Source organism: Mytilus californianus, unplaced genomic scaffold (assembly GCF_021869535.1).
Source record: "Mytilus californianus isolate M0D057914Y unplaced genomic scaffold, xbMytCali1.0.p SCAF_4, whole genome shotgun sequence".
NCBI classification, from domain to species: domain Eukaryota; kingdom Metazoa; phylum Mollusca; class Bivalvia; order Mytilida; family Mytilidae; genus Mytilus; species Mytilus californianus.
In genome coordinates this window covers 71,839,152-71,960,995 of record NW_026262690.1, presented here as the reverse complement: position 1 = coordinate 71,960,995, position 121,844 = coordinate 71,839,152, and the positions used below count along the sequence as shown (strand labels likewise).

The 121,844-nt window shown below is 31.9% G+C and overlaps 3 protein-coding genes across 3 annotated transcripts; 1 reads left to right on the top strand and 2 right to left on the bottom strand.

The window, feature by feature from the left end:
• Positions 1 to 12,327: 12,327 nt before the first annotated feature.
• LOC127738452 (uncharacterized) lies at positions 12,328 to 15,568 on the bottom strand. The gene is made up of 2 exons (XM_052249711.1): positions 15,514 to 15,568; positions 12,328 to 13,952 (listed from the first exon to the last, which is right to left on the bottom strand). Exon 2 carries the CDS (start codon positions 13,928 to 13,930, stop codon positions 12,716 to 12,718), a length of 1,215 nt encoding a protein of 404 aa, XP_052105671.1. The 5' UTR covers positions 13,931 to 13,952; positions 15,514 to 15,568; the 3' UTR covers positions 12,328 to 12,715.
• A 1,933-nt stretch (positions 15,569 to 17,501) lies between these two features.
• LOC127738454 (E3 ubiquitin-protein ligase Godzilla-like) lies at positions 17,502 to 32,663 on the bottom strand. Its single transcript, XM_052249713.1, has 9 exons — positions 32,642 to 32,663; positions 27,704 to 27,784; positions 27,253 to 27,384; positions 26,145 to 26,238; positions 25,697 to 25,790; positions 22,261 to 22,411; positions 21,317 to 21,452; positions 19,693 to 19,773; positions 17,502 to 18,442 (listed from the first exon to the last, which is right to left on the bottom strand). The coding sequence occupies exons 3-9, from the start codon at positions 27,283 to 27,285 to the stop codon at positions 18,351 to 18,353; spliced, it is 681 nt and encodes a 226-aa protein (XP_052105673.1). The 5' UTR covers positions 27,286 to 27,384; positions 27,704 to 27,784; positions 32,642 to 32,663; the 3' UTR covers positions 17,502 to 18,350.
• A 23,144-nt stretch (positions 32,664 to 55,807) lies between these two features.
• Positions 55,808 to 112,576, top strand: LOC127737064 (uncharacterized). Its single transcript, XM_052247597.1, has 30 exons — positions 55,808 to 55,933; positions 57,246 to 57,481; positions 58,488 to 58,563; positions 59,780 to 59,876; positions 60,743 to 60,834; positions 65,689 to 65,848; positions 66,591 to 66,690; positions 67,453 to 67,541; positions 68,085 to 68,184; positions 68,658 to 68,756; positions 70,699 to 70,793; positions 71,401 to 71,589; positions 76,961 to 77,120; positions 77,798 to 77,906; positions 94,037 to 94,176; positions 95,079 to 95,235; positions 95,494 to 95,582; positions 95,962 to 96,093; positions 96,526 to 96,683; positions 97,348 to 97,447; positions 98,557 to 98,632; positions 100,113 to 100,186; positions 101,391 to 101,513; positions 102,180 to 102,270; positions 103,098 to 103,225; positions 103,740 to 103,869; positions 109,868 to 109,974; positions 110,516 to 110,601; positions 111,091 to 111,331; positions 112,100 to 112,576. The coding sequence occupies exons 2-30, from the start codon at positions 57,281 to 57,283 to the stop codon at positions 112,121 to 112,123; spliced, it is 3,423 nt and encodes a 1,140-aa protein (XP_052103557.1). The 5' UTR covers positions 55,808 to 55,933; positions 57,246 to 57,280; the 3' UTR covers positions 112,124 to 112,576.
• The last annotated feature ends 9,268 nt before the right edge of the window (positions 112,577 to 121,844 follow it).

The window sequence follows — 121,844 nt, the reverse complement described above, 5'->3', positions numbered from 1 at the left end:
CATTTTTTCTTAAAATGTCCTGTACTAAGTCAGGTAGGCTGACTTCATACAGGAACTTCTTAGGAAGAAAGATAAGAAGTTAGCAATATCCTTTAACTTTACGTTCCGCTATATGGATGATGTTCTCTCACTAAATAATACAAAATTTGGTGACTATGTTGAACGAATCTATCCCATCGAACTAGAGATAAAGGATACTACAGATACAGTTAAGTCTGCCTCATATCTTGACTTACATCTAGAAATTGACAATGAGGGTCGGTTGAAAACAAAACTTTATGACAAAAGAGATGATTACAGCTTCCCAATTGCGAACTTTACATTTCTATGTAGTAACATTCCAGCAGCGCCTGCATACGGAGTATATATCTCCCAATTGATACGATATTCCCGGGCTTGTATTTCCTATCATGATTTCCTTGATAGAGGCCGGATTGTTGCTCACAAGGAAGCTATTAAACCAAGAATTCCAAATGGTGAAGTTGAAATCATCCCTTCGTAAATTTTACGGACGCCATCACGAGTTGGTTGGCCGTTATGGAATAACCGTTTCACAGATGATATCGGATATGTTCCTTATGTCATAACTACAATACCCTTCCCTTTTCACGAATGTGACCTTCCAAATTAGACTATTTACCGGATTTGTAATAACATAAGCAACACGACGGGTGCCACATGTGCAGCAGGATCTGCTTACCCTTCCGGAGCACCTGAGATCACCCCCAGTTTTTGGTGGGGTTCGTGTTGCTTAGTCTTTAGTTTTCTATGTTGTGTCATCTGTACTATTATTTGTCTGTTTGTCTTTTTATTTTTGGCCATGGCGTTGTCAGTTTGTTTTCGATCTATGAGTTTGACTGTCCCTCTGGTATCTTTCGTCCCTCTTTCATGAATATGGCAGTTGTTATCAAATAGTTCGTTTCTATGTGTGTTGGCGTTTGTTTTTGTTGCACTTCGGTGTTCCTGTTGTTTTTTTGTTTCTCTTATAGTTAACGTGTTTCCCTCGGTTTTGGTTTGTAACCCGGATTTCTTTTCTCTCAATCGATTTATGACTTTTGAACACCGGTATACTACTGTTGCCTTTATTATTCAGCCAAATATTATGACAGGCAATGGACTGGACGCGTAAAACAAGACGTAGATACTCTTTCCGATTGATTAAGTTAAGGGTGTTAGGTTGTAGATACAAATTAGAATTTAAAAAAAAAAACTGAATAGCTATATGTTTGTGAAAACAAATGCATTATCTATCTTTAATATTAAACGTTGCAAATATATTGTTTTCCCCGCAGATAAAACCCCAAACAACATCGTTCTGTGTGTAAATCAAATTGCATAAACTGCTTGATAAAGGAATTTAGTATTGAAAATTTACTCAATAGCTGAACATATATCTCCTACACACTTATAGTAAATCCTGAATAATCAAAAGTTCTTCTATTTTACTTTGGCATTGCAACCAAAGATAAAGAACGGGACCTTCCATCACTGTATTGGGTAACTATATTACATAAGTGTCCTTACTAAAAACGTTATATTGCCGGGTCTTCCAAATGCCACGCGAAACCACTTTCTGAACTCTTAACATCAATTCTATCAGCAATCAAAACTAGGCTTTGAAGTAATTGTTAATCTAATTTAGGGGCGGTGTGAATCAGATGTGATTGCTTATAAATTCAAAAGATCTGTTAAAGTACATACAATCAAAGTTCCTTTTGCAATAATGTAAAACATTAGACTTAATATTAGTATTTTCCATTCCAAACTTTAAAGAATTTGTCATACTTTGTTTCATTATCATAGAATGGCCAACAACTGATATAATATGATATGATACAAGTATCTTGTTTTAGGGAGAGATAAATCATACTTTAAAAACAAAAAAAAAACACTTTGGTTCACACACACAAAATCTGTTAAACTGACAGTATCAAGATGCTAGATTTCTTGATTTGCAACGTATTTGTTACGTTTGGGGCAAACAATAAACAGTTAGCATTCCGATGAGGACCAACTATACTTCTCGTCTTGCCGAAAAGCAATCATTATCGTATAACTTCACATTCCGCTATATAGATGATGTCCTCTCAATAATATTTCAAATTGACTGTGTTGAACGCATCTTTCCCAACGAACTAAAAAGAAGGAAATACAACTAATACAGTTAAGACTCCTTCGTATCTTGACTCACATCTGGAAATTAACAATTAGAGTCGGTTGTGAACAAAACTTTATGCCAAAAAAGATAATTCCAGTTTCCAATCGTGAACTTTCTATTTCTATGTAACAACATACTAGCAGGACCTGTATACTGAGTATATATATCCCAGTTGATATTCCAGATGTTACATGCCTATCATGTTTTCCTTGATAGAGGTTTGCTGCTTACAAGAAAACTCTTTAATCAAGAGTTTCAAAGGAAATACACAGTTGTGGAATATCTGTTTCACAGATGACGACGGATAGTTTCAAACTGTCATAACCTTAAATACGTCATATTTTCTTCGAATAAAACATCATAGAATAAGTCTTATCACCAAAGTTGTACTAACATGATCACCAACACGGGTGTCACATGTGAAGCAGGATCTAGTTTTCCTTCTGGAGCACCTAAGATCCCCCTGATTTTTTTTGTGTCGCTCAGTAGTTAGTTTTCTATGTTGAATTTTATAATCTGTTGTTTGTCCTTTAATCGTTTTTCGTTTTTTGCCATGGCGTTGTCTGTTTGTCTTCGACTTATGAGTGTTATCTTCCGCGTCACCCCTCTCTTCTAAGATATATTTGGTGCATAGGGTTAATTTTAGAAAAATCAGTTAAGAAATAGTATTTTAGAATTTGCTTTTCTTCCTTATGTCGGGACATTCTTAAGTGGTAAGGATGTGACACAGTGAAGTGAAGTGTAAATAAGGGATCCGTTTTTTTTTCATTTAATAAAATGACTTAACAATTTCAGTACAGATGTGAAAATGACTATACTTTATCATGTAAATGCTGCGAGAAACATTGGGGTTTGTAATATTGATAAGCCATCCTAACACATTTGAAATAAACATTATGAAAATGCATTTAAGTTAATTGCATTCGATCACAGATATAAATCAGACAGAGTAATAAGTGCAAAAGTTTAATTACATTTCTCAAAAAGCAATTCTGATCAAAGCAGCCTTTTTAATTTTGCAAAAGTGAATTGAAAATGCAATTTTGTTTTAGAAAATTTACCGTTTTTTAACTTTGCAGAATAACTGCACATGCTGCATAAGTACAACTTTTCCACGTATGCATATTTGACAACTGAAATGATGTTTGTCTCGTTGTTCTCTTTACATTCTGTCTGTCGATATGCATATTTGATAACTGAATTGTAGTTTGTCTCGTTGTTCTTCTTGCCCTCTTTCTGCAATCTGACATTCTTTTGATACACGCCTTCTAAAACCATAATAGTGTATTTCAGTTTTACAGTTTTTAGTGGAACTTAGCATGTTTTTTCTTGAATAGAACATGTTAAGTCAATTGTAAAATTGAAAATGGAAATGGGGAATGTGTGAACGTAGAATCCTGAAACAATTTTATTTCAGAGGAGATTATAAGTAAACTACTTTATTTGGAACTTGAAGTCGGGAATAGAGACTTGTCAATTATTGAAGACTGTTTCTTAAATTCTGAATGTCTTTCTCGACTTACTATGCCCAAATCACTCACTGGCTGGGACATGTTAGTTTTCTACTCCGTCAATTTTTCATTGTCCTTCTCGTATCCAACAATTGTCCTAACTATTTTCATCATGCTTGTAGATATAAACGTGACTGTTTTGTTATTATACAGATAGAGTGTCTTTTCGGATGACCACTTTTCACAGAACGGTTACGATTCATAGACAAGTAAAACATGGCAACATGAGAAAGGAATGTATGTCGATTCGACACTTCTAGTTGGGTTAAATTTCATTGGCGTATACACGACACATTTTTTTCTTTTTAAATAAAACACTCGCTTCTGTAATTTCAATATACACGAGACTATATTATAACATCACAATTTCCCCTAAATATAGCAGTTTTGGCTAAATATGGCCTTCAGCTGTTGTCTGCTCTTTGGTCGGGTTGTTGTCTCTTTGACACATTCCCCATTTCCATTCTCAATTTTATTCAATTAAGAATTGAATGCTTCTTTTTGTAAATTTATTGGGGTGTAAAAGCGTTGACCGAAGAACATTTTGTATGAAGCGTGGAAGCGCTTCATTCTAAAAATGTGCGCACGGTCAACACTTTTACAACCCTATACTATTACTAAAAGAAGCATTCAATACTTATAATTACATGTTTGTGCTAGGATCATGAACACGATTTCTATCAAGTTTTTCTTTTATATACCTGTGCACTTTATTGTGGAAGCTCGTGTTATCATGAATGTTACATTTCATTTTGAAATGAAGTTTAATTTCAGACTGACTCGAGATTGCTGTTAGCCAATCAAAATAACGTATTATAATGAAACATACATGTAATGTAATTATTGTAAGATAGGGATCGGCCGGAGATGAAGTAAGTCCAAATGATACGGGTTTAAGCAACTATAGTTCATCTTACCGCCTTAAACAATTAGCAATACCCAAATTGTAAGTCGACCAAACTGTGGCCAAGGCCTAAGGAATGGACAACATTATAGTAAAACGTCTCTTATTCAACAAAATAAGACAAAATATCTGGTTTCAAAAGAAATACAATCAGGCAGGAAAAAATAGACCGCAACAATCACTGGCGATATTTTTCAAATAAATATAAGATAGGATAAGAATATCTAAACATGTAAGAAACACTAGAAAATATTCGAAAATAGTGCGATATAGCCGTGAACATTTTTATGAAAATGTTTAAATCTACGGAAACGTACAGCCGCCTCTACTTGTTGTGATTTATTTCAAAATCTCGACATCCTGAATGTCGAGTTATTAAGATATAACGCAACTTTTTCGACAAATACATATCGCAATACCGCGATTTATCGCTATACGTTTCCGTATGTATCCCCTGTCAATAGATTCTTACATGCAAATATTGACAAAGTATCGAAGTCAGGACATGACAAAACTGTTATTGTCAGGTAGACAATTGTGGATATTATTTATTATCTATGAACATCTTATTGAAAAATTGAGACAATGTAACGATCAATCAATTCGTTATCGATACAATCAATTAATATGAAAGTATGATTTTTATATATTAACTTGTTTATTACTTCGAAGATCTTTTATTATTGAACTATTTTTTCGGTCAGATGTTGCATACAAATGTTACAGTATGTAATTTATATTTCAACAGGCATACTCGCTCTGTTATTACCATATAAAGTGTGTACAAGACAATAGGATAGCAACCTTACAGATTATGATTCGACTTAAATATAAGTTATCGTTAGAAATAGGTGTATTTTTTGGTTAAGTGCATTTGAAAATAAATATTGTACTTACAGGCTTGCAACCCATTTGAAAGTAACACACGAACACCAACATGCATGCACCAAAAATTAAAAAACCGATGGCAAAATCTTTAGAATGTTTAGAGCTGCCGGGTTTTTCCTCTGTGTTTGCTGTTCTGGGGTTCGCTATTTTTACATCATCACTAAAATGACATTTTGATATTGCTTAAGGCTGTCACTAAATGAGTAAGGAGTCAAAATAAGTTATATGTACAGACAATGTTCAAATTTGTACATGACTTCCAGTGATTATGAGGTCGAATGACGTTTTAGCGAAAATGGAAAACTAACAATGGACATTTTACAGTCAACAATAAAGCTCATTTTAGCAGCAGCTAAATCTAATCTCTTGCAGTTTCTTGACTAGGCCCATTTTATGACAACTTAATCTAACCGGGGGATAGTCACGAAACCTTATCATAAATTTGGTTCAGTAAGAGAAACTTAATGACCGATCTACGAGAATGTTACGAATGTTTTAATAGTGGATCTCAAATCCACTGGTATGTTAGTATGTTACTCTTAACTTTTTAATGTCATTTCAAGCATAAACTTACGACTGAGAGTAAGGGAACGATCTTATCGACTTTTCCGGAGAAAACCGTACTTGATTCGTATAAGAATATTAGAATTCGAGGCAAAGTCGAGTCTAGTTCGGTTGATGCTGAAAGCGTCAACTTAATATTTTATTGCGTTATATTCCCCGTAAAAAGGAATTTCAATAATGCAATTATGTCAAAAGGGAGTGTATAAAACTCACAAACGTAACCAAACTGGCAAGTTTGATCTAGCATTATATCTTGCTAAAACTTAATAATTATATACGATATCTTTTATTTTTCCGAATTCGTCAAAGCTGTCGGTCTCCCACGATTCATGTTGTTCTGGTAAACTTATTCAACAGAAATTCGTACGCCTGCGTATCGAGTATTATTAGGTTAATCTAGGGTTTTATGAATATATGGTGGATTTTTGTCTTGCCGATAATAATTCAACTTATGGATAAAAAGTATATTATAGTGAAAAGAACGTTTAGATGTCCACCAAAATAACCTTCATTCGTATTTGATATACAAAATGTACTTTATTCTTGAAAAAAATTGCAAACCGATTTTTTTCGTTTTTCGTTTTTGTGAAAACCGTAGATAATGCCTCTTTATTGGATGTTTTTCACTGTCATTCTATTTTATTGACTCAAATATAGGCTTATTGTGTTCTACGCATCACTATCGTTGGATGAATGTTTTATTTTGATGCGTTTGAATTTTGCACTTTCTTCTTAGGGCCTAATTACAATATTATATGTGTAATTGGAGAGCTTGATTTTCATTACAAAATCACATGGTCTCCTCCGGGACTCGAACCCGGGACCTCTGTGTTTCAAGGCAGCGCTCTAACCGACTGAGCTAAAAAAAAGTACTTTATTAGCTCACCCACTAACTGTTGACTAAGTATTTACTATTCAAGGGAAGCAATCCAGTCACACTTCCCCTAGCCCAAAAGTCATCATACTATTATGACTCATACATCACATACCCTGGCTAGAAATCCTCTCTAACCACCGTGGATTTTTTAGTTTGGCGCCAAATGTAATTGGAGAGCTTGATTTTCATTACAAAATCACATGGTCTCCACCGGGACTCGAATCCATGACCTCTGTGATACAAGGCAAGTGAACGCTCTAACCGACTGAGCTAAATTAAGAAGTACTTCCTTAGCTCAACTGCTTACGGTTGACTAAGAATTTACTATCTAAGGGAAGCAATCCCGTCACACATGTGTCAAACGACACAATCGACACAAATAACCTAAAGACACAATTAGCTCTTCATTCATATACAATCATATTACTAACTACTAAATAATACAGCACAAATTGATGGTTATAGACCTTATCGTTATGTGAGTATCGGCGACACTTGACCCGAGAATGTGCGACACTAGAAGTGACGTCAAAATTTTACGGGAACGTCTGTGATGTTCGGTAATGGCGAACAAATAGCGATAAGGTATATTCGTTTTCTATATTGAAATTTTAAGTGATCTGTACAGACCACCTTTTACTTCATATGTAGAACATAATCTAATGCATACAAGCATACAAGTAAATTGTTCAAATAGCTGTTCAGAAGATTCAACTATAATATTTCTCGAAATGCTGTTCTTCGAATTTTCTTTTTAAAATGATATATTATTGCTACTGAAATTTATGTTTTATTGATATAAAAATTAATAGGATGTCACTGAATTCGTTTTTTGAGTATAGGGATAACCGAATTCGTTTTTTTTAATATGAATTTATTAATTCTATATCTCAGTCTCGGCAATATGGAAATGCAGCATTTGTTTACTGATTTAAATGTGGGTATGGATTGAAAGAATTGTTTCAAGAAGAAAAAACCTAAAAATCATTTATGGGTTTCAAATATCGTTTTAAGTGTTCGCCTCGAGTGCGATAGGTCGGAATAAGCTGCGGAACAGTAGCTCTTAGGTCCTTATGATTTTTTTTACTATAGAGCTACGAATTTTTCCTATTTCAAAACGTTCGGAATTGCGACCCAGGTTCAGGTCGCACTTATCATATATGACTTATTTCCCAAAAGTTTATTGTTTATCGTCCATGCATAGCTTTTCAATGTATATAGTTCGTTTCGTTAAATATTTTTCTATGATATGGCGTACCTATTTATGTTTGAATATTCATTTCGTTGACGCTATTATCTAATTATTTCCTCTTGTATACATTCTCCGCCTATTTTGTTCAGCCATATTGAATCTCGTCGTGACGTCACGAAAACATTTGGTTTGTGTATTGTGCTCTTTATATTCTGTTTCTTCTCCCTTTAATATACAGCTTGATCTACGTCTTCCTCTTGTGACACACCTAAAACATTATACAATGACCGGTTTTTCTTCGGGTTCTTCGTGTTAAAGGAAAATTTGAATTCAACTGGTCCCACAACCATGTCAACGAAAAAGTAGAGTACAGTATATTTTTTCATAAAGTTTAATATTTTTCAAATCTTTAAATATAGATTTTGATAAAGCAGGGATAAGTACTCAAAGGTTTTATGTTACCAGCTTCACATTCACTATTGTAATTAAATTGAAATGTCAAAAAGAATTCTATTTATTTGTTGCTCACGATTATATTGCATATTATTCAACAAAACCTGAAATCATACTCCGCATTTGTGGACTTCCCGTAAAGCGTTTGATAAGTTCAGTAGCAGTTTCCTTAAATTATATACAAATTATTTCGAGATGAAATTAATTCTAAATTTGTAGCTATGGTAAAATTACCTTGGAGTTCGGTATATTTGTTGTTAATTTTTTGTCTGTGCGACATCGTGTTTACACTGTTGGTTTATTGTCCAATTATTTTTGAAAACGTACTTGGTCTGAAACAAGGAGAACCATTTCTCCTCTGTTATTTAATTATTTTTATTTTTTTTTTATCAACGATATAGTCGATGATTTACAATAAGTGTAAATGAACATCTGAATTATCTTATTTTATTTGCAGCCATTTTGTTTGGAAAATCAGCCGATATTTTACAGCAGCTCCTTGATAAATTGTAAGCATGTTGAATATGATGGAACATAGAAGTAACACCGGCAAGACCAACGTTTTTTATTTTATTTTATTTTGAAATAGCTTACAGTGAATTAATTATATTTTTTTCTTTCACAACAATGAACTTCAAATAGTAACTGTTAATTCGTATGTTTACTTCGGAACATTGATGCTTTCTAATGGCAAATTTCTACAAACGGAGAACCGTCTAGCTCAGCAAGGATTCAAGGCCTCGAATACTCTTAACAATGTTTATGTATCAACTGGTCAATGTTGTATTTCACTTGACAGTATGGATGGTTCCGTTTTTAGTTATGCATCTGAAATATAGGGCTTTCATCGTTTTCGTGATATTGAATTAATATATATGTATAGCAGTCTTTGAAGAGTTCTTTTAAAAGAGGGTAAAACTGTACCCATTACCTATAGATGTGTCGAGCTTGGGCATTTGTCTATGTATATTTCAAAGAGCATTAGAATTTTAAAATATTGGTTTCATATTATATTGAATGTTGTTTGTGATTTTTACATGCTTCTGTATAAAGATAATAATAGTGTTAAAGAAAATTGGGTTTCTTGTGTACGGGATTTATTATTTAATTCACAGGATGTAGCTAATGTAGTTTTTGATATTGTTTAAAAAAAAGTATTTTAGATCAATATTTATAATAACAACCTAACTTATAACAAAACAACGTATGAAAAACAAATATCACAGACATGAACCAACGACAACAACTGTACTTTAGACTCCTGACTAGGGACAGACACATATAGAATGAGGCCGGTGTAAATATGTTTGTGAATAAAATTGAGAATGGAAATGGGGAATATGTCAAAGAGACAACAACCCGGCAAAAGAGCGAACAACAGCAGAAGGCCACCAACGGGTCTTCAACGCAGCGAGAAAATCCCGCACCTGTGAGAGCTACAATCTCTCCCTAACCTGGGATAGTGCTGTATCAGCACAACATAAGAACAAATCAGTTGCAATGAGCTTAACTCAAAAGATAGGTACGAGGATCAAAAGCCATTTACTTAAAAACAAACGTCACAAAGCGCCGAAATTAAAATACTCACAATTACTGAAAACTAGTTCCAAGCCAATTACAACTAATAAATGAATCATGTTCTCATCATTGCTCACAAAATAAAGTATCAATCAGTGCACTTCAAACAGATTGATTGTAAAGAAGTCATAAACAATTTGGGGACCTTATGCAATGCCAGAATATAAGTGAACAGTATCGACAGGATGTAGGATCGTGAGTTAGCATAACTGTACATATGTAAAAAGTAAAATAACAAACATACCGCACTCCAATTCAAAACGGAAAGTCCCTTATCAAATGGCAATATCAAAAGCTCAAACACATCAAACGAATGGAAAACAACTGTCATATTCCTGACTTGATACAGGCATTTCAATATTGCAATATTTAGTTATGTTTGAATTTTGAAAAAAAACTATATTAAAACTGTGTGATCCATCATATATTGTTGATGTTATAAATTTTGGAAACAGTTAGTAATAATGGAAAAACGAATAGATTAAGTTAGATTTTATTTACTTTTCACTCCTCTTTTATAACTATGTCGAGTTCATATATAAAATTGAGAATGGAAATGGGGAATATGTCAAAGAGACAACAACCCGACCAAAGAGCAGATAATAGCCGAAGGCCACAATGGGTCCTCAACGCAGCGAGAAAATCCCGCACCCAGAGGTGGTCCTCAGCTGGCCCCTAAATAAAAATGTGTACTAGTTCAGTGAAAATGGACGTCATACTTATCTCCAAAACATATAAATGAACTAAAATTAAAAAACATACAAGACTAACAAAGGCCAGAGGCTCCTGACTTGGGACAGGCGCAAAAGTGCGGCCGGGTTAAACGTGTTTTGTGAGATCTCAACCCTCCCCTATACCTCTAGTCAATGTAGAATAAAGAAACACATAGCAATACGCACAGTAAAACTCAGTTTAAAAGAAGTCCGAGTCCGATGTCATAATAGGTAACAAAAGAAACTAAGCAAAATGGCAATGATACATAAATTAACAAAGGACTACAAGCAGTGTTTGCTGAGGATGACCAGATTTAACACACAAAGCATACAATGCTACTTTTGCATAAGAACTTTTTGAGAAATTCAAATCTAAAGTTTCGAAAATGTAACTAGTAACTGTTTAGCAGTGTCAGTTATTCCAAATTATAATCTTTCAGTGTACTAATTTTACAGCACTAGATTCACCGATTAGAACGCCATATTTGGTGTGTTGACGAGGGATGGTGGCTTTGAAGCGGAAAAAAAACATTCGAGGTAAACAGAAAGTGTAGAATTTAATTTTGGAGAATTGTTTGTACCGAAACCTATATATTTTGGAAGGTACTGACCAATTATCAATCTCCCTCAATCAAAAGCAGATATTCCGAGTGTTTCATTCGCTAAAACATTTGTCATCAGTTTGTATGGTCACATATTCTAAGACTTTTGGATGCAAGTTTCTGGAAAAAAACTCATTTTTATATATTTTTATAGAAATAAATGTATGTTTAAGTATAAGACCTATCGTCAGTTCCCTAATCAACACTTCTTGGTTTTCACTTTTGAGATTGAATATCAAGTTTGAAGCTGATTGGCATGTTGACCTTCATTGTCTTTGCCTGTCATAAATTTAATAAAAAAAAACTTACTTTTTATCCAAATTTGTACAATTTTCGTGAACATGTTTTGAGCAAGAAATTTTTCAGCAAGAGTATGACTCATATATAAATGCCAGCTTTTGTCAAATATTATCGGAGAAACGTTGCATCTTCAGTTTAGATGCCTTGTCGCTTGTTCTTCTCTACTTTACAAGTCTTCCCAATCTCTTTTTTTCAGTGCCAGTTTTGTCTATGAACAGTTAGTTCATAAATTATTACGTTTAACCCCGCTACATGTCCATCTTCCTGTCCTAAGTAAGAAACCCCGTCAGAGGTTGTCTTTTGTTATATCCCAACATTTTGTCATTAAGAGGTTTTGGTAATGGTGGCAGATCATTGACAATGTTGGTTAAATTTATTCACACCTTTCTGCATCCGAGGTGAGTTACAGCTCGACTTATTGTATATTCGTGTGTCTTTTGTCGAGGAGCGTATGTTTACCTCTAAATTTCTATTTTCTTTTGTCAATGGTTGCTGTCTCGTTGACCCCAAACCCCAAATCTCCATTTGTTCATACTCACCACAACAGGATATATATAATCTTTATGAGTAAGTGATAATTTGACTGGTTGTATATGAAGATGAGTTTTATTTTCAAACACGCGTTTTAAAAATGTATTATGCAAATTAAGACCTGTACAAAGAATAAAAACACATGACACATTCAAATCTGTAAAACAGAACAAAAGCAATAAAGAAAATTTCATTATTTTCTATCTGTATATTACTAGTGGAGTAACGGTAGCGGAATTTGTTGTCATATTGAACCAATATGAAAGTATCTGAGATCCAAAAACCAAAATTAACTAGGCCAATTAAAAGACATTTATAATGAACGGAAAAATACTGCGACCTGGATGATGTTATTGTGTATTTAGTCATCTGTAAAATATATACAGTTTGGAGGTACAGACCGATAATCGATAAAATGTCCCTAATAGTAAATAAACTTCGATATTATGTGGAAATGGGAAACATTTGCTCCTCTATAAAGGGCAAAGTAAAGGTCCCTGTCGTTATAATAAAACAAAGAATTAACAGAACATTTCCAATGTCATATGAGGTATTCTCTTTACGTGGCCTACATTGATGTTTCATTGCATGAAAACAACCCACAAGAGCAAGTAGCAGTACTGTATATTCGAGTGATGTTGTTAAAGATGAAATCCAGAAATAATCTTCTCCTAAATCCCCATATATTCTCAGTACTTGAACAACTAGAGAAGGTAAATGTATCATGCCACTTATTAGTATAATACAGTATGTTACCCCTAACTTTCGTGGAACAGTTTCAGGTCTACTCGATATGCTACTTTGGCTTTGTAACAATGTTGTCATTTCTGATGCTCCGTACGACTCATTACTGTCCATATTACAAGGCTTATTCAGTGTCCTCGGCCATATTCCAGACAAAAATATTAAGCACAGGAGCGGGTACTCGGTGAGCATGGGTTCTGTAAATGGTCTTGCATTTTGAAACAGGCTGATTACGGAAAAAGAGGTGTTTCTTTCCAAACACCGATCTGTGGTGTTTTCGAGAGACCTTTTCGAAAAATCGTGTTCTTCAGTAGCTTCGTACGTCCACGATGAAATATTTGTCAGTACAATGATGATCAAACCATAAAACGTAAACAAAGAATTGACGAATTTATATTTACAGAAATAATAGATAAAGCATGTCTGTACCAGATAAAATGAAACACACGAAGTATCATATAAAATGGCTACTCCCAAGCTATCGTTGATACGGACATACACCTTGCATTTAACATGGACAGCTATCTTCAGGATACGATATACTACACATCCCAGACAAAACAAACATAAAAATTTCAACTTAAGGAATTTGCTTTTATCATGAGATTTAGTGTCTAAAATATATCTCTTTCTTAATTGTTCTCGTATTCCAACTGAGATACAGGACAAAATTCCAGTACAGTTCAATACAATAAGAAGTGGTCGAGAGATATCCGGTGCCGTTTTGTTTGTATGCTGAAACGAATTACAAATGTATATTACTTCAGCTAGAATGACTACTAAACTGGTTAGCATAATTAATCCCGCAATACTGCCATCATGGGAGATGTAATTCTGGTGTATTTTGTTTTTGCAGTTCCCAGCTGTCAGAGGAAGAATAAATATCGCTTTACACCAATCTTTTGGTTTATTCATTCTGACTGTATATAGTCACCACCTGGAAAAAATACAATAATAGTAGAGCTTTACATGTGGTAAAGGAAACCGTTTGTTGACCTTCAGATGTTTCAGTCGATTGAATTGCGTTGTTTGGTTGCGGTCTGATTTAGAGAGTACCAAATAAAACTAAGAATACTTGTCTATGGCTATCCGCATATTCATCTCTAAGCGGGGTGTGCAATTGGGTTTCTGTACCATTAATGTACAATCCATGTCGAATTTTATTTTTCGGTACTCCTTTTTTTTTTTTTTTTTGAAGTATAAACACTGCCAGTCTATATCAAACTCAAACCGGTCGCGGGACAATCAAGTTTTTTCTTGATGTGATTGCCCGTCTTAATTGTAAACATTAATTTAAAAATATACGTTAAAAGTTAAAGTTAAAATGTGTATTTATCAACGAAACTGAAGAACAATGAAAATTCAAGTTTGAAACAAAATACTTTCCTTAAAAGTTTATATTTCAATTGTAAAATATAAACAAGGAAAATTTCGAACAATGAAGGTTTATTAAAAGTTCCTTATTTTAATACTGTTTCGTTAAAAAGAAGGAGGAAAAAGGTGTCAAGTTGTCAATACCGTGGAATAAAAATATAATTATTGTCGTTTGTATAAAAATTAGAAGGTGTGGTACGATTGCCAAGGAGACAACTCACCACCGGAGACCAAAATGACCTAGAAGTTAATAAATATAGGTCACCGTACAGTCTGCAACAATGAGCAAAACCCATACCGCATAGCAAGCTATAATATAATAGGCCCCGAAATGATATACGCAAAACAAGTTCAAACGAGAAAATTAACGGCATGATTTATGTAGCATATTTGTTTGATTATAAAACAGTAATTATGCCGAAATATAATAAAACCATCTCTGTGACCTCGTGGCTGGCGGTAGCGGATGTCGTGGCTTTAATCTCCGGTCAGGTTTCAAACTGGTATTTGCTGATTCTCCGTCTAGCACAAGGCTTTACGAAGTAAAATAAATGACTGGTAGGCACGAGGAGAATAATGTGTTCGGTTAGAGTGACATGTCTTCTTTGGATTGTTACCATAAGAATAGAAGTGACATGCTGATATCCCCGTTTAGCGTATCGATCTCATACAAAGAGATAGGGCCGATTTCCCCTGTTTATGTTTTACTCAGGATCAAAATCGGAAGTTGTAACGATTAACACCTTCTGGAAATTGCATATAAGAGAGTCAATATAATCTTTTTGGAATATTTTTCAACAATTTTACATATATCCATCAAATCTGTATTCCAGTTCAGTGATACATTTATTGTCGTTAAAGATGGTTTAAGTACAAAATTTCAACTTTTACATGTGTTTGCTTTTATGGTATCTTTAACTAAAATTAATTAAGTTCTATCTGAAAGACAATACAAAGCTTTCCTTCCTATAGAATTTTCATTTTGGTTAAACAATTTCTTCTTAGACATGGTTAGATACACAAACTTATGTTTTCAGATATCCTTAGGCATTTAATATTTCGATAATATACGTGAACATGTTTGACTGCATAGGTATAAAGTGTCATATTTTAAGCCAACTTACTTTTTATCTAATATTGGTCCATCTACTTATACGATCAAAGTAATAGTGTGCAAGTTATGATAGTGAAAACTACGGTTTAAACTTGGTAAATTTCCTTATCAATAATCTTTCATTCTCTTGTTAATAAATCTTCCTTAAAACATTTTTTTAGGTTTAAATTCTTAGAAAACACTAAGCACAGTAACCAACAGTGCATACATACCATAACTTAGCTTTTGATACATATTAGTTGGTCTTAAATAAAGTCAAAACAGTAAGGGGCTTATTGGGTTCGTTGTGTTCGCGTCAGCAATCAGATTTCATATATTGCCCGATTTTATTTTATCTTATTATACTACCATGCATGTGTACCTTTTGAAAAACTTTCCATATAAATGAAATCGAGATCACATAAATCCTATATCACGGTTCACAGTGGCTAAAAATGATTTATGAGCACATAATATACTAGTACATGTAAAAGGGCGTATATCAAACCGTAACAGAAATTAGAAAAACATTACACTTTAACGCCCATTTATCTAGGCGAGTGTAGATTCCTCTGCCAATGTAGGTTACTGGCGCCTACATTTTACGCTGTATGTATATATTGATTTGAGCTAAGTTTTACTGAAGAGTTTATTCACGTTCACATATATAAATCTAAAATAAAATAAGAATTTAAAGGAGTCTGTTGTTCAGTGGTTGTCGTTTGTTGGTGTGGTTCATAAGTGTTTCTCGTTTTTTATATAGATTAGACTGTTGGTTTTCCTGTTTTAATTGTTTTACACTAGTCTTTTTGTGGCCCTGTATAGCTTGCTGTTCGATGTGAGCCAAGGCTCCGTGTTGAAGGCTTTTACTTTTATCTATAATTGTTTACTTTTTACACATTGCGACTTGGATGGATAGTTGTCTCATTGCCACTCATACCACATCTTCTTATTAATATTAAATGAAAAAAAAACCTAAACGTCTAAACTTGTAGGGGTTTTTGATCAATAAAAACTTGGAAGAGGTCTTACAAGAGTTCGATCAACGGTATTTTTTAAAAAGGCTCGGTTTATTTTATATTGTTCCTGTAAATCTGCATTACTATTAAAATTGATGTTTTACTTACATTATGACAACAATGAAATCAAATAGGGCTGCATTTTGACCTGCAAATGATTCCTATGTAAAATACACTTTATAAAAATTCTTATTTTACCAAACTGTATGGAATAAAATGGAAAAAAATCACTCAGGAGGAAAAACTCATATAAGAAGCCGGTGGCCAATTTTATCCATGTTTGATGATTTGTAGATCTTATTGTGCTGAACATTTTTGTTATATATTATTGCTCTCTATCTATCATAGTTTCTGCTAAAAATGTGTAACATGGATAAGAAATTTCATTCAGGGACAATCAGTTGACCATTTCATCCATGTTTGACTTAATTATTGTGCTTCATATTTTCTCTTTCAATGACAATAACTTCTTTTAGGGTTAATTTTGCGCCTATGTTGACTTATTTGTAGATCTAATATTGCTGAACATTTTCTTTCACTACTTAAGGTTGGTATCTATTTACTTTTGTTTCTGTATTAAATGCAAAAAAGTGTAAAATTCATCCATCAATGGAAATTACTCCCACTAGCAAACCAATTTTGATCTGAAACGGTCATTTTGAACTAAAAAAGACTGAAAAGTAAATTATTATTTATTTCATTTTTAGTTTTTCAGTCAAATTTCAGACTTATACAATGCGGCAGATTCAGTACTATTCAGATATATATATATAAGTCATTTATTTGATTTTTTTTACAAATCGTTCTGTATCTCGAATGTTCGAATTTTTCCGTTACACTGGGCAATACCAAACATTCTAATTATAATCACATCAGAACCTGCGATTTGGAACGAAACTTTCATTTATAAATTGTCAATAATTATTGATTTCACGGAATACAAAGGATCTGGAAGAGTGAAATTTGCAGACTAAATAATTTTTATGACAATGAGTCGATATTGAAATGTTGTATTCCTTTATTTTACTGGTGATGAAGAAAAATGTCAACTAAGACCCTACATGAATAAGCATTACTAATTAAAAAGAATGACAACTTCATATAACAAGAGGTAGTCTAGCTTCTCCATGTTTATACACTTAATATAGTTTCTTCTCCATAAAGGTATAAAAAGATATGCATAATAAATGAAGAAATAAACAAATCAACTAATAATAAAATAATAAATAAACAGAAAACAAAATATATACATAATAGTTGTTAAAAAATTCGGCTGAAGCCTCATTTATGTTTAGAAAAGAAAATTTCGGAACGATTTGAGGAATTAAGCAGCAGAAACTTCTTGGCAATGCTTAAATTTTATAAATTTGCAATCACTTGGAGTCTTACGTCACTTTGCATATATTTCTTTTCTCACATTTTTTTTCATCACATACAACTGTTCCAGTCCTAGGCAAACTTAAACAAAAAAATCGCGAAGGGATATTCGACGAATAAGTAATATGGAAGTAGAGAAAATGTGTGTGTGTGTTCTTTTTTTTATTTAAACTTATTTCAAAGTGGAACAAATAAGTATATTCAGGGAAGATTTAAAGGGAAGTCATATTTTGATATTTAAATGTTATATTTCTCTCGTTTTCAGTGATCCAACTCAATTTTCTCATTAGCAATTGTCAATAGGGGAAATAACCCTTAAAGCTAAACGAGAGAACATAGTATGCTTGGTCAAATATTTGATTAAATTTATATCAAGGTAAACTTGTACTGCAAAAGATATCAATAAAACAAGAAGTTAAATAGCTGATATTTAGTGTAAATTGATTTTTTAAATGTAGGGGTATACAAATGTTCAGTCAGGGATAGCAATAACCATTCTTTTGCACATTGGACAACTGTGTTTTCTCTCTGCTAACCATGACTTAATACAACTAATATGGAACTCTGAAAGGCAAATGAAATATATTAGATTAGTTCATTTAAATTAAAACCATTTCAGTAAACTATCATAATTTGATTGCTAATTGTTGTGCATAACATATATAACATCACCAGGATCGCCATTTTTAACTGTAAACCCCGTTTGAAATCTTAAACATGCACTAAGTATTCAGTCTTATTAAGTATCTGCAATGTTTTAAATAGCTTAAATATATGCACCATAAGATAAAAATAATGTGTCATTTTGGTGTAAAGGACAAATATAATATCAAATGGGAAGATTTATTGGTACAATGCGGATTATTGAAAAGATAACATCAAAGCCAAAAAATACAGCAGTTATATAGCTTTTATTTAGAGTTTTCAATGTTGTTGTCTTTACACTGTTTGTACTGTAATCTACTCCGACTGACTGTTCGGATTTACACCCTACTCTTAGCGTCGATATCTAATGTCTGAATATTTTTAAGGGTTTAACAAATTTCACGCGCGTCTGGCGTAAAACATTATAAGCCTGATATATCTTTGACGAGATTTATTCATTTATAATTTTTTTTTTTTTTTTTTACAGATACCTGTTGAAGGATAATTTAAAAAAACATATATATATATATATATATACGAAAATGACTTCTAAACTACACAGCTTCCTTAGATTCTTTCTCCGTCTTTCGCTATACCTTTTGTCCTTTTTATGTGTTCAGCTCTTGTAATAAGCTTTGGCTTTTCAAATATTTTGGTATTGGGCATCACTGAAGAGACATTTATTATCGAAATGCACATCTGGTGTAGTACAATTAGTACCGTTAATGTTATTTTACAATATAATTCCCTATGTGTATTGATGTCATAAATGATTTAATTTTTTTTATTTATACCAATACATGGGTCTATCTTGCATAACTTTTTAATACAAGGAACGTACGTGTATGAACGTTAAAATCTATCATTCGGTGTTTCGAAGTGAATAAAATATAGTGTAATATGTGTGTTTTGTTAGCCTTTTGCTACGGTATTCCCGGCCAATAAATATATGGAATATATAACACATTAAACATTGACTTCTAGGACCCATCATTCTTAAGCGACGAAAATGCCTGCACATCTTTGATGAAAAATGGCTTAGGCACAGCAACAGGCAATGACGTCACTTGATCTTTCCCTTCTGTGTAAAAATATTGATCAAGTCTTGTGTTTTCATGCTTCTACTAATAATTACAATATGAAAATAGTTATGTTTAAAAAAAACATACCATGTTTACATGGTAAAATCCATAACTTTTCGTTTTCAACAAACTCCTCTAGACATATAGGGCACGTGTCGTATCGATGACCTGAAAGAAATATCAAGAAACATATTCAGATAGAGGTCTAATGACTTGTAACTTTTGTCTAAATATTGTGATCGATTTAACATACCTCTATTATAAAAAGTTAAGACTATTTTGAAGAATTTGGTATCAAAGTAAAAACTTGATATATGAGTTAGCTGAAGTTGTGAAACCATATTTATTGAAGGCGATAATATCAGTACTTAATGCATTTGAGATTTTGAACATTCGATTTTATATTTGCATGTATAAGAACATAAAGATATTAGGTAATAATTAACATTTCGAAAGTTTTTGTAAATTGAGTATTTATCCAAGAACTGGATGTGAAGGTCATTCCGATGAAAAATTAATTATATTTGAAGAAATCCTTTGTATTGTCTGAACATGAATAGATATCATTGCAAAATTTATCACCAAAATATTATTAGTTACATAGTGTGCTAGTGACCTAATACGGTATATATGGGGTCAGTAAATTACATATGGGGTGAGAGCGAAGCTCGAATCCCCATATGGAATTTACTGACCCCATATATACCGTATTACGTCACTAGCACACTATGTAACGAATTTATCTTACCGACTATCTTAACGTGTGAAATTTAGACTAATGACCTATCAAAATGAGCAAGTCTTCAATACCGTTAGCATTAAGAAACTACTTCCATTGATCCTACAAAAACAGATGCCAACAATAACAACTTGTTAGGTTTAAATGTGTTTTATGAATTTATTTCAATATTCATCAACAATTTCTTCGTCTGTTGAAACTTTTAAGATTTTTTCTCAGTACCGTTTTGTTTTTATAAAGGGACGTAACACCACTACTAACCGTGTATGAAATAAGCCCCGCCTCCCTACAAACCTAACATGGAATATACACGGTCTCCACGCGGACGCTTTTAACCAATCATATTCCTAGAAATGTATAGGAGGTAAGATAAATACGTTTACCCTACATCATATGTTTTTTTCGGGATCCATAGTTTTGACTATGAGCCAGTATAACTCATGAAGTTCGAATAACAATAATATTATACTAAAGTGCCTTGATTTCAACATTAATTACAAGCATTCTGATCATTATCTCTGCTCGCAGGTGGCATGGGGTCATATCCCCTGTCAAGTTTACCAATCAAATTTCATGATTAGATTGATTATTTCACACCATTATAATAATTCCTTTTGTTCAGAAATATGTGTACTGCAATGAATAATTCCGTTTTATTCTTTGAGCTGGTTTGGAGATTTACCCGTTGCAAAGAGATTTTTCTAGTATTTCGATTCAGATTCACCGTTTGCTTTCTTTGGTGGTCATCTATTCAATACAGTTTTCTATTTATGCAATTATTAATAATTACCAAAATGTATATTGCAGTTGCTTATTTGTGAAAGCATCATAACCTCAGATATAAATTATACTTCTTATCTAGACAAAGCACCTGCACAATTTTACGTTTCATATAACACATGCCGATCTCATATCAACGTATAATGTTTATGTTTGACATTGATATGCAATACTTTCTTGCCATACATTTACCTTTCTTAAACTTTGCAGCATGAATTTGAGGAGTACAACGTTTCAACGCCTGTATATTATACAAATGAAGTGGTAAAGGCCTTCTTGTTCTCCTTGCCATCTCCAGGTATCTTTTGACTGACGTTCTTTTTCTATACTAAAACCATTTTAGCATATATACATTAATCAGTTGGTTAAGAAACTCAGCTTGTATATACTTCTTATATATTGATGGTATTCTTTAATGGAATACGTTAGTAATAATATTATAATAATATGATAAGTCATTAGAAGATTTCTGAACAGTATCAATTTAAACAAGACTCGCAAATCAACTACTTTGAGCCTTGTTATGACTCGATTTGGTCTAGACATTTGTCTACTGTTTAAGACCAGATATTAGCACTATATGTTTTGTTTGTTTTTAGTATCCACTAGTATTATCATGTCCTTAATTCCGTCCTTTCAAAATCTAAGTCTTCATGACTATTATGGTTATGCCTGTAATTGAAAAGTGTTTTTATGAATATATATGTGTATAATATTGAGCTAAAGATCGCGTTTGCATTTCGTTTGAGATGATAATTTTTCACAGAACTACGGTCAATGGACTTGTAGTAACGGCGGGGACATTCTACTTCAAAACACATCTCGTTGATGTTTCAATGACGTATACCCCATATTTTATTTTGTTTAAATGCAAACACTATCTACAATATTTGTGTTGAGAGAACACATTTTTCGTACTCTCATAGAGTTCATGGTTATCAAGTCCTGTGCAATATAATAACAAAATTGAACATTTTAATACTGAGCTTTGCTATGCATCATTTCTATTTGGTAATTGCTATAGAAAAGTATTTGCATATAACCTTTATATATGTTTTCAGCTTCTAGAAGGTTTTTTTAGATAAAGTCTGTATGATATACATGCTATTTTGTTAAAAGTAAATTATTGTACTTACATGTATTATACAACAGCAAACTCCCATCAATAGAGGACACAAAAGTAACAATGTAAGACTAAACGCATATCCAATCCAGTAAGTGGAGGTTGTATCATATTCTATTCGTACATCATCACTTATGTATATGAACATATGTTTATTCTTATTACTGTAATGCAAATTCATTAAGTAGATAACCAAATCAGTTTAGTATTATTAACCATATTGTTGCTTTAATACTATAGTAAGTAGTTCAATGATAGTAATCTATGTATTACTGGTAAATTATTAAGTCAGGGATTTCGTTACCATAAATTACTTTAAAATTTTTACACAATTATTTCATAGATACAAAGAATTCGTTTTGTATTTTGCTGTACATGTAGCATTCTTATTTAAAACATGATATTGCACATCAAATTTAAATGCAATCTATGTAAACTCATTGATATTTTTCGATAAACTTATTCTTAAAGGATATCAATTGAACACCGCAGTAAAATCATTGAATACAACTATGGACCTATTCAAGTACACATTAAGGGTGCGCTAAAGTTAAGTGATTCAACTTGCATTTTTTTTTGCATTATAGATTGCACTTTGTAAATACAGCTGACTCACAAACCACGCCTCTTTTGGGGAGATATATAATATTCATAGATATTTTGTTTTGTTTACGTACTGGTTCCCAGACATGATCTCTATGCTTCATCTCATAAAGACATAACTTGGGAATGTAACCAGTATAAATAAACATGAATAGCGGCCAAATTGAATTCCGAGGAAGACCCAGAGTGAAGGGAGGGGTAGTACAGAATTTTAGTATAAGTTTAAACTCTTAGAAGTTCGGGACATATAAATGTTGAAAATATGCCGCACAGCCCTATATTTTGACCTTTGAAAAAAATAGTAGTGCATATGAGTTTTCCATTCTAGGATATATTTTTTTACGAAACTTCATAGAAAATGTGGTACAGTTTAAGCCGTAAAATGAGTTCCTATGGGAAATTGCATTGTTTACAGAAGTGCAACCTATACCGTTATGTTAACATATCCGTGAACATTAAACGGTATCACAACATAAACATACAAGTGAGTAATCTTAAATCCAAATATTGTAAAGAAAATCACTGTAAAAGAGAGGCGATAAATATCAAAGGAATATTCAAACTCAATAAGTAATAAATCGAAGACAAACTGACAACACTATGTCAAACACGATAAACGTCAAATAGACAACAACAATCTACAAAACATACAATTCTTAATGCTGAGCAACATGAACCCTACCAACAACTTGGTGATCTCAGGTGCCCCGGACGTGTACGTAGATCCTGCTCCCAATGCGACACCCGTCATATTACTCTTGTAAGTACAAGTTCTGTGATATGCCTGATTTGGTAATGTTACATTCAAGGAAAAGAGGGCGGGATTGTATTTACGACAATTGGAACAAATCTGTCATCAACTGTGACACAAATATTCCATAACGGTCAATCAACTCGTGATCGTGTCCGTAACGGTTAAGAAGAGGTGACTTTCACTTCACCACTAAAAACCATTGGTTTATTAGCATCTTTGTAAGCAGCAACTTTCTATTAAGTGTTAATAAAAGTATGGATTCTCCTGCAAAATCATGCCTCGATTGGCCACAAAATTCACATTTTCCATCAAATGCAATTGAACAATGAATTTTATTTTCTACTGTAAAAGATGGTTCGTGATGATATTTGCGCAAATGTATGGCTATTTTATCCATTTTCTAAGCAGTTTTCGTATAATTGTACTTTAAAATTTCGTAGTTGCGTAGGAGGAGGAGTCATAAACCGTAGTCGTTAAAACCCTAATTTTGGTAGCTTTGACAATGAGGGTCGGTTGAAAACAAAACTTTACGACAAAAGAGATGCTTTCAGCTTCCCAATTGTGAACTTTCCATTTCTAAGTAGCAACATTCCAGCAGCGCCTGCATACGGAGTATATATCTCCCAGTTGAAACGATATTCAAGAGCTTGCATTTACTATCATGATTTCCTTGATAGAGAGTTGCTGCTCACAATGAAGCTATAAAACCAAGAGTTCCAAGTGGTGAAGTTGAAATCATCCCTTCGTGAGTTGGTCGACCGTTATGGAATATCTGTTTCACAGATGACAAAGGAAATGTTCCAATTGTCGTAACTACAATCCCGGTAACTTTTTCCCGAATGTGACCTACCGTATTAGATTAAACACCGATTTTGTACTCGCATGAGCAACACGACGGATGCCACACGTGGAGCATGATCTGCTTACCGTTTCCGAGCATTCCCCCCGGTTTTTTGGTGGGGTTCGTGTTGCTCAGTTTTTAGTTTTCTATGTTGTGTTTTGTATACTGTTGTGTTTCTGTTGGTCTTTTTTTCTGTTTAAGCCATGGTGTTGTCAGTTTATTTTCAACTTAGTGGTTTAAATGTCCCTTTGATATCTTTCGCTTCACTTTTGGTGTAGTTCGTGTTTCTTAATTTTTGTTCTGTAAAGAGTTTCGTAGAACTATTTTGCCTTTTCGTCGTATCGCCGCAATATAGCCTTTTTGCGCTAATGCGTCGCAAAGCAAACATCAATCAATCAATCAATCTTTTCGTCGTATTATTTTTGGACATGATATTGCCGATTTTTGATTGAGTACCCTATGGGTATCTTCTTTCTTTTTAAATAGAATTTTAATTTAAGAGGATACCAAAATTTAAGGTATCGATTTCCGTGCGCACGACACGTGTTTTTGGAATAATTTTTACCAGATACGTAGAAAACCAAATAAATGGTAGTTATTTACTGTGTACACTACAAGTGTTCTGGAATAATTTTTACCCAATACGCTCCAAATGTAAGGTATCGATTTACCGTGAGCACTACACGTCGTTTGAAATATTTTTGTCCATTTTAAAGAAAATGACGGATATTTCGTAGCGTTTGTGAAATTTATTAACAAATTAAATAAATTGACATCTGTCACACACAAAAAAGACCTAATATTGACCTCTTCTTGCAATTGAATTTTTGGTTTTAATTCTCATTACAACTTTAGTAACTGCATAAAAAGTTACTTTTACAGTTTCAACTTCATAATGTCGAAACGAAAATGAATGACACACTACTTATTACTTCTTCCTTACATCTTTGTGCTTTTTCTACATTTTGATTTACAAGTGAAAATAAAATGTCAACATTAATGTAATGAGTGAAGAAGACACTTAGAATTCGCATGCGAGAAATAAAAAAAAAGAGGTAATAAAAAATAAACAAAGTTAGAATGTCTCAACGTCGAAAGCAAAATAGGAGATGATGGAAAGAATTTGACATTCTATTTTATATCAATAGCAATGAATAGTAAGGCATAGAATTTACAATTACATAAATAATTTTAACGTTTTTCCGTTTGTCTGTCCAGAAATATTAAATGATTGGATATGGTTATACGTACTCTGCTTCGTTTTTGACATCATAGGAGCTTAAAAATTGTCCAGCACTATATCCTACAAGTACTGACGAGATCATAACATCTTCCATTTTTGAATCTGCAATTTAAAAGTGAAGGCAGATTAAAGTCTAACCAAACCTCACTGCAAATATGAAAAAGTTTCAAGATTGAGAAAATATCATTCGTTTGATTCCGGTAACAGTGGGAAATGTCTTTTCTAGAGAGATGTCCTTATGTTTTTCATTTTGATTAAAACATTTATTTGAATAATTGTAGATAAAATATAGTTTGTGTAGATGTTTAAATACATTTTGCAGCTATACTTTTCGTAGTGAAAGTCTAATTGAAATTAACAAACTAGATTAAGATTTATATAATAGTTTTTTATTATCATTATAATCAATATCATTATAATTGACTTAACACAGTATAATATATCAACATAGTTTACCCGTGGTGCCAAGCATTCTCGATAATTGCTCCCCGGAATGAAAATTATTATGCACGATAACTGCATCAAATTTCATACGTTGTGCATCAAGTACCTGGAACAAATTCATTTTTTGTAGCACAAACGTGTAAATATGGGATTTATGTACTTGAAACAGGATAGTATGAGATATAAGTATTTACAAATGAATATGTGTCCATCGGACACCATTCTTTGCTTGCACTATCTCATTTCCATGTTTAGTGAATTGCAAGATCTGGGTCAAAACCTTAATTGGCATAGTTTAGCCCCATTTGGTGGTGTTGCATCTTACAAAGTCTATCCAAATTATTTTTGCAAAGAATTCCGGTCAAGCCGGTGCTAGGGGCCGTCTGAAACTTGCAGTGAGGTTACAGTTTTTTCTGCTCCGTGTTGAAGGCCTCACTGTAACTTTGAGACGAAAAACAGCAATAAAAGCGCTCTTTCTTTGCTTTTTGTGTGCTTTTTTTTCTGTGCATGTACTGATTTTATTTCATGAATGGATACCGTATATCTTTTTTTTCTATTATATATCTTAAAAAGATAACGTTGTAATGAAATATGTACTAAGTTTCAGAATGATTTAATCACAACGTAAACAACATTAAACTTAAGTTTTAACCCAAAAGGGAACGGATAGACATACCAGAAAACATAATGCTCCTCAACACCGTAGACGTTGCATAAAGTAGCCACATAACATAGTGTTATTTCATATTTTGATATTAGATTTAAAACAAGAGTACATAATTTTTATACAAATATTTACTACATTTAATATATGTATTATTCCTTTGATTGAATCTGTACCTTACAGTATAAAAACTGAGAAATAAGTTCGGCTACTGATCATACAATTGTTGTGTCGACCTCATTTAAAACATCGCTGAAGATTGATTTGACTTTAGAATACGTTTTCAATTTTTAATGTTTTGGTTGCATTTAATTTTGTTTTTCTCTTGTAATGACTTTTATAATTTTCTTTTTCTTTTCTCATTCTTTGCTTGAAACTTATAAGCAAATCCAATATTTAGCTTCGACTACTACAGACGAAAAATTATTTTTTTGCATTGCGCATACTGTTGCTTACCATGCTAAGAAATGTGCAACCACGTCTTTCCATCAGAGCAATTATAGTCTCGTTTTCCTTATTTGTCGGACGGTTTGGTTCATAGTCAAGGCATGTTTTGTTAAATTTCGGCTTTAGATAAACAAGCTTCCCCTGAAATTAAAAAGATTGTGAAATTTAAAAGTTTTTCTTGAGAAGTTCAAGAAAATAACTTGCTATTTTTGTTTATTCATAATTTTTTCATAATTTTAGCAAATGATTGCAATTTATTTTAATCAGATTAAATCAATTATTATTCTAAATTGACATTTAATGTTAGTATAATGTCTGGTTATTTCACAAAAATTTGATGTTATGGTTTCGAATCACTGTTGAGTTTATTATATCTATTAAGGTATGCAAAAATGATACAACTATAAGATTATCTTTTGTTTTCTTTAACTATGACTTTAACAAAGCATTATTAAAATACCTTAACACCACTTTTGGGTATACTTGGTCCAAAATCTGCCTTTTTGTCTTTGAATGAATAAACAGTTATTTCACCTTCAATCTGAAATAATGGACACCATGAACATGTACTTATATAAGCTGTTGGAAACCTGCATTCTATATTTATATATAAACTTATACATCCTTGGCTTTAAAATATTTAACTTTGAGCGTTCTTGTTGAAGGTAAACCCAGAAAAGCGCTTCGGACGCATAACATGCATTTTATGTTATTTATTTTCATTTTTAATGAACTTCGATTTACATACTTGGACCGCCCCTATAGTAGCTATTTCTTCCTTTTATGTTTTGTTTTGAATTCCTTGTCTGTTTAGTAGATATATTGGTAAATTTCCGAAAGAATAAAAACTTGATTAACTATTTTTTTTTCAAAAACACAGGCTTGCTGTCTAGATATAACAAAATAAATGCATGGGATGGGATTTATTCACTAGAAGTAAACAACAAAAAACTGTATCGCATTCTCCATTAACCGTTGAAAAGCTGGAATGCTGTTGGAAAGTATTGACTGCGACAGTTTGATAACAAATACCATGATCAATATGTTTTATTTCAGTGCTCAAATGTAAACTGACTAAATCTTAATAATATTCCAATGTCTCCCGCGTTGCACATATTTTATCTGTCCAAGGGCAATAACGAAAACAAATTCTTATGTTTTTCAAACTTTTTATCAATTATATCTTGAAACGTAGGCTTCAGAGCCCTTACAATGCCGTTTTCCATATAATAAATATATTAATGGGCGTTTCTCTTTTAAAAATGGTTGATCGGCATTGATTTTTAATCTTGTCGGATACCTTGCTGATATAAACCTTTGGTTAAAATCTGGCAAGAATTGTACATGTAAGAGCGCTTACAATGCATTATTCCATGTAATTAATATTTCCATGTGGCATTTCTCTTTTAAGAATAGCTGATCGGCACTGATTTTCAAACTTGTCCGAGACATTGCTAATATAAACCTTTGATATAGATTTGATCAAAATCAGGCGAGGATTTTACACATGAGAGCGCTTACAATGCCATTTTCCAAATAATTAATATTTCCAAGAGGCATAACTTTTTAAAAAATATTTGACTTTTGAACTTTTCGATAAAAATCTGGCAAGAATTGAACACGTGAGAGCGCTTACAAGACCGGACGGACAGACGCATGGACACACGGACGCACGGACAGACAGATGACCGTGTTTCTATGTCTCCTACAACGCGTCGCATGGGGGATAAAAAGGCGGTAATCCCAGAACAAGGACAAATCTACTTCTTAGTAGGAGAATATTTGGTTATTCAAAAGTGTCATTCAAAAATGAGCCGTTGAAGTATGTCTGTCTTCTTACAGAAAGATATATGGAACGACAAAACCAATGAATTTTATAGTTTAGTTGATAAGCTAAAAATATGTGAGAGATTTGTTGGAGAAAACAATTGTATATCCAAAATTTCGTGAATTAAAAGATCGATACCAGCCGGTTTTATAAAATTTAGAAAAAACTAACACAAACATGAATTTAATATAACGACAATTAGAAAATATACTCTTTCAGAATAAATGTACATATTAAATAGAAATGATGAAAGACTGAAACCTTTAGAACTAAAATCTCACAACATTTGATAAGGACAACATTGAAAATGTTTAAGCAGAATTTCAATACGTTTATTATTATATGTACGGAAAGTAGACCTCAAAATATGTGAATGTCAAATAAAAGTCATCTGTACCAAATGGTAAATAAAACGAAATATTTATAAATATATAGCATATCTTTTTAGCTGTAATACAACAAAATTAATCATCAGATGAATAATAAAATCCTAAATAATGATTTTGCTTAATAATAGTGGTCAATCGAAACAATATTTATGAAAATCTTATTTTCATTTTTCCAAAATAGACGAAAAATGGAAAGAACAAACAAAATAAAATCTTACGGGATAATCTTGTCATCTGTGGATATTTTGAATCTGTAGAAATCAAACATGAGAAATAATCTGAATATCTGTGCTTAGTTACAAATTTAATGATACAATAGACAAGGTAAACAGTTCTTAATTGGATGCACTTGAATTGCTTATAATTAACTAAGGATGCAATTTATAGAACTATCTTTTATCTCGAAAGTCCGTGTTTCATATAGTTTATGTTATTATTATTTAATGTGGGTTAGATTTTTTTCTGTAGTAAAGACTGAGTCGATTTTGTTTCGTTTTAAGCGAACAAAGTAGACTATTTAGCCTCCTTCTCGGGCAAATAAGCTTAATTATAAGTTTGCAGTATTGGGAACTGTAAACAGGAACATTTTGAAATAAAACAAGTATCTTTGTTTAAAAAACATAGTTAAAAAAAACACAAGTAACACAGCACATGCAATCGGGCGTGATTTGCTTACTCCTCGGGCACATGACTCCATTCTAAAGTGTTCAGTGAAGTTTGTGTCCTCAAACCTAAATTTTAATACTAGTACATGTGTACGTCAAAAGTCAATCTTGTAAAAATTACACTATTTCAGTTCGAAATAGAGAATACATATGCAAAATATAAAAGTTCTGAAACGATAGAAAAAACACAGCATCCACAGAATTACTTTCGAAAGATGGGTTAATGTTATTACTATGAAGGCCATTATTTATTTTTGTTCGAATTTTGTTTTGAGACCCCTCAGTGAAACACTGAACTTTAACTATATGAATATCTTAACCTGAATTTGAACAGGATGTTGCATTTTTATTGACAAAATACCTCCAATTTTATAAACACATTAATGTTCGATAAAAAATAATGTAATAAATAATGAATAAATAGTACTTACTACATTTACATCGGCAGTAACACTGATAATCAATTTAATAAAAATTACAGTATGAAGTACTGTAACCATGATTTCAGGTGGGCATTGTTTGTTCTTAGTTTACAGTTTTATGCACATCAAGTTCTGTGAACGAAAATTTAATTGATAATTCAGTTAGGTCTAAGTACAGTTAAAAGTTACAAGCTTGGCATGAGCTAGAAAATTATATGTGACTGCTTATCCTTCCGTAGCTTTTTCACCTTTGGTTTAGGGTTATGTTCTATGTTGTTATTCTTTTCGTCTTTTCTTTAGTCTTCTTGCTTTGCCTTTAGATTTTATTTGTGTATCTTCATAGTTTTTGAAATATTTTAAGTGTGGGAATGAACATCAGTTGAATAAAACTGTCTGGAAGGCAATTCATTTAGTTTTAAGATTACCGGACGAATGGAACTGGCCAAGCCAAGACGTTTTACAAACCTCTTTCGGTTTTACAACACTTAACATAATTTACCAAATTAAAAAGTACTAAGAACTAAGAGAAACGAAAAAATAGCATTCAACAACGTTTGATGTAAATATCTTAGAAGGTATATCAAATCTGTAATTTAGTGGTCATGAGCGTTAGACTTCAAAAACATTTTTTAATTCTTGGTTTCGATATTTGATAAAGTTGCTGATAAAAATGTTTCTTTTTATCATTTTCAATATTAAGATATCAATTCTTCTATTATTTCAATGTAAGATTAAAGGTGGTAAAAAATGCGTCTGGCGTGCATAATTTTATTCCTGGTATTTATGATGAGTTTATTTATAACCACTGGGTCGTTGCCACTGCTGGTGGAGGTTTCCTCCCCGATAGTAGTCAGCACTTCTGTGTTGTCATCAATTATCATTGGTCATGATAATAAATTCATCATTTACAAACTTTTTTTAAATACTTAGAATTTTGTACCACAGGAATAGATTACCTCACCTGTATTTGGTAAAACCGTTCAGACTTTTAAGGTCCTTAGTGCTCTTCAACTTTGTACTGTACTTGATTCGAGCGTCACTGATGAGTCTTTTGTAAACGAGATGCGCGTCTGACGTGCACAATTGTAGTTATTGTACCTATGATGAGTTTATTAAGTCATCAGATCACTAAATGTGTATTTTTCATCGAAGTTATGTTCACCGTACCGGCTACTTTTGTTTGGTGTTAGTCGCCATGTAGTACAGAATTTGTTTCAAGCACAGCCATTGCGACCAGTAATTATTTATTATTATTATTCAATTTGTGCATATGTCAATAAATGCGGTAAATTTTAATCAAATTGATTGAGTATGTAAAAATTAGAAGAAAGTGTGGATGTAAGAGAACAATGAAAAGATTGAAATTGTCGATAGTTTCGAAATGAATATATAATTATATTGTCGTTAACATGAATACAGTGGATAGGTCCTTCAATCAAAATAAACTAATTACTGTTACTGTACTAATTATCACACGTTTTATTTTATTCTTATATGGTATCACATTTATTAAAGATATTTCCCTTGATAACCTGATTCTAAGACATAAAACTGACTTAATTTTTATTAATATAGATTTTGCGTTAAATGCAAAGAAAAATTTACGGTTTCTGCTGCTTTTGTCAGGTGACAGTCACTAGATATACTTTAGATCTTGGCAAATAATTTCTGCTCCGTACGTACGTGCCCAAATGTTTTACAATTGTTGAATCAGTAGACGATTGAAATAATTTGCGCGTATTTGAAATATTTTAACAAACTACTTTATGAAAAGCATGTTTTAAAACGAAAATTACTCACGTACAAAGCAATGTTTTTTCCATAAAAAGTGTATTTAAAAGGTGTAAGTTAACATTTTAGGTAGTTATATCCGGATGTCAACTGAATTAAGGACGAACGAAAATAAATTGCACAAATAATTATTGATCACTCCGATTATTTAGTCGATAGAAAAAAAAATCTAAAAATTAAAGGTGTAATGTTATACAAGTATAGTATGATTAGGAGTTTCAGACTTTGCATTAAGTCAAATTTAATAATTACAAAATTCGTTCATGAATTCTTTTTGATTGACTAAAATCAACGACAACTTACCTGGTGGAGTATGTCTTCTAGACAAACATACGATGCTTATAAGTACATACCTTTTATGTTTTCGTTAAATGTTTCTTATGCTCTATTGCTTTTTTGTGTATTTGTTTGACTTTACTTATTAAATTATTACTATCATGAAATAATTTTTTAAATTTACTATTTCATATATTTTAAATGATGCATTTATCTTTATATGAAAATACGTAATGAAATCAATTTTATATTTAACAAAATGACAAAAGACGCTAAAAATAAAGTTTATAAACTGCAAATAGAAATGTATTTACCGTTTACTTTTTTTCAAAGATATCTGGTCAGATTACTCTTATGGAAACATCTGGAGATTATCTGTTATAGTACTGACGAAATACATGTATAAACGATGGAAAGTTGATTTTAACCTTTACAGCGAAAAAGCTTTCCATTTGTATGTCAGTCATTTCTTTTTTGAAATAACTATAAATTGTAAAGTCAAAGTCTCGTTGGGTATCAAAACATCTCACTTGGCCAAATCCGCAATATTTTCATGATAGTGTATTGCTTATTGCTAGCTTGACTATGAATGCGCCCTTTTGTTAATCGTCATCCATAAGAATTAATATAGACCAAAAACAGAATATTTTTACAAAAAACTTGTTTTAACAATACATTACATAAATATGTTCTTGTAAATACTGAAAGCACAGAAATGGTGTATTAGATACTTAATCTGTGACAATAAGTTAAAAGTTTCTGTTAGATAATTAAAAGCTGTAACGTTGGATGTACAAGGTTTTAGCTTTATGTATTCACTGTTCGTACACGCCTTTTCTGGTTGCTTTGGATTTTCATCTTTGTATATTGTCCTTTTTATACAGTGTGTTATGTGTCTTCTTTTTGTTACTCGCCTTAATTTAAATCACATTGGCATGTTCATCTTTATCTTTTCGGGTTTGCAAGTCATACAGGTAAGAGGTTTTACTGGCTATAAAACCAGGATTAATCCACCATTTTCTACATAAGGAATATGACAGTTGCTTTCCATTCGTTTGATGTGTTTGAGCTTTTGACTTTGCCATTTGGTAAGGGACTTTACGTTTTGAATTTTCCTTGAGTTCGGTATTTTTGTTATTTTACTTTTAACACGGATTCACATGAATTCAGCTCATTACCATAATCATGCAGAGTACAGTGAACATTTCTTACTTTTCAACAAATAACAATTAAATTCATAATGCTTGATAATTTGATAAAATAAGGCAACAGTAGTTTCAAACCTTCATCCTTATCTGAAACACAAGTGTAACATCACAACATAGAAAGACACACTATAGAATATCAATTGAAATGGCTTGACTCAATCAAAAGATATATTAACACCAGTGAACATACACTGAACAAATAAATTTGATCAATGATACAATGTAAATACAAAATGAATAAATTAAGGGAAGAATAATTAAAGTAACATGTTATACCGCTGTGAAATGTTAAACAATTTAAGAAAAACAATATGCTGGAACAAAAATATCAGCCATTTGCAATTACTTTAAACACAGGTAAATGAAAATAATTTTGTTGTTAGGTATACGTGTACAGTTCAAATGGAGAAAGGAAACATTTTTACAAAATAAATAATTTTATGTTCATAGTACGAAGAAGTGAAAATTTATAGTAATACCAAACACTTATCAAAGCTGGTATATAGATCAGATATAACCCTGAATAAGTAAACATTAAATAACAAGAAAGCATAACATTTAGTATAACAGGTAAATAAACAAGAAAGTACGATTTGAGAGTACTCGCAGTTACTGACAGCTAGTTAAAAGCCAAAACAATTAATAATAAAAAATCATGCATTAGAGACTAAAATCAACTAAAACACATCCCAGGGATTTAGTATTTTAACGTCATGGACAGTCAAAGAAGACATGACTTGTGCAATGCCAAAAATAAATGTATCGACAGGCAGTAGGATAGTTAGGATTTAACCTCTTTATAGATCAAAATGAACGTGTGTCTTTATACAACCCGTTTGAAAAGAATACAAATTTAGTTATGTTTTATTTGCTGATGACAAAATCGATATTAGTGCCAATGTAAACTAAATTCAAAGATCTAATTACAACATTGGTAAGATAACCTTTACTAATAAGTTTGTTTAAAGGTTCGATGAGTTTACACGGATCACATAGTGATTTCCGCGCTTTAAGTGCAATATTACCGTAAAATTTAGGATGCGAAATACCGTTTTTAATCAGTTTTTTACAGGAACAGCCTAGTTTACTAATCAAATCTTTGTATCTATGAAAGAATTTAATAAAAGTTTTACGTATTTTATGGTAACGAAATCCCTGACTTAATAATTTACCAGTAATGCATTGATTACGTTCATTAAAATCTATGACATCACTACACACACGGGCATAACGAACGAGTTGGGATATATAAACACCGTATGATGGAGCTAAAGGAACATCGTCGTCTAAAAACGGAAAATTAACAATAGGGAATGAAAAGTCGTCTCTTTTGTCGTAAATTTTAGTATGGAGTTTTCCTTTAGAGATTGAAATGTCCAAATCTAGAAAAGGACAACTTCTGCTGTTTATGTTAGATTTAGTTAAAGTAAGTTCGTTTGGGTAAATTTCGGTAGTATATTTAGAGAACTCTGGGTTATTTAACGAAAAAATATCATCCAGATAACGGAAGGTATTGTTGAATATATCAACCAGATGTAACAATGACGTGTCTTTACTGAGTTTGGTCATAAACTGAGATTCATAGCAATACAGGAATAAATCTGCTATTAAAGGGGCGCAGTTAGTGCCCATAGGAATACCTACTACTTGTCGATACACTTTATCGCAGAAACGTACATAAATGTTGTCCAGGAGAAAATTTACAGTTCAATCATATCTTCACATTTCCAGTAAGTGTATCTAGCATACTTTCCTTTTTCGTTACAGAAAAAGGCTTTAAACGAGTTACAGCAAATAAATTTGCAATGAGATTTTTCAAAAGACCATTTAATTAAATATGAAAACTTTTTCTTGATAAGATTGTGTGGAAGTGTAGTATAGAGAGTAGAAAAAGCATAACTGTCAACAGAATTAAAAGGACCATCAAAAGCATGTATTTTATCTAAAACCTCTAAAGAATTTTTAACACTCCGAAAATAATTAATACCATTATTTTCATAAGCTTTATTACAAAAGTTAATAACAAGTTCTCTGATAGTAGTAAGGGAGGTAGTATGAAACGGAGTTTAAATGGTTTTTTGTGCAATTTAGGTAACCAGTACATAGTAGGGACTTTCAAATGTTCGGAAGAGGCTTTAAGCTGGGTAGTGGCAGTGATATGCTTGTTTACAATTTGACTCTGTGGAGCGTACGGACCTGAATGTAGAAGAATTTATAATTTCGTTTTAGACAACTTCCGTGTAGTATATGCGTCACACCACCACTACATTATTTGCTGTTTTGTCTGCCGGTACGAACACAAACTGCTTTGCGAGTACTTGGAGTTTATTTTATATTCTAGAAATGGGAATATCATGGACCCTATTACTAATTTCAGAATTGTTTTCAAAATGAGATATACGAATATTAACAGTATTCATAATTTTATTCAAATAACTGTCTGATTTTTCACGTTTACACCAACTTTTACAGTAGACAGACAGAGAGTCTTTAATGACCTGACGACACTGTTTCCAATCTATTTTAGATTGAGGACGATTTTTCGGTCCTTTCTTAAGAAACGTTATGACCTCACGGTCTTCGACGATGTAGAGGTCTCCTGTAAGGACATGACCATAGGGAACATATCTAAAACTAGATGTTTCACAGTCTCAAGTGAAAGGAACATTATTTTCTATATTGACGTCTGATGTAATTGACATAAAATTAAAAATCAAACTTTTGCTGGTTTTTTTTTAAAGAATACGAAATAATAGGTGGTTCTATATTATCAAAATATGGAGGTATTTGGCTTTGGATGGTAGAGTCATTGAATATACTAGATAAGTTAATAAAATCAATACCTCTATTTATATATTTTGATTAATGCCGTTTATGGTTTTCAGGTTTATCGATACTAGGAAACAGCCTATGGTGACAAAAGGCTGTAAAAATACGGGTGTATTCATACATTGGGCTAAAAAAAGAAATTTTATCACACTCCAGAAAAATAGCATAAAATTTACTTATTGGTATCTGACCCAGTTTGCATAATACTTGATGTCTGCCATTATTTTTTATTATAGATATCATATCAGCAAGTGTATAATTTATACGATGTTTAATACGTTGATTACGGTTTTTGCGTTTGCCATGAGACCTTTTATTTCTAAGTCGTTTATTGACAATATCAATGACATCGATTGAAGTTTTAGTTATGTTCCCCTGTCCTAATATTTTGTCATTAAGACCGATTGGATAAACTGTTTGAAGACCTTTTATCCAAAATAATTTGCGAACTTCACGTGATTTTTCAAATTGCTTGTGTAATTCTCTTTGTTGTTTCTGAACGGTTTCAAGTGGTTGGAATTTTATAAATTTTAGATTGTGATTATGTCTTAAAGAATTTTTCTGAAAATAAATCGATTCGAATAATAATACAGAAAATTCAGATGGTACTTAAATATATAACACTCTGTTTAAGGTGGTCAAAGCTTCAGATGAGCTGCTAAATTCATTATGATTATACAGTTTGCCTTTCCGTCTGACCTGTTGAAGAGCTCCACTCAATTCAATGCAATTGAACGCTTTCTGGAATTCGAAAAAATAATAAAAATATTATAAATCTACCATAACATCCTTCTGATGTTCATAAGACATTAGTCAGTTGGACTTAAGAGTTTGGATGTCCCTTTGGTATATCTTTCGTATCTCTTTTGGACATCAGTTTTTAATTATTTTTTTTTTATTTTGTCTTGCTTATTATTTGCATTAGGGCTTCATAATTATTTCATTTAGTGAAAAACTTCAGAAACTGCCCAAATAGCTTCATTTTGATATCTTGTCATTAATATTTAGAAATGAGCAAGAGTTTAACCCAAAACGATATTTTGCTACAAAAGTATTTTACAAAGATGTAAATGTGTGTTAAATAATTTTTTGAGTAGAGCTCATGATCGCATATATTTTTAACAAAAGGCATGCGTAAAATTGTCATATGTGAACATTTCTAAATGTTGTAGACGTCATAGTGACATCACAAGTGACTTTTTTGCACTAAAGCTTCCATATCAATGCATTTATTATAAAATTAACATTATTCTTAAAGGCTTGTTAAGTTTACTATTTTCCAATTTCATTTCCATATAAGTGTTCTAACTATACCGCATTTTTCAAATTCAAACTTGGTTTCTTCTCTTATTTTTTAACACAATTTACACTGTGTGTATCATTTCATGCGATGTTGTCAATTGATTGTAAACTGTACTCTGATATGATGCACCTTTTTTTCCTAACGATTTACCAAGCACGTGTCTGTCTGGGATACATTCAGAATCTATATCACAGATTTAAATCACCCAAGAGGATAGCTGCTCTGCATGCCTGTGATATGTGTTAATATGTTCTGTATCTGCTTACATACTTACCACACTATATTGACATAAACTATCATAACGAAAACTGTGGACTGGACTCATCATATTGGCAATCATACAACATCTTCTTATTTTCATATTGTCATTATATATATCAGATCCTAATTCATCTTATCAGAATTATATCAGACGCCATACTGACAATCGCAAATTCAAGAACTAGGAAAAATTATCAACTCATTCACTGGACGTTTCCTCGAGGATATCACGAGCCTGTAGTCAGCACTTTTGAGTTGACATTATATATTAGTGCTATGGTCATTTTCAGTTAATTTTCTATTTATGAAATTTTTAATTATTCGAAAAACATTTTTCAACACCCATAAATGGAGGGCATTAGCCGTATTTGATTAGGCTTTCTCAACTGATGAGTCTTATTTGGCCAAATCATGCGTCTGGAGTAACTGATTATAAGCTTGGATATCTTTGTTTTTTACAATCACTGGGTCGATGCGACAGCTGGTGTAAATTTTGCCTTTGAGGGTATAACCATCCATGAAAGTAGCATGAAATAACAATACTATGTTCATTTTCAGTATATTTTCTGTTTATGATTTGCTTTTGATTATTCGAAACACTAAGGTTATTCTACGCCAGACATAGATGTCATTAGCCGCGTAATTTGCTCAACTTATCGGATGTTTTTGTTTTCCAATGCTCTTCATACTTTCTATTTTTTTACCTTTCTAACTGTTTTGATTCAAGCATATCCCAAGAGTCTTTCGTAGACGAAACGCGCGTCTGGCTTAACAAACATTAGCCTTTTATATTTGATGAGTTTTCACAACCACTGGGTCGATGCCACTGCTGGTGGACTTTTTATCCCCAATAGTATCACCAGCTCAGTAGTTAGTACTAATGTGTTGACATGAAATATCAATGATACGGTAATTTTAAGTAAATTGTTTGTTAACAATTGTTTTTTAAATGACCGTATTTGTTTTTACTTTCTCTTTCTTTTCTCCTTCTACAATAATAAAATAAGTAAATTCAATTATGCCTTGCATTGCATAATTGAATTTACTTTTTTTTTTTATTGTAGGTTGAGTAACATGTCAACAGGCCGCGCATGCTACATAAATATAACCAACAGTTAGTTTGATGAACTACTGAAAATATAAAGAAAAAGAAAAATCCCACCAAAAGTGGAGGCAAACTTACGTGCTCCAAAATAATAAACAAGTTCCTGCCTAATTTGTGACGCCCGTCGTTGTGCTAATGGCAGACGTCTATTTTCATTGGACTAGTACACAGTTTTATTTAGGGGCCACCTGAGGACTACCTCCGGGTGCGAGATTTTCTCGCTGCGTTGAAGACCCATTGTTGGCCTTCGGCTGTTGTGTGCTCTTTGGTCGGGTTGTTGTCTCTTTGACAAATTACCCATTTCCATTCTCAATTTTACATATTATGTGTGTGCACTATTGTTGTCTGAATATATGCAGCAAATTTATTGCCCCTTCCTTTTAATTACTATTATGCATAACAACTCAATTAGTTTTTTTATAACAACACATTAAGTTATTTCATTTTAATATAAACATTGGGGTAATCTACTCTATGTAGAGTTGTGTAGACTTGTTCATCTTTTTTTTTTGCAATGACGTTCTCAGTTTTTCTTCGACGTTTGAGTTTTGTATGTCCCTTTGACATCTTCTGACTCTTTGTTAACAGCTACATTTGAAATCGTGATATCAAAACTATTTGCGAATAAAAGGAGATATGTTGTAAACGACAATGAGACCAAAACACAACGACAAAAATAATCAAAAGACATCTGGAACGTACAGTCTTCAATAACAGACAGTTGTGTACACAGTATGTCAAGCTATACAACGTCCCGATTCTTAAAAATATGTGAATAAATTAAACAGAAACAATCAAAGATATGCTATCAACAGCTATAACATAAAAATGATTCATGCTTACAATTAATCACTCTTAACACACACTTCATAATTAGTATATTATGTTTCTCAGCCAAGCACGCATCATTTCGTAGTCAGAATTGTAATATATTTGTGCTAACAACCATCAATCAATCAATCTGTACAATTTTTTTAAAGTATTTTTGTTTCAAATTTAACATCTGAAATCAATCAACGTACCTTGAACTGCAAATAGCGTATGAACTGTGAAACAAATAAAAGCTACAACAACTAATCTCATTGTTATTTCTATGACAATATGATCTCACCTATTTATGGTCTTATCTACTCGTATGTGACCTAGAAGTTAACCTTTGTGTCATACGGTCAATCTGCAAAAACTAGAAAACAATTTTAAATACAAATAACACAAACTTGGTATGTTCGAAATCCTCACATGCCTTACCAAGGAGGAAAACAATGACGATGTCAATCTTTAATTCTTTCTAAAGATCTCTAAACAACAAAAAGTAAAATAAAAAAAATACCGAACTCCATGGAAAATTTAAATCGAAAAGTCCCTTATCAAATGGTAAAATGAAAAACTCAAACACATCAAAAGAATGGAAAACACTATTGTGAGACAAAACAAACAAAGACATGCATATGAAGAAAGAAATGTATTTTCATCTTGAAATATTTCGAAAATCCGTTTCATGTAAAATCTTATTGGTTTAAGTGTTTAAAGGTTAAAACATCATATTCAAAATTAATTCATCAACAGAAATGGAAACTGACTTGAAATTTATCCGCTGTTTGATTTTGAAGCAAGCATGAATAAATAAAGTGTGATACATCAAATTAAGGCGACAGTAGTTTACCGACGTTCAAATCTCGTAAATCAAAACCGACAATGTGATGTTGTTTTCAAAAAAATATTTTTTTCCAAAAATTCATTAAGAAAGTTCCATTATTAAATTTGTTTTTCTTAAATCAAAGTCAAATCACCAATGAAAAAACCCAAGAAATGGTTAAAATTGTAAAAAACAAATATAATAAGTTTCTGGTTTTTTTCAAGTAATGTTTTCAAGACGTTTATAAAACCCACAAACAATGGCTTAGTTATAAAGTACTAGTAATTTCGTTCAGTGATCACAATATTTAGCTTCATATTATTTAAATTGAATTAAACATAGAAGGAATAGTGTTACCAGAGGCGGATTTAGGGGGGGAAGGGGGGCCCGGTCCCCCCTTTTTTTGGGAAAAATTTGTTTGATTATATAGAGAATCACTGAAGCATGACTGGAGCGGGCCCCCTCTTAGGCAGTCAGTGGGACCCCACTTATGAAAATTTCTAGATCCGCCACTGGTTAATGAGAAATTGTGTTCTTACTATTAACAAATATCGCATGACAAAAACTAAAATACCATTTCAACAAATGTTGATTTGTTTAAGTGTTAATATTTTCTATGAAAAAGCAAGAGATACCGGTTCGAAATCATCATATTATTATGGCAAATACTATCGCAAAAAGTTACTTCAAAACGACGGATTAATGTCACGTCACTAGTATTAACTTTTCAAAAACATCTTACCCCCGTATCAGTTACTTAGGATCAGCATACGGAGCGTTAACATCGATTAATCTTGAGCAGGTCCACACAAATGTTGTCGCTTGACCTTCCACTGGGTTGAAAAGGAATCTTCGGCTATACCCAGCCAACACCCAGAATTGGTTTTTGATCGCTCACCTTTTTTGATGTCTAATTCTATAATTGGTCTTCTAATTGTATACTGTAATAGTTTAATTGTCAACCCCGATTTCTCAAATATTCAGATGCTCTGTCCATTTTTAATATAGCCTACACTGACAACAATATAATTATCTCTGTCTCTTCATTCATCAATCAATTTCTGTATCATTCTGATAAAGGTAGCTCTTATCTTAATTGGCATTATCACAAACTGGTAACTGTCATCAAAAGTTGAGAACATGTCATGTGTTGAGACAGTTGTTCAATGGAATGATATCATGTCAAAACATTAACTTTTTGTTTGGTAGCACCCCACAGTTAGGTGTGTATTTTCGCATTTTGGCCACGGTGGATTTTTCTAATATGAAAGCTAGTGTGCAATAAAATTCATTTTTGGATAGCTGAAGATAAAAATAGACTTCATAGTGGGTTTATATGAACATCAAGATTGTGTTATGTATGTATTATGGGCTGTTTTCTGTATGACAGTCCGTATGTTCATATCCATACCAGACATTGGTCCCGGAATTATCATAAAGTTTTTAAACTTTTTGTCGCACGAACTTTGTGATTCAATTTTACGAAAAAATGAGGCGAAAGACATCCAATTTTAATTTGATTATTTGGTAGATTAATTTCAATGGTTTCAGAAAAGGTGTTACTCAAAGGTATTTAAATCATAGTTTGAACCAAATTTTGGGGGAATATGGGACATTTTCATGCTCCTATTTGCAATATTTTATGGTGAATAAATACAGAATGTTGCCATGGATACACAAAAAGGGAATTATATTTCACCATTTTAACTTTTGAAAATCAAATCTATGGAAGATACTGATTACATACATATGCGCATGTATGACACAAACATTTGGCTTAATGTATTAGAAAGCCAGGAATAGAAGAAGGTTAAACATTTTGTGGTAATTTCAATTTTATATCCTAACTGTGGAGTGCTACCTTATCCATGGGTTTATTGTAGCTACCATAGCCAACAACCGTCAATATAACCTGTTTCTCTTTTTAGATCTTGGCTATATTGGATTGACTTAATCTACTGTCACCCGGTAAACCAGTTCATCTTGCCCGTCGGGACCGTTTTATAGTATGATTCAAACGATCCAACAAATCTACCAAAATTGCTGAGCGATCCCTGTCCAGTGACAATTGAAATATATCCCATCAAGGTATTTCTACTTCCAAAGGCTTTTATAACATTGTCATAAAAGCGGGAGGTTTGGCTAGCCATAAAACCAGATTCAACCCACCATTTATTCTTTAAATGTCATGTACCAAGTCAGGAATATGGCAGTTGTTATCAAATAGTTCGTTTCTATGTATGTTGGTGTTTGTTTTTGTTGCACTTCAGTGTTCCTATTGTTCCCTTGTTTTCATCTTATAGTTGATGTGTTTCCCTTGGTTTTAGTTTGTAACCCGGATTTGTTTTCTCCCAATTGATTTATGACTTTTGAACACCGGTATACTATTGTTGCCTTTATTCCGACAGTTGCTTCATATTCAAATTTCATTATCTTTGCTTGAAATTCAAATAGAATCACCGCTTGTTTAACCTATTTTGTTGATTGGCCTTTGTTGCGTTTATAAATCCTATTAAGTATAAGTACTACTTTAATTATGGAAAACGGCGTCCTTGTTCCAAGTTCGATAGTGCGTACGGTCATTTTGCAACTTTGCACAACGTTGACCGTGTCAAATTAACCTTTTATGCTTGGTTGATCTCTTCGTGTATATCTTGTTGTTGTTGTAATTCAGCATATTATTTGGTATTTTCAGTGCTTTGATATATCGTTTTGTGCTTGACTTCTGTTTGATATTGCCAAACCTTTCACAACATAATTTGTACTTAAAGACTCGTCGTCCGGGGTTGATCTCACACTAGTTCCCACGAAAAAGGCAAAAATTTGCTCTCTCAGACACAAACACATATACATACATACATACAGAGTTTATAGCCTATAATGTGATGTGTCGATATCCGACTTCACCATAGAACCACGCTTTTCTTTTTAATTGGTAGTAAGATACCAGTTCAGGCCTCTTTTTGGCATTGCTTCATCCGCATTAAGTAATATTCTCATCGTGTTTTTACCTTCAAAGCCTTTACTGCTAAAGGGGCATTCTGGCATCCATTGTCATAGCACAGATCTTCTAACCTGCTGATATTAATCTCCATCCTTTACGTATGATCTCATAGCTCATTTCTCCCTCCATTGGTTGATATACGGCTGCTGAATCCTTTTTAGCTCACCTGCCCTTAAAAGGCCTAGTGAGCTTTTCTCATCACTTGGCGGCCGTCGTCGTCGTCCTGTGTCCGTCGTCGTTAACTTTTACAAAAATCTTCTCCTCTGAAACTACTGGACCAAATTTAACCAAAGTTGGCCACAATCATCATTGGGGGTATCTAGTTTAAAAAATGTGTCCGATAACCCGGCCCGCCAACCAAGATGGCCGCCATGGCTAAACATAGAACATAGGGGTAAAATGTAGATTTTGGCTTACATCTCTGAAACCAAAGCATTTAGAGCAAATCTGACATGGGTTAAAATTGTTCATCAGGTCAAGATCTATCTGCCCTGACATTTTCAGACAAATCAGACAACCCGTAGTTGGGTTGCTGCCCCTGAATTGGTAATTTTAAGGAAATTTTGCAGTTTTTGGTTATTGTCTTGAATATTATTATAGATAGAGATAAACTGTAAACAGCAATAATGTACAGCAATGTAAGATCTACAAATAAGTCAAACATAACCAAAAATGGTCAATTGATCCCTTAAGGAGTTATTGCACTTTATAGTCAATTTTTAACAATTTTTTGTAAATTTTTGTAATCTTTTACAAAAATCTTCTCCTCTTAAACTACGGAGACAAATTTAACCAAACCTGGTCACAATCATCATTAGGGTATCTTGTTTAAAAAACGTGTCCGATGACTTCGCCTGCCAACCAACATTGCCGACATGACTAAAAATAGAACATAGGAGTAAAATGCAGATTTTGGCTTCTATCTCTGAAACTAAAGCATTTATAGCAAATCTGACAGAGTTTAAAATGTTCATCAGGTTAAGATCTATCAGCCCTGGAATTTTCAGACAAAATCAGACAACCCGTAGTTGGGTTGCTGCCCCTGAATTGGTAATTTTAAGGAAATTTTGCAGTTTTAGGTTATTATCTTGAATATTATTATAGATAGAGATAAACAGCAATAATGTTCAGCAAAGTAAGATCTACAAATAAGTCCACATGACCAAAATGGTCAATTGACCCCTTAAGGAGTTATTGCCCTTTATAGTCAATTTTTAACAATTTTTTGTAAATTTTTGTAATCTTTTACAAAAATCTTCTCTAAAACTACTGAGACAAATTTAACCAAACTTGACCACAATCATCATTAGGGTATCTAGTTTAAAATATGTTTCCGATGATCCCGCCTACCAACCAACATGGCCGAGATGGCTAAAAATAGAACATAGGGGTAAAATGCAAGTTTTGTCTATTATTTTTTGAACCGTTATAAATAGAGAAAATCTGAAAGGAGCAAAAATGTTCAGAATAATGAGCCCTACCAACTGTCCATATACGTCAAAACTGTTAGACAAACTCTTATAGGAGTTATTGCCCATAAATGACAAATTTTACCATTTTTTCATTTTTGCCTATTATCATGAAAACTATGATATTTAGATAGAAACATTTGTTTTCCGTTATGCCTTATATGATTTAAATTATAATAGATAAATAAACACTTTAAATCACAAAAATGATCAGCAAGGCAAGATCTATTAAAAAGTCAAATTTTGCTGATATAGTTAGTAGACTGTCACTCTTCATAGGAGTGATTGCCCTTAAATGAGGATTTTTTTTTTACCATCTTTTGTGTTTTGAGCAAAAAACTAAAGAAGATCGAGAGAAACTAAACAGACTAAAAGATCAGCAATACAAGATCAACAAAATAGAAATTTTTGTCGTGAAGTCTATTCTCCTCTACAATGTTTAGAGTGTCCTTTGTTTGATATGCACATAGACCAAGGTGAGCGACACAGGCTCTTTAGAGCCTCTAGTTCTAAGTCGTTGTTACTTCCAGTCTTCCTATCATGCTCTTTTCAAGTCCCCGGTGACTTATATATAATTTGCCTTCCTAAATTGTAAGTTGTCTAACAGATGTTGCTATCTTTCCATCTGAGATATCCCAACAAAAAAATAGATTTTATATAAAAAAAAAGGTTTCCTGTTATGGAGTATTGGGTTTTAACGGCAGGTCTTTTATAGTTTCATTTAAATTCATTCACTATTGTTTAAAATGGGTTTTCTTGCTTGTTATAATATTTCAACATGTGCTTCCTAATACCGCACATGTAATTTAAGTCATCACATCGATCCATATTCTTTTCCATAATAGAATTGAGAATGGATTTATTTATATGCACCCCTCTTCTATTTTTTAAAAAGCCTTTTTTCAACTTTTTATAGTTTCGGTGGAAACTTGATTGTACTTGCATTCCTTTTTCTGTCAATCATGGACTTAAAACTTAGCAATCATATATTTTCAATCCACCTCTGACTGTAGCAAACCTCTCAAATCTGTCCAGGCATCCATGCCCTATGTCGTCCTTCTGTTCCTGAAAAGCTAGCAGTCAATGCCTCATTATTTTCATGTCGTGATTAGGCTAATTTGTCGGTTTAACAATTCCTCCAGATCTTTCAAAACAGGATTCCCTAATCGTTCTTGTTTATCTCTATTGATATTTTCTCGTACTCGTGAAAAAAAAATTCAAGAAAAATTCCTGACGAAAAATGTATATGCATATGTTTTTATCGCAGTCAAAACTAACAAATAAATATATATATATATATATATATATTTATATTTACTTTACTCTTACATTAGATATCTTTCTGTTTTTGTTTTCTAAACTTCCCCTCCACCACTGATGGACCTTAAGTAGTCGAAACGAAATTCGCGTCTGTCGTAACAAATAATTAGCCTGGTATATCTTATGAGTCTTTATCCTATGAGTGAGTGTTAATCTCCCATTTGAGCTCCTAATTTGTCAAAAGACGAATTTAAGCAACACATCCTTTGCATAATATTAAGATTTAGGATCCCTTATTAACTGAGCCGTAATACTTGGTAGTATTTATATCATTCTGTTACTTTTCTAATATCTACAACTGCATTCAAGTATCTAGTGTCTAAATATGCATAAATAGAAGTCTTTTCTATTTCTATATGTGCTCATAGAAGAGTGGAACTACGGTAGTAATAAGAGATGTCATCCAAATACCGTTACGGAAAAAGGGGAGCCCGTACAGGATTCAACGAACATTTTTGCCTAAAATGGGGGAGGGGGAGTGGTGGCAGTAAAAAAGCGCCGGAAAGTTCACCTAAAAAGATGGTACGACAATCAAAGATCAGACATATAGTAAAAATACACAAATACTTAACCATAAACTCCAAAATAATTAAAATAAGAATACTAATAAATTGGTATTATTCAGCGAAGAAAATAACTTTAAATCTAGAACACTCTACAGCATTTTGTAAATTTCTGTAGAAATGACTTAATGGGATTTTTAAATTCAGTTTATTTATTTTATTCAATCATTCATTCATTCACTCTTTTAGTTCTGTACTTCATTGTTTATAGTTTGACTTATCCAACTATCCATTGAAGGGAAGGTGTCGTAATTGCTGAAATAAAGAAAATGAAAAATGCGTAACTATTTGCGTTAATGCCAAGTTAAAGTAAATGCTTTTGATAACATTTTGCATACAGCTGCGGTATGTTGAATTTGAACTGAAAATTGAAAAAAGATCTCTTTTATTTTCTGAAATATCATTGAATGAATTCTTTCGAAGTAGCTGTACAATTGTATAGATACACATACAATCGGCGAAAAACTTCTTAATGTAGTCTTAAAATCATCAACACTCCAAAACCGTTGCATAGACTTTTTTCTTAAAAATTGAGATATTGTTAATATATAAATTTCCCCTTTGTTGATAAGATAATCATAGGGTACCCGACTTAATTTTTATGTATAAACCTATCTATTGCCTAATTGGTAGTGAAACACGTTGAAAAATGTCGCTTTACAATGCTACGCTTATTTCCACGTTATGTGGTATCTTTCACGAAAAATCAAAGTCGGTCCCCGTCAAAGTCGGTCCCCATCATTATTTTACATCATTGAAACTATGAGATGATAATGGGTATTATATTTTTACTCACAATTCTAGTTCACACCACCATACAATGATATATTTCAATATAAGGGAATGAGGGTACATACCAATGTGACAACCAAACGACACAAAAAAATCAAAAGACATTTAGAGGTCAACAAACGATCTCCCCAACAGACAAGCCTTCATAAAATATGTCATACTCTAAATCGTCCCTAGTCTACGACTGTTGTGGATGAATTTAACAAAGTCGATCACGGATCTGTGATTAATACTTAAGTCTATTATAATAAACAACAAAAACCATTACGGTCTCCAGTTAGGAACCTTGTGGTGGTTGTCTTTTTTCATTTGTCAATGCTTTATACATTTATTGTTTGCTGTTGACAGTAGATCTGTTAAAGTTATTGAAAATTAGTCATGATTTATATAATGCAAAGCTTGACATATGAAAAGGACACTTTTCTATTGTTTAAGATTGTATGTTGACCTCTGGATGCCGTTTGTGCTATTGAGCTTCTGTCGCATTGATATGTACCCTACATCTCCTGTCTATTTTACTTTTAAGAAATATGCACTAGATATGAAAAGGGAGAGATTTGGGTGCGCGTAATTTAACCGTTTTAATCCAGCACATTATTTGCCTGTTTGAAATTAGGAGTCTGATGTTGGTGGTTGGTGTTGACTGTAGTACTGTACGCTGCATCTTCGCTAGCCAAGGGTTACGATCCACTTCCCTCCTTTCCACCCTTGGCAGATTAAGCCAACATTTGTGATAACAATGTTGCGCCATCTATCGGTAGATTAAATTCACACCCATTCCTAATACATTATTCTTGACCAATGGTAGCACTTGAACTCTTCAATTTGGAAGTAAAAACACGGTAGAGTCTAGATTCTACACACTTGGTAAAGCAGGAAACGAAAATATACGTTGACATTAATGCATTTGTGCAAGAAACATACACAGGAACTTCTATTAGTTGATTAAAAACATTCAAATTGTCACTAAATATAGTCGTATGTTTAGGGATGTAAAGACTTGTTGCACAATAAGCACGTGGCAATTGTTTACATACACTGTCTACATTTACACGTGATCATGTTATAGGCGCTTTTTGATTGGATGCAGTGAGTTTCGACTGCAACCAATGAAAATCATTACCTTGTGTCTCCGAATTTCTATCTCAATCCGCTAAGGGTGAAGAGGAGGGAAGTGGATCGTAACCCTTGGCTAGCGAAGATGCGTACGCTGGTAATCAGTTGATTTTTATCTAAAGATGTGCATAGTTTGCATGCTTGTCGTCGTGTGACTCTTATAGTGTTATATGTCCACTTTTGATAAAAGATGGAGATAGCTATATATTTGAGTATCCAAGGACAATAGTCTATCTCCATATACAACTATAATACGAAATGTCTACACTCTACGAGATTTTGTCAGAACTACACATTTCTATCTCCACACTCCCATTGGGTTATGATGGCTTATTCGTCTAGTTAGTTCAGAGAAAATCATTTTTATAGTGTTGTATCTCCACTTTTTCTCGTGTATTTTTGCTGTTAAATAATTACTATCAAAATTGTCTTAGTAGTACTATGATTAAATTGTTTGCATGCTTTGAACTCAATCTATGAGCAATTCTTCGCAAATCAAGCAGTACAGAATTTTGGATATTATAAAGTTAAAAAATCCATGGTCTATCTCCAATGGAAATATAGGGATAAATTTCTAAAACTTCATTATTTGACATGAAATGTTCTATCTCAAAAAAAGGGGGTGCATTGTTTATCTAAGTTGCTTATCTATTAAAAAACAATCGGACAAAAAGTTACTCTTCATGTACGTATATTCGAATTCTACTAGTATATAACTTTTTTATGTTTCAGTCAAATATTTATGCTATTAAACTTCAATTTAAATTTTTATCACTATTACCAAATCGGAAATACATCATTATTAGATTCACACGAAGTTGTTTCACTTTCTGTTATTTTGTTTTCTGGTGGTTTTCATAGTGTTCTAGGTTATCTATCTGTCATTATGTTTCTGACGGTTATCATAGTGTGCTAGGAGGTTAACTATCTGTTAATTTGTTTTCTGACGAATTGCATATTTTGCTAAATTAAATGTCTGTTATTTTGAGTAGCGATACAACAATTACAGAATAAGTCATAATAAAAATTAATATTACCATCATTATTGCATGCTAATGCCTTAATAGTAGCCTGTAGTGTCACAAGTTTTGAGAAATCTATGACATTAAAAACGTAGTCAGGAACAGATGCCATGTCCGTTAACTCCTGTTTGTTTGTATTTCTTCCAATGCCCACACTTATAACTTGGATATGTCTCTCTTTGAAGAAATATGCCTGTTTTGCAGTATTTGCTGGATTTCCGGAAATTCCATCCGTCAAGACAACAAGGACATCTTTAGCATCATGTCTGTCACCAGCTTGTGGGACAAAAACTTGACTGAGGACAAATTGAAGCGCTATATCTGTACTAGTTCCACCATGTGTATATGGAATCTTCAAAATAGCATTCTGATTTGATGCCGTCTCGTTATATTGTCCTATCTTAACACGTAGATAAGCCGAAGAGTCGAACGTTACTACCCCTATATGGACATAATTAGAGCCTATCGTCAGGTTTCCCACCATTTCCGATGCAAATTCGAGTTCCTTCTTAAAATTAGGGGCTTGAACACTACCCGACGCATCTATGAGAAAAACTATATCGGCCTTTTCGACACAACCTGTAAGAGAGATGACAACATTTTACTAGACTACGTGTAGTTACCTACAGCTTAACTGCTACCGATTGACAAACAGACACTTCAATATCCAAATGAGTTACTTTATTTTATTCGTTTTATTCTTACTCACCTTCAACACATACATGTAAGCAACTTAGAATTGACCAAACAAACACAACAGAATTAAATAAATCCATTATTGTCCTATATTCATTGCAGTCTTATCTATTAATGTCCAAATCAATCGTGACTTTAATTTTGAAATAGTTTTAAGAACTGTATATCTCTTGGTAATTCTTTTTACATATTCCCTGATAATATAAAGGATTACATGCAATATGTCCTTCCTTCAGGCTCCTGTGTAGTTCAGATGTTGTCTTCAGTTGTTTTCTGTATTTTCCCCCCGAACCGTCATTGGGGCATATCAATAGCCTTCATCCGTCCGTATATACGTTCGTCTGTCCACAACATTACTGTTCTGAGACCTTTAACTCTATTATTTGATAAGAATTATGAATGTGTAATTATAACCATATACCATCCGTAATTATTTTGATTCGACATTTTTGGGGCAGTAATGTAACTTTGACTATTTTCTGGCATTTGTATCTTAATGATACGTAGTGAACGCTTTTTATGGCTTTTAAGTACAGTTTAGATTAATTGGAAAAGTATGTGTGCATCCACGAAACAACTTTATGTTTGGTGAGATTGTGTAAATGAAAATAACTCGTTGTTTTCGTGCGTCCAAAGCGTTTTTCTGGAATTACGTATCTTCATCAGGAACGCTCAAACACAAGTATTTAAAAGCAAGGTTTGCATAAAATAATACGTAGCAACGTTTGGTGCTACAAAGGACCAAAAGGACATAAAAAGAAAAGCCAAATTCATCTAACTTAAAAGTCAACTTTGTCTGAAGAAATGTAACCTTAGTTATTTAGTTATTTCTTACTTTTTCAACGGAGAATTTCACTTAAAATTTTTTTATAAATCATATTGAAGCAAAGCAGCAACTACCGAGCTGATGGTACCCTCGGGGAATAACAGTCCAGCAGCAGTGGTATATCGACCCAGTGCTAGTAAATGAAAATAACAGTTTATCAGGTTTGTGCATCTGGAGCGCCTTTGTGGACTTACCTTCACTAGGAACGCTCAAAATCAACCATTTGAAATACGTAAAAACGATAGAAGCTATATGACCATGCAATAGGTCAGTGATGTCTAAAAATAAACTTTAACCACAGACTAAACATTAGGACTTAATGATTTGACCACGACCACATAATATTTTTTTTATTTTAAATCTTCTGAATTTTAAAAGTCAGAAGACAGTTTACCACTAATTCTTGCCGATCTATATATGTGTAAATCTTTATTGCAGTGTATTTCCACAGAACAAATCTTTTCATTTCTTATCGCAGGCGCTTGAGTGCAAGATTTGATTTTTTTCTTCATTGTTTGCACGGAATATTCATTTTTTTTATACACATGCATAACACTCTTACATGTACTATGCTTGTCTTGTCTTGTTTTGGATGAGTTTGACTCTGATACGACTATCCTTTAATAGTCAAAATGTAAAATCAGTGCAATGAAAAAAATATTAAAATCCTTAACCCAAGCCCCTGCTTCTTGTCAGGCATCTACATAGACTAGTGTTTGACCTGGGACAAAATATGGTGACGCTTTTCCAAGGTTTGACAAAATGATTTATTTATCGATAACTTGTAATGGGGCATAAGCTATTTTTAGTGGGGTTCGTGTTGCTCAGTCTTTAGTTTTCTATGTTGTGTTTTGTGTGCTATTGTTTGTCTGTTTGTCATTTTCTTTTTTAGCCATGACGTTGTCAGTTTATTTTCGACTTATGAGATTGAATGTCCCTCTGGTATCTTAAATTTCTCCTCTCTTCTACGATTTAGACTTTTTGTTTCAAGAATTAATAAAAGCGGAATTTTGAAATAATATTTCGTTATAAGCAGTCAGTTAGGCCCAAATTTGTCGAAATAAGCTAAAAAATATCGCTGATGTATTATTTACTTGCAAGTGAATAATTTAACCTCAATTAAATTCGTATTCAATTTAACCCCTTATGTATTTAGCTGGAGATGGGTTACGCATGTACTAGGCATGTTCAGCTATTAAAAGAAAGGGGAAAGGGAAACAAGGGTGAACCATTTCGTTTTCTGATTCGATCCACAAAAAAATCATTGTTATACAGGTAAAAAACGATGATTAACATATTTTTGAACAAATATTAAACATTAAATCAAACTGCGAAAAAAAATCTAATTACACGTGCTCGCTATTTATTTATATTTATATTTATGTTTAATTGTTTATATCGGGTTATATGACCGTCGGCTGTCTTCGGATGTCATCTAGATGGCGTCTTGACTAAAAATACACTGAGTCTCGAAATGCTGATACATATTTGTCGAGTCCATGCATTGAAAAAAAATCCTGTGTTATATTAAGGTATATAGGATTTTTTTTTCAGAGACAAGTGCCTGTGAGACATATATAATGTGTATATATGTCTCTGTGAAAACTAATCAAATTTTTGAAATAATATTTAATACTTGCAACAGAGACATATAATACAAGAGATTCGCAACTCTAGTAGAGTCTATATAACAGCCAATGAAATGACGTGGCCACCGGAAAGCCGATTAATCCGATGGATTTATGGGTAATAACCCGTATTGTTGTGTAAAAGGTTCTACGCCTCACGATTTTTCTAATGGATAATGCCGATACCTTTCACAGCTAAAGCATGCAAGTATATTTAAAAGTTACAAAAAACTAATTCTAATAATTTGTTATTGATAAAATGTGTTCTAATGATGAGATTAATCAAATACAAACAAAGTTAAAACTCGGCCCATTTTACTTCACCTATTGCCGTAGAAACCATTTGATCTCCCAATTTTTTTCTTAAAACTTGAAAAATATGCTAATAAATATATAATTTTATGAGCCAATAGTACTCCCAAATGTTGTTTCGTGACTGAAAATAAGACTATTTTCGTAAAATTTGAACCACCATTTTGTGGCGATTTTTTCTGATTGATACCCGAAATTTTTTATTAAACTGGCTAAATATTGAAATTGTTCATGGACAAATTTCCTTAAATCAGTCCTTCTTTTTTGTGCACTATGAAATTTATAGCCTGCATTTTGTTAGACATTTTATTCATTTTTCATTCTGTTTATAGCAAAGTTGTTTATTTTCTCCTATTCTGAAGTCATTGTTTTTTCTACTTTTTAGGGTGCCAAAGATGAACGAATGCAGTAAATTTACAAAAGGAATAAAATTTTCCTAGTAAAGGAAACCTTCTGCTGGTCGTAATATTATGAATGAGCTTCATATGCATCTGTTGTCGTTTCAGACTACGCTTCTCGTTCAAAACATGAACCTAATTCATTTTTAAATTAAAATCGTATTGAGGACATTTCAATGGTGACTGCAAAAGATATATATATATATGTTTGTGGTATATCATCTTTTCCACAAGTTTATTGTTTTCTGTTTGGTATTTAATTAATATTAAGATCCATTTTGTTAGATCTGGTGATCAATTTATTTGGCAATCGCCAATGGCAGTCAGCAGGGTTTAAGAACATCAGTTGTTCGACCTGTTAGTCAAATGCGTTTTGTTAAAATAGACTTTTTCACTTTTTTTGGTCTTTTGGAAATTGTTGTTTGTGCTGTATTTAGACCCCTCTACCAAGAAATTTGTTTTACATGCACACGTATAAAAATTGCGGTTTTTATCCAACGCAATCATAGGTTTGAACGTTGTTTTCAATTTAGACTTTTATATATATATTTGATAATAAAAGATTTTATTTACACCAAGGATTTGTATATGTATACACATAAACAATCTTACTTTTAAATTGCCATCTCTTTACCCCAGAATAAAAAGACAAAAACCGCTACAAATGATTAAAAGACAAAAACCACTACAAATGATTGTCTCGTGGAAACAAGGTTATAAAATACTTTTTAAATAGTGTCTTCCGTGTTGCTTTGATGTATGACCTGTGTTTTTTTATAGATTTTTTGTTGCTTCGAGGACACACATATCCATCTATGTATGCAGTATTGTCAATTGTTTTTGTTGGTGGGTCTCTCGCTTATGTTTTCGTCCTTTTCACTATCAACAAAGAGTTCGTTATCAGTTTATTCAACTAGGAGTATATCTAAGTCGTAACTATTAAGATTGTCATCCCACGAAATTAAGATTGTCATCCCACGAAATTAAGATTGTCATCCCACGAAATTAAGATTGTCATCCCACGAAATAAAATCGGAATTTTCCATATTGCGTGCACATGAATGAAGCTTTATTCAAATGAGAAATTAATTGTAATTTTCTTAAATATTAATTCTCAATACACACTTCGAACATGAAGAAACCATAAATTTACCGACAATCATTTAAAAATACAACTCAATGCAAGCCTATATGATAAAACTGTCAAACAACACTTAGAAATCAAACATTTACCGACAATCATACAGAAAAAAAACTCAATGAAAGCCCAATAAATGAGGAATATAAAAATAAATAAAATTTTAATAATTTATAAATATCAAGAATAAAAAACAAAGCCTATCATGATTAACAATTAATTAACAAATAAATTAAGTTTTTTTCCATATTAATTAATTATACATTTTGTGAATTGTATTTTTGGAAAGAGTGTGGACACCTGTGGTGTGTATTATATGTCTCTGCTTGCAATAAATAACAATAAGAAAATGTAGATATTTTTATGATTTATGGTTTTATATTTATTTTTTATTGTATCCAAGGATATTTATTAGTAAAATTCAGATTAATAACATCCTTGAATGGTCTTGTATTGCTTTTATAATTTTTTTGAAATTTTAAATGTATTTTGCCGCGAAATTTTTGATAATGTCCCTTTATGGAAATGTTTGACCAATGAAATTCTTCGACAGGAAAAATTCTTGGACACGAAAATTGTTTATATATGGCGTCGAAAATACTTGAAGATGTCACTCATAAGCATTTCAATAGATGTCAACAAAAATTGGATAAATAGATGGATTCAAAAGTGTTAAAATGATTGAGTTTAAAGGTAAAAAAGCATTCAAATACGATACCGTCCAGAATATCCGCCTAGGCTAGTACACAGGTGCTTTGGGAGTGGACCCCCTTTTTTCTATATCTATATCAACCGTATTTTTTGTTTTTACGTTTTTTTTTTTAAATTAATTTTCCTTAATATTTAAACCTATTTTCACTAATTCAATGTGTACTTGCTAATATGAGGCAGGTGTTACCTGAGAAGAGGTCTTTTAACATTTGACGTTTTTGCAAAATTAAAAACAACAAAATGTATTTAGGTCATCAAATTTTTTCATTTTACAATTTATGACATTAATATATATATAACAAATCATAATAATATAATGAGGGCTTGACAATACACCTTATCACTATTTGTCCGCCAAACCTGAACATCACAAAAGTTTCCTGTAAAATTTTGACATCATAATAGAAAATATCTGATGCCACAATGGAAAAGTGATTGTTGTATGACGTCAATAGTTCAAGCGGCACAAATTCTCTGGTCAAGCGGCACAGTTTTCCAAATAACAATAAGGTGTATAAATACCTCTTTACCAAATTGCCATTTAGCCTCATCTGTGAACTACAATGCAGTTCAACATGATTAGATTTAGACATGCTAATATACATGTACATGATATATCTCCTTAGCATGTTTGTACTTTTTGTTAATTAATTAACCAATGCTCCATTTGCTGTCCTTCAGATTATTTCTGATTTTTAATGGAAAACAGTTTTCTTTCTGTTTTGAAAAGCTTCTTTGACCAAAAAAATGCATGTGATAATTTGTTTTATTTCATTAGTTATAGCATGTGCAGTAAAATACTGTGATTTCCGATTAAAGTAAAAACTGAAAAGTTCACTTGTGAAATAAATCCGATTATTTCACTCACCTCTGATGTCATACAACAATAGGTGTTGCAAAGACATTGGCGATGCATCAAACGAATTGAAAATGTGTAGAAAAAGATGTAGTTCATTGCATTTTCCATGTTATTTGTATTAAACCGTCTTTGGTCAATGTAATAAAGATTAAATTCCAAGAATTCAAATATATGGATAAATGTTCAGCACATAACCGAACAGCACTGTTAATTAACTCATGTGTTACACACATTGGTGAAATAATGTGTTGTTCGATCACTAGTTAAATATTTTTCCATTTTTGAATTCTTGGATTAGTTATTCTATAATTATTAAGAGAAGTAGAACCTTGACTTTTAAGTGATTTAGATCTCATGTCATTGTATGTTGTGGACATTTATCTTATCATACATTTCTTTCTGTTCATAATTTGTTAAGATCCTTTTTTTCAATAGGAAAGTTCGTCAGTTTACAATAATAAAAAGTCATCATGGTAGACAGATATGGCAGATCTCCTGATATCTACCTGCCATTCCCCATAGACCATGAGAGAATTGGGACTCAGAGGAGGGAGAAATTACAGCGGGAGATAGAGAAAATGGAACAAGATCAGAGACAAAGACAACATCTTATAGAAGAACTTTCAAAAATGGCAGAAGTCAAGAAACAAAAGGAGCAAGATAGACTTTTAGTAAGTGAAAAAATAATTCCAAAACTTGCTTAAATTGGATATTATCTAAGTCTGATATATTAATTTGTATGTAATTCAAGGGTGTGGAAATATTTGTTGTGATCACTTGTCCCTGGGCAAGTGAAATTGCAAATTTTACTTGTCTGGAAGAAATGTTACTTGCCCTGATTTTTTAATGAATTTTGGAATGAAGAAGATGTATTTTACTGTGAACATGTATGTTTCTAAAACAGTTTTGAAACACAATGAAAATGGTATTCATGGTCTTTGTTTGTATGTTAGAATGATAAAAAGATAAGTAAGTATACACCAATGAGATAGAAACCAACCAAAAAAAAAACTTTTGGTACATGTAGGCCAATTGTAAATCTGATAATTTTTTTTAGATAGCTAGGCGAAATCAAAACATTATAGAAATTTAAAATCCTCTATTCCGTATATTATCATACTATTTGTCCCTCTTCCAACTTGACTGGTCATTTAGTTCTCATTCTTGAGAAATCAGAGCTCAAAATTGATAATGACCATTACCGGTGTATTGTTGCTATATTAAACCTGATGAACGATCCCGGATCAATGGGAAAAAATAGCAGATTATTAATGAAGCCTGGGTCCGCACACTTATTTTTTGTTGTTTGAAAATTGATCCATTTCTTGATCATTGATGTTGTTTTACTTAAACAAGGTGCTTTCGTCTTAATTTGATATTTTTTCTACTTAGATGAATAGATTTTGGGGACTTTTCTATATAATTATATAAATTAACATTGTCAAGCTACATTTTTTTTACTTGTCCACGGGCAACAAAGACACAAAAAATTGCTTGTCTGGCCGGTAAATGTACAAGTCGGGCATAGCATTTCCACACCCCTGTAATTGAAAACATTTATTCATGTATTCCTGCAAACATTAATGTACATGTAAATTGCATTCAAAGGAAGCTTAGTACAGCTATATTGTTGACGCTAAACATGCTTAATGAAAAGCCATGCATGTATATTTTTAGGTGAAGTATAACAAGAAGAATTTATTGTCAGATGAAATGAGGAGAGTTTATGGCAAAGAAACTGCTTCAAAAATAGGTACTAAAATGCTCCCATTTACTAATTTTTAATGGTTTTCTGACGGAAAAATTTAGTTATAAATTTTGGGTAGCATAAAGGTTGGACTTGTTGGATGGGCACTCCAGCTCTTTCTTTTCAATAACTTGAGAACCCTAACCTTTATCTAATCCTTATCAAATTTTAATACGTTGTTTCTGATGACAAAATGGAGTTAAAGTTTGATATTGTCTATTTTCATTTTTGCTGTATTGAGTTCTGATTTTTTATTGATTAAGAAATGGCACTTCATGTTGTTTCCCTGTAATATCTGGGTAACCATTCAACCTATGATTTTAAATTTTAATATGTTGTTACTGTTGATAGAATGAGGGTCAAGTTTGATATTGAGATTTCATTATTGATGTTCAGAAGTAAAGGTCATTGATTGCTTGGGAAATTAAATCTTTATGTTAACTCAGTGTGATAACTTGAGAATGCTTGATTCAATCTTTTTCAAATATTTAATATGTTGTTACTCTTGGAAAAATGGAGGTCAAGATAACAAATTTTACTTGTGGGAGTTATTGCCCTTGAATGCTCTAACTATGACACTAATAAATATAATAAAAGCTAAATTTGACAGTCTTTGAGTTATCATCATTTTTGCATTGAATTGTTTATAAAAAAAACACCATTTAGATGCACAATAAGATGTATATATTTTTATATTTTTATTCTTATCTTATCAAAGTCATTAATTCCTAAAATAATGAACAACTGACTTTTTACAAATCATGCAAATTGTAGGATCCATTAATAAGTGTACTTTTACTGTTTATTGTTTTCTTGATGAAATGTTTGTAATTTACCTTTGGTTTCACATGGCAGATTAGTTTTCCTTTAAATATTGTTTCAGCATCAAACAATATTTAAGATATCAAAGAATGATCCTTTTATGCTTTCTTGTTAATTTGATCACTTTTAGCATTCATTTCCTACCCTGACCTCTAAAACAAAGAGGCACAATAAAACTTTAAATGTTCCATGACAACACTTGAGTAACATTAGATTTTTAAAACTTCATAAGTTCTCTGAAAACATTTGAAGTTCTCATACATTATTCAAGTATGGAGTAAATAAACTTTATGAATTGAACATCAACATTCAACATGAAAAAAAAATCATCAGATATTGCAATCCTATTGATGTTATGTTAAAACTCTGTATGATTTAAAAAAAAAATGTACTATTTAAGGGAGAATGTCAGTTGAACCAAAACTAGTGAATAATGTTGTGTCACAGAGGACTAAAGAATATGCAGTACGTCAACAGGAAATGGAAATGGAAGCTAAGTAAGTGTTGAAATCTCTCTGATATTGTTTATATCGTAAAGAAATATTTTAAGTTGATTTTATTAAAATTAACATGGAATATTTATATAATACACCATTCAATATGATATAGAATTAAAATCTTGTGTAGCAATATATAGGATTATCTCCCCTGTTTCAGCAAATTTTTTTTTTGTATTACAAAGGCTTTTTTCATTTAAAAGTGTTATTAGATCTTAATTTTTTATGACTGAGTTATAGAGGAAAATAGTATACCTAATAGACACTTACCTGTAACAGTAAATGTCTTTTCAGTCCACTAGATGTTTCATAGTGAATTTGATCATTGGAAAAAAATTGTTTGGTGGACCCAATAATTATCACACTGTCAAAAAAATTGTTATATTAAAAATTGAATTTTCGGGTTTGAATTGGTTATTCAGTGTAATTTCCCAGCATAATATGATTGATTGATTGGTGATTACTTATCGCCGCATCAGCACAAAGACCTACATTGTATATCGCAGCGAAACACAATATGAAGAAGGAAAATAGTAATTGTCTACATGTACATCTGTCAGTGTGTGTGCTTTATAACACACAAGTCCTCGGAATCAATTGACTGATGTTCTTCATATTTGGTATATATATCTAGAATGTTTGGTTTTGTTGCAAATAATCATATAATTTGATTCAATAATTTTGCATCAGTTCTAGCCCTGTTATATTTTCACATATTCATGAGAGTATGGTATCTTTTTAATGTATTGACTAGCAGCATAACACTATATTTCCTTTTTACTTTATATCAGATTGCAAAGAAATTGCACATATGAAAAGCAGAGATTATGAAATAAGCAAATTATCAACATAAATATTAATTTCAGATACCTAGTCAAGGAAAGGCAACGTTTACAAGAGGCAAGAGAGAGAGTTATGGAACAGAGAAGGTTTCTTGCTAAGTCAAGTTCTCCATCTGGTAAGAAAAAGCATCGTCATGACTTTGATGTACTTGCATTTCTGAAGGGTCTTGGACTTTATCACCCTGTGAAATCAAGGACACCTACGCCTCCAAGGAGGAAAAAGAAAAGGAAAATCTATTATTGTCCCACATATCTTCCATACTCCTATTGGATTGGGTGATGGCTTTTTCAGATGTACACAACTTCACATATCTTTTATGTTTTGTGTCTGTAATAACACTGTTGTTCTTATTTAACATGCCTATAATTAGATTTCACCATACTGGACTTTTGTGTGGAATCTTGTTTGTTGAATTAGGAAGCTTGATAAAACTATCATTACTTGCATCATTTCTTTGCATGGTATTTACTAAAAGGCTTTTGTTATTCCACTATTTTCTGTTCTCTATAAGGACTGCTGTTTGATTTAGTTATTTTACAAGATTATTGTTTATTTGAAGTTGGTGTTATTTATGGTAAAACAAGAAAAATCCTAAATGAAAGTTTTAAGCCAACTGCAAAATGTCAGTTATTAAAAAAAAAAACATAATTACATACATTGTAATTTTCAATAGACCTTAAAATAATGTCTACAATCCTGCTTTTCTGAACTGCAAAGAAATCGGAAAATGCACAAAAAACTTTCTATGCCCCGCCTACAATAGTGGCTGGGAATTATGTTTTCTGATCCATCTGTCTGTCCAAAATTCTGTCCAAAATTCTGTTTGTCTGTCCCATATCTGGTTAAAGTTTTTGGTACAGGTAATTTATTATGAAGTTGAAGTCACATCAACTCAAAACTTAGTACACATGTTTATTATGATGTGCACTTTTTGAAAATTATATGCCAAAATACAATTTGACCCCAAATGCAGATCTCGCTGAACATGGGAGAGTGAAACCAGTGCACAATCAGGTTAAAGTGTTTTGCTTGAGGTAGTTTACCATGAACTTGTGTTCACAGCAACTTATAACTTAGCCCACATGTTCATTATCATGCAAATTTTAACATTTTTATGCCAAATTACAGTTTTGACCGAGTTTGTACAGTTCACTGTACAAGGAAATTGATAATTCAAGAGTCACATGTGTCCAATTATATTCTTGATTTTAATAATTTTACAAATTTTACAGGAATTTGTTTTATTTTGCAGTTGGAAATATAGGAATTCTAGATAAGTTGATAAGTCTAATACAATATTACATCTAATTTGATTCTTTAAAAATCAATAAATCTTATTCGTATAGAACCAGGCAGATACAAAAAAGATAAACTTGTTATCAATCTGAATGTGCATGTAATATTTGCTACTGTTTATGCATACATCAATCATGCAGCAGCAAGCCTCATTAGTCTTTCACAAAATATGTATGCTGCAGAACTGTAATATTATTTTGTATATGTTTAAAGCTTTTATTTTTGACGATGTTCATCTTAAAGGAAAGTACATATACCATGTTTGGTAAGACTGGCCACCTTTTAAATATTGTTTATTTGCAGTATTGGGACGCTACCTTTCAGAAATAAATGCAATTTAAAAAAAACTGTGTTTGATTTGTTGAAAGAGATAATGATTTCTTTTATGTATATGATCACAGATGCTTGTGAAGCATTCAAATAAGATCAATGTATCAAGCACCAATGAGACTAGGAATCTAAAATTGTTTAAAGTCAAACATAATAATTATTGAAACATGTGTATCTACTAGGGCTGTTTCATTAAATCATACAAGCACTTTGAAAAAAGGGTAACCATCTATAAACCTTACAATTTCTCTGTGCAATTTTGAAGTGCCCATGTCCCATGTTTTTATGGAACACTCCTAATCTAGGGAAAGTTAATGTGGATAGAAAAATTTACCATAAAAAATTTTTTTCCTAAGTTTTGCATTTATCTGATATATTTGCACATCAGGCATCGCACTGCAAGCAAACTCTTCAGTTATGGCCAATTACAAATTTAAAGTTTGAAATTGATTTATTTATTACATGTTTGTTTATTTATTTATTTATTTATGCATTAGAGGTTTGAAAGGATAATATAAAAGAAAACTTACAAAATGTGTACTCTTTGTTATTTGCTTGTTATATTGTTAATTTGAAATAAATTGTTGCATTAAAAGTTTTTCTTTGTTTACTTTTTAAAACAGTGAATATCTTTGCTTATGATTTTATTGGTTATTTTAGTCTATATAATTGAATGATAATAATAATTTGCATAGATGAAGAATAAAGATTAAGTTTTTATACCAAATTCAACGATGGGTGTTGTACTGGAGTTGCCTTGACCGAACAGTTTGACTGTTTTAAATTTAATAACATTGTGACTCTTACCATGCAAGGCTGTAATATCTTTCCAAAATCTTATATTTCTTGATTTTATGCATTTCCAAAATCTCTTGTAATTTTTTATTAACTGTGTATTTGCATTCATGTGTCACAGGTCAAATTTATTCGTTCATTGTGTGTTAATTTACGTTTTTTGATTGAGTTAAGCCTTCCAATTGATATTTTATAGTGTGTTTTTCTTTGTTGTGATGTTATACTATTGTTTCAGAAAAGGGAGAAGGTTTGGTACCATTAAAACGTTTAATCCCGCTGCAAATGTTTGCACTTGTCCTAAGTCAGGAATCTGATTACAGTAGTTGTCGTCTGTTTATGTAGTTCATACATGTTTCTTGTTTCTCGTTTTTATATAGATTAGACCGTTGGTTTTTACCTTTGAATGGTTTTCCACTAGTAATTTTTTGGGGCCCTTTGTAGCTTGCTGTTCGGTGTGAGCCAATGCTCCGTGTTGAAGGCCATACCTTGACCTATAATGGTTTACTTTTATAAATTGTAACTTGGATGGAGAGTTGTCTCATTGGCACTCATACCACATCTTCCTATATCTATATCATGTGCAAATTTGAAATAGTGCTCATTAACTTGATTTTCTTGGGTCAAAACTGGGCTTTAAATGTTGTTAAGGTACAAAGCATGAGTTGTGTAATTTAGTTCTGGATTGATGAAATCCTCTGTTTATTAAGGTATTGCAGCTATATAAATGACAGCTTCAACACAAATATGTTAATTCAAATAAATTGTAATTTACCAGAAATAAAATATGAATAGGTCTCAAATGCATATTATGTAGAATGCACTGTAGCTAAGAGCAGAAAATGTCTGTTGATATAATGCAAAGATAATTGGTTGAGCAGAAATATTATTAAGAACATAATAAAAAGGAGTATATTATACATGTAGTATGGTAATTTTGTATTGAGGGGAGTCTGTGATATAAAAAATCTTCTCTTTAAACATGATAAAGCTTGTTTGCCAGAATTGATGAAATTAATCAGATGCTTTTGTTTTTCAGCCCCTTTTTATATTTTGTAATCTTTCTTCGTCCACTCTTTTTTATGGCAATAATTGCTGAAAATAGAAATTCAAAAAATATCTGTGAATATTTTTTTTAAATCGTAGAGTTAAGATTTAAACAGGAAAAAAAAACAATTGAGTATTTCGAAAAATGTTGGTTATTCAAGATCATAAAATTCCAGATTTATCTGAACAAAATATTCCTTCGTTTCGTAAATAATTTTATCTTTTTAACATGTAAAAGTTGTCTTATGGGAACACTAGTATGAGGGTCTAGAGGAAGGGGTATAATTATTTACATCTAATGCCGATGTCATGATCATGAAATACTAAAATGATATAATACTCCTCTTAAAACATGCATTAACAGTATTTAATTACCACACTTTTCAAAAGATGTATTACTTTCGAATATAAAATTGAATAATCGTCTTTTGAACATATCATTTGAGTTAACACAAGAAATCAATAAAAATAATATGTCACTTTCAATCATGCATGAAATGAAATTTGTTGATGTTTTTGAATTGTTAAGATGTTTACTGTTCATCAGTTTATTGAAAGAGATGAATGAAGTGTCATGTTTTGAAAATTGATAAAAGGCTTTACATATATAATACTTTTATGAAATTAATCAATACATAAAAGTCAGTCCACAATTTATTATGGTGTTTAATTGGTGGGTTATTTGTCCTACTTTGTCCCTTAGTATTTATTAAAATATGTCTATCATTTATATTAAACTTTAGAACCTACATACACAGGCATATTTCATTATTTGTTTGTCAGTTTCATCTCAATTACAATATGGGGAAAAAAATAACAGGTTATGGAACTTAACTAATATTTCAGTAACTTTTCTATTTTATATTGAATAATATTTGTAACCTTGCTAAAGACTTACTCAACCAACTTATATGTTAAGTCATTACGCACATGTTTTAAGGATAGAGCTGTAATGAGAAATGTTGAAATGCTTTTTTTTTTAATGTAGCATTCAGAATAATTCATATGTCAGGATTCTCTTCACTGTCTGTTGCACTTTCTACATGATGATATCTTTGTCTTTGGAATTCAGTATCAATGTTCAAATCGTGACATTTATTCCAAATTTGTATAGACAGTGAATGAATAAGACCTTGTCATATTGTTTGAATGTCATCAATGGATACTTGTCCTTGATTTCAGTGATCTCAAATTAGACCTAAATATATCTATTATTAATAAAAAAAAAAAGTAAAATGTGAAAATGCGTTGAACTAACTGTATGTAAGGTCGGAACAATCTTGAAAATACTGTGCAATATATATTATCCACTCAAAAAGAAAAAAGTAGTTTAGATCTGTAAAATTTAAAGAGTTGTGTCTTTTTTGTGAAGCATACAATATTGGGATAACAGACACAGGCTTCAGATAAAAAACAGTTTCAAAATTGATAATTGTCTGGTGATAAACATTGGTTGTATTAGTCTCAAACTCCATACATAGATATAGTTTAATCTGTATTTCAGGTAGTGTTATGAGTGAGCCTGACAATATCCACAGAACAGAACCAGAGGTCAAAGATACATCTAGACTGAGTCTACATACACCTACTTTTAACATTGATACATATATTAAAAATACCGTAAATACTCTACCTCAGACAATGGACAGGATAACTAGGTTAAGGTAAAGGAACAGTTGTATTTATGTTACAAATCACTATACAAGATGGCAGAATACATATATAGACATGTGTCACTCATGCTTACTTTTGATTTTGTGACATCACTAAGTTCGTTGAACTAGCTAGCATTGATATAATTCCTTCAATTCAAGATTCATATAGAATTCCTGTAAGCTATACATATCCATCTGACAGGGGTCACCTTACTTCACCTCATTTTCAGGTTTCAATCATCAATGATAAGTGGTCACACTAAGGTCAGTCTCACATTTATATTACACAAAATAACTTTGATGTAGAAAAGTTCACTCAGAATTGTTTATGTATGACAGAGGTCACTTGACCTTGACCTCATTTTCATGGTCAGGTGATCCTTTGAGTAATAGGTGAAATTAATATGGTCTATAGAATTATAAGTTGTCCATATCTGTTTGGCATGTGTCTTCTGACCTAGGCCTCATTTTCATGTGATAGTTATTAGTTCATTTCTCATTAACTATGAGTAATAGTCATTTATGATTTGACTTAAGAATCATTGTAAGGTCTACATACATGTTTGTCTGTGGTCACCTGACCTTGACCTCCATTTCATAGTTCACTGATAAGTTTAAAGCTTTTGTTCTAAGGTATAATTCTCAGGTACTTTGAGTATATTCTTTATTTATACTGTTACATTCACATGTCATTGTGTTGATAAGTTAACTATAGTAAACATGGTAAAGTTTGATTACATTATATTTACAGAGAGGATGTACAGAAGCATTACAACAAGTATAAAAAGCCCTACAAAGGAGAAATGGGAATACATACTTACCAACCTTTTCAGATGCAAGGATATTTTGCTGTATGTTTTTGTTCAATATTTTTTTTTTTTAAAGATGAATGTTTCATGCTGAAATATAGACTCAAGGACAAAATCTGTTGTTGAATATTTATACATGAATGTCTGTATTATACCATAAGGCTTGCCTAACTTGTAAAGGCCTATAAGCCAGATAAAACAGAAAGAGTGAGGGGAAAAACTAAAGAGTCTCAAAAACCCTTTATAAAAGTTTTCCAGTGTATGAAGTGCAATGCCTCCAGAAATGGGTATTGATTTCTTCCTCATAAAATATTGATTATTTGGGTCATATATTGCCAAGTAAAATCTTGCTTTTCCTAGTATTTACCGCTCTGCTGGACAACACTCATACAACCCTGACCAAGATTGCTGTAACTGTGTACAAATGTATAACATTTAACATTCTTTTACCCTTGCAACATGTAGTTAACAGTCATTAAATAAAAGTAGTGACCAATAGGCATATGAATTTATAAAGGGCATCAAATAACTGTGAACATATCTGTAAAACATTATTTTGATGACCATATCATTTATATTATTTATCCACATAATATGATAAACTTTGTTCATATATTTACATTAAACTGCAACTTGTAGTGTTTATGAATTTATGAAGATCATGACTTTGTTTGCACATGCCAATTTGTAAGCAATGACATATTCCACTATGCCAGGTACAGGGACTTCTTACCAACTTTTATCACTACAGGAAAAATATACAACAAACTGCTTTCAGTAAACAAATTTTTGTACATTTTACAGGTGAGAAGTATTGTAGATGATGTTGTGAATGATTTCCTAGATAAATATGTTGCACCATCACAACCAATGGTAGAACAGGAAACATACTAGTAAGTCAATAATTATATCATGTTATTTGGTAGACATTTTTTTCCTGTGATCTTCAATTTCTTTATATTTCTTTGTTAATGAACACATCAATACTTAGTGGTGTGATAAGTTATAATTGCCTGTAGTTAATTGACAAATTTGAATGTAATTTTTGTTTTTGATTGATTGATTGATTGTTGATTGCTTAACTCCCCAGTATTTAGAAGACACAAGGAAAATAAAGAAAGAATTGTTAAAAGTAGTTCTTCCTTTTTTCCAGAGGCCATGCTGTTGTGTATGTATTTAACCTAAAAGAAGATATTTTTATGTTAACCTTAATTTTACAGTTTACCTAAATTATGGTCTTTTACTGAAAAATTTGCCCTGAAGACAAAATTGTATTGGCACAACACCTATTTCTGGAATAACTTTTATCACGTTCTCTCTAGAGCAAAGATAGTTCATTTCCAAGAATTTGCTAAAGGGTTAGAGTCCAAAATAGCATAATCACGCTGACTTAGAGTCATTCTTTTTATATGTATTCTTTTATGTCAATCTTTCAGTGCCTCTAGAAGACAGAAGATACATGATACTGAGATTATGGCTGAAAGTTTATCTGAGAAGAAAGCTATTCAGCTGATCATGGAAGAAATTATTCTTGATGTAAGTCTTATGTTCACCTCAAGGTTCTCAAAGTTTATGAATTGCTGTAGATAATCATTGTGCATATTGATAAACTTTGTCATATTTTGTTTGTTAGTTATGAGTCATCTACTTGCGAAACTTTAGATATGTTAGGCAAAATTGCTAGTTGCATTTGAAAGAAAAATGTAGACACTGTAATAATGATCTTTTCCTTGAACCTAAAAAATGTTTAGATTTCTGAAATGATCTGTTTTGAAGAAGTACTTATGATAATCCATGGGGTATCCTTTCATTAGCATCAATAAGAATAAGAAGATGTGGTATGATTGCCAATGAGACAACTCTCCACAAGAGACCAAATGACATAGAAATTAACAACTATAGGTCACTGTAGGGCCTTCAACAACGGCCTTCTATGCATATTTTCCAAAAATATTTCTTATATTAACAGTTTTATATGAATGATGTTTACAAACATCTAACATTTTCAGGAGACAGGTGACGTGCTTGAGGAAATTGCACAGGAACATATCCATACCAAAGGAACTGTTAGAAACTGGGCAGATGAAATGACTATGAACAGAGCTGAGGTAACTTATTATTTATTGCTGTTCAAAAGGGGAGAAAGGGAAACACCTTTTTCTCTTTGTATATTTTGTTACACTAGTTTAAGGTGGAGGTTAAGCTTTGTAAAGACTGTCCTTCATTGAGATTTATAAGCATTTATTTTTTTATCTTGCTTAACCAGCATGTTGCAATCTTTATAAATATAGAAGATGGAAGCCCACATCATAATCCATTATTTAATGGATTTATGAGTATTTAAAAATATATCAATATTTATTTCCTTTTTACTTACTGTGAAAGTACTTTTATTCGTGATATCAATTTTCATGGTTTGAACAAAAAATGCATGTTCATGAGTTCTTAAAAAATTCTGTAAAAAAACAAGTGAAGAATTTGAAGCCATCAGAAACAAAGATTCCTGAAAATAATCATATGCTGTTTTATAATGATTTGTTGGACATTGCAAAATAAGGTGTTCATTTTCACTTACTTGTTGCTCTTTCATTACTGACAACATTCATCAAATTTTTGATAAAATAATTGCTTTTAGAAATTAGCTGATTCATCTTTGCTTACAATCACCCCCAGTTTTTGGTTGGTCTTGTGTTGCTCAGTCTAGTTTTCTATGTTATGTTTATTATACTGTTGTTTGTCAATTGGTCTTTTTCTTTTCTAGCCATGGCTTTGTCAGTTTATTTTTGACTTATGAGTTTGAATGTCCCTTTGATTAATGGTATCTTTCGCCTCTCTTTTACAAACTGTCTCGATTGAAGGAAATACAGTAGCAAAGTAAAAATTTTAATTGTCGCACACATGTATTCAGAAGTGATGATACTAATTAACACAATATCAAATGATCAATAGATATTCTTTAAATTATATGTCTGTATCCATGTAGTCAAACCTACATGGGGATCTTTCCATGTCTTGATTTAGACAACAGTTGTTATATTTCTTTGGACAATTAAATTCTTGGAGAAAGCCATCCATGAAAACCACGACAAATTTGAACCCCATGAATAAAACTACTTTCACAGTAATAAAAAAAGCATTGAAGGTATTAACGGGCAGTTTAAAAAATAGAAATAAAAGAAAACCAGACAACACCATAACAAATGAAAATAACAAAAATACAAGGCCATAAAACATTATATAATCAACTAAAAATTTACAAACTAAGGATGAGCTCAAAAAGGGTCAGCAATTCACATTCCACTAATGTCCCCTGCCATGTTACTCTTGTTGAAAATGTTATAGAATCATGACAAGTGATACAGCATACAACAGTGGATTGGTAAATGTCTCATTCTAACCATACCACAATCATCAAGATCGTAAGGTTTCGAGTAAATTTTCAAATCCTAAAATTTACAGAATGTGAATATGAAATGATAGCATGGTTTTTCAGGTCTGATTGTTTTATGATAAGTAAGAGCAAAAGAGTAGGTACATTAAAGCCAGATTTTGTAAATAATTTTAAAAATGCACAGACTATATAAAAGTTTATAGGTTTTATGATATATGTAACATGTTTTTCTCAAGGTCAAGACTTCATAAACACATTCCTGATGTACATGTACAATGATTTTGCCAAAATGACAGAAAGATCTGATTTTGACGAGTTCCCATGCATATTTGCCTTGAGGAAATATTGAGCACAATCCAGAAACAACAAAGTATGTTAAGAGAAGATGCATTATCCAGAGTTACACATTTTCCCTAAGCATAAGTTGTTTCTTGGATGTGTTCAATATTGATGAATAAGATGAACATTATGGAAATGCTCAAATTATGCACTTACCATTCCTTGATGCCATGACAAATTATAAAATTCAAAAGTTTTCTCTGTTTCCTGAATATCACTTAATTTTATATTGTTTTAACAGGTTTTTTTTGGCTATGTTTAAAACCAAATAATGGCCTTACCTATTCCTTAAGTATATTTACTCTTATTACAGTCTGGAGCTAGACAACGAAGAAGGTAGAACAGAATCAGACCCAGCTTATAATTCTGTCACTAAATTGTTCTTCAGTGTCAAACACAGAAGGGATGAAACTAGGTAAGTTTCACACAATTTTACTGTTTCTGAGATGAAAAATTGATTGATTGTTAAAGGACTAATTTCCAGTGAAAAGTGTTGCATAAAAGATAAGTGACCAAAACATTCACCATAAATTAAAAACGTTCAACAAGTACCTGTGCAAATCATACATTTACCTTATTTTTTTCAGCAATTAACTGATAGATTGAAAAAGTTTTTTGCAGTTAACATTTACAAACAATTAAACAAGTCTCGGATAAAACAAAATTGGACATCAGTAATTTTGCTAAACCTTCCAGGAATGTTATGAAACCTTGGACAGAAATTCCTTCAAGATCAAGAAGTAGCATCTAAGGAAAAGTTTGAATTCTGTTTTAATTTTTTTGTACTATACTGATAATTAGACTTTGTTTTTGGCAGCTAACATTACACTTTACCACAGACCGCAACAATCACAGGCAAGACAAGGTTCCCATATTACAATTTTTTATTTAAAGAAAAATATGTAGCCTATAGCTTTAAAACAAGTCATGTGTTTTCACTTGAAATAAATTTAAGAAACACATGTAAACATTTCCAAATTGAAAAAGTCACTACCTTATAACTTATCTTACATTCATTTCAGACCAGATATTTGGGGTCACACTCAGATGTTAGGTTTAGCTGAAAAGCCTTCTACACCAAGGAAGGTGAAACCCCCTCCTCCTAAAGGAAAAACTAAAAAATCAAAACAGAAGACTCCATCACTTCCTCCGAAAAGTCGTGAAAGAAGTAAACCTCCCACACGCCAAACTGTTCCAGGGACTGCAGTCAGGTTTGTTATACTTATCTGAATAAATGAACATGCATGCAATTTTTTTCAGTTCTTTCCAGAGCACAATATTTAATCCATGATAATATGTGATGATAATGATAATTTAATGAATACAATTTCAGGAATGCATGAATTTATTTTACTTCTAAAGATATTGGAAAGTAAACAATAACAAAACAGTTAATTTGACTTCTGTATAAAGTGTTGAATCTGATGAACTTTCAAAAACTGAATTTTTTCAATGCTAATGATGAATCTTTGATGGTCTTTAAAAAATAGCAGGATAACTAACAAATTCCAATAATGTTTGAAAAGTTTTTCTTAAAGAAAAAGTGATTTTTTTTTAATAGCTTCGTATTAATTTGAACATTCATTTAAAATATTGATTACACAATTGACTAATCTAGCACTTTAGTTAGTTGATCATGAATTACAAAATTTCTAAATGTACATTACTCAAAAAAATTCCAAAAACTAATCCTATTTAAAAAGTTGAAAATGCTACTTACTGATGAGAGCCTTTCAATTGAAGCTATTTTCAATCATATTTTCTCAAATTTTAAGAAATTGTAGATAAGGTTTACAGGATAAATCCAGAAAAGATACTACACGTAGGTGATTTATGTCAAAAAGGGAGATAAGAAAGTGTTATAGTTTTACTCCAAGCAGAACAAATATCAAAAACTTTGCTTATATTAATATTTCTTTTATTCATTAACTTGTATATATATATGATATTCAGACATCAGTATTTCAAGTTTGACGACTTGTGATTTATAAACTCTTTCTGAATTCAGAATGATAATTCTGTATTTGTTTATAGTTCTTGATTCTATACATCGTAATGTATCCTATTCTATTCCTTCTTGAAGCATATAACTATTACCAAATCTTTCCTAGAATTATAAATATGACTATTTATATTTTTGATGCAGCCGTAGGTAGCATTAAGGTAAGAATACTGGTTATAGCTACCAACACCTCATTAAGCTGTAATATGCATAGAAAAATACACTTTATACTGCTTATATTGTACATTGTTGTCAGCACTGGTGGTAGAAAGATTAGACCAGTATTTGAATATTTCTCTCTTTAAAAAATGTGATTCTGATTCCATATCAAAGAGCAAATACATTATCAGACTTTCTGCCTTCAGTGCAATGTAGTAAAATGGCAATTTCTATAGGTCTATACTGTCAAAAGTCTTTTATTTGTGGACACCATTGTTGACTATATTTTTTTTGGTTCATGGGTTTTCAAAATCATGTTTTTAAACTCAAAACCAATTGAAAGTAACTTTGAGCAAGATGGTATAGATGCTTGTCTTGTTTTGAAGATTTTAGGTTTAATGTAGACATTTTATATGTTAAATTTCTGTTTTATTAATGAATAAACTGCATTTTCTATTTGTCTACTCATGAACCACTATTTGATAAAAAAAATTGGTGTGCAACAAATAAAGACTTTGTGTCAGTTTTAGGAAAATAATCACATTCATTGCAGGTCTACAGACAAAAAAGACTAAACCAAATTTCTTCCTTTCCTAACAAGGACTAAATATTCTTAAGTATAATTATTTTCTCAGCATCTTATTTTCATTTGGCATTTTGGAAATCGTTAATGAAAACAACATTAAAAAAAACATGTCTTACATGTGCATATAAAAATAATTTCCTTCTTTTAATCCAGTGTTTTTAAATTTTCTTTCCTTTAAATAGTTTTAAAATTTTTTTTTAATAATAAATCACTAATATACTCAAACTTGTAAGATAATATGTGTTTTCTTTGAAAAAGCTAGTAAGCCTTGTTAGATTTGGGACCTCTTATGACCTTTAACCTTGGCCAGACTTTTCTTCTTTCCAAGTCTCTCAAGGTAACTATTTGTGCTTTACATGAAGAAACAACATGTTATATGAAGTTGCAGGACGGAATGTCATTATCTAATTAAAAATACTGTCATTTATACCACTGGACATTAAGTAAACAACAATCAATCAACTGGAATATTATGTCACTCCCCCCTTTTTCTTATTAAATCATGGAATATATCATTATTGCTTTTTCCAAAAGTACTTTTAATTAGATAGTTTCTGCTAGAAAAAGGGCAAAAGCAGAATTCATCTGATTAGAATTTTCCTGAATTTGATTTTGAATTTTGAAGCTTAATATTATGTGTTGATCTGAAGTTTGCTCTGTCTGATTGGGAACATTTCAATCCAGTGCTTGAAGAATGTTATGCTTTAGGCAAATTTAAAGAACCAGAAGATCATTTTTATTTAAAGAGGTCAGTAATAGACCTGTTGTAACACTCATTTTCTAATGCATGTACTTCCTATGTATCTGTGTACCAGTGTTAGTCAAAATTGTGTATCCCAACACCTGCTTTGTCTTTATTTTAGGTCCTATATATATTGATATTGTGATAAAAAAGAGGCAGAAGTGTTCTTGTCATGATATGAATAGAAAATTTAACATTGCATATTATCAAATCATTAGGTATAAGCAGCAATTATGTATAGTTTTCCTGCAGTGTTACCTGAAGATTGAACATGTGGAAACATTGGTCAATTATTTCCCTTGCATACATCATGGGGGAACAGTAGCAGTTGTGGAACCTTAAACAAATTGGCTGCTATTCTCCTGTTTTTTATGCCCCCGCCAAAGCGGAGGGGGCATTAAGTTTTACCCTTGTCCATCTGTCCGTACGGACGTCCTTACGTCCCAAAATTGGTTTCCGTTCTCTAACTTAAGTTTGCCTCAACCAAATGTTATGAAACTTATACACAATGCTTATTACCACAATACACAGATCAAGTTTGAATTTTGGTGGCGTCACTGTTACTGTTCTAGAGTTATGCCCCTTTACAAATGGAAAAATTGCTAAATTTTTATACGACCGCAAAAAAATTTTGCAGTCGTATATTGGTATGACGTTGGCGTCGTTGTCGTCGTCGTCCGAAGACACATTGGTTTTCGCACTCTAACTTTAGTTTAAGTGAATGGATCTCTATGAAACTTTACCATAAGGTTCAATACCACAAAAGGAATGTTGGGATTGATTTTGGGGGTTATGGTACCAACAGTTAAGGAATTAGGGGCCAAAAAGGGGCCAAAAATAAGCATTTTTGTAACTTCCAGACATAACTTGTGTGACATTGTACCACAAGGTTCCATATCACAAAGGGAATGCTGGGATTGATTTTGGGGGTAATTGCCTCAAAATTTTAGGAATTAGGGGCCAAAAAGGGGCAAAACACAAGCATTTTTCTAGTTTCATGACAATAACTTGTTTGTAAGTGTATGGATCTTTCTGAAATTGTACTACAAGGTTCCATTTCACAAAGGGAAAGCTGGAATTGAGTTTGGGGGTAATTGCCCAAAACGTTTAGCAAAAAGGGGCCAAAAATAAGCATTTTTCTAGTTTCCAGACAATAACTTGTGTTCAAGTATATGGATCTCTCTGAAATTGTACTGCAAGGTACCATACCACAAAGGGAAGGCTGTTATTGAGTTTTGGGGGTGATGAATCATAAGGGGGTTCAAAAAATTTGGGGGGGGGGGATTTTTTTTTCTTTTAAATTTTCCATTTTAAATTGGTTATTTCTGATTTATATATAAAAGCAAATAATTAGATATGGTTTGAATAGGTAAATTAAAATTTTCTTAGACCCCATTCATTCTGTGTCAGAAACCTATGCTGTGTCAAATATTTAATCACAATCCAAATTCAGAGCTGTATCAAGCTTGAATGTTGTGTCCATACTTGCCCCAACTGTTCAGGGTTCGACCTCTGCGGTCGTATCAAGCTGCGCCCCAGTGGAGCATTTTATTCATTTTTTTTCTAAAAATATCAATGATGTCATTGTTCAAGTAATTTTTAAAATTGGAGTTATCTTCCTTTGTCCATGATTATAGCAGAATCAACTACAATCAATGCTTTATACAATGCAATGTTTAATTTTGCCTTCCACTGATAAAACATAGATCAAGTTGAATTTGGGAAGTGTCACTTTAATTTTTTTTTCATTTTCAGATAATTTTACCATTTTTGTAGCCATTTTTGAATACTGCTGTTCTTAGGCTAAATTTTGCAGACACATCTAGTATTCTAGACATCATAAAACAGTTAACTATGACCTTCCATAATTACATCAGTTTTCTGAGAACTAAGACATGTACCAGTCATCTTCTAGTCAATTTCCTGATCCTTGAATTACCTATAAGTTCATTTAATCACCAATTAAGATTTAATATCATATAAAAAAGCTTGAAGGCATTTGAATGTACTCTATTTTAATTTGTCAAATGTATAAATTTTAGTAGCTTAATTATTATCCTATAGTGTAATAAACTATTTATTTTTAGTGAGTTTCTTATGCTTGACAGCCATATTAGTTTTGTTTTAAGAGTAGTACACGCTAGACTTACCCACAACACTGTGATGTCACACCATATACACAATATTTATTTAAGTTATGTTAGATTTATAATTGTACTTTGATATGCTAATATCATTATTATCATCAAAATGTTGCTGTCAGTTTTGTACCTGTTTTTTGTCTTGCCTGTGACAAAGGCATAGAATCAAGACATTAAGATCATATATTCTAGCTTATGAGTTGTCAAAAGTTAGGTTCAGTCTGTGGATAATGTTTTTTATTAGACATACATACATGTATCTTTGTCGAACCATCATGGAATCCTGAGAAACTTTGAAAACAGTTTATTTCATTTGATTAAAAGACAGTATCTAGAGCAAAAATTTTTAAATATTTTCTTTTTATCATATTTTCTGACCTTCATGGAATGGTACGAAACTTGAATGGAAGCTTCTCCATCATATAAAAAAAAAAACAATAGCATCTGCAGAAATTATTTTTTTTACCATATTTTACTGATAAATTGACTTGTACTTTGGATTTTGACAGTTGGCTGTACAATTTTTTTTTGCTGACAACAGCATTCATAAGCGGGAAACGGGGTTCCAAAGAACCCTTTATGAATTTTGTTTTTATTTGTTTTAAATAAAAAAGCACCAAACATATGTATGAGACAAATACTGTTCAAGGCAAGCAGTTTTAAATCTGCAGAAGTGAAATCACTATACATGATAACAAATGTTTAATTCTGACTTCTTCAATTAAGTGGTTCAGTTAACTTCCAAAATCTGTTTCCCCACTTGTTTGTATTGATAGAGGTATTGACTCCTAAAAGTACAAGATAGGCAAAGACATTTTTTGATTTTTTTTTAATCTGTTTTTGTCAATTTTGTTATTGAGCTATCACATCAACTAATCTATATCAATGTTCATTATATTATGACAAATCTGAGTATAGGACTTTAAACAGCAAAGTGATATTTTTATTTCAGTTCACTGCCTGCAGACCCTACTACACCAATTTTACATTATCATCACATCACCCCTGTAGATATTAGAAGTTATCATGTCCTTAGAACTGATGTTCCTGAAGTCAAATATGAAAAAATTAGATATATGAAATATATGAAGAGAGAGATGATATACTGGCAGGTAAGATTAAAGTGTTAGGTCAGATCAGCGACCTTTTTCACAGACAAAAATGTGAAAATATTCCACCTGAACATTTCAATAAATTTTACTACAGTGTATCAATTTTAATCGTAAGAAATTTTGTGAAACATCCACACCATTGTAATGTTAAATGACTACAATTAAAATATTTTTTCATTTTAGCATTTTAAAATGTTCCACAGATTTTTTAGATGATTTCTATAATAATTTATGGACAGTAGTGTGAAAGGATTTAAGGGTAACAAGATCAGCAATCTGAAAAAGTACAGTCAATTTGGAAAAAACTGGGCAAGGAATTGAAAATCATATTCCATTGAACATCCAATCAAAAGTTTGGTTATTTACCATATGCTTCAAAAATTGCATGAGCAAAATGCTGCAAAAATTAGGGTTTTTTTACATTTTCAGATCATTGCATAACTGAAGGATAAGAAATAAAGATGAACTTATTTTTTTTTTCTCAAAATAAGTTATTCAATATTGCAAACTGCACCAGGATCTCACCTGTACAAACTAATTTATTTTAAAATAAGGAGATGCAGTATGAGTTTAAATTGTTTATGAGTTATCTTTTTTTGGTAAATCAATATCCTAAATGATAAATTGTGTAATTGCTTTAAGTTAGAGAACTGAAGCTATACTTATACTTATTTCAGAAAATGATTCCAGTAATTTCAGAAAAAAGTTTAGCAAATCGATGTAAAGGTATCTCTTGTGCTTCAGCCTCACCAAATGGAAAGTTCATTGTTTTTGGTACAGTCCATGGTAAGTGCTTTTATCACTAAGATTGTTGTGTTTGGTTCAATTCATTGTACAGTAGTGCTTCTTTCTCTTGAAATGAAAAAAAAAGCATTCACAATTTATTGGGATACTTCTTTTTAGAAATTGTAGAACATACAATCCTAAAGTTTAACATGCCAAGTATTAAAAATATTTTGTTTCAATAACACCACTAAATTTTAAGCAAGCAACAATCAATCAATCAATTGACAATAATATTATATATAAGTCATGAAATGCTCTGAAACATGAAATAACAATCAAATATGATTCAGGTGGACAGAAATTCCATTTTCAATGTTATCAGTTACCGTTAGCATCCAGTATAAATGTGGTATGATTGCCAATAAGACAACTTTCTACAAGACACCATATAATATAGATGTAAGCAAATATAGGTTACTGTACAGCCTTCAACAATGAGCAAAACCATAACCACATAGCAAGCTACAAATGGCCATGACATGACAAATGTAAAGAAATTCAAACAAGAAAATTAACAGTCTAATTTATGTACAAATCTATAAACAAAAAATAAAGATGATATACAGAAACAAATGACAAGCACTAAATTACAGGCACCTGACTTAGGACAGACACATACAGAATATGACATGGTTAAACATATCCCGGGTGCGCCAAACCCTCCTCCTAACAAGAACAAGCTGTATAAAACAAATACAAAAACAAAAAATTTCTGAAAATGATTCCAGGAATTTCAGAAAAAAGTTTAGCAAAACAATTTAAAGGTATCTCTTGTTGTTTTTATGGCCCCGCAACAAAGTTGTCAAAGCCATATAGTTTTACCCTTATCTGTCATTTCGTCATTCCGAAACAAACAGTTATACAGACTTTTTTCTAAAGGCCTTTACTTATTGAGCTGCTTTTAAGTATGTGAGTCTACTATGATCGGTTAGAAATTGAGTTTACGTATGGTTCCGCTTCACTGATTTTTGCTGAACTTACGGGCTTTTGACTTTGAAAATAGCAGTTATACAGACTTTTCTAAACACCTTCACATATTGAGCTGATTTTTAGTATGGGAGTCTACTATGATGAGTTACAGATTGAGTTTACATCTGGTTCTACTCCACTGATTTGCTGAAATTACTGGCTTTGGAATTTGAAAATTTCATGAAAACAGTTATACAGCCTTTCATTTTCAAACTTCAACTCCTAAAAATGGCTTAAAGCTGTTTTTGTGAGTCACCAGGGGCCATTCATGTCGTTCCGACACATATAGTTTTCCCCTGACTTCTGACGGGCACATATAGAATGAGCCAGGGTTAAACATGTTTGCCAAGGCCAACTCTTCCATGACCTGGGACAGTGGTGTAACAGCACAACTATAAAAATCAGTTGAAAAAGGCTTGACTCATCAGATTGAAATAAATCACAAAAACAACTACTGCAAATTCAGAAATTGTTGTGATGATTTTATTATTGCAAATATGGCAATGAGAAAGGTGTCTAAAAAATAAAACTAGCATTTAAAATTCTTAATAGCATTATTTGTATACAGCATATCCTAAAATTATATTTGTGTCGAATGTTCAACCATTGAAATAATAAATGCACACAATAAATTCTGAATTTACAGTATTTTACAGAACTTATTACACAAAGTACAGCTCTGAGAGGCCTTTTATTAGTTTGAATTCAGTAATTGTTTAGTGCCTTTAGTTCTAATATGAACTATTTATTTAATTTTGGGAGCTGATTGTATACCAATTACAGTCCGTGTAACGTAAAAGTTAACAAAACGAACGATGCCCGAATCATGTACGGACGATGCCCGAACGATGAACGTACGCTACCCGAACGGTGTACGAATGCAAACGAAACGCTGACCGAACGTTGCACGGACGCTGAACGAATGATGTACGAACGAAACCATGTACCATAAACCATACCCTAAACGATAACATAAGCGCCCTTTTATCGTACATCGTATGGTTTTGCGTACTTCGTTTCGTTTAGCGTATACCGTATCGTTTAGCGTACATCGTTTCGTTTAGCGTATATCGTATGGTTAAGCGTACATCGTTTCTTAGCGTGCATAGTTTCGTTTAGCGTACTTATTTTTTTTAAATATGAAACTAGAATTGTGTTCTGTTTAATTTTTTATATAGGTGATAATTGGCTTAAAAATTTAGATTGGATGCATAATTCAGTTTATAATCATTCATTAGATGAATTATAATTTATTCTGTCTCGATGTTGATCCAAAACTATTTACATAAAAAATTTGAAAAATAAACACTGAAATAGATTTAAACAAACTAAAAGATACGATTATGAATTTTGTTAGCCGTGGAAAAGGTGAATGTGCGAGTAAACTGCAGTCTGCAGGGTGTTTAGTCAACAGTTTTTAGATTATATATATATTTCTATTCATCTATCAAATCAATCGAAAAAAACAAATATTCAAGAAATTTCATATAGAAACAATATTTTGTTATGTGCCTCATCAACTCCAAACATAAATCCCTACCAATGTAAAAACGATTGTGTATTATTTTTACTACTAGTGCACTTGACTTTTAACAATCATCAAAAAAGAGCGTGTCCGGCAAATGAAAAATTTCTAAAAACTAAAAAAATGAAAAATCTAAAAACTGTAAGAGAAATTATAATTTAGCGTTTTCATTTTTTTTATTTTGTAACAACAACAAAAATCTAGACCATTTCCCTCTTTTCTTTAATAATATAAGACCATTTTCCTCCATTCTTCATTTTGCCCGTTATACTCTATTTTTATTCTATATATTTTTTCTTTATTTTCCTGTATCTATATACCTCCTTTATTCGGAGCAACCCCACCCTAGATATACATATGATACACAGGGTCTATAGGTCATCGCTTGTGCCGTGATACACATGTTTGCATAACAAAGGATGTCCTTGTTTATCTTCATGACATTTTAAATGTCCTCCTCATAATACATCTAATAGTTGCCACTGGACGTTAAACAGCTAACTATAAATGCATCCGTCATATTCTTAGTTTTGTTATAATGTGTAAATCAAACAACATGATGAAACAATTGCAGATTTTCACTGCCGACGTAATGGGAAATAATTGTAAACAAAACCACTCAGGCCCTATTTTCCAATTTCTATTGTAATGTGGTTTAATTCAAAAAAGGTAACTCCTGAATACTGATCTGTACCCATCAAGCATTTAGGATTAATAACAAATCTATGGTAGTCTCTTTTTCTTTACTCGCAAATTATTCGACTAAATCATGTTTTATTTATGAAAATAGCTTATTGCTGGCAATTGTTAAATATTGATCTCTAGATTTTCAATTGTTTAGTTGTTGGGTAACTGTCTGATCTCGCAAACTTGACATTTTATGGTCATTATTGTTTGCATCCAATTGCACCAATTTATCAAAAAGATAATAATGCGACACCGTACGAGAGTCGTTACTTTACATAAACTACTAGGTTTTTTTCTATAACGAAATAAGAAACCACTTCTCGCAATTCGCCTTGGAGTAATTATGCTTCTCATTTGACAAAATATGGCCTTGTCTCAAAAAAAAAAAAAAAAATACAATATAATACAGAGTAATATATAAAACTGGACTAGAGTGAAGAGTTTGAAAGTAGGAATTCTGAATTTTAATTGAATGTTCTAAATCTTTGTGTATTTTTTATATAAGATTGTACAGACTCAACAATTTCTTTGTTTTTGCTGTGCTGAAATGAAAGGTCACCAGCCAATAGTAGCAAAAAGGATATAGTAGATCTTTCTAATTTTGAAAATTATATTTCTCTTGCTTCAATGTGAAACGGGCACCAAAAAAAAAGAAGGTGAATAATATCCTCAACAGGATGGCCACAGCTGCATGCGGGATTGTGTTTCATATTTACAAGGTTTAAATCTGCATTTGAAGAACTTCACATATTTCTCAAACGTGTATCAATGATATTAAGATTTCTATCACCACAACTAAAATAGGAAGTGCGTACTGTGAATAAATACTCAGTTTACTATTGTTTACAGCAATTTATCACATATAATACCATGTTAACAGTTAAGATGACGGTATTTGACAGTCTGAAGGAGACAGCATCGAGGATTTAATAAGGCAAAGCTTCTGTTGTACTCAATCTTACTAAAGTTTTCTTTATTATATTTAATAGATATGTGTTCGAGATACGATAATGTAGTTTCCTTTTTTATATTACACCTGATCATCTATGATGGGATAATGTCTAATGAGAGAATTTAACCATAGACAGAATAACGTAGAAATGACCAATTAAAGGTCACTGTACGGCCTTCAACAATGAGCAAAATCCATACAGCATGGTAAGATATACAAGGCTCCGAAAGGACAAATGTAAAATACACTCAACGTGTTCTCAGCGATTGCAAAGTACTTTTTCTAAATTAATTAAGTTTTGAATCAGGTTACACAGTCACAATAGTATACAGTAAATAGCCTTTCATGTTAAAATACAATGTCATACAACAAATGGACGTTTTTAACGACCTTGATTGGCTATACAGCCCTTGCACGGTCACTACAATGTCTTAATACTATGACAATGTCATTTACACTGTTCAAACATCACCGCACGTCAAACTTTGTACAACAGAAAAAAAGCTGATGGGACATTCGTGAAAATGTGTCACGCCCTCATCAATTGGCGTACATCCTATCAAGTACCTTCAGAAAGCTTCTATTAAAATAATTTTACATACAAGTAATTGTGTATTTTATTTTCTAAACAAAACAAAATGTGCAATGAAGCCACGGATTCGTAATCTTCAAAAATAGTTCACAAACGGTTGATAAAATGTGGAAAGTCTAAATAGAAATATAACAATTATGTCCAGTGTGCGTTTATAAAACGGGCTCTGTTTGGACATTTTGAGATACTATAAGTACTAGTTTAATGTGTATAGAATTTTAGACGTCAATACGACTTTTGATCAGTTGGATTTTCAATTTCAATATAAAACAAAATGTTTTGGGTTTTCTTCTTTTCTTTCAATTTATATCAATCACATGATTCTTTGGATATTTCCCATTATCTTCTGATTTTTTTAAGATGAATAATTTAAAATTTGTATACCAAACATTTAAAATTTTACTCTGCATTTATAAATAGCATTGAAAGTACAACATCTTATAAACGATAAACATTGATAGATGTAAATGAGCCACTCTTTCTCGTGTTGAGATGGAATATGTTCGTTATTTGATTTGATGAGTTTAACAATCGAAACCTCTGAAATATCGTCTCACAACAAGCACGAAAAATGGCAAAACTGAACTTACAACAGCAGGCGATGATTTCTAAGTATACAATACTCTTGCAATGGATTTTTTAAATGCATTGTATAACTTATCAATTTAGACTTTTCTTATCCCGAATTACTTCTTTGTTAAAACTATAATGCACTAATTCATGGTCAACTAACCCAAGAAGTCAAATGAAATATCATAATCGTGGTAATTGTTTCATGATATGTTTTAGCCATCATTTGTGACTTTCAGCAAGTGACATTCCCTGTTGACCATATTAAACTGTGCACAACAATAAATTAACATATACGTTTATACATGAGGTTAAGAATGATCGAATGGACTAGTTTTTTTCTACGGTTTCCCTTTATCAATCGATGGGCATTCCATTCCCTTTTGAAATTACTTAATCGAATATGAAGTCTCATGCACGAAGAAGTTTGTCTGACGTGAAAATACGTAGTCCCATATCTCGAGGCTACATGGAGACACAAAGAGTAAAAAAAAAGGCAGGACTACATTTAAATTATATACATTTAAAGAAAAATGCAGGACAAAATTTTTCATCATAGTCCCCCCCCCCCCCCCCCCCGTAAAAATCTAATGGTAGCTTCCTAGTTGATTTCGACCACGAGCTTTGTAACCGCAGAGAAAAAGTCAAGTGTAAGTCGGTGTGACTATACCCAACAGCAACATATGTCCACAAGCTTCGGGTACGTGAGGGGACTTTCTTGCTACGTATAAGACGGTTGATATTTTCTTCATTATGAGCTAGAACTATTTTCGACCTTCGCATCTTTTTTCTTTTAGATTACGTCATTGATGATCTGATCACTACAACGTTTTTACAAAATATTCGTTTTAAGATTTGTTTAACTTAAAAATTTCATCAAGGTCTCTTCTTAGGACATAAGCCATCTGTCTGGCTGGCTTTCAAGTCGACAAGATAACAGGTCAATGTATTCAAGTGAATTTAAGATTTGTTGCAATTCTAAAGTACAATGGGTAAATCAATCTTATCTTCGATTTGCCACATGGGCATCTCTATAAAGTAATACAGTCCATGCGTGACCTATAACATTAGAAAATGTTATGCATTTCATTGGATATTTTCTATTACAATCCAGGCCACCTATAGTAACCTATATTAATTTACTTGTCTGAACGCGAATTTGTATAAAACACTTTGTTTGATTTTAATTTCTGAAAATTAAACTAAACTCTAGAACAAACCTTTTACGAACGTCGGGCTGGGACTTTGTTATTTGTGTGAATTCGGGATTGACAAGTATTAAACTCTGGAATATATGATTAACTTTTCGGGATTCGGAGGAAAAATTGCTTCAGTAAACACTGTTGAGGAAAAAAAATCATTCTATTTAATAATTCTAATTTGTTAAATATTAGCAAACTCTTAAAAAAATTTCAAAACCAGCTGATTTTTTTTTTGCATATCTTGTTGAATAACTTTTAAAAATGGGGATGTACAAGACTTCCCAAATTTAATCTAAAATTCAACTACGTTACTCAACACTTTAATATTGAAACAAAACGAGATATCAATATTTTTTTTATATCAAATTCGAATACTGGGAGCTATCTGCAGTCGGTTCATAGAACCTCAGTTTTAATTTAGGCGTGGCAATCCATCACTTTTATCCAATCAACTGTCCTTTAACTTCAACTTCGTACTTTATTTGGCCTTTTAAACATTTTTTTTTTTATTCGAGCGTCACTGATGAGTCTTTTGTAGACGAAACGCGCGTCTGGCGTAAATATAAAATTGTAATCCTGGTCTCTATGATGAGTTTATTTATAATAAAGATTGGCGTGCAAGCATGTATCTGAATCCAATAGTATCAATTTAGATAAATATATTCATATTTCTGGACATAAATATGTTGGGGTTTAGACTATTCCATTCGATAGTTATATCTATCTATAACTGCATGCTGAGTATCACATAATTATTACTGTTTCGCAAATTATAATAATTTAGATATTTGACCAAAAAGAGGCAAAATCGTAGAGGCAGTCCCATTATGTGAAGAATAAAACATATTGAGCTTTCTGGACTTTCTTCTGTCCACTAGCAAATGTCACCCTGTGTCTCTGAAAATCTATAACTTCCCGACTAGCAAACACGGGCGACCCAGTGACTTATCATTCTGCTTCAAACTTAACGTCATGTTCTAAATTCATGACAACAATTCCCTAATCACATGTTGTTTAAATTGCTATAAAAACACAGAGGTTTAATTTGTTTATTTAATATTTTTATCTAAATTCACATTTCGCCTTAGTTCAATTCCCATCTCACCTTAGTACCATATTTTTTACCTTTTTTACCTGGAATTCAAAGCTAAGGCGAAATGAGAACACACCAGTAAGACTATCTAGTCAGTACATATTTCATTTTTATTTTTAATTTAATGTTGTGCTTGCACAACTTAAAACTTATTCTATATGTGTATAGAAATTACCATTGGGATCAAAAGTAATCCAAAAGTGTTAATGACAGAAGACAATTCTACTACTTGATTTCTAATGTCATCTGGGGAATCTGAATTAAAGGAGAATAGCATATTTTGCATTTGTCTTGTTAGGATTAAAATCAATAAGCCAATCTTTAGACTATTTATTCTAAATCGATATTAAAGACATCCTTTACTATGTACGGACTATTACTTAAATTAGAAAGGGATGTTTAATCAGCACCCAATCGAGGTAGACTTATCAAATTACCAGCTATGTAATATACATGAATAATAGGGGACCTAATACAGAGCCTTGCGGAACTCCTGCATTAGTATTCTCAAAAGGCGAATATGAACTTGAAACAAAAACGCTTTCTTGTCTATTTTAAATATAACTAAATAAGTGATGAAATACATTTTAAAATACACTTTTTTCAAATACTTTGCTCACTGCTGATAATAATGAGATTGGTCTATAATTGGAAATCAGTGATTTGTTTCCGGTTTTGAATACATATATATATATGCTCAAAGTCAACACATTTTAAAGATTTTGTGAAAATACGATGGTTATATGCATTTTTTTTTACATAAAGCACAAATTACTTTACATAGAGTGTCAGATCAAAATATCTTAAATACCCCAGTCCAGAGATACCGTGTATATTCGACTGGAATATACCATATCGATAATTTTACATTCGTACTTGTTACGTAATAAAATAAGTGTCAATGTAAAAAGAACCAGCAGGTGGTATATATTCTAAAGTGTTTATCACCTTCCATTATACATCTGACGATGACATTTAGCTTTAGGGCCAGCTTGTTTTCGCGAAGAATTTTGTTTTTAATTTTTTATATTTATAACATTCTGTTAAAAAATCATGTTAAAGGTAAACTGAGCATAACGTCCTCGCAATTTCTTGTTCAGATCCAGGGACACAGATGTCGGAATGAATAAGAATACACTAAATTCTTAAACGATATATTGTAAAATGGACACCAAGCACATTTTGATAGTGTACTTTAGTCTAATAGATTTTCTGGTGTGTTTTCTATGTTCTGGAAACTTCATCATTCCATCAAAAATAAATTAAATGTTATTAATTTTAATATTATTTGCGAGACTGCATTTCTTTTCCGCCATGCATAAGTTTAATGTTTACTGTGACTTCTTTATATAATAATGTGTTTCATCGATTTAAAAACTTTATGCTAAAAATAATTGACTGACACGGAGCGATAGCACGGACATTGGAAAATGCTTCTGAAAGAGGATTGTTTGCAATTCATTTTGAAAAAAAAACCTGTGAATTATTTTGATATCCTTATGATAATGTTTCTTTTTGGCAGCATTATATTTTGTTGATTATTCAATATATTTATATGGTATTTGGCATTTATGTACATGTACATGCATAAGAATAATCCCTTGGATATATTTTAGTTGTTTGATTGTTGGTTGTTTAATGTCCAGTGTAAACTATTTCATACATTTCTATGAAGAAAGAGTTCTCATTCCAAGGAAGATTTGAGTTGTTTTTTGTGCAAAATGTAATTTAAAGAATTAAATCCGTGTTTCAAAGTCAAACAAGATAATTATCATTTTTCTTTATATTTCTTTTAAAAAATTTGAATATCCATAGAATTCAAATCTGGTTTGGTTTTGTTTTGTGCTCAATGGAATTTACTACGACAAATTCAATTTTATTGACAATTTTGGGATCAAATGTGATGAGGTTTATATGTAGGTATGTGCCAAACAGGGTAACACTAAACTGGTAAGTTGGAGACCATTCAGACTTCGTTTAGATGAGACACATCTTCAAAATCAATACAGTTTAAAATTTTGGGAAGTTAAAAATTGAAAAAAAGATTTTGTTTTTAATGTTTACTTTGCACTTAGAATTTATATATAAACCTCTTCAATTTATTTCTCTTCATCTGAGCAAAATTATTTCAAATATGAATTGTTTTAAACCGATTTAAACAGTAGAGAACACCTTGGGTAACGACAATAAGACAGCAATCAAACAACAAAAAACACATAAGGACATCTAGTGATAGCAAGTTATACTAAATGTTCATGACTTACGAGTATTTTTCTCATTAGATTTCTAAGACTCTTGTGAAATTGATCGATGAGCAGCTTTTTACAAATACCGAAAAAAAAAGATATGGCGTAAACGTCAATGGACAAGCAACCCAACGAGAAAAATGAAAAATTTAAGAGGCAATTATAACTAGTTTTGAGTTGGAAAATCATTCAATGCCATGTGATTGTTTTTCGGTCTAAAATTTGTGCGTGTTTTTGATTTATGAAGAAGTCCATTAGAAAAAATTAAGTAATTGACGACCAAAAAAGAAGTCATCTTTAAATATTCTTGCAAAGCATGATTTAACAGCGCGCATTATATTTCTCCATTTTCTCTAGTATCATGCTTTGACAAACCGGTAATTTCGTCGCCCGGGGATATGAATTTGACATTAATCTTCCTTAAGTAACTTTACAATACGCAGCCGTGTCATTTCTGTATATTGAAGATAGTACGTGTGATATTTACAGTAGAAATACTCATTCAAGTGAATTTTATCGGGTAAAATTAAATATAAATAAAAATAAAATTACACTAAAAAAAATGATATTAATAAGTTCAAGTGTTACTTTATTAAATGCACGTATTTGTAAACTTATTGACTTTTTAATCAGCGCGTGTCACTGGTACAAATCCAGGATAGTTTAAAGTTTTTAAAATTTTAAAAACTTTAACCACAGGGTGTATGTAATGTTAACTGGCAGAAAAACTAAGTCTATTTATAAATAAAGTACGGATAAATAGTATTCTAAGCTTCTGTCCAAGTTTGGTAGAAATCCGGGATATTTCAAGAAAGTAATTAAAATTTTTAAAACTTTAACGACAGAGTGAATGTAATGTTAACGGTAAACGGACAGAAAGTCACAGGACAAATAGTCACAGGACATAAAGTCACAAATTTGATAGGACAAAAAGTCACAGGACAAAAAGTCACAAATAGTTTGTTGACAATTGTTTGAATATGTAAGAGAAAGATCTTGAAATATTTTCTTTTTATTACATATATTCATTTTTAAGTTTAGGAAATTGTTCATAAGCCTTGATAAATGAAAATTTATTAAATTTTAATAGTGCAAAGGATATATTTCTTGGCACCATGAAGCCATTTAAGGATCAAGCCTCTTTGACATTTTGTTTTCATAGCAATTATTTGATCATTATTAATATTTGTTGCATAAATTTTAATTACAAAGTTGCTTTATAAATAATAATTTAAGAAAAAAAACAAAATATTTCTTTTTAAATTTGTTTTTTCTTGTTCAAAGAAAAATAATCTCAAAACTGAATTGTGACTTTTTGTCCTGTGACTTTTTGTCCGTGACTTTTTGTCCTGTGACTTTCTGTCCTACATTCAATGTTAACTGACAGAAAAAACTAAGCCCATTTATAAGTAAATTACGGATAAACATGATTTTTTTTTTACAAAATTTCCTCCTGAATAGTCTATCTTATGATCATAAACAAGCTTCTGTCCAAGTTTGGTAGAAATCTAGGATAGTTTAAGAAAGTAATTAAAATATCAAAAACTTTAATCTTACAGTGAATATTTGTGGATGTCGCTAGCCGACGGCGACGCCGATGACGGAATATAGGATCGCTATGTCTCACTTTTGCGACTCGACAAAAATGTAATAAACTGTTATACTTTGAACATGTGTATCTTATGTGCTGGTAAATAAGAATATATATATACATTCTAAAATATTTTTTATAAAAAAAATACTAGAGAACTATAAAAGAGTAAGCTTAACAAACAAGCAAAAGAAAAGGAACACAAATTAAAAAAATAGTAGAAAATACACTATTACATAGAACTAAGAAATATAACAGACAGAAAAACAAAATAAATACGGCAGTAATAAACAAACGAAAAAGATCAGAGAAAATTGAAATATCATAAATATGTTTAATCAGTATACAAGTGGATCAAAAACGGGTCAACACGAATTTCTATCGATTACACAAGTGACAATCAACGGAGGGTGGCGCGTGTCGATAAAACATTAAATCAATTTATAATTACTAAAGATATGATTTTCAAATTTGAAATTATGTACTTTTAGAAAGTCTCCTTCTATATGCCATGTTCTTTGAGTCAATAATATCATATTTGATTTCAAAATAAGTGCAAAACTTTGTTCTTCGTGCACTAATCGGTCCTTTGCGGTATTTCTACATTTTACATTTTTTGGCGCAAATGAATGCTGCAAAAGAAGAATAAGCGTAGTTAAGTTGTGGCAAATTAATTTTTTTTTCAGCGCAAATGGATATCGGTCTTCAAAACACCGTTTGTACAAAGGTGCATTCATCTTTTACGCTGTCTAGACTGAGAATAAAAGTTTTGGCAATTTGTGTAGGATTTTAATTTCAGAATGTAATAAACAATTAAGAAGATCGGTAAAAACCTTAAGTAAATCGGAAAACGAGCTATGCACGATATAAGGAAATAGTTTGGTGCGCCAATATGAAAGTTCACAGAGGCATGTAATATTTGTAAAATTTGCATTAAGTCTTTCACGGCTGGTAATCTACACACGCAGAACAATCGGTTCTGCAATGAAAACCGTGAGAGGATTTTCCGGTTATGCTTGAGTGGAGTAATTGTCACCGCTTCGAAAGGTATGTACATTTCTAAATCGCAATTTTCTAATTTAACTGATCAAAATATTGAAAATCTGAGAATGCTATGCTGTGGTGAATACTCTAACGAAGAGTCACATGTATCATTTACTGTTGTACATGGAGTAAAACTCCTACAAAATCAATCGTCCCACGAGTAATTGCCGAAAAAGTGACATTTAAATTTTGAGATGGTTCTATTAACAGACCTACAAGTTCAAATTTAGATTTTTTTCTGTCAACGGGATTGAATGTCGTTTTGGGTGGCGTGTACGCTGTCCGAAGTTGACAGACGTCTTAATAAATCTAAAAACTGCCAATTTTCATTATTTCATGCGTGAGGGGATCGGTTCTGATTGAGGACATCGTGAATGCATGAGGGGAAGTGCAATCATATCTATATATAGAAAAATGCAACATTCACTTCAAAGAAAGGCAGGTAACTTGCATAGTTTTATTGAAGTTCATACTAAATATAAATTGACAATGGAAATGGCTACAACGTAAATATAAGTGGATTTAGATTAGATTTATGATTGACTATGTGTTTTTTTTCTCGTGTACATGTATGAAGACTTAAATCTATATTTTAGTTGTGAACGATGCAGAGCAAATTCTATTTCCACAATAGATAAATTTTGGAGTTTGATTTTGTGCCGCATCTTTCTTTGTGTTCCACCAATGTATGCTGATAGGAAAACTCCCCTCCACAGATGTCACATTTTAATTTTTCCGCGTGCTTCTGTCTTATATGCGCCCGGAGACGGCACAAAGTTGAAAAATTCCTCCTGAAAATCATTTGTGTTACACTGCATGAAAAGGCTTGGCTCCCACGTAGACCACAGATTCATGCCTTCTTTTACTATCTTTAGATGAAAATGTCTTGTCACATTAGCTGCACTTTGTGTCTAGTGTGTTTTCATGTACCAGCTTTACTTGGAAGTTCAGCTTTGGAAGTTGAGTATATGACTTATCACACTGCAGGCAATGGTGGCGTGTTCTATCCATCAAAAACATAGATTAAAGTATTTATACATGCACACGAGAAAAAAAACATAGTCAATGTAAATCATAAATCTAAACCATGCACTTATATTTAACGTTGTAGCCATTTCCATTTCCATTGTCAATTTATATTTAGTATGAACTTCAATAAAACTATGCAATGAACTTGCCCTACTTTGAAGTGATTGTTGCATTTTTCTATATAAAGATATGATTGCACTTCCCCTCACGCATTCACGATGTCCTCAATCAGAACCGATCCCCTCACGCATGAAATAATGAAAATTGGCAGTTTTTAGATTTATTAAGACGTCTATCAACTTCTGACAGCGTACACGCCACCCAAAACGACATTCAATCCCGTTGACAGAAAAAAAAACTAAATTTGAACTTGTAGGTCTGTTAATAGAACCATCTCAAAATTTAAATGTCACTTTTTCGGCAATTACTCGTGGGACGATTGATTTTGTAGGAGTTTTACTCCATGCACAACAGTAAATGATACATGTGTCTCTTCGTTAAAGTATTCACCACAGCATAGCATTCTCCGATTTTCAATATTTTGATCAGTTGAATTAGAAAATTGCGATTTACAAAATGTACATACCTTTCGAAGCGGTGACAATTACTCCACTCAAGCATAACCGGAAAATCCTCTCACGGTTTTCATTGCAGAACCGATTGTTCTGCGTGTGTAGATTACCAGCCGTGCTTTAAATAACAACCAGTTGTAGAACTGATTGTTTCGATCCTTCAAATATGTGTGAAAGAATTAATATTTATATTACTTAGTCTCTTTCATATATACAATTGCAGTATGTTTATAAATACTGTAGATTTGTAATTGATCATTGATTGCATGCATAACGTCCAGTGACAAATATTTCATTGATTCGTATGTAAAGAACAAATCAATAACTTTTAATATACAATTGATTGGTTATTTAAGGTGATTCGATCTAAATGATTTGCGTTAAAACTTATGAAACTTGGACAGAAGCTTACCTCTAAAATAAATAAATGTATGAAAAAAAGGTAGAGTTATTTTTTTCATTCTGTATTTTACTCATACATGGACTTAAACACTTTGTACAGTCAAAATAACAGTTTTAACAACAACAGCAGCAATTGCAAGCGACGCTGGTTTTAAAAGAAGTCTTCACGATTTTTTTTATATATCCCTGGCAATCTTCGATTTAAATTAGACTCTGACATTGAGGGGAACACATACCATTGATAACTTGTCTTTTTTTAATACATTTAGATATAGTACGTGTATCTCATATTAAGCCTCATTTATAGAAAGTTATACATAGTTTATTGTGTCAAGGAAATATTTGGATTAAAGAAATATTTGGTGGAGGAGGAGGAGAGAGAGAAACTAATATATTTCGCCGTATTTGTCTCATGTTACAACAAATGTACTACTGTCAAAATGTAATGGAAGGAAATGTTTCCCCTTCGTTTTATACAGCAGGCTATTCCATAGTGTAATGATATTAGTTGCAAACATTTTTTCGAAATCTACATTAAGTTATAATACATTTTAAGTAAGTTTATTTCATTGCTAAACGTTTCTCAATCAAGATAAAACGTTACAACCAATACTATTTTTTACGACTACATAAGTTTTATGTAAAATAGATAGATATAGGAAGATGTTGTATGAGTGACAATGAGACAACTCTCCATCCAATAACAATTTATAAAAGTAAACCATTATAGGTCAAGGTACGGCCTTCAACACGGAGCCTTTGCTCACACCGAACAGCAAGCTATAAAGCTATAAAGCTATAAAGATAATTCACGTTCCATTGAACTAGTTAAGGGTATTGTTTAGGTTAGTTTTTTTTTAACATTTTATAAGATCACATTTGAAATGTTATTAATTACGCAATTAGTATTAAATAAAAAATATAATAATTAATATAACTTGCTTTAATTAAGAAGTGAAATGTTTCCAATCCAATCTTTCCAATCTAATATAGTACAAAGGGTGACAAGGTGATAGAAATATGGTCACTACAGGTCGTCTTTCGGCTGACAGTAAAAAAAAATTCCCAAAGTGGGATATCCGTTTGGTTGTTACTTGCGATGTACAAGTACGCAACCAACTATTAATCAATCCAATCTTGTATTTTTTTTTATCTCGCATTTTTTTTTATATAAAATTATTTCAACTCAAAATAATAAACGAAATAATTTTCTGAAATAAAACCCTAAAAACGATATACCATACGATAGATGAAACGCTAAACCATACGACTACGAAACGCTAAACCATACGATAAACGAAAAGTTAAACGCTAAACCATACCATGTTACATACGACAAATAAAACGCTTTACGATACCATGAACCACACGATATACAAAACCCTAAACGATGGCATTTACCATACGATGAACGAACGATGAACGTACGCTGACCGAACGTTGTACGAACGCTATACGAATGATGTACGAACGATGACCGAACGCTATACGAACGATTCCCGAACGCTGTACGTACGATTCCCGAATGATAAAAGTGTTAACTTTTACGTTACAGGGACTGTACCTGACCATGTTAACTGACTCATTAGTTCAAATACAGTAACCGTTTGTTGTGTTTTATAATATAAAATTTTTTTATTATTTTATGTTTTGCAGGTGATTGTATAATATTTTTTACTCAGTCTAATCCATGGCGACCAGTACGTGTTATTGTCAATGATTCATCAAAAGATGACCCAATAGTCAATATATCATGGTCATTAGATAGTTCTCGTCTCATCACAATCAATAGATCTGTAAGTTAATATATCATGGTCATTAGATAGTTCTCGTCTCATCACAATCAATAGATCTGTAAGTTAATATATCATGGTCATTAGATAGTTCTCGTCTCATCACAATCAATAGATCTGTAAGTTAATATATCATGGTCATTAGATAGTTCTCGTCTCATCACAATCAATAGATCTGTAAGTTAATATATCATGGTCATTAGATAGTTCTGGTCTTATCATAATCAATAGATCTGTAAGTTAATAAATCATGGTCATTAGATAGTGCTCGTCTCATCACTAATCATTACAATCAATAGATCTGTAAGATAATACTTATTTCATTATTCAACTTAATGTTGGGTTTACACGGTTTGATTTTCCATCAGATTTTTTACCTATCATGACAAAAATTGCATTGTGTAAACACTGAAAATTGAATGTCATTTGGTTAATCGAATGGAAATTCGTATTGGGTGAACAGAATGATATGCGATTTAACTGGACAACAGTATCAAATCAGATGAAAAATCATACCTTCAGTTTTGTGAATGATTTGATTCATTATTTTAATGTGGCTTATTTTTTTTTTTTCAAAGTGACATCTAATCTATTAAGAAATGAGTAGGGTACATCTTTTTCATAACAAGCTCCATCTGAATACAAAAAAAATGTATGCCTATGTAAGAAAATGGTATAGAATCATCTATAGTAAAAACTACAATTTTTTTATGAAAAACACATCTGAAGAGAAGTACATTGGCAAACTTTTACAATTTTTAAATACTAATATTGTTTAGAGTATAGCTTTTTGTCTATTGAGTATTGTTTTCTGACTTGTGTTGTTAATATAAGAGTCAACACCAGGTTCAGATATGAACCAGCAGCTATTGTGATTATAATAATCTAGTATAATATGTTTTTAGGGTTCACTTCAAGTTTGGGCATACTCTGGTGCTGAATCTGTGCAATCTGATGCTAAAAGGATAGGGATATCATCAGATGAACATAATGTAGCTCCTCCACATTTAGATATTCTCATAGGAATGGATATGGGCCATGGTGACTTTGTTTTTCAGCAAGGTATGTTATCAATGGTTTTTTTTTTCACTGTAAAAAATAACTTTTTTTCTTAAATATTATGAATATTATAATAAAACTCACAGGGGGTGGTATACTGTAATTTGCTTGTCCATCAGTTTGTTGATCTGTAACTTTTATTACACATTACTTAGCTTGTATAAAATAAAGGAATGATTTGATAATTATTTTGGTACTGCTGAGCAATGACTTCCTGTTTAACAAAAGTTTACATTGAATGAGTATTAATTATTCTTACAGGTCCTCATGCTAAACAACAGACAATAGATGGTAACTATGGTCCTGCCATGGCAACCTTTTTTCCTACATTTACATTTTTTGGAGATCAAGTAAGTGATAATACATTTAACATCATATTCTGATTTTGAATCCTCATAAACATGGTTCACTGTTTGACCTTTAAACTGTTAGAGTGATTTGTAATGATTTCAGTTTATAAATTTTAGAGCTGTTCTAGAAATTGCATTGGGCAGGGATGGTATAAAGGCACCATATATAAATGACATAGAGGGTCTCAATCGTTTTCACACAATAACACATTCAATTTCTAATTTGAATGAAAGGCACATTTTAATGGTAAATTTCCTGTTTATAAGTTATTTTACCAATCCTAAAAATCTTACAAAACAATTTTACTTAAAACTATAAACCATGGATTTTGATCTATAAAACAGTTTTCCTTCTCATGAACATTTCTTATCCTTGTAGAGTCAGACTTGTATTGCAATAGGTAATGGAGATATATTAAAGAGTGATTTTGATGTTCCTCTGAATGCTCCACCTGATAAAGCCGACTATGAATATGAAGCAGCACCTGTCATACTTAATCCTATAATTAAGGTGAGGCTTTTATTTCAACATTTAAACGTCATATTTAAAGAATTGCTACTTCAACTTTTAACTTAAGAAAATTGAAGTACTACTTTTCTTAGCTTCCTAAAAAAAAAATAGATAGAATCATAAAATAACAAAAATATAATCATGTGAAAGCATTATTGTAGGTTACATGTAGCAAATTATGAATGACATTGAGACTGGTTTATGGTACATACTCTTATCGTCATGTGTTGTATGTTTCCATATTTTTTTCCCAGTCTTCTATGATGACTGTAGGATAAAATCTAAATATTGAAATTCTATGCTGCTTTTGGACACAAACAATAGATTCAAAACCAACCAATTTATAAAAAAACCATGCTGCTTTATAATATAATTGTGTTGTTGCATATTGAGTAATTGCATCAATAACTAACAAAATTATTTTTTTTACAGGATAGCAATACAAAAGGGAATAGGATAGGAAATGGACTTGATGCTGAATTGTTACGGTACCATCAAACCAAAGTTATTTTTCTTGGGTTTTCTAACAACATTAATGATCTAATTACAATGGATGACAAAGGTTATATTGCTATATGGAAATATGATGTGTAAGTCAAGTTAAGACAAGAAACTATTTTATCACCTGTTTATATTAATGTGTTTTAAATACTTCTGACATGAATGAATTAACATGGCCAAATAGAATTTAAAAGGTCACACTGTTTTCCTTGAAGATTTTTATATAGAGAGATACAGCTTATGTGTTTGAAAGAAAATGTGGGGTATACACTAATGAGAGCAACCTAATGACACACACAAAAAATGCATCAAGAGCTCAATGCATTGGTCTTTTACCAAGGTTGAACAATGCACAAGTGTCTGTTCAAATTTCAGATTAAATGGTCCTGTGTCAAGAAAGTTGTGAATACATTTAACAGATTATCAAAGATCTGCCATCAATACCATATTTTCCAAGAGACGAAAACATTAAGTTCGAAAAAAAACACTGACTAGTTAGAAATCTCTCTACTCATGTAATGTGCAGTTATTTTATATAGAATTTTGAAGATGTAGAAGAGAGTTTGGTTTAATGAAAGGAATTTAATGCGTGAGTCCATTATTTACAAATTTTGAGAAGAAAAAGTATCACCTGAAATGATCAATCTAAGAATTATAGGAACTGGTGATCAATAAAGACATTTCAATATTCTTGTTCTTTATTTTTTACTACATTAAAGATGATTTTAAAAATTGTATATATTTGTTCTTCAGGAAACAGATAGAAGGAGTAGGTTGGATAGTACCCTATAAAAAGTTTCAGTTATCACCATATAAACTGCTGTATGATCCTGCAGAGGATAAACAGCCCAAGGTAAGATATAAAAAGTTTCAGTTATCACCATATAAACTACTATATGATCCTGCTGATGATAAACAGCCCAAGGTAAGATATAAAAAGTTTCAGTTATCACCATATAAACTACTATATGATCCTGCTGATGATAAACAGCCCAAGGTAAGATATAAAAAGTTTCAGTTATCACCATATAAACTACTATATGATGCTGCTGATGATAAACAGCCCAAGGTAAGAAATAAAAAGTTTCAGTTATCACCATATAAACTGCTGTATGATCCTGCAGATGATAAACAGCCCAAGGTAAGATAGAGAAAGTTTCAGTTAACACCACATAAACTGCCGTATGATCCTGCTGATGATAAACAGCCAAAGGTAATATATGAAAAATTGTGTTAAATCCTTGGAGTATCATGCCACTTTCTACCAAGAATAATAAAGTACAAGAGTAGATTAGATGCTTCTTCTCTCTAAGGTATTATAATTACACACATGAGTGGTGATGCAAAAAAAAAAGAGTTTTATTGTTCTGTCAGTTTGTGTAATTGCCAATTGATCTTTTTATATATTTGTCTACATTTTAAAGTAGATACTTTTAGATATTTGTCGGTACATAATGGCATTGGAAGCCAATCTTATTGGGTGATCCAGAGGATTTTTTTTTGTTTTGTTTTGCATGGCAAAACATCTGCCCTCTTATATCACAAATGGGGGAGTAAATTGTAAAACTTTATTTAGATATAGCCTACAATATTGCTAGTTTGGTATTATTTGTACTGTTATTTTTTTTAAAAGGAAATAAGCTGGTACTGTACAAATTTTAAAATCACATGGTACAGACCATGTGATCTTTTGCTACCATTCCAAATTTGCCCTTTGTTTGTCATCCTTCCATTGTTAACACATAGAATCAAAGTAACCCTTAATAATTTTAGAACTTATCTCCTGAATGGTTCAATAAAATATTGCTAAGGATGCGTATACTAAAGATGGTCACTCCACAACCTAAACAAACATAGCTACCATAGCATATGTACATAGACAAATTGATGTCATGCATTTTGATTAGAATATGTGAACGTACAGAATTGGTTTGTATTTAAACATGTTTCTATGCCTTACAGCTGGTATTTTCTGATAAAACAGTACCTGGACAAAGACCTAGAACCAGACAAGAGATTGCACAACAAAGAGAAATGAGTAGGTATTTGAAAATCAGCTTTTTTATGCCCTTGCCGAGGCGGAGGGGGCATTAAGTGTTACCCTTGATTGTCCTTTCATCCATCCATCCCATTCATTTCCACACTCTAACTTTAATTTTTCTCATCCAAATTTTATAAAACTCATACACAATGCTAACAACCACAACATGCAGACAGAGTTCCAATTTGAACAGTGAGTCGTTTACAGTTCTAGAGTTATGCCCCTTTTTAACTTGGAAAATTGCAAAGCTTGAGCGGGGACATTCGTGTCCTCAGACACATTCATCTTTAATTTTAATTTATTTTTAGAAGTAATATAATATTAAGGGTAAATTATAAATAAACTTAATTCACTTTCAGCTCTGTTTACCTAAAACTTAAATTTACTTATTGTTACAGACCAAATTTAAGACAAATATTTTACAACAGCCTCTTTTGTTGTTTTAGTTTAAAACAGCATTTTGTCAATTTTAACTTGGGAGCCATTTCATACTTGTGCATGTTTTCATCAAAGATTTGGTTATTTTCTGGACCAACTATTAATCCTTTAAACCTTCAGATATGTAAAAAAACAAACTGTTAATATAGTAAACTATAAATACTATCTTGGTCAAGTTACATATAAAAATTAGAAGATGTGGTATGATTGCTAATGAGACAACTCTCCACAACAGACCAAAAGACACAGAAATTAACAACTATAGGTCACCGTTATGCCTTCAACAATGAGCAAAGCTCATAATGCATAGTCAGCTATAAAAGGCCCAGAAATGACAAATGTAAAACAATTCAAAAGAGAAAATTAACAGCCTGATTAATGTACAAAATAATGAACGAAAAACCAATATGTTATATAGTAACAAACGACAACCACTGAATTACAGGCTCCTGACTTGGGACAGGCACATACAGAATGTGGCGGGGTAAAAATGTTAGTGAGCGCCGAAACCCTCCCCATAACCTGGGACATTAGTGTAACATATGAACAAACTATAAAAATCAATTGAAAGGGGCTTAACTCATCAGATAGATACAAAGCACAGATCTGAGAGTACTTGCAGTTACTGGCAGCTAGTTCAAAGCCAATACCAACTAATAAAAAAATTATGCATCTAAGACTAAAATATCAATCAGTACACATCCAACATCCAATGGATTTAGTGTAAAGACGTCATAAACAGTCGGAGAAAAACATGACCTTGTGCAATGCCAAGATACAGGTATCGATAGATTGTAGAGCCATGAATATGCATATGTATATAAAAATAATATTAGCTTGATTTTAGTTTACTGATAGCAAAATCAATATTAATACCAATAAAAACTATATTCAAAGATCTAATTACAGTGTTGAACTGGTAACCTTTTAGAATAAGTTACATGTTCACTAAAAAGCAAAAAACTTTTGATCACTGTTCTTTTAACATTTTATCACACCTTACAACATATGTGTGAATTCTTTTATTTTTCCTTTTCAGTGACAAACACGATAGACAATATGATGTTAGGTGACCCTTGGGATGTAGAATTACTGGAAAACAGAACTATAAGGGTAGGTTTAAATATAAATACAAAAAAAATGGCCATGAAAATCCTATAAATATTTAGATTCCTTTAAAACACTTTTGCAGTATTATTGAGTTTGTTGACAGTTGAATATGTTAAAATAGTCTGATCACTTCAGTAAAGGTTTTCAGTTATTATATCCCTGTTTAATTTAAAAAGTTTTACTGCATCTTGGTGTATTGTTCTATTTAAATCTAGTCTTGATTCTATAAGGTAAGCTTTTTATTAAGGTTTGAAGACAGTTGCAGTGGATTAGTTCAAATGGTTTTTGTCTTACCTGCGTCGAAAAGTCGCACAAAGCGAGACATAGGGATTGCTTTTCCTGACGGCGTCAACAACTGTTAAGTTTTCTGCTCAAGTTAGTTTGATAGGAACTACTTGTGATAGATCATTGATATTTAATATAAAGTTGCATTACTAACAGTTTGACGACTATTTTGAGACCCTGCCCCCTAGGACATGGTCCAGTGACTTTGAATTAACTAGCAATTTTCAATGTTAAGTTTTCTGCTTAAGTCAGTTTGATAAGAACTACTTGTGATAGATCAATGATATTTTGAATAAAGTTGCATTACTATCAGTACATATCAGTTTGAAGACTATTTTGAGGCACTGACCCCTAGGACATGGTCCAGTGACTTTGAATTAATTAGCAATTTCTATGTTAAGTTTTTCTGCTTAAGTTATATATTGATAGGAACTACTTACAATAAACAACGATATTTTCTATAAAGTTAAATTACTGTCTGAACATCTCCGTTTGTCGACCATTCTCAGGCCCTGATCATGGTCCATTGACTGAATTAATATGCAATGTTGCTGTCCATCAGATTGTCTTTTTCTGAATTTTATGTCGATAGGCAAGACATATATCTGTGTCAACAATTTATTTATTTATAATACATGTAATTCTGCTTTATTCGTTAAAATGAATAAAAAATTATTTTTAAGTAACATTCAAGATGAAGGTATGTGTAAAAAGGTCAGATCTTCTGGTATGCATACAGGAGATATTGGTTATTTCCAATGCAGGTCGCTATATAATATATAATATATGACATTGGTTTGTAGTGTTTAATAACATAAGACATTGGTTTGTAGTGTTTAATAACATAAGACATTGGTTTGTAGTGTTTAATAACATAAGATTACATAAAAGAAGTCTTACACCTATTTTATTTCTTTTTCAGTCCAGTACTTATGTACCATCTGGTAAGATAAAAGAATCTGGTGCTATATTTCACATTATATTGAGACATGTGGAGGATAACTCACTCTCTTCTTATGTAACAAGAGCATATAAACCTCTTGAGGTAAGATGTGTTAATTTTCTCATGTCATGACTTATCTAATCAAGTCATATTGTAAAAGGTGAAATCTCACTTATTTTGTTTATTTGCTGTTATAGCTTACTACTAAAGGGAGGTTCTTGAATAGATAAGTTGAAAAATGTGCCTGTAAGGTCCCTGTCACATAGTTAATTATAAGCCCCAATAAAGTTATGAAAGTGATATCATGTGACCTTTTGTTCAGTGATTTTTTTGCAATGTCAATTATATCAGACAGTACTGTAAAGTACAGCAAGATCTGAAATCTTGCTATATGTTCACACTTGTAATACAAAAGGATATGATGGAATTTCATTATCAGTGTAAATGGGATTACATTTCCTTGTTTATTACTATTTATTTATCAAAGTTAAACCTTTAAATAAAATTTGGTGATATTAACAAGTACAAATCCTTTAAACACAGTTCTACAATTCTTTTAGTGCAATGACCTCTAATCTACAATGAAGTAAATGATGTTTGTTTTTCAGAAACAGATGCAATTATTTTTCATCATTTAACATTATTTTATTCACAGACTACCAAACTACCAACAGCATTAGCTTTTTTATTTAGGAGTAAGCTTCTGTATTTGCTTTCAGATTTCAAAGATAAAATATTTTGTAAAGCATTTTATACTCTTTTTCTCAGGTTCAATATACTAAATTAATTGGTGCTAAACAAACTGTCAAAGGTGATGCTATGGTTATAGGAATGCTGTTCAAATCTTATCCTCCTAAAGGTTAGTAAATATTTGTATGACCTTCAGAATAAGAATCTCATGGAACTTTTCATTGTATTATGAACAATTACTGTAGCCTACATTTCAAAGAAAAGTCAGAAAGTTGTAATTAAAAACCATTAATCAAAGAAAGACCAGACAACAACATTACTTTAAAGAGCATAAAATAGAGAGACAAATATCCTTAAAACACAACACAAAAAACTAAAGATTGCGTATCAGAAACTCAGGTGCTACAGATTGGGAAGTAGTACAGGGTGGAAATATATAACATTACGGATAGTGAAGTGAAGAAAAATTTACACAAGAAATTCACTGAATAATCAGTTTTTTTCAGAAGTTGACTAACTCAAAAGATTTTACCATGTTTATTGTTTGGTGTCTGCAATTTAAATCAGCAGCAGTAGCTGAGTAATGTAGACTTTATAATATGTTTAATAACATGGTTAATTAAATGGCACCTACATTTTTCTGAACAAATCATAAATATGTTCCTCACTTTGAATCCAATTATGGATATTATATTAAAATCATATCTATGGTGAAAACTGAAAAAGTGGGGATGTATTTTGCTTTTAGATTTGGGTTTAAAAAAAACCTGATTTTGTAACAGTTTAAATAATTTGATAAAAAATCCTGTATGTTGCAGAACCACACTTTACCTTGAATATATTTCAGTATTACCTTTGTATGACTGAACTGTATATGTTGACTTCTTCTTATAACTACTATATATGAAACTAAAAAAATTTTAACAAAGATTGTCTGACTTGAAATTTTGTCTTGCATGTTTTATCAAGAATACTGCACTATGATTTATATTGTAGAGCCACATTTAACCATTGTTATATTTGATTATAACACCATGGAACTAAGGGATTTTAGAAGAGATGTATATTTGTCAGAAGGAGAATATTCAGAACTGTTAAAAGATGAGAACAAAGTGTCCTTTGATGTAAGTATGTAAAAATTGAGCCTGTTCTTCTGTTGGTAAATAATTGTGAACAACCTTTCATAGAAAATGCTTTGTTTAAGACCACTTTTTATAATCTTTATTGATAAAAACTTTTTATGCTTTTAATCAGTGAAAAACGATTTTTCTCCATTTTTGTATATCCCACCTAGGACAGAAGGGGCATATTGTTTTTAATCTATGTGTCAGTTTGTTTATTTGTTTGTCTTGTATTAGGTTAAAGTTTTGATTTATTGTAGTTAACCATGAAGTTGTGGTCATATCAGTTTGAAACTTAGTACAAATATTCATTATGATGTGAACTTTTTATAACATATGCCAAATAAGGGTTTTGATCTAGAGTGGGGAATGGTGTCTAATTGATACATATTCTTGTTTTTAAATAACTTTTAAGACTATTTTGAGAAAAAAAATCAAAGCTTTTTGTTAATTGGAATCCAAAGAATGTATTTATGTATTTTATAAAAAAAAAAAAAAAAAAAGAATAAATTTCTAGGTTTCAAGAGTATTTGGTCCAACAGGTTCAGAGCATCTATTCCTTCTAGTAAGGGGTGTACTGAGAGTTATCTCCCTTACCACTGGAAGACAAATGGTAAAACAGGAAGAAATCACAGGAAGATTTACAAGTAATTTATATTTATGTATATAAAGTAGTGTTGTCAACGGTTAATCGGTTAACCTGTTAACTGTCGGAAGGACTGAATATCGAATACTAAAAACGCTAACCGGTTAGCCAGACCTTTTTTCAATTCTAATAGGTTTGACATTAATGTGTATTGACATCATTTAAGGAATGACTGTAATATTTTTTCTGTCTATGAAGAAATAACATCAAAAATGTGGTGCACACTGAATAACCCGCGTAGCGGGTTATTTTAAAGTGTGCACCACATTTTTAATGTTATTTCAAATAGACAGAAAAAATATTACAGTCATTTCTTATAATTTAATCCTTAATTCCATTTTAAACCGGAGTAAATCATGAAAAAACATTGATGACGTCAAGGTCACATGATAAAATAAGGTCTATGAGCTGATAAACAAAACAACGTCAGTCAATCGGAAGACGCGTTACATCCAAAATTAAATTATTAATAAATGTTTAAAATGATAGTTGTGCTAATTAATTGACATATCAATTGTCCAGTATATTGATTGCTATTGTTAACCTTGAAAACACTCCAATTTTACAAAATTAATTAATTAGCTCTGTCTGCCTACTGTAAAAATTGGTGCAAACATGAAAAATCTGATAAAAAATCTCTAGACAGTTATTTGAATAAAATTATGAATACTGTTAATTTTCGAATATCTCATTTTGAAAACAATTCTGAAATTAATAATAGGGTCCATGATATTCCCATTTCTAGAATAAAAAATAAACTCCAAGTACCTGCAGAGCGGTTTGTTTTCGTACCGGCAGACAAGGCAGCCAATAATGTAGTGGTAGTATGACGCATATACTACGCGGAAGTTCTTCAAAACGAAATTATCAATTCCTCTACATTCAGGTCCGTACGCACCACTGAGAGTCAAATTGTTAACAAGCATATCACTGCCACTACCCAGCTTAAATCCTCTTCCGAACATTTGAAAGTCCCTACCATGTACTGGTTACAGAAATTACGCAAAAAACCATTTAAATTCCATTTCATCTCCGCATCTAGTAAGTGTTCTACTACTAATATTTCAGTGCTTCTTACTACCTCCCTAACTACTATCAAAGAACTGGTTATTAACTTTTGTAATACATTGTAAAGCTTATGAAAATAATGGTATTAATTATTTTTGGGGTGTTAAAAATTCTTTAGAAGTTTTAGATAAAATACATGCTTTTGATGGTCCTTTTGGTTCTGTTGACAGTTATGATTTTTCTACTCTCTACACTACCCTTCCACACAATCTAATAAAGAAAAAATTTCATATTTAATAAAATGGTCTTTCGAAAAATCTCATTGTAAATTTATTTGCTGTAACTCGTTTAAAGCCTTTTTCTGTGACGAAAAAGGAAAGTATGCTAGATACACTTACTGGAAATGTGAGGATATGATTGAAGCATTTTAATTTTCTCCTAGATAACATATATGTACGTTTCGGCGATAAAGTGTATCGTCAGGTAGTAGGTATTCCTATGGGCACTAACTGCGCCCCTTTAATAGCAGATTTATTCCTGTATTGCTATGAATTTCAGTTTATGACCAAACTCAGTAGAGACACATCATTGTTACATTTGGTTGATACATTCAACAATACCTACTGTTATCTGGATGATATTTTTTCGTTATATAATCCAGAGTTTTCTAAATAGACTACCAAAATTTACCCAAAAGAACTTACTTTAACTAAATCTAACATAAACAGCAGCAGTTGTCCTTTTCTAGATTTAGACATTTCAATTTCTAAAGGGAAACTCCATACTAAAATTTACAACAAAAGAGACGATTTTTCATTCCCTATTGTTAATTTTCCTTTTTTAGAGGGCGATGTGCCTTTGGCTCCATCATACGGTGTTTATATATCCCAACTCGTTCGGTAAGCCCGTGTGTGTAGTGATGTCATAGATTTTAACGAACGTAATCAATGCATCACTGGTAAATTATTAAGTCAGGGATTTCGTTACCATAAATTACTTAAAACTTTTACTAAATTCTTTCATAGATACAAAGATTTGATTAGTAAATTTGGCTGTACCTGTAGAAAACTTATTAAAAATGGTATTTCACATCCTAAATTTTATGGTAATATTGTACTTCAAGCGCGGAAATCATTATGTGATCCGTGTAAACTCATCGAACCTTTAAACAAACTTATTAGTAAGGGTTATCGTACCAATGTTGTAATTAGATCTCTGAATATAGTTTACATTGGCACTAATATCGATTTTGTCATTAGCAAATTAAAACATAACTAAATTTGTATTTTCTTTTCAAACGGGATGTATAGAGACACACACACGTTCATTTTTATCTATAAAGAAGTCGCTCCTATCGATTCTGTCATTAGCAAATTAAAACATAACTAAATTTGTATTTTCTTTTCAAACGGGATGTATAGAGACACACACATGTTCATTTTTGTCGAGCCTTCGACTTTTGTCGAAAAAGCGAGACATAGTGATCCTACATTCCGTCAGCGTTGTCGGCGGCGTCCACAAATATTCACTCTGTGGTTAAAGTTTTTGAAATTTTAATAACTTTCTTAAACTATCCTGGATTTCTACCAAACTTGGACAGAAGCTTGTTTATGATCATAAGATAATATTCAAAAGTAAATTTTGTAAAAAAAAAATTCTATTTTTTCCGTATTTTACTTATAAATGGACTTAGTTTTTCTGCCAGGAAACATTACATTCACTCTGTGGTTAAAGTTTTTGAAATTTTAATAACTTTCTTAAACTATCCTGGATTTCTACCATACTTGGAAAGAAGCTTGTTTATGATCATAAGATAATATTTAAAAGTAAATTTTGTAAAAAAAAATTCCATTTTTTCCGTATTTTACTTATAAATGGACTTAGTTTTTCTTCCAGTTAACATTACATACAGTCTGCAGTTTAAGTTTTAAAAACATTTATTAGATTCATAAACTATCCTGGATTTTTACCAAACTTGGACAGAAGCTACTTACAATCAAAAGATAGTATAGAGAGGAATATTTTTATTAATTTTTTTCCTCATTTTTGTTGAGCCTGCGATTATCAGCAAAAGTAGGCGAGACACTGGGTTCCGCGGAACCCTTACGAATTTTTATCTATAAAGAAGTCGCTCCTAACTATCCTACTACCTGTTGATACATTTATTTTTGGCATTGCACAAGTCATGTCTTTTTTGACTGTTCATGAGGTTTAAATACTAAATCCCTGGGATGTATTTTAGTTGATTTTAGTCTCTGATGCATGATTTTTTATTATTAATTGTTTTTTGGTATTCCTAAACGGAAGATTTTATACACACAGAAGAAGAGGTATACTTAACAACAAAATTATTTTCATTTACCTGTGTATAATATGACGCAGGTTTCTTCAAAAGTGATGATTTTCTATAAATTGTTTGAAATTTCACAGTGATATCATACTTTAACTTTGTTTAAACCTGTTTATTTACTTTTGACTTTAATTATTTATCCCTTGTAATTTTTTATTAACTGTGTATTTGCATTCAGGTGTCACAGGTCAAATTTATTCGTTCATTGTGTGTTAATTTACGTTTTTTGATTGAGTTAAGCCTTCCAATTGATATTTTATAGTGTGTTTTTCTATGTTGTGATGTTGTACTGTTGTTTCAGAGAAGGGAGAAGGTTTGGTACCATTAAAACGTTTAATCCCGCTGCAAATGTTTGCACCTGTCCTAAGTCAGGAATCTGATTACAGTATTTGTCGTCTGTTTATGTAGTTCATATGTGTTTTTCTCGTTTTTAGCTCACCTGGGCCCAAAGGGCCCCATGTGAGATTATGCCATCACTTGGCGTCCGTCGTCGTCGTAAACTTTTTCAAAAATCTTCTCCTCTGAAACTACTGGGCCAATTACCTTCAAACTTGAACTAAATGTTCCTTATGGTATCTTGTTTATAAATTGTATTCGAAGTTTGTATCCATTGATAAACATGGCCGCCATGGTTAAAAATAGAACATAAGGGTCAAATGCAGTTTTTGGCTTATATCTCAAAAACTAAATCTTTTAGAGCAAATGTGACATGGGGTAAAATTGTTTAATTGGTCAAGGTCTATCGGCCCTGAAATTTTCAGACGAATCGAACAACCCATTGTTGGGTTGCTGCCACCAAATTGGTAGTTTTAACAAAATTTTGCAGTTTTTTGTTATTATTTTGAATATTATTATAGATATATATAAACTGTAAGCAGCAATAATGTTCAGCAAAGTAAGATCTACAAAAAGTTAATATGACCAAAATTGTCAATTGACCCCTTAAGGAGTTATTGCCCTTTAAAGACAATTTTACACAATTTGTTCATCAAGTTTGCTAACATTTAAAAATCTTCTCCTCTGAAATACAGGTGAGCGATTCAGGCTCTTGAGAGCCTCTTGTTATATAGATTAGACCGTTGGTTCTTCTGTTTGAATGGTTTTACACTAGTAATTTTTTGGGGCCCTTTATAGCTTGCTGTTTGGTGTGAGCCAATGCTCTGTGTTGAAGGCCGTACCTTGACCTATAATGGTTTACTTTTATAAATTGTAACTTGGATGGAGAGTTGTCTCATTGGCACTCATACCACATCTTTCTATATCTAACACAAAGATTGATTGATTGATTGTTGGTTGCTTTACGCCGCATTAGCACAACAAGGCTATATCGCGGCGATCTAACACAAAAACAACTTGTATATCAGCTCAGGGCAAGATCTAAAGTAAACATAATTAGTGTACATTTATTTCGAACTGTTGTAAGCTGGTTAAATTTTACGATTTACTTCATTATTTCACTTTGATATAATATTGCATAGACCTACATATAATAATGCCACCTCCATCGTCTAAGAAATGCAGACTCAAAAATGGTAAAACGCAAATTATGTGAATGGAATTTATGTATAATACCGTGTGGTATGAGTAACACGCTTACTTACTTACTTACTGCCCTTAACGCCATTGGCGAGTAACACGCTTAATTATCTCAAATTGAAACACTCCACATAATTTTCTGAGACACCAGAGAAAATGAAACAATCACCAGTTTCAGATTTTGTCCATTCGCCGATATCAAGAAAGTTTTTGTTTTCTAGATCTGAAGTTATCACAAACGCCATAGTAGATATGGTAGTATCGGATTATTAAAAATGGCACTTTACCAGGGCTGCTCAAAGCCAAGACTTGTAATGCCCAAGCATATACTTCAATTCATCTATCATTAAACTGTGCATTTGTAGAGAGTATTGAAAATCTTTAACACATTAACTTAACTATTGGTTAACCGGTTAATCGGTTGATAGATTGTTCGAGTAACCGGTTAGACAAAACTGTTCAATTTGACAACACTAATATAAAGTAAAACTGTTTTTCCAAATCCCAATCTTAAGGACCCTTCTTTATTTAAATTTTCCTTTCCTTGAATGGATTAAAACTATTTTGGAAAGGTAACTGTATAAAGTTTGAGTTTATCCTCAATTTCATGTCTTTCACTTTAGAGTTATGTCCCTTGAATTAATCAAATTATAAATTGTGTTCAGCTATTGTATTGAAATTTTTATAGTTATACAGTTTACTTTAATATTTGTTTCATTAAAAAGACACATTGAGTTGAATTTTAACCATATTAAACATGCAAAATATACCATGGATTATGTCTGGTCATCATGAGTTTTTATCAAACTGTAGCAAAAAAATCAAAGAAATATTTTTAAAGATTTGCATTGCAAAATTTGGTAAGAAGAGTTTGTACCAGTCTAGGTTATTATTCCTAATCATTATAACATCAGTTGCCCATGTTTAGCTTCCAATATAGTTAAGGTAACCCAACTTAAGTTTACAAAAAGAACAGACCAGAAATATTTCTAAGATTAAATAAGCATAATTCATTGATGATGATTGATTGTTATAGTCTCTTGTGTGTATAGTTTAGATATTCACTTGGAAAACTGTATGACAATACCATGCATTTTATTTACAGATTTTCAAGGTTGCGTAATAGACTTTGAGCACTTAGATTTACCTACTAATGCAGAAGTTACTGCTGTCAGCACAGCTAATCATTTGTTTGCAGTTTTTTATGACAATGTAGGTATTTTATATTGCTAGAGAAAAATATTTACTAAGTAAGTCTTCACCAGCTAGAATTCCTTCAACATATCTTGTTTCGCTGTATATTATAAGGATATCCATCTAATTCAGGTTATCTTTATATTAGTCAGCCTTCAGTTACTTAGGAATCAATGTAGCACATCTTATTTTCATGCTGATTATGTTGCACCACCACAGTCATCTTTCAGTTACTTTAGAATGCATGCAATGAAGAGAAAAAACAAATGTCTCAGTAATGAAAATTTTCACAATTAAAATTCCCATGGCATAGTTTAATAATTACCGGTATTCAGATGGACTGAGTGTCACCCAGAAAAATGTAGAAATGTGTCTCACTTTGCTGTATTAAAGACCAACTATCTGATATTTTCAAATTCAAACTGAAATTTGCATATGACTAAATAGATCCTGAAATTTAAGCATTTTGTTTTCTGCAACAACTGAGACACAAAAATATCCAGAAATTACCTAATTGTTATAGCCATCGGCAGCAATAAAAAATAATCTTCTGTTTCAGAAATCTACAACTTATCACATTTTGAAGTTTGAAGATGAGAATACAGATGACGATAGGAGAGACATGTGGGAAACTTACACTAATACGTAAGTAATAGGCAACTCAGTATGCATTAGCACTTTATCTAATTTTCAAGAAGATTCCAATTTTGTCATGATGAAATGATATGGAATTGTGTAAGTGATCATTGAAGTAACTGTCATTTATCTTAGCTAGTAACCACAAAAATGGCTAAAGAATGGTCTTATTCAAATAAAATGTTATTCACTACCGGTAAACTATGATTTTGTTACATAATCTTCATTTTGTTTTCATGGTTCAATAAATGAAAAGTTTTGCCTAAATTTTAAGTAGACCAATAATATATACCGGGGTACTTCATCATTTATATGGAAGGACATATCATAACAAGTACTCCTGGCACAGCTGTTTATTTTGTATCCAGTCAAATCAGCTTATCAGACAAATTCAATATTTGGTATATAATAAAAGAAAACAAATGACAAAATCCAGAAATGCATACCTGTATAAACATTGGATGTAATTACACAACAGCAATTTATTAATATTTTCAGAGTAAGACACAGAACAGTACCAGTAGAACTACGTGTTGACACATATACCCACAAAGGCTTACATCATGGAGAAGATGATAGTGATGATATACAGCACCCAGCAGTCATGTCGAGGTCAATCATACTTGAAACTATGGATAATGCTTTACAGGCTTCTGTTAAGAAAAAGTATAGCCCAAAGATGAAGGAAGGACTACAAATCTATGACAAGATTAAAAATTACGAACTGCTAGAGACTCTGGTATGTTTTATAGATAGTAGTAGTTGAAAACATTTTTTAATTTCTGCAACAAAGCATAAGGGATAATTTTACCATTACTATGAATAAAAGGTCATATGATGTAAACATTTAGCAGACAAAAACAAACCCAAAACAAGTTAACTGAAATAAACAACTGAAGGTTATCGTATATTCCTCATATTATCATTAAAAAAATTCTGATTTGCTTATTGTTGACAGACAAATACAAAATTATAAAAGGCACATGTCCTAACAAAATGAAAGCATTGAAATACTTTTTAAATAAATGATTTGACACTTCCATTTACTGATTTGTCTGTTCTTAGTCATAGGTTATCCTTGTTTTGATTATATTTTAATTGTATCCTTAAAGTTTGTGTCAAGGAATTAGGTGTTGATGGCAAATCCATGGTTGATTCTTTTAAGGTTGTTCACATCTTGTCTAAACTCTTGAGGATCTAAGGTGTGCCACATAGTACAGACCCTTGACTAACATCTTGATGTTTTCTTGTTGATGTTTTTTTTTTTTGGGGGGGGGGGGGGGGATGAAGGGGGTGTTATGTAGCTGTGTGAATAAAATATACCCCACATCTCCTTTTATTCATTTTTGAAATTATTCAATTTAGTGATGGACTATTTATACCAACATAATAATCTTCAAAATCAAATATCATGAAAGTTGAACCAGAGGGATGTTACAAAAACATTATATCACTGACCTGTAAAAAATTATGAGGTTAAAAGAACAATTTTATTATTTTATTTCAGGTTGAAGAAGAGAAGCTTCTGTAAAGATCCACATGGTTACTTTCATGCAGTGATAACTATCAGTATGATAATGACAGATATTACAAGAACCAGGATGTTATAGTCATAAGTAAATCTTATCTGAAGACTAGAAATGGCCAATGGAGTTGTTGTAAACGAGATGCCGCTATAACCATGATGACTGAGCCCATCTCTAGCTCACCAGGCCCAAACTACTATCAGTTGTCTGTCATCCATTGTCACACTCTTTTGCTCATATATTTTTGAAATCTGTAGGTGATTCTGTAGGTCATCTGGACAGTGGTCACTACTTAGTGAAAGATTTGTTGGATATGACATCCTGTTGAAGATCAGATAATGGACACATTCAAATATAGTAGAATATACAAAAGTAAATTTTACAAAATGAAAATGAACAACTCTCAGGATTAATCTTGTAATTTAACTTGGAAGAACTCTTGATCAACACATAAAGTGCTTTTTAGCTCACCTGACCTGAAAGGTCAAGTGAGCTTTTCTCATCACTTTGCGTCCGTCGTCCGTCGTCCTGCGTCCGTCGTCCGTCGTCCGTAAACTTTTACAAAAATCTTCTCCTCTGAAACTACTGGGCCAAATTTAACCAAACTTGGCCACAATCATCATTGGGGTATCTAGTTTTAAAAATGTGTGGCGTGACCCGGTCAACCAACCAAGATGGCCGCCACGGCTAAAAATAGAACATAGGGGTAAAATGCAGTTTTTAGCTTATAACTCAAAAACCAAAGCATTAAGAGCAAATCTGACTTGGGGTAAAATTGTTCATCAGGTCAAGATCTATCTGCCCTGAAATTTTCAGATGAATCGGACAACCTGTTATTGGGTTGCTGCCCCTGAATTGGTAATTTTAAGGAAATTTTGCTGTTTTTGGTTATTATCTTGAATATTATTATAGATAGAGATAAACTGTAAACAGCAATAATGTTCAGCAAAGTAAGATTTACAAATAAGTCAATATAACCGAAATGGTCAGTTGACCCCTTTAGGAGTAATTGCCCTTTATAGTCAATTTTTAACCATTTTTCGTAAATCTTAGTCATCTTTTACAAAAATCTTCTCCTCTGAAACAACTGGGCCAAATTAAACCAAACTTGGCCACAATCATCATTGGGGTATCTTGTTTAAAAAATGTGTGGCGTGACCCGGCCAACCAACCAAGATGGCCGCCACAGCTAAAAATAAAACATGGGGTAAAATGCAGTTTTTGGCTTGTAACTCAAAAACCAAAGCATTTAGAGCAAATCTGACACGAAGTAAAATTGTTTATCAGGTCAAGATCTATCTGCCCTGAAATTTTCAGATGAATCGAACAACCTGTTGTTGGGTTGCTGCCCCTGAATTGGTAATTTTAAGGAAATTTTGCTGTTTTTGGTTATTATCTTGAATATTATTATAGATAGAGATAAACTGTAAACAGCAATAATGTTCAGCAAAGTAAGATTAACAAATAAGTCAACATGACTGAAATGGTCAGTTGACCCCTTTAGGAGTAATTGCCCTTTATAGTCAATTTTTAACCATTTTTCGTAAATCTTAGTCATCTTTTACAAAAATCTTCTCCTCTGAAACAACTGGGCCAAATTAAACCAAACTTGGCCACAATCATCATTTGGTTATCTAGTTTTAAAAATGTGTGGCGTGACCTGGTCAACCAACCAAGATGGCCGCCACGGCTAAAAATAGAACATAGGGGTAAAATGCAGTTTTTGGCTTTTAATTCAAAAACCAAAGCATTTAAAGCAAATCTGACATGAAGTAAAATTGTTTATCAGGTCAAGATCTATCTGCCCTGAAATTTTCAGATGAATCGAACAATCTGTTGTTGGGTTGCTGCCCCTGAATTGGTAATTTTAAGGAAATTTTGCTGTTTTTGGTTATTATCTTGAATATTATTATAGATAGAGATAAACTGTAAACAGCAATAATGTTCAGCAAAGTAAGATTAACAAATAAGTCAACATGACTGAAATGGTCAGTTGACCCCTTTAGGAGTAATTGCCCTTTATAGTCAATTTTTAACCATTTTTCGTAAATCTTAGTCATCTTTTACAAAAATCTTCTCCTCTGAAACAACTGGGCCAAATTAAACCAAACTTGGCCACAATCATCATTTGGTTATCTAGTTTTAAAAATGTGTGGCGTGACCTGGTCAACCAACCAAGATGGCCGCCACGGCTAAAAATAGAACATAGGGGTAAAATTCAGTTTTTGGCTTTTAATTCAAAAACCAAAGCATTTAAAGCAAATCTGACATGAAGTAAAATTGTTTATCAGGTCAAGATCTATCTGCCCTGAAATTTTCAGATGAATCGGACAACCCGTTGTTGGGTTGCTGCCCCTGAATTGGTAATTTTAAGGTAATTTTGCTGTTTTTGGTTATTATCTTGAATATTATTATAGATAGAGATAAACTGTAAAAAACAATAAATGTCGGCAAAGTAAGATCTACAAATAAGTCAACATGACCGAAATTGTCAGTTGACCCCTTTAGGAGTTATTGCCCTTTATAGTCAATTTTTAACCATTTTTTCGTAAATCTTAGTCATCTTTTACAAAAATCTTCTCCTCTGAAACTACTGGGCCAAGTTAATTATAGATAGAGATAATTGTAAGCAGGAAAAATGTTCAGTAAATTAAGATGTACAAACACATCACCATCACCAAAACACAATTTTGTCATGAATCCATCTGCGTCCTTTGTTTAATATTCACATAGACCAAGGTGAGCGACACAGGCTCTTTAGAGCCTCTAGTTTGTCATTGTCATAAGTGCTATTTTCAATCAAGGAATGCTTAAGCTCCCAGGATTCTTGTTACTTTCTTTGAATTCTTAATAAACCATTATAGTGCTTTTTGTCATTATCACAAGTGCTATTTTCAATCAAGGAATGTAGTAGTGTTGTACTGATTCCAACAATGTGCTCGAAACTGTAAAAAAATATAATGTCTTCTACACTACAGTAAATGATTACCTTAAATTTCACTAAGAAAATGTATTTTGATTGTTTGATATCAAAAAAATTATTGACACCCATTTTTTGATTTTTGATGAATATCTTACAATAACATCCAAAGGATTAGACTGCGAACCACATGCTTCCTCAACGTCAGACATGTGATCATCATATAGTTTGTGGGTTAAATTGTCAGATGCACTATTTACTTCTAATGAAACTGTGTTGTCTTTTCAATCTGTCATAACAACATTTTAAGATATGCTCCAAATATAATTAAATAAAACCAAAGAACACCACAAAGGGAAAAAAAATTGTTAATTAGCAGTGAATTTCTTGGAGCTCTTCACTCGACACTAGCCAGTAAGAGAATGAGGAAAGGCATATGGAAGATGCATTATCTTGGGAATAGATTAGTATGCTCCTTGAATGTGCCAAAATTATATGTATGCAAGTTACTATGTCAGGAACAATATAAGTTTGACAAAATTATGTGAAAACTTGAAATATTGTTATAGGCCATCAAGCACAGGACAAGTTTGAAATGCTTTTTTTTACTTGTTTCTGTTTTATGCTTCTTTTTAAAAATGAAGTAGGATTGGTTTTATTGCAAGTGAATCTTTCCTTTATTATGTGCTTTCATAATGTCAGGGCTAACTTGATTGTCTCATGAATTTGTACTTTGCTTGATTGAGTAAGTGTCTTTGATTTAGATGTATGTAAGAATTAAGAAGCCCTAGAAGTCTTCCATCTCTGCCTGCATGTGTTCAGACATTCTAAATGTCACTGAATAGTGCACAACCTATGATCTTTATTGAGATTTGTCATTTATTATTTATTTGATACATATATGTTTTTGTATTCACTGTCACCATCAGTTTTATTTTAAACATATTTCAAAGAATAAACCTGTTTCATTTTATTGTTTTGAAAGTTATTGTGGACTAATCATATTGTGCCATCAATTTATAATGTCATAATTGAATGATATTTCATAGAATATTGACTATAAATTTTATTATTATATTGTGACTCTTTTCATATTTGACTTCAGAGGACTTTTCAAACATTAATTATTTTACCATTATCATTGCATTATAATCATGTTATTGGTAGAACTGTGATGAAATATTTATATTTAAATACAAATGATATATATTTGATACTTTGTTATGTATTTTTGAATAAAACTAAGCTGAAATATGGTTTTAGTTTTATCTTCTTAATATAAGTTGAGATGATGTTAGTACACTTTATAATCAAGATTATCCTGCTATGATCCCTTTAAAAAATACTGTTTCAGTTGCTGGAGTTGGACCAAAACTCTTTATGGTTAGTTAGAACCTCCACTGCAAAACCACCAACTGTAGTGATCAGTATGTGTATCCCCAACTTTCCATCACAACTATTAAAAATGTTACTAAAGATTAAAATCATAAAAAAGAGACAGAAGAAAACTCATAAGCCAAAGAAAGACTGAAAAAATCATGCGGGGATAGCAGATCTTACTCCACATGTGGCACCTGTAGTGTTGCTCGTGGTAAATACAAATTCTGTGTTAAGTTTCATTAGGTGATGTCACAATTGAGGAAAGAGGATTGGTCTGTGAATTCCACAATTAGAACATATCCTTGGTCATCTGTGAGGTGGATATTGTATAAGGGTGAACCAACTCTTTACAATTTTGAACACCTATAAGTATCTTTATATGCTTCTTTCCCACTGAGTTGTTGATCTATGGAGATTACATATTGAACTACAATACTAGGCCAATGTTGTTCTGTATGATGAATTTCAATGAAAATTTGTGGAATTTTATTATGCCCCCGCCATAGCGGAGGGGGCATTAAGTTTAACCCTTGTCCGTCTGTACGTCCGTCCATACGTACGTGCATATGTCCGTACGTCCCAAAGTTGGTTTCCGTTCTCTAACTAGTTTGCCTCAACCAAATGTTACGAAACTTATACACATTGCTTATTACCACAAAACACAGATCAAGTTTGAATTTTGGTGGTGTCACTTTAACCATTCTAGAGTTATGCCCCTTTTAGAAATGGAAAAATTGCTGAATTTTTCGTTTCCATTCTCTAACTTAAGTTAGCCTCAACAAAATGTTATGAAACTTATATACAATGCTTATTACCACAAAATACAGATCAAGTTTGAAATTTGGTGGTGTTACTTTAACTGTTCTAGAGTTATGCCCCTTTACAAATGGAAAAATTGCTGAATTTTTCGTTTCCATTCTCTTACTTAAGTTTGCCTCAACCAAATTTGATGAAACTTAAACACATTACTTATTACAACAAAACTAAGATCAAGTACAAATTTGGGTAGCGTCACTTTTACCGTTCTTCAGTTATGTCCCTTTATAACTTTATATGATATGCAATCGGGGGCATCATCTGTGTCCCATGGACACATTCCCCATTTATTCTTTTTCTGTATCCTAGAGAATCAGGCACATTGGGGAATTCACATGATTTTCAAATATAAGTGTGTCATCCACAAGTCATCTAGAAAATTAAGCATATTAAAAAAAAACATGAAAATAACACTAATTAATTTCATGCATCCAAAGCACTTCTCTGGATTTATCTTCATCAGGAATTCTCAAAGTAGAATAATTAAAAGCCAAAAATGTTGATATGATTACTTTCACCCAATAGAAGGCTATAAGTTGTGTCACAAGATAATGAAAACAACATGTTATAAATTTCATGCTCCGAAGCACTTTTTTTCTGGATTTCCCATCATCGGGAATGCCCAAAGCCAAATAATTGAAAGCCAAGGATGTATAAGAACCAAAACAGTTGAAGAGCTATGTGACAAAAAAAAAATAGCCAAATCCATCTAAGGTCAACTTTGTCTGAGGGAGTTGAAACCTTAGTTCTTAATAGTTTCATAATTTATAAGGACAATTTTAGAAAGGTTTGTTATAAATCAAGTCTGTATTGATTTGTATTGAGTACTGAGCTGATGAAACCCTTGGGAACTGATAGTCCACCAGCAGATGTATCGACCCAGTGCTGTAAAAAATGAAAACATTACATAAATTTCATGCATCTGAAGCACTTTTCAGGATTTACCATCATCAGGAACACTCAAAGCCTAATAGCTGAAAGAAAATTCTGTATAAAAACCTAACCAGTTGAAGAGCTATTTGACCGAAAAGAACCAACAAAAAATATCCAGCGTTCTCCCCCACTGCCTTTTACCATCATGTGTTTCTATATTTCTCTAATGTGGTGATTGTCTTACAGATTGTAATATGGAAGTGATGCTGTAATTTCTAGAAGCAAAATTGTACTTCAAAATTCCCTGTTTAACAGGATATACCGTATATGAATTTTTTGTGGAGAACATAATGCTCCCCTCTAAGGGAGCTACCATTTGATTTTTATGGGGGGCTAGGATGAAATTTGAAAATAATAGGCAGGACAGGAGTTTTGAGTAAAAAAAAAGGCAGGATGAGACACTTCGCAAAAAAAAAGGCAGGATGACAATTAGGAAAAAAAAGTCAGGATAAACTAATAAAAAAAGGCAGGACCGAATAGAGTAAAAAATAAAAAGGCAGGACTGAATAAATGGAAAAATAAATAGGCAGGACAAAATTTTTCATCCTAGCCCCCCCCCCCCCCCCCCCCCCCCCATAAAAATCAAATGGTAGCTCCCTAATCATATAACATTTTTTATAAAAAAAAAAAACTTGTCTAGTGGGTGCAGAATGTTGCCCCTATATCATTGAGGTGGATTTAGAGAGGGACTCTGCTGATTGAAGCATGCTTCCCCCTTTCCTGCAAATTTTGTAACCCCATAAATATTAATTGTTTCTGTCATTCCACCCCGTTGCAATTTTTGTTTTGCCTACAAAAAAGTTTTAGAAGGTGCCATGCATGTTGCATTTTTGTGGTCTGCACCAGCGATTCTAATGCCTGGACGTCAGAACGTAGTCCACGAAAACATGCACAATTCAAGTTCTAGCTTTTAGTAATAGATCCGTTGACCAGAGTAAACGCCACACACTATCCGTTTCCTTATTCATTGTTTCTCCATGAACATTTACCTTCGTCTTATTGTACCCAGTCTGTCTCTTAAACCTAATAATATGGATCTGTTTTTCATTTTGTAAATCTTCTGAGGACGCCTGCAGCTAGGATACTCCCAATAGTCCATCTCAACTATTTGTGCTAAACGGTGGCCGATGAACAATGTATCCCACCACTCATATATACTGCTAATTGTTTGGTCTCAACTTAATTTTTCACAATTAAAGTAAGAAAATGCAGTGTTTTTCTTTTGCCCTCATGTATTGAGTTTTCTGTGTTTTGTAGACTTTCTGTTGTCAGATATATGAAGGCATGGATTGGAGGACCTTTATTTCTGTATTCTTTAATTTTAATTTTTTTTTTTGCCATTTTTCTCGATTCTTTATGATTTTTGCTCATTATTCTCTATTCTTTATATTTAAGCACACCATTATTCTCTATTCTTTATATTTAAGCACACCACTATTCTCTATTCTTTATATTTAAGCACACCATCATTCTCTATTCTTTATAGGCACTGGCTACTGTTACATGGAAATGTAACAATAATATAAAAATTATTGTTACATTGGAGACTAATTGCCGGAATGCAGGGTTGGGTAAGGAACCGATTAATTACGAATGTAACAATAATATTTGGGTCTACGGTTACATTGCGTTATTGTTACATTAAAGACTGCAATGTATGATAGATTTATTAAACTTAAACCTTCTATAGTTATGTTGCTTAATTCTTCGATATGTACTAGATAATATTAATAATAATAATATTATTCAGCGAATAAGTATTGATTGTTTTGATGTTGTTAAAAATCATGACTACTACAGTTTAGTTCAATATCAGTATTGATGAAAACTTAATGAACTGTTCAATAGAGGATGTACTGTCACGACTGATAAGATCACAAAATATCTGGACTCTGAAAATGAAAACACTGTTTCCACCAATTTCAATCTGTCGGCAAATGTCAACATTAATTGCTTTCACAATTGACTTGTATTTAAACAACCTAACATGCTTCCAAAAAAAATATTGGACGAAAATGTAAACATCGTAAAAGTAACAAAATATTTTTCACCTGAAGCATGGCATTCAGACATTGAAAGTTTCTTAAACTTCATAAAGGGAAAATGCAGAATGGAATTGTACGGTATGCAATATAGAGCGTGCTCATTGCCGTATCACTGCATGGTTTGTGATGGCTGCTTAGATTGGTTTCACTGAAAATGCGTCGGACTAAAACATGCTCCAAAAACAACATACTGGATTTGTAGAAACTGTCATGATTGTAAATAAAAAATCAAAATATTGTATGCAATATTGTAAATATCAAAAAAAAGTTTTCAAGTTTTATTTTATACATATTTATTACTATTCCCATCGTACATTGCAGTACGTTAATGTAACAATAACGCAATGTAACCGTAGACCCAAATATTATTGTTACATTCGTAATTAATCGGTTCCTTACCCAACCCTGCATTCTGGCAATTAGTCTCCAATGTAACAATAATTTTTATATTATTGTTACATTTCCATGTAACCGTAGCCAGTGCCTTCTTTATATTTTTAGTCAATCTATTCTATATAAACCCCCATCCAGACCCTCGTATATTTCACAAACGTATGCCAACACAAAGACATGATATAAATCCATTTCTTAACAAAGCAGGGAAGATTGATCTGCCGAAAGAAAAAGCTCTAATGTGGGACAATACGCCAATGAAACAGATAACCATACACTATAAAAGTATTAGAAAAAAGTAAAATAACAAAAATACCGAAATCAAAGAAAAATTTAAAACGGAAAGTCCTTTATCAAATGTCAAAATCATAAGCTCAAACACGTCAAATGAATGGAAAACAACTGTCATATTCCTGATTTGGTGCAAGCATGACATTGAACTGGGCTGGATTGCTTTGAAACTTGCCCTTGTTTGCCCTTGAAGTTGAGTTTACCAAGTTCATTTACTCGTTTCAATATCTGATTTGACGAATTTCCGGTTTATCTGCTTAATTTTTTTAAAGGCCGGATTCTCTACATTTACATTAACTGTTTGTTCATAAAGTACATCCGGCATTGGCGTCTCTGAAGTTGTCATAGTTGAAGGAAATTAGCGTATAATGCAAACACAAGTCAGTTACGATATCAAAAATTATTATAATTGCCGATGCATGCATGGTGAATAATCTGGGTAATTCTTAAAATTCAACTGATTTTCGATCTATATCACAAAAAAGTGCATTGATGTACTAGTATATGTCTCAGTTACCTAAATTTAAATATTACAAATCCATGCTGCATGCATTTGTTTGCACCTGTCCTAAGTCAGGAATCTGATGTTCAGTAGTTGTCGTTTGTTGATGTGGTTCATAAGTGTTTCTCGTTTTTTATATAGATTAGACACGGTTGGTTTTCCCGTTTGCATGGTTTTACACTAGTAATTTTTGGGGCCCTTTATAGCTTGCTGTTCGGTGAGAGCCAAGGCTCCGTGTTGAAGACCGTACTTTGACCTATAATGGTTTACTTTTATGAATTTTGACTTGGATGGAGAGTTCATACCACATCTACTTATATCTATTAAATGAAATTGGATGATTTATGTACCAATTTTTATTAGACTTTATTAATGGCAGTCTGTCAAGACAATATATGGTGATGCCATATATATAAGAGTGACAAATCAAAAATCACATCGTTTAA

Bases quoted from the DNA above. Each gene is read 5' to 3' on its own strand.
- LOC127737064 (XM_052247597.1), top strand. From the start codon at position 57,281: ATGGTAGACAGATATGGCAGATCTCCTGATATCTACCTGCCATTCCCC. The intron at 68,757-70,698 runs GTAACTTATTAT...TACAGTCTGGAG, and splicing joins TGACTATGAACAGAGCTGAG to CTAGACAACGAAGAAGGTAG. The intron at 100,187-101,390 runs GTAGGTTTAAAT...TTTCTTTTTCAG, and splicing joins TGGAAAACAGAACTATAAGG to TCCAGTACTTATGTACCATC.
- LOC127738452 (XM_052249711.1), bottom strand. From the start codon at position 13,930: ATGAATAAACCAAAAGATTGGTGTAAAGCGATATTTATTCTTCCTCTG.
- LOC127738454 (XM_052249713.1), bottom strand. From the start codon at position 27,285: ATGGAAAGACGTGGTTGCACATTTCTTAGCATG. The intron at 25,791-26,144 runs GTAAACTATGTT...TTTAAATTGCAG, and splicing joins GAGAATGCTTGGCACCACGG to ATTCAAAAATGGAAGATGTT. The intron at 18,443-19,692 runs GTATGTTTTTTT...TTTGCCTTTCAG, and splicing joins GATTTTACCATGTAAACATG to AGTTCCATATTAGTTGTATT.